The sequence below is a fragment of the Papio anubis genome, chromosome 10, assembly GCF_008728515.1.
Source record: "Papio anubis isolate 15944 chromosome 10, Panubis1.0, whole genome shotgun sequence".
Classification (NCBI taxonomy): domain Eukaryota; kingdom Metazoa; phylum Chordata; class Mammalia; order Primates; family Cercopithecidae; genus Papio; species Papio anubis.
Genome location: NC_044985.1, coordinates 11,369,029 through 11,513,207, shown reverse-complemented (window position 1 = coordinate 11,513,207; position 144,179 = coordinate 11,369,029). Strand labels below are relative to the sequence as shown.

General features: G+C 42.7%; 1 protein-coding gene across 1 annotated transcript; it reads left to right on the top strand.

Moving 5' to 3' along the window:
• The first annotated feature begins 25,030 nt into the window (after window positions 1-25,030).
• On the top strand, window positions 25,031-84,891 carry MARCO (macrophage receptor with collagenous structure). Its single transcript, XM_031651152.1, has 17 exons — window positions 25,031-25,257; window positions 58,288-58,389; window positions 59,239-59,463; window positions 60,616-60,651; window positions 64,689-64,796; window positions 64,877-64,921; window positions 66,813-66,858; window positions 68,064-68,167; window positions 71,599-71,697; window positions 71,806-71,841; window positions 72,334-72,432; window positions 72,526-72,588; window positions 80,486-80,530; window positions 81,978-82,076; window positions 82,632-82,676; window positions 83,335-83,511; window positions 84,615-84,891. Exons 1-17 carry the CDS (start codon window positions 25,161-25,163, stop codon window positions 84,746-84,748), a joined length of 1,560 nt encoding a protein of 519 aa, XP_031507012.1. The 5' UTR covers window positions 25,031-25,160; the 3' UTR covers window positions 84,749-84,891.
• Window positions 84,892-144,179: the final 59,288 nt, after the last annotated feature.

Genomic DNA, 144,179 nt, shown 5'->3' with positions numbered 1-144,179 from the left:
AGCAACTACACTGATATCCACTGAGATGTGACTGGTCCCATAAAGTGCTGGCACCCTCTGTTGTTGACCTCAGAGATTGCAAAGTCTTTCAGCATCAAGATTTTGCCTTCGGTGTCCTTTTATTCTAAGTCCAAGCCTCTCCTAGTGCCTGGGTCTAGTCCCCGGTGTATTTATAGCTCCTTGGTGCCCCAGAAGCCCACGTGCCTTCACCACATCATGTCGAGATCTGCCCTCAGGTCTACCTGCCTCTCCCATGTGGTCCCCTTTCGCTGCTTAACCAGGTGAGCCATGACATTAAGCTGAAGGCTCATCTCTCTCTAGGTGTTTCCTGGAAAAGTACCACAAGAGCCCCTGGCTGGTCCGATTTCCCACATTCCTGTCTTGGTGCACCACAAGGGGAGTGCACCTCTAAACACTCACTCTGCTCAACCACTCCCTCCTTCCAGCACCTCCTGGCTGGCTGCTCCTTTAGCACTAGGAAGGGCCACCCCTTAGTTGATCACTTTAATCATTTTATTGTCGATAACTCTGAGGCCTGCCCTCCAAACTTTGGTTCTTGAAATATGAAAATCCAGCTTTGGGAGTTGTGAGACGCACCCCCTTTCTATTTCTGGAAGTGTTGAACTTTCAAGAGTTTGTGCTCATTCTGAACCTTATAAGGTCCAGAAATCAGAACTGAAAAAGACTTCCCTGTTCTAAGCTGATTCAACCGTCCCCCACCCTGACGGGACAGCAAGCACTCCGCACAAGCCCCGGGCTTCCGGACTAGACTTGATGGCCCAGGGTCAGGGAAAGAAAATGGAAAAGAAAAAAAAAAAAAAAGAGAGAGAGAGAGAATTAGAAAGATGGAAATTACATAGGGTGATACTTCAGAAACATTACTGGATTATAAAAAGCCTCCGTTGTATGAATGGATCATAATTTATTTAACTGGCTTCCTATTAAGAAACATTCAAGGTTTTCCAGTCTTTTCCTTACAAACTCTGCCTCCATGAACATTCTTCACCACATATATAAGAACACCTGTAAAATAAATGTTTAGAAGAGGAATCACTGAACCAAAAGACAGCTATATTCACAGATATGGCCAAATTGTTCTTCAAAGGAGGAGGCGATTTACATTCCCATCAATTTTGCATGAGAATGCCTATTCTCCTGATACTTTTGCCAGTAATGTTTTGTCATGCTTTTAAAATTCTTTCCAATTTGACAGATTTAAAAAAATGAAACTCTAACTTGCATTATCGTTTGTTTATAACCCACTTCCCATGCTTTAAACTCCTTGTTTATGTGCTTTGTCCACTCTCCTAGTAGTATTTTCATTTGTTTGTGAACTCTTAACATACTAAGAACATCAGCCCTTTGCAAAATGTGTTTTAACCATTTTTTTGTCTTACTCTCTTTTTTTTTTGAGACGGAGTCTTGCTCTGTCACCCAGGCTGGAGTGCAGTGGTGTGATCTCGGCTCACTTCAACCTCCACCTCCCGGGCTCAAGCAATTCTCTGTCTCAGCCTCCCGAGTAGCTGGGATGACAGGCGCCTGCCACCACACCTGGCTAATCTTTGTATTTTTAGTAGAGACAGGATTTCACCATCTTGGCCAGGCTGGTCTTGAACTACTGACCTCATGATCCACCTGCCTCGGCCTCCCAAAGTGCTGGGATTACAGGTGTGAGCCACCGCACCTAGTGTCTTATCTTCTTAAAGTAAAACTTTGTTTACAGGATGTTCTTCCCATACAGCTATATCTTATGTAGTCAAACTGATAGCTTCTATGTTTTGGTGTTGCTTGGAAAATTCTTACCCACTCCAGAATGCAAAAAATAAACTAAAACAGACCACCTTTCCTTCCGGTATTTCCCACTTTTTATTTTAATGCTATATATCTGACTCACCAGCATTTAATTTTTGGTAAGGAGCTCCTAACCAGTTGTCCCAACGTAATTTATTAAATAATCTATCTTTTCTGGTATAAAGCCTACTTTATTCCACACCTTGAATTTTAATGTTTATTTTCGTATTTGTGGACTCTTTCTTCTCTTCCCTTGCTGTTACTTAGTCATAGGCAGATAAGAGAAAACTCAGTTGCAGTACCTTTATAGTACTTTATAATATCTGGTAAGATAGTTCCCCCTCCATAACTCTTCATTTTCATTTTTTTCATTCTTACCTTTTTTTTTTGCACGTAAGTTTTAGAAAAAAGTTGTATCTAATTTTCTTCTCTCAAAAAAATTCTGTTAGTGTTTTTATTGAGCTTGCATTCAATTTATAGTTTCATCTAGGGACAATTGGTGTTGTTATAACATTGAATATCATTATCGAAGACATTTATTCATGTCTCTTAAAAATATACTTCAGTAGAATTTACAAGTTGTTTTTTTCACATGGAGTCTTAAGATTTTGTTCGTTTGTTTTTAGAGACAGGGTCTCACTCTGTCACCTAGGCTGGAGGGCAGTGGTGCAATCACAGCTCACTGTAGACTCAAACTCCTGGACTCAAGCGATGCCCCCACCTCAGTCTCCAAAGTAGCTGGGATTACTGGGGCAAGCCATCATGCCCAGCTAATTTTAAAAAATTATTTGGTAGAAATAGGATCTTACTATGTTGCTCAAGCTGGCCTTAAACTACTGACCTCAAACGATCCTCCCACCTTGGCTACCCAAAGTGCTGAGATTACAGGCATGCACCACCATGCTGGGCTGAGTCTTAACTTTTTTTGGTTACATTTATTTCCAGGTATTTCATCTCTTTGCAGTCTTAATGAGGTATTTTCTTATGTTTATTATATATTCTAATTGATAGTTGTTTCTATAAAGAAAGCTACAGTTGCATATTAATTTTGCTACCAGCCACTTTACGGGATTTTCTTTATGTTTTTGTTATTACTTCAGTTGATTCTTTTGAGCTTTCCAGGTAAGTAATCACAAATCTGCAAATAATGGTAATTTCTATAAAATTGTTAATTATTTTACATATATCACTAAACTCATCCCCTTCTCTGCCCTTAAATCCACCTGTAATAGCCACTGAGATGGCTTCCTCAACATCCCTTCACTCTTCCCGCAATTGACCCTTCAGCGTACCCACCTTGCCTGCATTGTCCATGTGCTTTGGGAAAAGCTGCTTTCCCTTGCTTCTGGCAGTGAGGCATGTGGCTCACACCTACAGTAACCATGACAATCTCTCTACCACCCCTGGTCACAGATAAACACTCAGAGTGGGACACGTGGTCCAAGTTGGAGTATGATGGGGGCTTCTGGATATGAGTCCATCACTCTTTCTAGGCAATGAGGAGGCTTTAGCAACCTTCAACCCCCAAAAGAACCCAAATCAGGATACAGCTGGCAGCAGAAAGACTGCACATTGGTGGCATCATTGAGCTACTGAACTAAACCAACTCTACAGGCCACCCTCACTTTGAACTTGCAATTGATGCACCAATGGCTCCCCTATGGTGTAAGCCAATTTAAGATGGGTGTTCTGATACTTGCAACTGAACACACTGTGGTCTACACACCACTATCAAAAGTTAGTCAAGCTCAGTGGCCTTAAAGATTGCCTGGGTCTTAGGTCAGAATCCCTAGAAAGCGCCCCAGACTTCTCAATTTCTCCAAATGGATCATAGACCTTAATTGGAAATCTAAAGCTATAAAACTTCTAGAAGAAATCATAGGAGAAAATCTTTGTGACCTTGGGTTAGTCAAATAATTTAAAAATAGAACACCAAAAGCATGACACATCAAAGAAAAATAAATAAGTAAATTGAATTTCAAAATTAAGAACATGTGCTCATCAAAAGCCACTCTGAAGAGAGTGAAAATACACATCATAAACTGAAAGAAAATATTTGGATATCACATAGCTGATAAAGGACTTCTGTCTATGATATGTAAACAGCTCTCAAAACTAAACAATAAAAAAGTAAAAACTCAAAGTAGAATGAGAAAAACGTGAACACTTTGCCAAATTGCAAATACTGCAATGTCTTGATTAGCTTGATTAGCTTTAAAATCAGTCTTAAAGTCAGTAAGTGTAACTCCTCCAACTTGATTCTTCATTTCAAGTTTATTTTGGCTACTCTAGGCCCTTGACTTTTCTGTATAAATTTAAGAATTTGCTTATCAATTTTGTTTGAGATTGCAATGAATCTACAAATCAGTTTGAGAAGAAATAACAACGACGTTGAGTTTTTGTGATCCTTGATGATGGTATACCTTTCTGCTTACTTAAGTCTTATTTTATTTCTTTCAAAAATATTTTATTGATTTTTGTCTATAGGCTTTATACATCTCTTCTCAGACTTATCCCTAAGTATTTCATACTTATGGTACTGCTGCGCATTGTATAATTTTAAACAATTTTAGTGATTGCTTATTACTAGCATATAGAAAATTGAGTTTTCTGTACTCTTTTGTATTCTGCACCCTTACTAAACTTCTCTTTAGTCTTAGAAGCATTTGTGTAGATTCCACGGAACTTTCTATGTAGATGATTATGTTGCTTGCAAATAAAGACAGAATTAGTTTTTTCTTTCCAACTGAGATTATTTTATTTATTCATTTATTTTGCCTTATAATAGGAGGAAATCTTTCAGTCTTTCATCATTAAATATCATATTTAATTTAAGTACTTTTATAGTATCTTTTATCAGGTTAAAAAATTCCTTTCTGTTACAGGTTTGTTGAGAGCCTTTATCAGTAATTGATGTTGGATTATGTCGCGTGTTTTTTGTCGCATCTGAGACAACCACATAGTTTTTCCTTTAAACTTTTTTCTCTTTTAACAATCTCAAGAGAATGAAAAAACAAATCAAGGGCCGGACATGGTGGTGCATGGCTGTAATACCAGCACTTTGGGATACTAAGGCTGATGGATTACTTGAGACCAAGAGTTCAAGACAAGCCTGGGCAACATGGCAAAACCCCGTCTCTACTAAAAATTAGCCGGATGTGGTGATGTGCCCCTGTAATGCCAACTACTCAGGAGGCTGAGGTGGGAGAATCACAAGACTCCATCTCACAAAAAACAAAGAAACAAACAAAAGCAAGCCAAGTCTGAGAGAAAAGTCTTTGCAAACTGTATACCTGATAAGGGACTTGTAGTAATAAAATATAAGTAACTATACATAAATAAATAAATATTATTAGTCATTAAGAAAATGCCAACTAAAGCTATAAAGAAATACCACTGTAGACCTAACAGAATGGCTCAGATTTTTAAAAGTCACCATAAGACATGTGTTGGCAAAAGTGTGTAGGAACTGGAACTTTCATACGCTGCCAATTGGAATGTAAAATGGTACAATTATTTGGAAAAACAGTTTGGCAATTTTTTGAAAAGTTGAGCATAAATCTACCATATGATACAGCCATTTCACTCCTAGGTATTTACCCAAGAGAAAAGCAAATAAATGTTCATACGAAGGCTTGTATATATGTTTTTTCAAAACAGCTTTATTTGTAATAGCCAAAAACTGAAAACAACATAAATTCCATTAACAGGTGAACAGATAAACAAATTGTGGTATATCCATTCAATGAACTACTCTAAGTAATAAAAAGAATGGACTATTGATACAAGCAGCAAGATGGATATGTCTCAAAATAATTATGCTGAGTGAAAGAAGCCTGACAAACTGACTACATACGTATAATTACATTTATAGAAACCCTAGAAAATACAAACTAATCTGTAATAATAGAAAGCAGATGAGTGGTTACTTGGGGATGGGGTCAGGATGGAGACATTACAAAGGCGCCCAAGGAAACATTTTGGAGTAATGGGTATCTTGATTGTGATGATTATATCACAGGTGTATATATAATGTCAAAACATCTCAAATTGCACACTTTAAATATGTGCAGTCTATTGTATGTCAATCATATCTCAATGAAGTTGCTTTAAACCTTTATTTAGTATTTTTAAGGCAATATAAGCACATGATACAAAAATTCAAGCAGTATAGAAAATTATTTGATTGAAAATTTCAGGAGGGAATTCTCTAAGAAAAATGCAATTATGAGAGTACCGAGTATGTCTGACTATTTGAAAATGAATATCTGTTAATTAAATATTTTATGGGACTTTTGGAAAAACTTAAGGATGAATTCATAGAAAATGAAAACAATGTGGAAAAAAGCCAAGTATTAATTTTAAAAAAATCATACCAGAAAGGAAAGACAATTACGGTAGATGACTGGCCTCAGTTGTGTATATATATAGAGTCATGAAGATTTAAGCACTACCTATAAATTTACGAATCATTCACTAAGTGTTGGGAGAGCAGGAGTGGGAGAAATAAGAAGTGTCAGTAGAAGAGAGCTATGCCTCATCTTCCATACCAAGAAGTCATGCTTGTAATGGAAGATTCTGCTCTAAAATAGGTAAATCAAAAATAGCAGCATAAACCTACATAAGAGAAAGAGGTAATGAACCAAAAGAAACAGAAGAGTTTGGAAGTGATTGCCTCTGGAGAGGGAGAGTCAGGCAGCAGACTCCTCCTTTTTAGATATCAGTATCTTATCAATTTTTCTGTTGTAATCTACATGCATGTACTGGCTAAAAATCCCTAATCTCCAAACTCCAAATCCAAAATGCTCCAAAATCCAAAACTTTTGAGCACTGACGTAACACAAGTGGAAAATTTCATACCTGACCTCGTGTGTCAGGTCACAGTGAAAATCCAGGCACACAACACACAGTTTAAGTGGCATTCCCAAGGGAAGAAAGAAAGCCCTTTCAGCCCCCTTCAGCTGCAATGTATATTTTCCATGCCTGCCTAAATTCCCTGACAGAAGGACATCCACAAAGGAAAATAAAATGGCACTGGAGGCTGGACACAGCAACAGCAGGTTCCCATAAATCCTCATGTGGGGCCAAGACCTATGTGCATTGCTCTGTTTTTTTCATTCATCTCTGCTCTGTGGTGTAAAGATAATTGCAGTATTGAAAACCACACAGATACCCCTATGGGTAACCCAGTGATAAGAATAAGAGGAAGCATTTATATTTATCTATAACACAGAAAATCAAGCTGTTGGAGAACCTGGACAGCAGTGTAAGTGTGAAACGTCTTACAAAAGAGTATGGTGTTGGAATGACCACCATATATGACCCGAAGACACAGAAGGATAAACTGTTGAAGCTCTGTAGTGATCAACAGAACTTAATGAAATATTGAAAAACACTGCATAAAGCTAAAAATGAAGATCTTGATCATGTATTGAAAGACTGGATTCATCAGCATCACAGTGAACACATGCCTGTAAAAGGTATGCTGATCATAAAACAGCAAAGATCTATCACAATGAACTGCAAATTGAGGGGAACTGTGAATATTCAACAGGCTGGTTTCAGAAATCTAAGAAAAGACATGGCATTAATTTTTAAAGTTTGTGGTGACAAAGCATCTGCTGATCACAAAGCAGGAGAGAAATTCATTGATGAGTTTGCCAAGGTCAAGGTCATGCCTGATGAAACTCTGATGTCAGAACAAATCTATTATATAATGCTGATAAAACATCAATGTGTTGGCATTACTGCCCCAGAAAGACTGACTACAGCTGATGAGACAATCCTTGCAGGAATTAAGGATGCCAAGGGCAGAACCGTGCTGGAATGTGTAAATGCAGCAGGGTTGCATAAGTGTAAAGTTCCTGTGATAGAAAAATCTTGCGTACTCACTGTTTTCAAGGGGTGAATTTCTTACCACTTCATTACTATGTTAACAAAAAAGCATGGATCACTAGGGACATCTTTTCCAATAGTTTTCACAACATTTTGTATCAGTGGCTTGTGCTCACCGCAGGAAAACTAGATTGGCAGTGGCTTGTGCTCACCGCAGGAAAACTAGATTGGATGATGACTGCAAGATTTTGTTGTATCTTGACAACTGTTCTGCTTGTCCACTAGTTGAAATTCTCATCAAAAAATAATGTTCATGTAATATACTTTCCCCCAAATGTGACCTCATTAATTCAGCCATGTGACCAGGATATTCTTGGGAAAATAAAGAGTAAATATAAAAACACGTTCTTGAATAGCATCCTAGCAGCAGCGAACAGAAGTGTGGATGTGACGGTTTTCAAAAGAAGTTTAGCATGAAAGACACCATGTATGCTGTTGCCAATGCTTGGAACACAGTGACTAAAAACACAGTTGTGCTGCCTGGCATAACCACTGGCCTGTGACTGTGTTCAGGGATGACAATGAACAAGGCAATGACTTTGAAGGAGTCTGCAAGTCAAGTGAGAATAAAATAATGTTTGATCTCGTATATGCAGAGATATATACCTTTAGAGTCTGTCAGTAAGCTGGAAGAAGTGGATATCAAAGAAATGTTTGACATCAATGAGGAGACTCCAGTTGTTCATTCACTGACCAATGGTGAAGTAGCCAAAATGGTTCTGAAACAAGGGGATCGTGATAATATTGATGATGAAGATGATGTTAATACTGCAAAAAAAGTGCTTATAGATGATGTGGTCAAAATATGTGATGGGCTTATTGAAAGACTAGAGCAGTAAAACAGAACAAAAATCATGTCTGTGGCAGAGCAGGAGCATCACCATCTTGGATAAGCACTGCTATCTTAAAGTTCACTTTGATCAAAAACTGCCTAAATCCAAAGGGCATCAGCCTGATGGCTAAGGTCAGCATGACCATAAACCACAAACGACATCTCCAACCAGAAACATTCAAAAACCATAAAGTAAACCCCTTTCCAACCAGAGACATGCCAGCCCCAAGATAACCTCACCTCTGGCCAGAGATATGTCAGCCCCAAGATAACCTCCCCTCTGACCAGAGACATTCCAACCCTGCCATAAACTTCTTCCCAACATGGAAACATTCCAAGCCTGTAATAAACTCTCTCACCCTAAAACCAATAAATAGTATTAGTCTGTAAGAGAGAGTACTCCTGACCGAAATCAGCCAGAAGCCCCTCACAGGTTTATTCTCCAAAATAAGCCTATCTTTGACTGTTGAGCCACTTTTCGTGTTTCTTTCCTCTTCAACTCGTACAGTCTGTTTATAAAATCAAAGACAGACTTCTAAGACAAAAACCATTGCTAATGAGGCAGATGACTCTGGAGGAAACATTTTAAAAAGCCATCTAGCAGAATGCCTCTTCATCCCTCAAGGACCCACTGCCTGGTGCCTCAACTGTTTCTGATGTTTCCGTCACGTAAAGAGTAAAATACACCATACAGTAATCCTTCAACTGAAGCACAGCATTGTAAATGGAGACTGAAAACCTGCCATTGTTTGTTGTGGCTGTTGTTTTGCAGCAGATCCAGGTATCTGATGATGCCATTGTGCTGCCTCATTACCATGAACACATTATTTTTTTCACTCTATTAATGATGTAATATTTTTTACTCTCAAGTACTTATGTGCAAGTAGTGTTGGAAAAGGACTGCTTATCCATAGCATATAAATTCAGTCAGGATGATGGTGATGCCAGACAACCACAGGTTGTCCACATGGGTGGCTGAGATAGTGGCAGCTATGCTTTCTGATGTGCACAAACTTCGTTTCATGAACAAAATTATTAAAACGATTGTGTACAATTATCTTAACGCTATGTGTATAAAGAGTATACAAAATATAAATGAATTTCGTGTTTAGACTTGGGTCCCCTCCCCATGATATCTTGTTACGTATATGCAAATATTCCAAAATCCAAAACTATCTGAAACTATCTGAAATCTGAGACACTTTTGGTCTCAACCATTTCAGGCACGGGATACCCAACTGTATTATGCTATTCTAGTAAGCAGTATTGTGTAGTGGTTATGGGCCTGAATGCCTGAGTTCAAATCCCTACCCTGTTCCTTAAAGCTGTAAGACCTTGGACAAGTTATCTAACTTCCCTGTACCCAGATTTCCTCATCTGCAAAATGCAGATAACAATGGTACCAATTTTGTAGTGTTGTCATGAGGATTAAATACATTTTTTAAAATTTATTTTTTTAGAGACAGGGTCTCACTCTGTTGCCCAGACTGGTGTGCAGTGAGATGATAATAGCTCACTGTAGTCTCGAGACTCCTGGGCTTAAGAAATCCTCCTGCCTCAGCCTCCTGAGTAGCTGGGATTACAGATGGGCACTATTGCACCCAGATAATTTTTTAAAAAGAGTTTTGTAGAGACAGCATCTCACTTTGTTGTCCAGGTTGGTCTCAAACTCCTGGCTTCAAGCGATCCTCCTGCTTTGACTTCCCAAAATGCTGGCATAACAGGCATGAGGCACCATATCCGACCTAAATACATTAAAATTCATAAAAAGCTCAGGACAGGGCAAGGGTGATGTAAATATGATATAAGAATTACAGCTCTTATAATAAAGTGATAACAAAATTATTTTTTAAAAGACATTCTTCCCACCTTAACTCAAAGGTAGCTACTGCTGAAATTCTGGTGTACTATTCTATTTTTTAAAAAATTATAAATAACCCATCATATAGGTGTACATACATATATACTTTTTAACTTGCATCACCAGAATCATATTATCCATTTGTTCCACTCCTCTGTTTTCTGCATAATAATAACTCTTGCAATTCTTTCCATATTTACTTAATCAGATCTACCATATTCCTATTAATGTCTTCATAATATTCCAGAATGTACTGATTGTGTTCCCCACTGAAGATCATTTAAGTTAATTCCAGGTTTTTGCTATGGCAAATAATACAGCAACATATTCAGATCACAGTGAATTCTGTGAGTATCTCTTCAGGGCAATTCAGGCTGGGGAAATGCTGAGTGCACAGCTTCTTGCGGAGGAAGAATAGGGACCTCAAGCCAGGGAAACAACGTATAAATTTAAAAAAAGAACACGTCAAAGATATATGTTGCCTAATTCACAAGTTTCCTGTGGACTCACCAGCTCCTTAACACTCTGTGTTTGTTTTTAAAGTTTGGTTAAAGTTGTTAAACAGTTGGTGGCATCAGTTATATTGCTTCAGACAAAACTCCTCCCGTAAACACACCACTTGAAAACGTTTGGTGCCTCTTCAGTGCCCCAGTCACTCCAGCATTCAGGATGATGCAGTGAACACATTGGACTCTGCAGCCAGTTGGGGCTGGTTGTGTGACGTTGGACAGGGGGCTTTTAATGGCTCCTGTGTCTCAGTTTCTGCATTCGTAGAAAGGAAAAAATGGTATTTACATTAAAGAGGATTGTTGTAGAGAAAGAACCTGTTTAAAAGGCTAACTAAGCTTGGCCTGGAGTAGGCACTAAAATGTTAACTGTTCACCTCTCCTTCCTGGGGAAGTGATTCTATCCTGTACGCCACTTTGGAAATGAGTCTACGGAAATGCAGTCACTTCAGCTCCCTCCACCCAGCTCTTAAAAACTGCATCGGGATTTTGCTTCTCTTCTTATTTGTAACCAGTTTGCACAATCACCATTAGTTAACTTCTTTCTGTGATCAGAAATGACACAGAAAGAGAGATAATAGTAGACTGGGAATTTTGCATCACTCCTTGCATTTATGTTTTAGATCATTTTACTGTAGTCAGCTCTTAGAATTGTGAGCCCCCAGATGTCAGCCTCATCTAGAAGAAAGGACAAAGAATCAGTCCAAAGGATGGAAAGAATCAAGCTGTGTTGCTTATTGCACATCTTTCAATCAAAAATGGTTAAAATGTGGAGAGAGGCAGAGTTTACCTTTGAATGGCTAGAAATGTCCTTAGGTGTACACAATTTCCCAGCAGGGGCAGGGAAGTGAGGAGGTACAGCCTCCACCAAAGCCCTTAGCCCTCAGCGTCTCTTCTCTACAAAAATTTAACCAATTTATAGTTTAAGTTCCCTATTAAAATGTGTAGTTCTTGGGAAGATGAATACCCAGGGTCAGTAGCAGTTGTTGGCAATTAGGGGCTGAGGTTAAGAGCCTTGAAGAATGAATCTCGAGTGCACTTGGCCATAAACTTCCTTAGAGCATTCACAGCATAAGTTTTTGTGCTGGACAAAAACAAATCACAGGTTCCACAGAGCCTTTCTGGATCGCTATTCTTTGAGATCTCATCTAACAGATTTAACAGGAGAATAAAAGGGACTTTGGCCTGCCCTTTCCTCCTCTTTCCTTCCACTTATTTCTAGGGGACATACACAAACCCTGGTGTAGCTGGAATGCAGCATGGGAGCTGCTCCTTGGCACCTGGCTATTTCCCAGTAATGCCTTGACTTCAGTCTTGGTTGAAATGGAGTTGAGGAGATGGTAATGTGTAGTTCCTGCTCTTGGGGAGCTCACAGTTTAGGAAGGAGACTAATAAACACTAGCACTCCAGAGTTACTGTGCTATGGATGAACGTCCATGCAGAATATACCTGGAAAAGGCAGGTAGGGAGTGTGGGGGTCAGCTCCACTTGGCAGTAGGCTTTATGGAGAAGGATACCTTTAGACTGAGTGACAGGCATTCCCCAGATGAGATGCAGGAATGGGAAAGTGTCTTCAAGCTGAAGGAGCAGCTGTGGTAACCTGTAGTAATTTCAGGATGACAGGAGAAATATGGATTGGGTAGAGGAGAGGGTGGTGCTGACAAGCACAAAGGCCCTTATTTGCCAAGCTAAGGAATTTGGACCTTTTTATTCTCCAAAACTCTAATCACCTGGGCCTCCTGAGGGTCTGAATTGCTGATCACATCTCTTTGTTCTCTGTGTCAGTCTGCAGTGTGCTCTAAGCAACAGAAATGGATAACTGGCTGATTTAAGCTGAGAAGGAAATTCCTGGAAGACTGTTGGGATCTCACAGATTTACTGGTAAGACCATCAAACGAGGGTCTAGACAAGATCAGGGACGAGGATAACAGGTCACAGCCGAAATCATGCCACAGAACCCATCCAGTGAGGACCCATCTACTGCTGTGGCTGCCTCTGCTGCCTATGCAGGAGAAGTCATAGGACCAAAGGCATTGTCTAGCTGCTGCCCCTTCCCTGGTGTGCAGCAATCCCTCTTCTTTAAAGGAATGTGGTGGCATGTCTGGTTTGCCTCATGCCCATGCCTGTCTGCAAGTGAGGTTGAGAACTCAAGCAATTCAACCCTTTGGCCTCTTTAGTAGACTAGGGGTTTTGCCTCCCATTAACTCTCCAAAGGCAGGGAAGACCCAAAACATTGAAACGGTGCTCAAAAACAGGTTAGTCATAAAGAAACAAGCATAAAACTGCCTTATCCAGGGCCTTTGGCACATTCTTGACTTCACACCAAGTCATGAGCTGCCTCTGAGTCCTTTCTTAAGCGATCTTTGAGAGGGAGACCCTCTACTCATCACCATGAATGGCCCAACCCATTCATGAGGGATCTCCCCACATGATGCAAATACCTCCCACCAGACCCCATCTCCAGCACTGGGGACTACAATTCAACATGAGATATCCAAACTGTGTCAGAGACAATGTGACACCAGAAATACATTTGGATCTGCACAGCCAGCTGTCCACCATGATGCAGCAATCATCAATCATCTAGCTACTCATCTGTCAGGTATACCAACCAGCTACTCAACACTCTCCTTCCTCTCAAAGCCCTCTAGGTGCTCTCTGGATCTCCACGAGATTGTAAATGGATCATTCTTCACCCTACATTTCCAATTTACATGACCATTTACCCCTCTCCATTCAGAGCCTCACTGCTAGCAGTGTTCAGAAATGAAAGTCAGAAAGAGAAGAGAAACCTAAGCAATTCTTTCTGACCCAGGTCCTCTTTCACATGCACTTTCTTCCATCTTTTAGGCTCAGATTACGCCATTCATCTTTGAGGTTCCCAAGGAGTCATACCACCCTGAATGGTTAGTGAATGAACACTGATTCTCTCCAAAGTCAGTGTCCATCTGAACCCAGACTTCTTGGAGATAATGGGCAGGAACAGGCTTGAGGATAGAGAAAAGGCAAAATACACACCCATCCTCCAGATTTCCTGGGCGTAAAGTTCTGTTTTTTAGCAAGCCATGGTACTAGGCCATTTTGGCCAATCTGACTTACAGTTTGTTTGTGTGTGGTAAAATATACAAAACATAGTATTTATCATTTTAACCATTTATAAATGTATATATGTTTTGTCTCTCTCTTGCTCCTTCTCTGGCCTTGTGATGTGCCTCCTCCCCCTTTGCCTTCTACCATGAGTAAAATCTCCCCAAGGCCTCCCCAGAAACTGAACAGACACTGGCATCATGCTTGCACAGCCTGCTGAAACTGGAAGATATAAAATTAGCCGGGAATGACACATTTGATGGTTCCTGTGCAAAGAATAGGTTCTGGACCTGAAGAGAAATTAAATCTGCACCTGATTTAATAATAATTAGGTGGAAATACAAGACTAATGTTGAATACGATAGTGGACAGCAAAGAAAAAGTTTCAGTATGCAGGGATTTTATATTAAGAGGAGAAGAGATATATAAAGACATAGAGCAAATTCGGACACAGAGACAGACATGCATAGAGAGAAGAGAGTGTGAAGACATGCAGGGAGAAGGTGACCATGTGACTGGAATGTGCATCTACAAGCCAAGGACTGCCAGTCAATCACCAGAAGCTAGAAGAGTCAAGGAAAGATTCTCTTTTAGAGCCTTCAAAGAGAGCATGACCCTGCCAATACCTTGATTTTTGATTTCTAGTCTCCAGAGCTGTGAAAGAATAAATTTGTGTTGTTTTATGCAAACAACAACAACAACAACAAAAAACAAGTGTAAGTTTTGATATGCTGTGTTTTCATTTTCATTCATCTTTAAATATTTTCTAATTTCCCTTGTGATGTTTTTCTTTGACCCACTGGTTGTTTAAGAGTGTGCTGTTTATTTTCACATGTTAGTGAATTTTCCAGTTTTTCTTCTGTTATTGATTTCTGACTTCATCTTGTTATGGTTGGAGAAGATACTTTGTATGACACCAATCTTTTAAAATCTGTTGAGACTTGTTTTGTGGCCTAACGGAGTGTATCCTGGAGAAAGTTACTTGTGCCCTTGAGAAGAATGTGCATTGTATTGTTGAATGGAGTTTCTGTACATGTCTGTTGGGTCTAGTTGGCTTATTGTGTCTTTCAAGTCCCCTATTTCCTTACTTATCTTCCGTCTGACTAATCTATCCATTATTGAAAATGTGGTATCAAAGTATCCATTTCTCCCTTCAATTCCATCAGTTTTGGCTTCGTATATTTTGAGAGTCTTTTATTAGGTTGATTTGTGCTGCTATAACAAAATACCTGAGACTGGTGATTTATAAACAAGAGAAATTAATTTTTTCACAGTTCTGGAGCCTGAGAAGCACAAGATCAAGGTGCCAGCAAGTTTGGTTTTGTGGTGAGGGCTGCTCTCTGCTTCCAAGATGGCACCTTGTTGCTGTAACCTCCTGAGGGGAGAAATGCTGTGTTCTCACATGGCAGATAGTGGAAGGGCAAGCAAGTGGAACACTGCATGAAAATAACACTTTTTTATGTGGACTTTAATCACAATTGCCAAAGGAAGAGCCCTTATGACCTAATCACATTCACCATTAATTTCAACACCTGAATTTTGGAGGGGAGAGATTCAAATCATAGCAGTCTGTAAATCTTTATAATTGTCACATCTTTTTTCTTTATTGAGTCTTTTATTAAAATATAATGTTCTTTTCTGTCTCTTGTGACCTTTTAGGATTAAAGTCTATATTTTTCTAATATTAGTATGGCCACATCACTTCTCTTTTTGGTTACTATTTACATGGAATAATTTTTTCCATCCTTTCACTTTCAACCTACTTGTATCTGAATCTAAAGTGAGTCTCATAGTTGGATCATGTAGGTTTTTTAAAAATCCATTTTTCTTTCTTTTGATTGGAAGATTTAATTCATTTATATTTAAGGTAATTACTGATAAGAAGGGACTTACTTCTGCCATTTTGCTATTTGTTTTCCATATGCCCTGTAGTATTACTTTCCTCATTTCCTCCATTACCACCTTTGTGTTTAGTTGCTTTTTTTGTAGTGAAACTTTTTGATTCCTGTGATGATTAGTTTTGAATGTGGACTTGACTGAATTAAGGAATACCTAGAGAACTGATAAGGTATACTTTTTGATGTGTCTATAAAGCCATTTCCAGAGGATATTTGTGTGCAAGTTGGTGGAATGAGTGAAAAAGATCCTCCCCAATGTGGGCAGGCACCATTCAAATGGCTCGGGGCCCAGATGAAACAAAAACGCAGAAGAAGGGAGCATTCTAGCTCTCTGTCTTCTGGCTATAATGCTCCTCTTTTCCTGCCTCTGGACATCAGAACTCCAGGCTTTCTTGCCTTAGGACGCCAGGACTTACACCAGCAGCCCTTTGAGTTCTCAGGGCTTTGCCCTAAGACCGAGAGTTATATCATCAGCTTTCCTGATTCTGAAACTTTCAGGCTTGGACTGGGCCACTCTCTGGAATATCAAGGGAGCGTATGGGACTTCCTCAGCCTCCATAATTGTATGAGCCAATTCCCCTAAAAATCTTCTCTCATATATATCTCCTGTTGGTTATGCCTCTCTGGAGAACCCTAATGAATATGATTCCCTTGTCATTTTCTTTGGAAGGGACACATTCAAACCATAGCAGTCTGTAAATCTGTATAATTGTTATATCTTCTTGCTGTATTGAACCTCTTATTAATATACAATGCTGTCTGCCCCTTATAACCCTTTTGGGTTAAAAGTCTATTTTTACTTTAAAATACATTTTCTTTTTAATGAATTTAACTGATATTTTCTATTGTGTTAATTCAATAGATATTTTCTTTGTTCTCACTTCAGGGATTACATTGAATACACGAAAGCTGTAACAGTCTAATTTGAATTTTTACCAATTTAAGTTCAGTAACATAAAAACTTTGCTTTCATAGTGCCCAGTCTTCTCTTTCTGTTATTAGTGTCACAGATTAAGTCTTTACAAATTGTGTCCCCAATAATGTATATTAATAATTCATTTTTACACATTCGTCTTTGAATCACAGAGAAAATTAAAAATGTAGTTATGAACCAAAATTACAATAATACTAACTTTTATAATAGCCTCTGTATTTACCATTACTGGAGATCCTTATTTCTTCATGTGGCTTCCAGTTACTGTCTAATTTTCTTTCATTTCACCCTGAAGGGACTCCCTTAAGGATTACTTGTAGGGAAGGTCTAGTGGTAATAAACTCAGCTTTTGTTTATCTGAGAATATTGTAATTTCACTCTTATTTTTAAGAATAGTTTTGCTGAATATTGAATTCTCAGTTGATAGGTTTTTTTTTTTCTTTAAGTACTTTGAATATATCAAACCACTGACTTCTGGCCTTCTAGATTTCTGATGAGAAATCAGCTGAAATTTTTTTTTTAGAGATGGGTTTTGTTATGTTGCCTAGGTTGTACTTGAACCCCCTGGGCTCAAGCCGTTTTTCTGCTTCAGCTTCCTGAATAGCTGGGACTATAGGTGCACACCACCATGCCTGGCTTGCTGAAATCTCATTGAGAGCCCTTCTATGTAATTAGTCACTTCTCTCTTGCTGCTTTTAAGATTCTCTCTTTGTCTTCTGATTATAATGTGCATCACTGTGGGTCTCTTTGAGTCTACCCCACTTCTTTGTTTATCAAGCTTCTTGAATTTGTAAATTCATGTCTTTCATCAAATTTGGAGACTTACCAGGCAATAATTCTTCAAATATTATTTCTGCCCTTTCCTCTCTTTTCTCCTTCTGAGATTACCAGAAGTAGAAATTTGAAAATCATGGAATTTAAAACCATGAGACTAGGTAACATCACCAAGAAAGTATGTAAGAATGGAAAAGATGACAAAGGCTAGAACCCTGGGGCACTGCAACATTAAGAGGTGAGGAAAAGAGAAGGGATGAGCAGAGTGAACTAAGAGTAACCAGTAAGATAGGAAGACTATCAAGAAACTGTTAAGTCTTTTTTTTTTTTTTTGAGACGGAGTTTTGCTCTTGTTGCCCCGGCTGCAATGCAATGGCATGATCTTGGCTCACTGCAACCTCTGCCTCTGTGGGTCAAGTGAGTCTCCTGACTCAGCCTCCTGAGTAGCTGGGATTACAGGCATGCATCACCACATCCGGCTAATTTTGTATTTTTAGTGGAGACAGGGTTTCTCCATGTTGGTCCGGCTGGTCTCGAACTCCCAACTTCAGGTGATCCGCCTGCCTTGGCCTCCCAAAGTGCTGGCATTATAGGCCTGAGACATCATGCCCAGCCAAGAAACTTTTATGTCTTAAAGGAAAATGTAGAGATTATTTCATGGAGGAGAGAGTGAGCAACCCTAAGAAATGCTTCTGACAAATAAAATGAAAACTTGAATTTGACCATAGGATGTCACCATGCAGAGTTCACTGGTGATATTAACATGAGTGGTTTGGTTGAGTGATGGAAATGAAAACTCCACTGGAGTTGCTCTAAAAGAGCATGGGAGGAGAGAAATTGAAGATAGTGGGTATAGACAATTCTTTTGAGAAAATTTACTTGAATAGAGAGCAAGAAATTAGGTAGTAAGTTGTAGGACAGCGTGTCAAGAGTAGGTGTTTTAGAATATGAGAAATGGTATGTGTGTTCAGCAGTTGGAAATAACTTCAGTAGAGACTGTAGAATCAATGTTGTAGAGGAGATTGAAGGAAGAATTGCTACTGAGAAAATGCCCATGAGTAGGTGAGAGGGGATGGAATTAGTGCACAGGTTGAAGTACTGGCTCTTGATAGAAACTTTAAAAGTTCATCTGCATCAAAGAGAGGCAGGCAGAAGCCTTAGCATAGATACTGGTGATGGTGGAGGTGCAGAGAATGTTCTTTCTGGTTGTTCGGATTTCCTCAGTGAAAGTAAGGTAAGAGCGAAGACAAGATTAAAGAGAAGACAGGTATGAAAGATTTATTTGGGAGAGTGAGTTGAATAAAGACTATTATACTATTCCCAGATAGGATTAAGGTTTATTTGCAGTTCACGTCACAAAATTAAAGTAAGATCATCAACAGGGCCACATCGTTCTCTCCAGTTACATTCAGCTGCACTGAGAGTTGGATCTAACCAGGGTTGTGGGCTTAGTCAAGTGAGGACAATGAAGCAAAAAAGGGATAAAGGAGTTAAGGATGTGTGCAAGGGGGTGAGTAACCATAAATTTAAGCTGATTACGTAGGGAAGAGAGGACATAAAGTAGATGATGGGCAGTGGCAGAGTAGCAGAATAATAGATAAGAGGTCCTAGAGTCAAAAGATTGTTGGAGTTAGCGCTAAAGAAATGAGCTGGAAAGATAGGAGGCATGGCCAGAAAGAGGAATAAATGAACAATTAGGAAGGAGTTACAGTTGCTAAAAATGACAAGATAGGGCACAACCCCATGAGTACATGACTAAGGGAGGGTGAATAGCAAGCTCTTTGGAAAGGGTAAGGTTCTGTTTTCTTTTCCTACTAGCACAGAGCTTGGAACGTAGTAGGCACTCATTATAAATCTGTTGAATGAATGAATGAGTGAGGAATGACTACCACCTCCCCAGCAGCTCTAATTGAATTCCTGGCTTCTCTATTCCATCCATATGATCTCAATCCAGGATTGGTCAGGCAAAATGGTTTCAGGTCAATGCAAATTAGCACAGGTGACCCTTGGTAGAACTGTGAAACCCGTAAAGTTTTTATTCGTGGCTCTTGCTTTTCTTTCCATGCATTTATAGCACTCTCTTGTGCAGAGCTTCTAGGGCCTGGGTGCTCCCACTCTCTCTTGTGCTCCCATCTCCTTCAATCCTCCAAACCTGCTCTGAAAAAGAATAATATTGCTCATTTACACTTCGGTGTATGTCTCTGTTTCCTCTCCTAGAGGGGATGTATGTTTACATCTCATTTCTAATTGAGGGAATATAAGGTTTGGTCCCCTATGAAAACATTGCAGGTGTCAGGAAGGCAGGGCATGGTGTCTGGGGTCAGGAGAACTTGTGTTCCTGAAATCAGACCAGGAAGGCTGCAGATTTCCCAGCCTCTGCCCTTTATGGTCCCAGAATTGGGAGTGCTGAGTCAGTGGAAGAGTCTCATAAGAGACCAGTTTGCTTCTCTTTTCTTTCCTATGTTCTCACAGCAGAGTCTGCAGTCCGAATTCTGCAATCCCAGTGTTCCCGGAACCAAGCCGGGTCTGGCTGCATTTTCTCAAGGCCCAATAATGAGAAGCAAACAAACTAGGAAAGAAGGGAATTTATTGCTGTAGCTGGTTACAGGGAGATGGACAGAGATAATTCCATCGTACCAACCCAAAGTATTGCCATTTTTTTAGTGCTTATATAGGTTGGGGTTATGTGCCTACATGCAGTATAGCGTTCACTTAAGTCTATTGGTAACTAATTTTGTTTCAGCTAGAAGGTCAGAGGCAAAAAATGCTTGCTAAGTCCAATGAAAAGGTCCCTATTGCTTTCAAGCCCTGTCTACTATGGTACCCGAGTGATTATTTCTATGTTATCTCCTTTACCGCTTGGTCCAGAGAGCTGCCTTAGGCTCTCCAATGAATCTATTCAAACAGCTGCCTCGGTTACCTTGAGTGGTCTCAAATTTCATCGACCCGAGACGGGTGCTGGCACTAGGAATGTAAGACTGTCTCTATTATTTTGGCTTGCTTTAGGTTAGGAAGAAGCCCATGCAATGCTCCTACTGACCATGTTTCAATTTTAGCTTTGATGTCTGGGCACTGATTTCCCTAGGTTTAACTATTTGTTCAATGTTAAGGCAGCTCTGTGGAAATTTGTCTGTGTAACTGGGGTGCTGTGCAGGCCTGTCTGTGTGACTGTCATGCCTGCCTGTCTGTGTGATTGTCAGGGAGAACTGACCTACCACACCAGCGAGTGTAAGGATCCTCGTCAGGCAAGAGAGGGTGTGGGTGGCCAGTGCACACCTGTCACTGGGAGGCTGGCACTGTCACCCTCTCATTCCAATGGCTCTCAAAAGACAAACCTCTGTGAGTTGGGCCAAGGTCCAATAACAATGATTCTTTTTTGTCCTTTAACTTCTGTTTTAATTAACTTTATTGAGGCATGATTTACATACCATAAAATGCACATACTTCAAGTATAAAGTTTACTGACTTTTGTAACTAACACCCCAAACAAGATACAGAACACTTTCCTCTCCCTAGAAGTTTCCTTTGTGCTCCACTGTGGTAGAGTCCCCCTTACTCCCACCCCAGGACCCAATGGTTCCATTTGCTGACACTTTGAATGAGTTTTGCTTGTTCTAGAAGCCTGTATAAATGAGATCATACCGTATGTCCTGTTTGAAGTCTAGCTTCTTTTGCTCAGCATAATGGGTTCTGAGACTCATTCACATGGCGTATTTCATTTTACTGCAGACTAGTATTCCTTTGCATAGATAGGACACAATTCATTTGCCTGTTGATGGTCATTTGTGTTGTTGATTTTCTCTAATTTTTAAATGATTAACACTTCTTGAGCTTCATTAAGTACCAGGAGCTTAGGTAAGCCTGGGCACTCACAACCGGCAGGAAAAATGAAGTCAATAGATAAAACTTTTAAAAATGTTTCTCTCTTATACATTCCCTTCAGTCCAGGCTCTCCATCCCTTCTGCTGGTGGACATAGGCAGATGACTGAGCAGATGCGTGGAAGGGACTCCAGAGTGGTACCCAAGGCTCGGTTCGCCTGTCTGCTGTGAATTGGTTGGTTCGTTTCGGATACATGGGTTTGCACCGGTAATTTTTATATCATGCGTTAACTTGGTTGCCCCAGTTTTAAGCTGGAATTGGATTGCTCAAGGATTCTTCTTGATGATCTGCCAGGCAGCTCACTGACTGAACTAATTTGGAACCCACTAGCTGATAGGAAATCAGGCTCCATGGAGACCATCAAGAGTGGCCACACTTGCCTGGGACTGCAGCCCCACCACTCCTGTGTGATTAAGCATTGGGAGCCACTTGACCATCACTTCAGAGAATATCAGAACTTGATGTAACTACACTGGGCATTGAGCCCTCTCCAAACGCACATTTAAATACTCCAGTGCAATTATATGCATGCCGTTAGACAAATAAAACTAGACCCTGCATTTATTGGACAACTTGGTCTCCAAATGCCACTTCACCTGGGAAGAAACAGCTGGATCTGTGTTTCTGGAGATAAAAGTGTCTGAGTAAGACTTCAGAAGAGACTGTACCATATTTCCTAAATTGTGTGTTTTCTATTTATAGAAGATTTAAAGGATTTGTTAGGGATTCATTGACAATGCAGTTTTGTATGACATGCTCTCTTGATATAAAATGCTATTCTATATATAGCCCTTTTGTTTACATGTACTTGCTCATTTATTATTTTATTTGATCCACACATCCACTCCATGGGCAAACAGGGCAACTCTGGGTATCCCATTTTGTAATGGGGATGCTGAAACACAGAGCTAATGAGAGGGCTAGGACTACGGTAAGCAAATGAGGAGAGTCATTGTACGTGCAAAGTGGGATTCTGTCTTTCTTTAAGATGTTGATATTTTGTTCATCACAGAATTTTTGCATTACCTTTGATTTTTTAAATATATTGCACTAAAATATTATTTATATTGATTATTGAATCTTTTGTACTCAAGGATAGTGAATTACTTGCTTCGTCCTAATCCCTGAGTCTCAGGCCCTGCAAGGTGAATGGATTAGCTTGAATCATATAACGTATCCATTTATTACATATGAAAAATGGATGATATCAGTCATTTCATATCATTCAAGCTAATGGATCCTCCTAGGATGGAGTCAGGAGGCCACACTGCACGTGAGTGCCTCAATTATACTGCTCAATGGTCCTAAGCCTGGTGCACATTAGAGCTCCTTCTGAAATTTTTATTAAAACCAGAGCCTCAGGCTTGCGATGGGGAACTGGCATGTGTGTTATCAAAAAGCTCCTCTGCTGCAAACCTCTGGATTGGAGCCCCTGGATTAAACCAGAATTAAATCTGTCTATAGTCTGAGGCAGAGAGTCTGGATTCAAATTCTGGTGTAGCTCTTTATAACCACACAATTTGAGGCAAGTTGCAAGTTATGAGTGTTGAGCAATGTATGTAAATTAGTCTAGCACAGTGTCTGGCATAACAGTAAATCCCGGATAAGAATTAATGCTTGTACAAGCCATTACTCTGTGTGGAAGTTCAGAGAAGTAAGTCATTGAAGGTCACACAGCAAGTCAATGAAAGAGTTGAGTTTGGGACCCAAGTCTCTCTGGCCCCATAGCCAGAGGTGAAGTGACTACACTTGACATCCACTAAGTGCTTCCTCTAAGAACAGGGATCCTCAATAATTAGCCCATGACATTTTCTAATAAGTCCCCTCCCCACACTCACGAGAATCAAAGCTAAGCTGACTAGGCAGAGGCAGAGGCAGAGCAGGGAGCTCTGCCAGGCTAAGTGAGCAGGTTCCTTTGCCTGGGGGATTGCCCTCCAATGAGCAAATCCCCTGTTATCTGGTCCTATCTACCCCTCAGACTCTGGCTGGAGCCATCACTTCCTCATTTCCAATTCTCCTCTTTAAATTTTTCTGTCCTGGCTTCTGCTGCTTGTCCTCTGGCGGAACCAGTGACTTCCTGAATGTTGAAATTGTGGGCACCACGGGGGACCTCTGCTTTTCAGGGCACTGCTAGGAACTCACTTTCCTGAGTTTCATCCCTTTTCACTTTCTGACATACCACAGGCCAAAGAAAGTGACTTAGCCTGGCTCAGCTTCACCTCCTGCCACCCGTCTTCCTCACCTCTTACATTTCAAATAGGCCAAAAGTCTATGGCTCCCCTGTTCCGGGCCGTCCCACCTCTGAGAGGCTGTGCCTTCCCTCCTTCCTCCCTGGAGGGCATTTTCCTCATCTTGATCTGGATCAATCCCCCATTATCCCTTTAAGCCCAGCTCTGGCATCCCTTGATTCAGATGATAAAGCTTTTTGTCATATTTCTGCCCTGTCTCCCCTGCCTCCAGGCACTTCTGTCTTCTCAGGGACATCAACCTTTGCCGCACTTCTCAGCAGCTTTCTGGAATCTGGTTGTAGCCGCATCCATCTTGCATGCTAGACTGTGAATATCTTTAATGAAAAAAAGGCCATTTCTTCATCTCCTGGGCACCCAGCAGGCTCACAATGTCTCCAGTGATAATAATAACAACATAATCATAGTGTTTATTACCTAATACTTCCATCCTAGCCACCTTACCTGATTTAATTCATTTAAGGCTCACAAAATTCATGTCTTCCTTACTTTCACAAACAGAATAGTGAGATGCTCAAAGCTCAAGTGACTTGCCCACTGCCAGACAGCTCCTATGTGGAAGAGGTGGAATTTGAAGCCAGGCTTTCTAGCTCATAGTGTCTGTGTCTTAACCACCATGCTATACGGCATCCCTGGTAGCGATGCCTGCCAGGAGGGAGAGAGGGAAGAGGTTACTTTCCTTAAGGAGCCCAGATCTCACTAGGGCCTGGAAAAGGACACCTGTAATACATGTATACATGTGCACACATGTGTACACACACACACAGAGAACATGGGAAAACTCCAAGAAGAAATACTAAGTGCTAAAATATGTGGTTCAGAGCAGTGCTTCTCAAACGGTAATGTGTATATAAATCACCTGGGGATCTAGTTAAACTGTAGGTTTGGATTTGATCTGATGGGGTGGGACCAGAGACTCATTGTTAGAACAAGCGAACTTGCATTTCTAACAAGTTCTCAGGTGATCCTGATACTGCTGGTCCATGGACCACACTTTGAGCAGCAAGGATGAACTCTAAAGGTTGAGGCAGGTCAGAGAAGGGAGATTTCACTGTGGGCTGGAGAGGTCCTGGGACGGTGAGCTGAGTCTGGGCCCATGGCAGGGCTTGGTTGGCTCTCTCTGGGGCCATGCAGCTTTTGGGTCTCAGGGACCTGGGAGCGAGGGAGTGCTTTCAGAGGCCCGTAACTTGTGCCCCAAAGCCTCCTCCATCCCCCTTAACAAGCAGCAGCACTGTGTAGGAGATCCACATGTGAATACCCCGTGTTTGAGAAATGTCCAATCCTGATCATGTCAGGAAACATTCTGCAAATTCCGAAATCAGAGCCAAAGGGAAGTGCTGCGAGGTTTACAACCAGCTGTAGTGGTTCGATGGGAAGGATCTTTCTCCGAGTGGTTCCTCTTGAGGGGAGCATTTCTGCTGGCTCCAGGACTTTGGCCATCTATAAAGCTTGGCAATGAGAAATAAGAAAATTCTCAAGGAGGACGAGCTCTTGAGTGAGACCCAACAAGCAGTTTTTCACCAAATTGCAATGGAGCCTTTCGAAATCAGTGGTAAAGTACTATTCCTCCATAATGGAATTGATCAGAAATGTAGTCTTTCTGCTAGTGAGATACGAAAATAGACAAGTCAATAGAAAGTCTGGGTTTGGCCTATTGCTGCATTTTGCACGTAACCATCACTAATATGTGTCGGGAGTGCTTCAATTTGGAATTTCTGGAATGCTAATAATAGATGCTGTATCTTTAGTATATAGTCAGGTTTTTCTTAGCTTCACTATTGTTTTAATCATATTTAAATATTTTCCCTTGAAAAAATGCCAATGCTTATTAAATGTTCCCTTTTTTTATGAGTGTCTTATTCTGACACACAGGTTGGGTAATAAAAATGAAAACGCAAAACAGGGGCACTGAAAGGGGACCACAAAACTGAAGTCAAGCATGACAGTTTTCAAAACACAGCTTCTTTAAAATTGTTTAAGGGGATTTCTGTTATAACTGATATGCTGGTCAGGAAACATTTGGTATTTCATGTTGACTGAAATATGTTCATAGTTTCATAATTAGTTTGTCTTAGGTTAAACTCAGATCTGTAATATTCAGTCAACTCTGTCGTGTTTATTTTCTCACTCAGTGCTCAACAGGTGATGCATTTTTAAAATCTTCTAGAATTTGTAGCATTCGAAGTCATGGGTGGGCTTGCATTCCACACATGATCTCTGATTTCCTAGTTCTAGAACATTCTCTTGGGATCATCTTCCAAGTGGATCAGTCATTTCCACTCCCAGGCTTTGCTGGAAGATGTCTATGCAGGAAAATTGGTGGCTCTGTCTCCTGGCCAAAGTGTCCTTCTCATCCCACACCTGTCTGTCCAGGTTCACGCCTGGAATTTTTTTTTTTTTTTTTTTTTTGAGACAGAGTCTCGCTCTGTCGCCCAGGCTGGAGTGCAGTGGCCAGATCTCAGCTCACTGCAAGCTCCGCCTCCCGGGTTTATGCCATTCTCCTGCCTCAGCCTCCCGAGTAGCTGGGACTACAGGCGTCCGCTACCTCGCCCGGCTAGTTTTTTTTTTTTTGTATTTTTTAGTAGAGACGGGGTTTCACCATGTTAGCCAGGATGGTCTCGATCTCCTGACCTCGTGATCCACCCGTCTCGGCCTCCTGAAGTGCTGGGATTACAGGCTTGAGCCACCGTGCCGGCCCCCTGCCTGGAATTTTTATGGGTACGAAGATGAAGCGTCTGGGGCTCTGCCTCTAGGAATTTACAGTGTAATAACAGAGAAAGGCATGAGTGCTGATGACTATAATAATCATTGGCTATTTAGAACTTCTCAGAATGTAACATTCTGGATACACGACTGTTGAAGAGACTGAAGATGTTCAAGCATACTCAGCACCTATTTCCAGCAAGGCACTGCGCTCAGTGCCAAGGAAACAGGCTTGAATAAACATAGCCTCTGGCCTCTGGCTTCTGGCAGGTGGGGACAGGGGACAGGGTGAGCTGCCCCTGAACTGACAATTTCCATGTTGTGACTGAGACTTCCACAGGACATGATAGATGGATCTAACCGAGTGTAGGGCCCTGGAGGGCAGAGCTGACACCTCTTCCAAAGTTTAAAGGATAAAGGGGGTCCGTTAGAGAAAGAAGTGAGTGCCTGGGGCAGGGGTGGGCGCCACATGTTTGTATTGTATTCACAAGAAATATTTGGAGAAATATAAATAATTCCATACTGTTTGGCCATAATTGGGAGGGAAAGACCAGTGGGGACTGAGGCCAGAACCAAAAACATTGACTTCATCTTGAAGTCAGTGGGGAAGCGGGAAGGGGGCGATGTGGGGCTGAAAGGCACTAATGTGTATGTGAGGTTGCTCTTAGTCCTACATGGGAATGACTGGAGAGAAGCTGAGGACAGAGAGGAACTTGGCAGCAAGAGGTGATGAGGGGCAGTGGATGGAAGGCAGGAAAAGAGAGGAATGCTCTGGAGAAACCCTGGAAATCAGATCAATTGGACTACAACGGCAGGACAGGGCTGGGGAGGAAGACACAAGAGTTAAGGGTGAACCCCAGATTTCTGACCCGGGTTGTGTGTGTCAACAACTAAAAATGTAACCAAACCAGTGCAGGAGGATTCCTTGAGCCCAGAAATTTCAGACCAGCCTGGGCAACATAGCGAGACCCTATCTCCACCAATAAATAAATAAATAATTTAAAAGTGTCTTACCAAAACACTAAAACTACTCCAATTTGGATGAAACATTTTCTTAAATGCATTCACAACATCCTGCCTTCTAATACAAAGACTGTGGAACATGTGAAACTTCCTAGAAGAGTGCTATTATGCAGGTAATCACTGTGAGGCTCTGTAACACAGTGACCCCTCAGGGCCTGCTCTACGCACCCTATTTATTTTTTGTTTGCTGAAGATTTATTTATTTAGGCCATATATAGTTTTATTTTCTTTTGAAAATGCACTGTCTTAAACTTTCCTCATATGGTTCATGAAAAACAGCTGAAAAACATTTCTAATGTCCTTTTCCCCATTTATTTTTCTCTATTGTTTGTATTGAAATACAAAATGCTGCTTTTCCCTGATGACAAAATATTAAACTCGTTTTTTATTATTATCCAAGGATACCGGACTAGGAAAGTTTTAACCACATGCTGAAGAAAATTTTAGAAGTGAGTTTGGGAAACTTCTGGAATATAACTTTCATTTTTTCTAAAATTAATCTAAAAAAATGATGATGAGTGTAAATTTCACAGTATACCCTCTAGAAGCACAGTGCACCTTACCTCCCTCTTTCCTGACATCATCTCCAGCCTCCCTCATTAGAACAAGCTTCCTTCATTCCACTATCTGCACTAGAATTAAGGTACTCTTTCTTTTCTTTCTTTTTCATTCTAGCTTTTTAGAATTGTGATTAACAATACAAACTGTATATATATATGATGTACACATGATGATTTGATATATGTATCCACTGACAAATGACCACCACAAAGACTACTTTAGTTTCCTGAAGGGACTTGACATAGGGAGGGCTTCTGTGGCCCTCAGGGTCCCACACAATCCCAGGTCTCTCCTCAGAGCCATAGAAACTGCTCTTTAGCCCCATCATCCACCTCAACAATGGAACATTTGGGCTTGAATGAGAGGATTTACCTATTGACAATATCTTTCTGGGATGTGTCTCTTTCTACCTTTTTGAAAATTAGCAACCTGTGTCTCGCTTTAGGCTTCCTGTCACACTTCTGGTACATCTGGTTTCTCAAGGAAGACTACTGTTACCACACCAACAAGCACTGGTTAGGCTGTGCAATGTGATCTGTCGAGACCTCTTTTTTTTTTTTTTTTTCTTTTTCTTCTTTTTTGAGATGGAGTCTCTTCTGTCACCCAGGCTGGAGTGCAGTGGAGCAATCTCGGCTCACTGCAATCTCCATCTCCGGGGTTCAAGTGATTCTCATGCCTCAGTCTCCCTAGCAGCTGGGATTACAGGTGCCCGCCACCATGCCCGGCTACCTTTTATATTTTTAGTAGAGATGGGGTTTCACCATGTTGGCCAAGCTGCTGTCCAACTCCTGACCTCAAGTGATCTGCCCCCCTCGGCCTCCCAAAGTGCTGGAATTACAGGCATGAGCCACACACCTGGCCCTGTCGGGACCTCTTACCTCAGCTTCTCAACTACTTCAGGCTTCCCACCAACTTCAGTCTGAAGAACATTCTTCCTGAGAGAGAAGATTGAAACAAAATACAAGAAGAAAAGTTAAGGTTTTTATTGTTGTTTTAATTAACACTAACCATTGTGTCTCAGTAGTGAGCCTAACCATCCTTTCTTCCCACCCTTAAGATACTCTAGAGCGACCTTTAACAAACCCAAACCCTCAAGTCCATTCAGGCTCAGTCTTGCTGACACGACTGCTATTATTTCAGGTCGTTGTTCTGACTTTGCTCTTTATCATACCAATATTTCTCAACATCTTTTAAAATCTGGCTTTAATGTAGAGTTCTGTCTTCACTTTCTATTGTGAAATAGGTATAGATTCAGGGAAAGTTGCAAAAAAATGTACAGAGAAGAAGCTTTTCTGACACTTGACTCATTCTGCCCCAGTGGTAACATCTTACATTGCATTAATACAAAATTACAACCAGGAAATTGATATTGGTGCAATCCATAGAGCTTATTCATTAATTTTACATGCACTCATCCGTGGGTATGTATATAGTTCTACCAATTCTATGCTAAATAACCCCACATACCCCTCACTCCCCCACCAGCAATCATCAACCCCTGGCAACCACTAATCAGCTTCCCATCTCTATAATTTTGCCATTTTGGGAATGTTACATAAAGAAGTTACACAGTATGTGACTTTCTTTAAGATTGATTTTTTTTCATATAGTGAAACCCATCCAAGTTGTACCCATCCGTAGTTGGCTCTTCTTATTGAATAGCATTCCTTGATATGAATGTATCAGAGACTGTTTAACATTCACCCACTGAAGGACATTTGGGTTGTTTTCAGTTTGGGGGCTATTACAAATAAAGTTGCAATGATCATTTCTGTAAATGCTTTCGTGTGACTTTAAGTTCTCATTTCTCCAAGGTAAGTGTTCAAAAGTGTAATTGCAGGATTCTAAGTGTATGTTCGGTTTTACAAGAAGCAGTCAATATATTTTCCAAAGTGACTATACCATTTTACATTCCAGCAGCATTGTACAACTGATCCTGTTTTCTGCAACCTTGCCGACCTTTGACATTATCACTATTTTTAAATGTAACCATTCTCATAGGTGTATAGTGATATTTCATTGTAGACTTAATTTACATTTTCCTAATGGCTAGTAATGTTGATTATCTTCTCATGTGTTTAATTACCATATGTATAACCTCTTCAGTGAAATGTCTCTTTGTGTCTTTTGCCCATGTTTTAATTGGATCTTTTGTTTTTTACTGTTTGGTTTTAAGAATTCTTTATATATTCTGTATAGAAGTCCTTTGCTAGATATGCAGTTTGCAAATATTTTCTCCCAGTCTGTAACTTGTATTGCTATGTTCATATCAGCATCTTTCACAGAGCAAAAGTTTTTAATTTTGATAAGGTCCAACCTAACAATTTTTCTATCTATGTGTTGTGCTTTCAGTGTCAAGTCTAAGAGCTCTTCAGCCTTTGTTGCTGAAGATTTTCTTCTCTATCTTATCCTAAAATTCTTGTAGTTTTATGTTTTACAGTTAAGTTCATGCTCTATTTTATTTTTATTTTTATATGTTAGAGACAGGCTCTCACTGTGTTGCCCAGGTTGGAGTGTGCAGTGGCTATTCACAGGTGTGGTCACAGTGCATTGCAGCCTCAAACTCATGAGCTCATGTGATCTTCCCACTTCAGCCTCCCAAGTAGCTGGGACTACAGGCTCATACTACTATGCCCAGATCATGCTTATCATCCATTTTGAATTGATTTTTGTATAACGTATAAGGTTTAGGCCAAGGTTTTCATTTGTTTCATTTTGTTGACCATGGATATATCATCATTCCGTGCACCATTTATTGAAAGGCTACCCTTTCCTTGTTGAATTGCTTTTATACCTTTGTCAAAAACAACTTGGGTAAATTTGTGTGCATCTCATTCTGCATTCTTTATTCTGTTCCAGTGGTCTATGTGACTGTCCCTCTGCCAATACCACAGGGCTTTGATTACTATAGTTATATTATAAGCCTTAATATCAGGCAGAGTTATTCCTCAAATTTTAGTCTTCTTTTCAAAACTGCTTTAGCTATTATAGGGTTTTTGCCTTTCCATATAAATTTAAGTGTCAGCTTGTCTACGGTTACAAAAAGATCTTGCTGAAATTTTGATAGGCATTGTGTTGCATCTATAGACAAATGTAGAGAGAACTGATATCTTTATTATATGCAGACTTCCAATCCATGTACGTCTCTCCATTTACTTAGGTCTTTGGTTCTTTTAATTAAATTAAAAAAAAATTCAGCATACAGATCCTGTACATGTTTTGTTAGATTTATATCTAAATATTTCATTTCTTAGAAATACCAAAGTTGTTGGAAATAGATGATTGGTGCCACGAAGAAAAATCAGCACAGAGACAAAAGATCTCTCTGCAAGGCCATATTTACTTTCTGCAGAAAGGGTGCACAATCACAGATGGAACAATGGTGGGAGCACGCCTGAAGAAAAGAAAAGCAGACGTATTTATCCCTTAGGCATTTGGTTCGTCCTTACTGTGTGTCCTGCATCCATTGGCTGGAGCAGAACCTCACAATCTTAAACTGATACCCGATTTGCTAATAGCCTAAAACTTTCCTAAATAGGTAAGTACAGGGAAGAACAAAGAAGTTGGTAACAAAAGGTTTAAGGAAGCAATAACATTTCCAAATAAGGAAGGGGCATAGGCTGTGAGCTGGAACGTGCCTGTGAGCATGTTCAACAGTTACAAAGGATAGGGCTTCACAAAGAGTTATTAACACAAAGCAAGGAGGCTTGAAGAAAGTTAGTCCTCAAAAGAAACCATCATTTCTAACACTCACAATTTATTCTTCAACAAGAAGGAAAACTTTGAAGAGGAAATTTTTACTTTCTATAATCCCTCCTCTTTTACTTTTTACTTTTCCTCTTCAAACTTGCTTAACATGTCTTGGCTTAATTGTTTTGATTAACTCCTGGATATATGGTACAACATAATACCTAAGAAGAAAGAGTATACTTACTATAGTTGTTAAAGAGGTAAGAATTGAAGCTACTTTGTTGTTGTTGTTGTTTTCCTTTTCTGGTCAACAAAATACCAGAGTAAAAGGGATAGGCAATTGAACTAGAGCATAAGTGTTGCTCCATTTATTTGGCAGAGTGTCCAGTGATGGTCCTCCACAATCCCACCATGCATCCACTCAGGGCAGATGTATGAATAAGGGCAGACTGATGGGGCAGCTCTTGGAAGTGCCTGACCTCATTGCACCCTGTTATGTCTCCAAGGAATGCCAGATTTTCCCCCTTGTCATTGGAGACATGAGGTAAAATTGGTTTTGGAAGTTGGTGGCTAAATGACCCTCAAGGGCTGACCCCCAGGGTGTTGAACTTCAGGAAATAGCAGAAAAAGAACTTGGCACCATTCTTTATTCCAGGAGGTGGAATCTTGAAAAAGAGCTACTCCATGTACTCCATGTCCGCTTGATTTGAGGACCATACTAGTGGAAAGGCAACAACATGGGCCTCTGGCCTACCATGCACACAAGCTAACAATCACTTTTATTTAAAGTGTGAACAGAATATTTAATCTATTTTAACCAGGCATTTACATCTTTATACCCTGTTTCAATGGCTATGGTTTGCCGTAGGTCTCCCATTTATACTACTGAGAAGTTGCTTTTGTCATTTGGCATGAGGCGAGTCATAGTTTGATTTTGTAGGTTTGGAAAAGGGGCAGCTGTAGGAAGTGCCTATAGGATCCTTTCCAGTGACCTCTGTTCCTAAACCACAGAAGCGCCCTACAGTGGGGTTAGAGTTGCTGGTGGTAGGAATAGTAATGGATATAAGCACTGGGTAAGGAAAGGAAAGGAAAAGATAGATAGACTAAGCTTTCCTTAGCTTTAATTTGGTAGGGTTTGATCCAGGAACAATGGCCTATGATTCTGAGGATAATGGCGCTTGCTTGACTCAGGTATGATGTGTCCATCCCTTTCTGCTATATGAACAGCAGTCTCGGTGGTTAGCAGCACAAGGTACGGTCCTTCCCACACTGGCCCAAGTTTCCCTTCTTTCTACCCTTTGAGGAGAATATGATCCCCAGGCTTGTGCTGGTGTACTGGAAACTCCAAGGGTGGCACCTGTGCTAAAAGACTTTTTGTTTTAAGGGAAGAGAAGGTGGAGGATAAACCAAGTATACAATTTCTAAGAAATTGATTTTTTGTTTAAAATGTGGGGATATCAACAGTGGACTTTATAGTCCTTGGTGCCTTCTTGCTGAGAAATTTTCTTTAGCACCTATTTTTATTAGTTTTTAGACCAAAGAAAGCCAAACACCATTTTATATTTGACAATGCTTCCTGTATGATTTTATATCATATAAGCTAAATTTTACCTTTATATTAGTGTGTTATTAATGTTAAATTTAATTTTAATAAAACTTTGTAGACATATTTATCTAATTTTAATGTCTGACCATAAGGTAAGATTTTTATAGACTGTTTTTAACCTTTTATAATGTTTTGTTAAAGAGCAGGTTAGTGCTTTAAGGAAAACCTGTTGTGCTTTTATTTTAATGTCCAGTTCACAGAAAAACTGGATGACACCCCTTTAACTTTAGCCAATATGTTTACACACAGAATTTCCTTTACAATTTAGGTTTCAAAACTTGCTTAAACCTTCAAAACAAAATTTTTTTAACCTTTTAATGTAGGTGAAAATCCATATTCTTATGCCTCTTTATAATCCTTTTACCAAAAGTATATTTTACTTCCCTTACATACCTTGCATATAAACTGTTTCTTCAATAGTTTCACATTCAGAAGGCCTAATCACTTTTAAATTATACAACATTTCTTGCATAAATTCCCTTTTACAACTTTTTTTTTCACGACTTTCACAGACAATTCTTCGATATACTTCAACTTTCTGAGTTGTTGCAAACATCCCTTTCTTTAAACAACCAGTTAATTTATTTTAGGACAAGAATTTACCATATAACATTCCTTTTAACATAAATTCTCCCCCCTCCCTTTTTTTTTCCTCAAAGGTGATAACCATTCTTTTCCAAAGTGAAATTACTTCATGTCTGTGGACTGGACTGTTTAAGACCACAAGATTAGAAGTTAGGATAATACGCATTACACTGTTAACATTTAGCAAACTTTACTTTTGTTGAAAACCTTGTAGGTTTTGGGTTTCAATTATCCTTTGCTATTAATAAAACCTAATTTCATCCAAATTTAACTGAGAATTGGTATAGATGACTCCTTCCTGAATCTGTAAGTATTTTAAGGCTTGGCTGAGTGCAAACAGCTCACATTTTTGAGCAGACCAATTATTAGGCAATTTTCCTAACTCTGCTTCTACAAGAGTTTCCTTATCACTTACTGAATACCCATTGTGTCTTTTTCCCTCAATCACCCGGGAGGAACCATCTATCTTCCTGTCACCCAGGAGGAACCATCAGTCATACTGTCCTGAAGGGAGTTCCTCCTAGGTCTGGTGGCACCTTTGCTTGGTAATTAAGATTTAGATCCCCTGTTAGGAAACCTACTGGGTCAAGGGAATTTTCAGTGGCTAATGTCAAATCATTTTTTCCTAACAGAATAGCCTCATACCTTAAGGTTCTTGAGTCAGTGATCTACCTTTTAGCTTTTGGGGTTTTTTTGTTTGTTTGTTTTGACCTAGGATAGTTCTGACCTGATGACGTGTGCTCACAATGAAGTTTCCTCTGAAAGTTATTTTTCTACTTTGTTCTGGTAGCAAAGCAGTTGCTGCTACAGATTGAATGCATTTGGGCCATCTGTGGGTTACTGGGTTAAGGATTTTTTATTAGAAAAGCTACGGGTTGTCAGTGGCCTCAGTGCTTTCGGGCTACGCCCTTGTTCCCACTGACAACAAGGTGATATTGGAGTGTTATAGGGTCATGGAGAAGACCTTCAATTATCAATTATAGGTTTTAAATCTACCCTGGCTTTTAAATGAATAGGGTATACTGTTTTCTCTTTACTGCTTCTATCTCTCTCTCTCTCTTTGACTCTCTCTCTTCCTCTCTTTTACTCCCTCTTTATCTCTGTCTCTTTCTCTCTTTCTCACTCTCTCTCTGATTCTCTGTCTCTCTCTTTCTCTCTCTCTCTTCGACTCCTTCTTTGTATCTCTGTCTCTCTCTCTTTCTCTCCCTTACTTCCTCTCCCAGTTTCTCTTTCCTCTCTGCTGGTCTTTCCCTGCCTCTGCCAGCCGCTTATGCTGCTGTTCTCCCTTCTCCTTCCCCTTCCCCTGGGAAGCAACCAGCAGGAGTGGAGCTTAGCCTCTTTCTTATCGCTGAGAAGAAGGGAAAGGGGAGTTCCGAATATTTTTCTTACTACCAGAAGTTTGTTTGAGGTTCAACCATCTGAAATTTGAGGAAGGTTCAACCCCTCAAACCAGGGATGTCTTGCCTTGCCTGTCCTGGAATGCTCAACCCCTCAAACCAGGGGATGTCTTGCCTTGCCTGCCTTGGGAGGTTGACCTGGTTTCTCCCTTTCCCCCCTCTGAAGGTCCCTTGCAGACTTCCCACTTGTGCTGTCCTCTCTGGCTGCTCCCCCAAGGGAGAATTAGGCGCCTCTTAGTGTTGGCATGCCAGTATAAATCCCATGGCAGGATCCGCCCTAAGCCATATGAGGTAGCGACGGAACCGCAGAGAGGACACACTCACTCCATCCAGCAGTAGGACTTGTCACCATCCACACAAACAACACCACAAGCAGGGTTGTCTGTGATCATTCACGCACATGCACATTTAGCCCTCCAGAATTTCATCACCAAGGAAGTACTTTACCGGCTCCTGTGGCTTTCCTTCCTTGGTCTGTGCACAAAGTCGTTACCGCAGTATGTGAGGATATTTTAAGCTAGGTTGCTGGCCAGTTTCTTTCTGCGTTGCTGAGAGCTCGGGTTATTCCTCGCACCAGGTAGGTCTTGGTCCCTTATGTCTGAGGCCACGGCAAGAGGTGGTGTGGTGCCTCCTCATGAAAGAGGACTAGAGACGCCCCTAGAGGAGAATGTATCCCCATACGATTGCCACAAAAATTGTTAGAAATATCAAAATTGTTAGAAATAGATAATTGGTGCCACAAAGGAAAGTCAGCACAGAGACAAAAGATGTCTCAGCAAGGCCATATTTACTTTCTGCGGAATGGGTGCTCAATTGCAAATGGAACAAGGGCGGGAGCACACCTGAACAAAGGAAAAGCAGACATATTTATCCCTTACGCATTTGGGTCGTCCTTACTGTGTGTCCTGCATCCATTGGCTGGAGCAGGACCTCACAATCTTAAACTGATACCCAATTTGCTAATAGCCTAAAACTTTCCTAAGTAGGTAAGTACAGGGAAGAACAAAGAAGTCGGTTACAAAAGGTTTAAGGAAGCAATAACATTCCCAAATAAAGAAGGGGCATAGGCTGTGAGCTGGAATGGGCCTGTGAGCACATTCAGCAGTTACATAGGCTAGGGCTTAACAAAAAGTTATTAAACACAAAGCAAGGAGGCTTGAAGAAAGTTAGTCCTCAAAAGAAACCATCATTTCTAACACTCACAATTTATTCTTCAACAAGAAGGAAAACTTTGAAGAGGAAACTTTTTACTTTCTCCATTTGGTGTGATTGTCAATTCTATTATGCTTTTAATTTGGTTTCCATTTATTGTTAGTATATAGAAATGTGGTTGATTTTTATGTGTTGATCTTGTATCTTCCAACTTTGTGAATTTATTTATTCATTCTAAAAGTTTTCTGGAGGCGGGGGGGATCACGGTGGATGAGAGGTGGGACTAGATTTCCGCTCCAGACAGAGCAGCATGCAGAGGCTTGCTTTGTGAACTTTAGCTCCATATCAACTGCAAGAACAAATCAGCAATCCTGAGAGGATCCACAGACGCTCTGAAGGAAGTGGCCTGCTCCTGGAGGACCCAGTAGACACTCCAAATACTGTGAGTGCCCCAGCCATGTAAGTGGGAAAGGGAGACCCTCGTCTCCTGAACACACATCCCCACTGGAGAAGCTGAAGATCTGTTTGCAGGAGAACTTTCCAACTTTACCTGGAACTGATCAAGTTAAAGAGCTGTGCCAAGTGAAATATAGGGGTGGGGGAAGCAGCAGAAAGGCCCTGGGAGCTTGCTGGGTCCCCAAGCAGCCCATTCCTGGCTGGCACCACAGGGATCCATCAGGAAGGTGGCCAGAGGAGCAGGGGATAAAACTCCACAGGGAGAAGGGATTCTCTAGCTGAACTTTGTAACAATTTGAACAGGGTGAGAAGCCTCCTGAACAGAACTCAGGGGAGGGCACAAATCCAGCTTGCAGACTTCACAGGCAGGGGAAGAATTAAAGTCCTTTTCTTTGGCAGCTTGGAGGCAGACAAAGCTTCGGGCAAGTTTTCAAGGTTGTCTAACCCTCCCCCTGGAAACACACTTGGGGTGGTTGCTGGGAGCACAGTGGGAGTGAGACTGGCCCTTCGATTTGTGTGGCAGCTGGGTGAGGCCTGTAACTGCCAGCTTTCCCCCACTTCCCTGACAACCTGCATGACTCAGTAGAGGCAGCCATAATCCTTCTAGGTACACAACTCCAGTGACCTGGGAATCTCACCCTTATACCCCACAGCAGGTGCAGCAAGACCTGCCGAAGGAGACTCTGAGATCATATACACCTAGCCCCACCCCTGGACCTGATGATCTTTCCCTACCTGCCCTGGAAGCAGAAGACAAAGGACATGTGATACTCGGAGTTCTAGGGCCGCACCCACCACCAGTCCCCCTCCACACTACTACAGCTGATGCTTTCTGGAAATTGCCACCTCCTGGCAGGAGGCCAACCAGCACAAAAATAGAGTATTAAACCACCAAAGCTAAGGACCTTCACAGAGTCCACTGCACCCTCTGCTGCCTCCACTGGAACAGGTGCTGGTATCCACAGCTAAGAGACTCTTGGGCAGTTCACATCAGAGGACTTTGTGAAGACACCCGCCAGTACCAGTCTGGAGTTGGGTAGAGTCACTGGGTGGCTAAACCTAGAAGAGAGACAAAAATCACCGCAGTTTGACTCACAGGAAGCCACATCCACAGGAAAATGGAGAGAGTTCTACATCAAGGGAACACCCTGTGGAACAAAAAAATCTGAACAGCAATCTTCAGACCTAGGCTTCCCTCTGACAGAACCTACCCAAATGAGAACGAACCAGAAAACCAACCCTGGTAATATGACAAAACAAGGCTCATCCAAACCCCCCAATCCACTGCCAGAAAAAAAAAAATCACACTAGTTCACCAGCAATGGATCCAAGCCAAGAAGAAATCCCTGATTTACCTGAAAAAAAAAAAAAAAATTCTGGAGGTTAGTTATTGAGCTAATCAGGGAGGGACCAGAGAAAGATGAAGCCCAATGCAAGGAAATCCAAAAAATTATATGAGAAGCGAAGGGAGAAATATTCAAGAAAATAGATAGCTTAAAGAAAAAAAAACAGTTAAAAATTCAGGAAACTTTGGACACACTTTTAGAAATGTGAAATGCTCTGGAAAGTCTCAGCAATAGAATTGAACAAGTAGAAGAAAGAAATTCAGAGTTCAAAGACAAGGTCTTTGAATTAACCCAATCCAACAAAGATAAAGAAAAAAGAATAAGAAAATATGAACAAAGCCTCCAAGAAGTCCGGGATTATGGTAAACAACCAAACCTAAGAATAATCGATGTTCCTGAGGAAAAAGACAATTCTAAAAGCTTGGAAAACATACTTGGGGGAGTAATCAAGGAACACTTCCCTGGCCTTGCTAGAGACTTAGACATGGAAATACGAGAAGCACAAAGAACACCTGGGAAATTCGTTGCAAAAAGATCTTCCTCTAGACACATTGTCATCAGGTTATCTAAAGTGAAGATGAAGGAAAGAGTCTTAAGAGTTGTGAGACAGAAGCACCAGTTAACCTATAAAGGAAAACCTATCAGATTAACAGCAGATTTCTCAGCAGAAACCCCACAAGCTAGAAAGGTTTGGGGCCCTATCTTCTGCCTTCTCAAACAAAACAATTATCAGCCAAGAATTTTGTATCCAGCAAAACTAAGCATCCTGTATGAAGGAAAGACACCGTCATTTTCCAGCAAGCAAACGCCAAGACAGTTCGCCATTGCCAAGCCACCACTACAAGAACTGCTAAAAGGAGCCCTAAATCTTGAAACAAATCCCAGAAACACATCAAAACAGAACTTCTTTAAAGCATAAATCACACAGGACCTATAATACAAAAATATAAGTTAAAAAGCAAAAACAAAAAACAAAACAAAGTACAGGCAACAAAAAGCATGATGAATGCAAGGGTACCTCACATTTCAATACTAACATTAAATATAAATGGCCTAAATGCTCTACTTAAAAGATACAGAACTGCAGAATGGATAGGAACTCACCAATCAACTCTCTGCTGCCTTCAGGAGACTCACCTAACACATAAGGACTCACATAAACTTAAAATAGAGGGGTGTAAAAAGGCATTTCATGCAAATGGACACCAAAAGTGAGCAAGGGGTAGTTATTCTTATATCAGACAAAACAATCTTTAAAGCAACAGAGGTTAAAAGAGACAAAAAGGGACATACATAATGGTAAAAATCCTTGTCCAACAGGAAGATATCACAATCCCAAACATTTATGCACCTAATACTGGAGCTCCCAAATTTATAAAATAATTACTAATAGACCTAAGAAATGAGATAGACAGCAACACAATAATAGTTAGTGAGGTACTTCAATACTCTACTGACAGCACAAGAGAAGTCATCAAGACAGAAACTCAACAAAGAAAAGATGGATTTGAACTATACCTTGGAACAAATGGACTTAGCAGATATATACAGAACAATTCATCCAACAACCAAAGAATACACATTCTATTCAACAGTGCATGGAACTTTCTCCAAGACAGACCATATGATAGGCTATAAAATGAGCCTCAATAAATTTAAGAAAATTGAAATTATATCAAGCATTCTCTCAGACTACAGTGTAATAAAACTGGAAATCAACTCCAAAAGGAACCCTCAAAACCGTGCAAATACATGGAAATTAAATAACCTACTGCTGAATGAGGATTGGGTCAAAAACGAAATCAAGATGGAAATTAAAAAATTCTTTGAACTGAATGACAATAATGACACAACCTATCAAAACCTCTGGGATACAGCTAAGGTGTTGCTAAGAGGAAAGTTCATACTCCTAAACACCTACATCAAAAAGTCTAAAAGAGCACAGCCAATCTAAGGTCACACCTCAAGGAACTAGAGAAACAAGAACAAACCAAATGCAAACCCAGCAGAAGAAAGGAAGCAACCAAGATCAGAGCAGAACTAAATAAAATTGAAACAAAAAATACAAAAGATAAATGAAAAAATAATCTGGTTCTTTAAAAAGATAAACAAAATTGATAGACCATTAACAAGATAAACCAAGAAAAGAAGAGAGAAAAACCAAACAACCTCACTAAGAAACAAAACAGGATATATTACAACTAACACCACTGAAATACAAAAGATCATTCAAGGCTACTATGAACACCTTTACTCACATAAACTAGAAAACCAAGAAGAGATGGATAAATTCCTGGAAAAATGCAACCTTCCTAGCTTAAAATTACCCCACCTCCCCAAGAAAAACAACAACAACAACAACAACAACAAAAAGTCCAGGACCAGACCGATTCACAGCAGAATTCTATCAGACATTAAGAGAAGAATTGGTACCAATCCCATTTGACACTATTCCACAAGATAGAGAAAGAAGGAACCCTCCCCAATTCATTCTATGAAGCCTTCATTACCCTAATACCAAAACCAGGAAAGGACACAACCAAAAAAGAAAACTACAGACCAATATCCTTGGTGAACATAGATGTTAAAATCCTTAACAAAATACTAGTTATGGTGAATACCAAAAAGATAATCCACCATGGATCAAGTGGGTTTCATACCAGGGATGCAGGGATGGTTTAACATTCCCGGGTTAATAAATGTGATACACTACATAAACAGAATTAAAAACAAAATCACATGATCATTTCAATAGATGCAGAAAAAGCATTCAACAAAATCCAGCATCCCTTTATAATTAAAACCCTCAGCAAAATCAGCATACAAGGGACATACCTTAATGTAATAAAGGCCATCTATGACAAACACACAGACAACATAATACTGAATGGGGAAAAATTGAAAGCATTCCCTCTGAGAACAGGAACAAGACAAGGGTGCCCACTCTCACCACTCCCCTTAAACATAGTACTGGAAGTCCTAGCCAGAGCAATCAGACAAGAGAAAAAAGATAAAGGGCATCCAAATCAGTTAAGAGGAAATCAAACTGTCCCTTTTTGCTGATGATATGACTGTTTACCTTGAAAACCCTAAGGGCTCCTCCAGAAAGCTCCTAGAACTGATAAAAGAATTCAGCAAAGTGTCTGGATACAAGACTGATGTACACAAATCAATAGCTCTTCCTTATACCAACAGTGACCAATCAGAGAATCAAATCAAGAACTCAACCACGTTTGCAATAGCCGCCAAAAAAAAAAAAAAAAAATACAATACTTAGGAATGTACCTAACAAAGGAGTCAAAAGACCTCTTCAAGGAAAATTATAAAACACTGCTGAAAGAAATCATAGATGACTCAAACAAATGGAAACACATCCCATGCTCATGGATGGGTAGAAACAATATTGTGAAAATAACTATACTGCCAAAAGCAATTTACAAATTCAATGCAATCCCCATCAAAATACCACCATCATTCTTCACAGAGTTAGAAAAAACAATTCTGAAATTCATATGGAACCAAAAAAGAGCATGCATAGCCAAAATAAGACTAAGCAAAAAGAACAAATCTGGAGACATCACACTATCTAATTTCAAACTATACTATAAGGCCATAGTCACCAAAACAGCGTGGTACTGGTATAAAAAATAGGCACATAGACCAATGGAACAGAACAGAGAACCCAGAAATAAACCCAAATACTTAAAGCAAACAAAAATATAAAGTGGGGAAAGGACACCTTTTTCAACAAATGGTGCTGGGATAATTGGCTAGCCACATGTAGGAGAATGAAACTTGATCCTCATCTCTCACCTTATGTAAAAATCAACTCAAGATGGATTAAGGAATTAAACCAAAAACCTGAAACTGTAAACATTATAGAAGATAACATTGGGAAAACCCTTCTAGACAGTGGCTTAAGCAAAGATTTCGTGACCAAGAACCCAAAAGTAAATGCAGTAAAAACAAAGATAAATAGCTGGAACCTAATTAAACTAAAGAGCTTTTGCACGGCAAAAGGAACAGTCATCAGAGTAAACAGACAACCCACAGAGTGGGAGCAAATCTTCAATCTATACATCTGACAAAGAACTAATGTCCAGAATCTACAGCAAACTCAAACAAATCAGTAAGAAAAAAAAAATTCCATCAAAAAGTAGACTAAGGATGTGAAAAAACAATTCTCAAAAGAAGATGTAAAATGGCCAAGTAACATATGAAAAAAATGCTCAATATCACTAATGATCAGGGAAATGCAAACCAAAACCACAGTGTGATACTACCTTACTCCTGCAAGAATGGCCATAATCAACAAATCAAAAAACCGTAGATGTTGGCATGGATGTGGTGATCAGGGAACACTTCTTCTACACTGCTAATAGGAATGTAAACTAGGACAGCTGCTATGGAAAACAGTGTGGAGATTCCTTAAAGAAGTAAAAGTAGAAATACCATTTGATCCAGCAATCCTACTACTGGGTCTCTACCCAGAGGAAAAGAAGTCATTATTTGAAAAAGATACTTGCACTTGCATGTTTATAGCAGCACAATTCACAATTGCAAAATCGTGGAACCCCAATAAGTGGATAAAGAAACTGTGGTGTGTATATGATGGAATACTACTCAACCATAAAAAGGAACGAATTAGCAGCATTTTCAGTGACCTGGATGAGATTGGAGACTATTAATCTAAGTGAAGTAACTCAGGAATGGAAAACCAAACATCATATGTTATCACTGATATGAGGGAGCTAAGCCATGAAGGCATAATAATGATACAATGGACTTTAGGGACTTGGAGGGAAGAGTGGGAGGGGGTTGAAGGAAAAAAGACTGCAAATATGGTGCAATGTATACTGTGGGGGTGATGGGTGCACCAAAATCTCACAAATCACCACCAAAGAACTTCCTCATGTAACCAAATACCACCTATACCCCAATAACTTATGAAAAAATAAAATAAAATAATAATAATAAATAAATAAAAATAAAAGTTTTTTGTAGATTTTGTGGAGTTTTCTATGTAGATAGTCATGTACTCTACAAATAAGAACATTTTAATTTCTTTCTTTACAATCTGTAGGCCTTTAATTTCTTTTTCTTGCCTTATTTATTGCACTGGCTAGAACTTTCCAGTACTATGTTGAATAAGAAGGCAAGAACAGATATCCTTGCCTTGTTTCAAATCTTAAGGGAAAAGTGCCCTGTCTTTCACCATTAAGTATGATATTAGCTTTAGATATTCTGTAGATGCAATTTTTTAAGTTGAGGAAGTTCTCTTCCATTTCTAGTTTGCTGAGAATTTTTATTGTGAGTTTATTATTTGTTATGAGTCATATTTATGAATTATAATCATGATAGTTTTACTATGAATTGGATTTGGGCAAGTGCTTTTTCTGCATCAATTTTATGATTTTTCTTCTTTAGCTTGCTGATTTGGTGGATTATATTGATTAATTTTAAATTATTGAACCATCCTTGCATATCTGGAATAAATCCCACTTTGTTGTGGCATATAATTTTTAAAATATATTGCTTGGTATTATTTACTAATTTTTTAATGAAAATTTAAAAAAATTGTTTCTATTTTAGGTTCCAGGTTACATGTGCAGAATGTGCAGGTTTGTTACATAGGTAAACATATGCCATGGTGGTTTGCTGCACCCATCAACCCATCACCTAGGTATTAAGCTCAGAATGCATGAGCTATTATTCCTAATGCTCTCCCCATACCCCCACTCCCTGACTGGCGCCAGTGTGTGTTGTTCCCCTCCTTGTGTCCATGTGTTCTCATTGTTCAGCTCCTACTTATAAGTGAGAACATGCAGTGTTTGGTTTTCTGTTCCTGCATTAGTTTTCTGAGGATAATGACTTCCAGCTCCATCCATGTCCCTGCAAAGGACATGATCTCATTCCTTTTTATGGCTGCATAGTATTCCATGGAGTATATGTACCACATTTTCTTTATCCATATGGATATCACTGATGGATATTTGGGTTGATTCTATGTCTTTGTCATTGTGAAGAGTGTTGCAATGAATATACATGTGCCATATATCTTTATAATAGAATGGTTTGTAATGGGATTGCTGGGTCAAATGGTATTTCTGGCTCTAGATCTTTGAGGAAGCACCACACTGTCTTCCACAATGGTTGAACTAATTTACATTCCCACCAACAGTGTAAAAGTGTTCCTATTTCTCTGGAACCTCACCAGCATCTGTCGTTTCTTGACTTTTTAATAATCTCCATTCTGACTGACATGAGATGGTATCTCATTGTGGTTTTGATTTTCATTTCTCTAATGATCAGTGATGTTGAGCTTTCTTTTCATATGTATGTTGGCTACATGAATGTCTTCTTTTGACAAGTGTCTGTTCATATCCCTTATTCACTTTTTTAATGAGGTTGTTTGTTTTTTTTCTTGTAAATTTGTTCAAGCTCCTTGTAGATTCTGAATATTAGACCTTTGTCAGATGGATAGATGGCAAAAATTTTCTCCCACTTTGTAGGTTGCCTGTTCACTCTGACGATAGTTTCTTTTGCTGTGCGGAAGCTCTTTAGTTTAATTAGATCCCATTTGTCAATTTTTGCTTTTGTTGCAGTTGCTTTTGGCAAGTTCATCATGAAATCTTTGCCCATGCCTATATCCTGAATGATATTGCCTAGGTTTTCTTCTAGGGTTTTTATAGTTTTGGGTTTTACAGTTAAGTCTTTAATCCATCTTGGGTTAATTTTTGTATAAGGTGTAAAGAAGGGGTCCAGTTTCAGTTTTCTGCATATGGCCAGCCAGTTTTCCCAGCACCATTTATTGAATAGGAGATCCTTTCCCCATTGCTTGTTTTTGTCAGGTTTGTTGAAGATCAGATGGTTGTAGATGTGCGGTCTTATTTCTGAGTTCTCTATTCTGTTCCATTAGTCTATGTCTATTTTTGTAACAGTACTATGCTGCTTTGGTTACTATAGATTTGTAGAATAGTTTGAAGTATGATAGTGTGGTGCCTCCCAGCTCTGTTCTTTTTGCTTAGGATTTTCTTGGATATGCAAGCTCTTTTTTGTTTCCATATAATTTTAAGTTTCTTCTAATTCTGTGAAGAATGTCAGTGGTAGTTTAATGGGAAATGCAATTGAATCTATAAATTACTTTGGGCAGTATTGTCATTTTCATGATATTGATTCTTCCTATCTATGAGGATGAAATGTTTTTCCATTTGTTCATGTCCTCTCTGATTTCCTTGAGCAGCAGTTTGTAGCTCTCCTTGAAGAGGTCCTTCACATCCTCTGTTGGCTGTATTCCTAGGTATTTTATTCTCTTTGTAGCAATTGTGAATGGAAGTTCATTCACGATTTTGTTCTCCGCTTGCCTTTTACTGAAGATTTTTGTGTCAAAGTTCATGAGAGAGTTTTGTTTGTTTCTTTCCTTCTTTTTTTTCGGACTGCCTTTGATTTTTGTGTTAGGATCATTCTGACCTCATAAAATGAGTTATAAAGTGTTTCTTCCTTTTCTATAAAAGGTTGTGTAAAATTGATGCTAATTCTTCTTTAAATGTTTATTAGGATATGCTAGTAAAACTATCTGGGCCTGAATATTTCTTTTCTGGGAGTTTTTAAATTAAAATTTAGATTTATTTAATGATTATAGATATAATATATATCTATAATATACTTGGCTGAGTTTTGATAGTTTGTGGCTTTTCAGGGACTGGCCCATTTCCTTTAAATTGTGAGCATAAAGTTAGTGATAGTATTTTCTTATTTTCTTTTTAATGGCTGCAGGATCTGTAGTAATAGCACCTGTTTCATTTCTGATATGGGCTCTCTGTGTCTTCTTTCATTTTAATTTTTGTCAGTCTTACTAGAGATTTGTCAATTTTATTGATTTTGTTCAAAGAGCTAGTTTTGTTTCATTGATTTTTCTCTATCTTCCTATTTTAAATTTTATTTATTTATATTCTTATCTTTATTATTTCCTTTTTCTGGTGATCAGGAATTATTTTGTTCTTTTCTAATTTCTTGAGGAAAAAACTTAGTGTGTTGATTGGAGGCCCTTTTTATTTTTAGTGTAAACAGTTTGTGGTATAAATTTTCTTTTTCAGAGCTGCTTTTGTTTTATCCCATAAATTTTAATATATTGTACTTTCATTTCCTTTCATTTCTAGTTTTTTAAAATTATTATACGTTAAGTTCTAGGGTACGTGTGCACAACATGCATGTTTGTTACATGTATATACATGTGCCGTGTTGGTGTACTGCACCCATTAACTCGTCATTTACATTAGGTATATCTCCTAATGCTATCCCTTCCCCCTCCCCCCACCCCATGACAGACTCCAGTGTGTGATGTTCCCCACCCTGTATCCAAGTGTTCTCATTGTTCAATTCCCACCTATGAGTGAGACCATGCAGTGTTTGGTTTTCTGTCCTTGTGATAGTTTGCTCAGAATGATGGTTTCTAGCTTCATCCATGTCCCTACAAAGGACGTGAACTCATCCTTTTTTATGGCTGCATAGTATTCCATGGTGTGTATGTACCACATTTTCTTAATCCAGTCTATCATTGATGGACATCTGGATTGGTTCCAAGTCTTTGCTATTGTGAATAGTGCCACAATAAACATATATGCACATGTGTCTTTATAGCAGCATGATTTATAATCCTTTGGGTATATGCCCAGTAATGGGATGGCTGGGTCAAATGGTATTTCTAGTTCTAGATCCTTGAGGAATAGCCACACTGTTTTCCACAATGGTTGAACTAGTTCAGTCCCACCAACAGTGTAAAAGTGTTCCTATTTCTCCACATCCTCTCCAGTACCTGTTGTTTCCTGACTTCTAACTGGTGTGAGACAGCATTTCATTGTGATTTTGATTAGCATTTCTCTGATGGCCAGTGATGATGAGCATTTTTTCATGTGTCTGCTGGCTGCATAAATGTCTTCTTTTGAGAAGTGTCTGTTCATATCCTTTGCACATTTTTTTGATGGGGTTGTTTGATTTTTTCTTGTAAATTTGTTTAAGTTCTTTGTAGAATCTGAACATTAGCCTTTTGTCAGATAGGTAGATTGTAAAAATTTTCTGCCATTCTGTAGGTTGCCTGTTCACTCTGATGGTAGTTTCTTTTGCTGTGCAGAAACTGTTTAGTTTAATTAGATCCCATTTGTCAATTTTGACTTTTGTTGCCATTGCTTTTGGTGTTTTAGTCAAGAAGTCCTTGCCATGCCTATGGCCTGAATGGTATTGCCTAGGTTTTCTTCTAGGGTTTTTATGGTTTTAGGTGTAACATTTAAGTCTTCAGTCCATCTGGAATTAATTTTTGTATAAGGTGTAAGGAAGAGATCCAATTTCACCTTTCTATAAATGGCTAGCCAGTTTTCCCAGCACCATTGATTAAATAGGGAATCCTTTCCCCATTTCTTGTTTTGTCAGGTTTGTCAAAGATCAGATGGTTGTAGATGTGTGGTATTATTTCTGAGGGCTCTACTCTGTTCCATTGGTCTATATCTCTGTTTTGGTACCAGTACCATGCTGTTTTGGTTACTGTAGCCTTGTAGTATAGTTTGAAGTCAAGTAGCATGATGCCTCCAGCTTTGTTCTTTTGGCTTAGGATTGTCTTGGCAATGCAGGCTCTTTTTTGGTTCCATATGAACTTTAGAGTCATTTTTTCCAGTTCTGTGAAGAAAGTCATTTGTAGCTTGATGGGGATAGCACTGAATCTATAAATTACCTTGGGCAGTATGACCATTTTCACAATATTGATTCTTCCTATCAATGAGCATGGAATGTTCTTCCATTTGTTTGTGTCCTCTTTTATTTCGTTGAGCAGTGGTTTGTAGTTCTCCTTGAAGAGGTCCTTCACATCTCTTGTAAGTTGGATTCCTAGGCATTTTATTCTGTTTGAGCAGTTGTGAAATGGGAGTTTACTCATGATTTGGCTCTCTGTTTGTCTATTTTTGGTGTATAGGAATGCTTGTGATTTTTGCACGTTGATTTTGTATCCTGAGACTTTGCTCAAGTTGCTTATCAGCTTCAGGAGATTTTGGGCTGAGATGATGGGGTTTTCTAAATATACAATCATGTCATCTGCAAATAGGGCAATCTGAGTTCCTATTTTCCTAATTGAATACCCTTTATATCTTTCTCTTGCCTAATTTCCCTGGCCAGAACTTCCAACATTATGTTGAAGAGGAGTGGTGAGAGAGGGTATCCCTGTCTTGTGCCAGTTTTCAAAGGGAATTCTTTCAGGTTTTGCCCATTCAGTATGATATTGGCTGTGCATGTGTCATAAGTAGCTCTTATTATTTTGAGATACGTTCCATCAGTATTGAATTATTGAGAGTTTTTAGCATGAAGGACTGTTGAATTTTGTTGAAGGCCTTTTCTGCATGTATTGAGATGATCATGTGGTTTTTGTCTTTGGTTCTGTTTACATGATGGATTACATTTATTGATTTGCGTATGTTGAACCAGCCTTGCATCCCAGGGATTAAGTCAACTTGATCGTGGTGGATAAGCTTTTTGATGTGCTGCTGGATTCAGTTTGCCAATATTTTATTGAGGATTTTTGCATCGATGTTCATCAGGGATATTGGTCTAAAATTCTTTTTTTGTTGTATCTCTGTCAGGCTTTGGTATCAGGATGATGTTGGCCTCATATAATGATTAGGGAGGATTCCCTCTTTTTCTATTGATTGAAATAGTTTCAGAAGGAATGGTACCAGCTCCTCTTTGTACCTCTGGTAGAATTCACCTGTGAATCCGTCTCGTTCTGGACTTTTTTTGGTTGGTAGGCTATTAATTATTGCCTCAATTTCAGAACCTATTATTGGTCTATTCAGGGATTCAACTTCTTCCTGGTTTAGTTTTGGGAGGGAGTATATGTCCAGGAATTTATCCATTTCTTCTAGATATTCTAATTTATTTGCATAGAGGTGTTTATAGTATTCTTTGATGGTAGTTTGTATTTCTGTGGGATCTGTGGTGATATCCCCTTTATCATTTTTTATTGTATCCATTTGATTCTTCTCTCTTTTCTTTATTAGTCTTGCTAGTGGTTTATCAATTTTGTTGATCCTTTCAAAAAAACCAGCCCTGGATTCACTGATTTTTTGAAAGGATTTTGTGTCTCTGTCTCCTTCCGTTCTGCTCTGATCTTAGTTATTTTTTGCCTTCTGCTAGCTTTTGAATGTGTTTGCTCTTGCTTCTCTTGTTCTTTTAATTGTGGTGTTAGGATGTCAATTTTAGATCTTTCCTGCTTTCTCTTGTGGGCGTTTAGTGCTATAAATTTCCCTCTACATACTGCTTTAAATGTGCCCAAGAGATTCTGGTATGTTGTGTCTTTGTTCTCATTGGTTTCAAAGAACATCTTTATTTCTGCCTTCATTTTGTTATGTACCCAGTAGTCATTCAGGAGCAGGTTGTTCAGTTTCCATGTAGTTGAACCGTTTTGAGTGAGTTTCTTAATCCTGAGTTCTAGTTTGATCGCATTGTTGTCTGAGAGACAGTTTGTTATAATTTCTGTTATTTTACATTTGCTGAGTAGTGCTTTACTTCCAAGTATGTGCTCAATTTTGGAATAAGTGCAATGTGGTGTTGAGAAGAATGTATATTCTGTTGATTTGGGGTGGAGAGTTCTATAGATGTCTATTAGGTCCATTTGGTGCAGAGCTGAGTTCAATTCCTGGATATCCTTGTTAACTTTCTGTCTCGTTGATCTGTCTAATGTTGACAGTGGGGTGTTAAAGTCTCTCATTATTATTGTGTGGGACTCCAAGTCTCTTGTAGGTCTCTAAGGACTTGCTTTATGAATGGGTGCTCCTGTATTGGGTGCATATATATCTAGGATAGTTACCTCTTCTTGTTGAATTGATCCCTTTACCATTATGCAATGGCCTTCTTTGTCTCTTTTCATCTTTGTTTGTTTAAAGTCTGTTTTATCAGAGACTAGGATTGCAACCCCTGCTTTTTTCTGTTTTCCATTTGCTTGGTAGGTCTTCCTCCATCCCTTTATTTTGAGCTTATGTGTGTCTCTGCATGTAAGATGGGTCTCCTGAATATAGTACACTGATGGGTCTTGACTCTTTATCAGATTTGCCAGTCTGTGTCTTAATTGCAGCATTCAGCCCATTTACATTTAAGGTTAATATTGTTATGTGTGAACTTGATCCTGTAATTAGGATGTAGCTGGTTATTTTGCTTCTTAGTTGATGCAGTTTCTTCTTAGCATCAATGGTCTTTACAATTTGGCATGTTTTTGCAGTGGCTGGTATCGGTTGTTCCTTTCCATGTTTAATGCTTCTTTCAGGAGCTCTTGTAAGGCAGGCCTGGTGGTGACAAAATCTCTCAGCATTTGTTAGGATTTCATTTCTCCTTCACTTATGAAGCTTAGTTTGGCTAGATATGAAATTCTGGGTTGAAAATTTTTTCTTTAAGAATGTTCAATATTGGCTCCCACTCTTTTCTGGCTTGAAGAGTTTCTGCTGAGAGATCTGCTGTTAGTCTGATGGGCTTCCCTTTGTGGGTAACCTGCCCTTTCTCTCTGACTGCCCTTAACATTTTTTCCTTCATTTCAACTTTGGTGAATCTGACAATTGTGTGTCTTGGGTTGTTCTTCTTGAGGAGTATCTTTCTGGCATTCTTTGTATTTCCTGAATTTGAATATTGGCTTGCCTTGTTGGTTGGGGAAGTTCTCCAGGATAATATCCTGAAGAGTGTTTTCCAAGTTGGTTCCATTCTCCCCATCACTTTCAGGTACACCAATCAGATGTATATTTGGTCTTTTCACATAGTCCCATATTTCTTATTCATTTCTTTTTACTCTTTTTTCTCTAAACTTCTCTTCTCACTTCATTTCATTCATTTGATCTTCAATCACTGATACCCTTTCTTCCACTTGATCAGATCAGGTAGTGAAGCTTCTGCATGCGTCATGTAGCTCTCATGCTATGGTTTTCTGCTCCATCAGGTCATTTAAGGACTTCTCTACACGGTTTCTTCTAGTTAGCCATTTGTTCAATCTTTTTTCAAGGTTTTTAGCTTCTTTGCAATGGGTTTGAACATCCTCCTTTAGCTCAGAGAAATTTGTTATTACTGATTATCTGAAGCCTTCTTCTCTCAACTCATCAAAGTCATTCTCTGTCCAGCTTTGTTCCATTGCTGATGAGAATCTGTGTTCCTTCAGAGAAGAAGAGGTGCTCTGATTCTTAGAATTTTCAGCTTTTCTCCTCTGGTTTCTCCCTATCTTTCTGGTTTTATCTACATCTAGTCTTTGATGATGGTGATGTACAGATGGGGTTTTGGTGTGAATGTCCTTTCTGTTTGTTAGTTTCCCTTCTAACAGTCAGGACCCTCAGCTGCAGGTCTGTTGGAGTTTGCTGGAGGTCCACTTCAGACCCTGTTTGCCTGGGTTTCACCAGCGGAGGCTGCAGAACAGCAAATATTGCAGAACGGCATATGTTGTTGCCTGATCCTTCCTCTGGAAGCTTTGTTTCAGAGGGGCACCCAGCTGTATGAGGTGTCAGTCAGCCCCGACTGGGGGCTGTTTCCCAGTTAGGCTACTCGGGGGTCAGGGACTCACTTGAGGAGGCAGTATGTCCGTTCTCAGATCTCAAACTCAATGCTGGGAGAACCACTAGTCTCTTCAAAGCTGTCAGAATGAGATGTTTAAGTCTGCAGAAGTTTCTGCTGCCTTTTGTTCAGCTATGCCCTGCCCCCAGAGGTGGAGTCTACAGAGGCAGGCAGGCCTCCTTGAGCTGTGGTGGGCTCCACCCAGTTCGAGATTCCCGGCCACTTTGTTTACCTACTCAAGCTTCAGCAATGGTGGACACCCCTCCCCCAGCCTCACTGCCACCTTGCAGTTCGATCTCAGACTGCTGTGCTAGCAGTGAGTGAGGCTCCATGGGCATGGGACCCTCTAAGCCAGACATGGGATATAATCTCCTGGTGTGCTGTTTGCTAAGGCCGTTGGAAAAGCACAGTATTAGGGTGGGAGTGTCCCGATTTTCCAGGTACCATCTGTCACAGCTTTCCTTTACTAGGAAAGGGAATTCCCCGACCCCTTGCCCTTCCTGGGTGAGGCGATGTCCTGCCCTGCTCCATGGGGGAGCTGCACCCACTGTCTGACAAGCCCTAGTGAGATGAACCCAGTACCTCAGTTGGAAATGCAGAAATCACCTGTCGTCTGCGTCGCTCATGCTGGGAGCTACAGACTGGAGCTGTTCCTATTCAGCCATCTTGGAACCTCTCCAAAACTTCATTTCTAGTTTAAAATTTTTTTTTGAGACTTTCTTAATGACCCATGCATTTTATAGAAGTCCTTTTTTAAATGTTCCCAATGTTTGGAGATTTTCCTGTTGCCTATCCATTGTTGATTTTTATTTTATTGCATTATTGCCAAATAACATATTCTGTATGATCTTTTTTTTTTCATTTTGTTGAAATTTGTTTTATGACCTAGGATATGGTCTATTTTGGTGAATGTTCCATGTGTCCTTGAAAAGGATGTACATTCTGCTGTTGCTACCTGGAGTACTCTGTGTATTCGTTAGATACTATCAGTCAGTCGTGGTAGTGTTTAGTTCTTCTTTAACTTTGCAGAGTTTCTATGAATTTCTGAAAGTGGGTGTTAAAGTCTCAATTATAATTGTGTATTTTCTATTTCTTTTTTCAGTTAAATCAGTTTTTGCTTCATGTATTTGGAAGTTCTATTGTTTGATTTCTTACTTATAGCACATAGTTGGATTATGTTTTTAAATATAGTTTGGTAATATCTGTCCTCTGATTTAGACCATTTATACCAAAAGTAATTATTGATATGTCAGGGCTTAAATTGGTCATCTTATTGTGTGTTATTTTTTCTTTGTTTCCCATTCATATATTTCTCTTTTCTTGCCTTCCTGTGGATTATTTGAACAAGTTTTAGAATTCCATTTTGATTTATTTATAGTGTTTTTTATTGAATAGTTTTCTTAAGGGTTTCTCTACTTATTGCAATATATATATATATGGAAGTTATCACAGCGTGACTATTGCAATATATATACAGAACATATCAACATTTTACCATTTTGAGTCAAGTGTAGAAATATTACTTTCATTTATGTTCTTTAGCCTTCTCCACTTTTTAAATGTAATTGTCATATTCCCATTACATTCACTGAATACCACATCAGGTGGTATAATTTTTGTGTTAAAAATCTAATGTGATTGTTAAAACTCATGAGGAGAAGGATGGTGTAGTATATATCCCTATTTTTACTCATTCTATTATTGTCTTTCTTTTTTGAAATTCTAGTCTACTACATCATTTCCTTTCTGTTAGGGGAACTTCCTCTAATCATTCTTCAAAGTTAGTTCTCCCACAAAAGATTCTCTTCATTTCTCTTCCTCTGAGAGTGTCTTTCTTTCTTGTCCATTCCTGAAGCGTATTTTTACTGGCAATAGAATTCCTGGTTGACAATTCTTTTTCTAAAAAAACACAAAATAAGCTGCACCTCTTACATCTGGTCTCCATAGTTTCTGATGAGAAATTTTCTGTCATTCAAATTGGTATTCCTGGCCAGGCACCATGGCTCATGCCTGTAATCCCAGAGTTTTAGGAGGCTGAGGCAAGCAGATCTCTTGAGGTCAGGAATTTGAGACCAGCCTGGACATCATAGAGAAACCCCGTCTCTACTAAAAATGTAAAAATTAACCAGACATGGTGGTGTGCACCTGTAATCACAACCACTTGGGAGACTGAGGCACTAGAATCATTAGAACCCGGGAGATGGAAGTTGAAGTGAGCAGACTTCATGCCACTGTACTCCAGCCTGGGTGACAGAGTGAGACATCATCTTTAAAAAAAAAAAAAAAAAAGGTATTCCTTTATAAGTAATGTACCATTTGTCTCTGGCTGCTTTCTAGACTTTTCTTTTTCTTTAGATGTTTAATTTTCTCTGCCTTTTTACGTTTTCAATTTTTTAATTATGATGTGTCTTGATATGGATTTCTTTGAGTTTATCATGTTTGGGATTTTTACAGTTTCTTTAATCTGTAGGTTTAGATCTTCCACAAAATTCAGAAAATTTTTAGCCATTATTTGCTTAAATATTTTTAAAGCCTCACACTTTTTCTAGGAATTAAATGATATGAATTGTAGGTGTTTTGTTACTGGCCCACAGGTCTCTGAAGCTCTGTTCACATTTTTTTGTTTGTTTGTTTTCCCAGCTGACTTTCTCTGTTTTTCAGATGTGTAATTTCTATTGTTTTATCATTGAGTTCACTGATTCTTTCCTCTGTTACATCTATTACACTATTCAGCCCATCTACTGAGTCTTTTTTCTTTAACTGGTATTTTTTAGTTCAATCGTTTCTATTCAGTTCTTTTTTTATTGTTATACTTTTTTGGTGAGCTTTTAAAAAATTTGTTTCAAGAATAGTTTTAATTGCTCACTAAGCCATTTTGTTACAGCTGCTTTAAAATTCCTGTGGAATAGTTTTAACATCTGTGTCATCTCAATGCTGGTATCTCTTGATTGTCTCCTCTCATCTGAGTTGTGATTTCCTCTATTCTTGGTATGATGGGTGATTTTCCATTATATAATAGATGTTTTGTATAGTATGTTGGGAGATTCTGGGTCCTATTTAAAACTTCTATTTTAGTAGACAGTCACATAGTCACACAGTTTAGGTTTATTAGGTATGTTCTGGCTGACTTGTGTGGGCTACGGTACAATGACAATTTAGTTTTCAGAGCCCTGTCAGTGTTATTCTGGTCTACTTTGTTTACCTGGTGCCATTAGTGTTCTTGCTCGTCCCCTGCTGGTCTTTCCTGCAGGGCAGAAGGCACGTTCCAGTACTGGCTGGTTCTGTCAGGTAGGAAGTGAGATACATGAGGCCCAAAGGGAAGACATCACTTCTCTGGGTCTGCTCACTAGGCAGCCCAGTGCTAGGGTAGAGTGGGGACTCCTGCTCAATGTCCACTAGTGTTATAGTATGGGAGGAGGACACCCTACCAGCACTACCTGCTACCCCAGGAGGTGGCAGACCTGGAAAGACTAGAATTTGTGTGCAGCCTTTTTTTCTTCATTGAGATCTTTTGCAGACTTGAAACATTATTTTTATTTCCCTCTGGAGCCACATTTTCATTGTGGGTCAGACAACAGAGCTGTCAAATATCTGAAACCTGCTTGCCTAAAATCCTTTCCCATACTTACCAAGGTTTACTCCAGGGAAGGCCATTCTTATTTACTAGAGGCTGTTTTTATCCTCTCATGTCAAGCAGCTCTTCCTCTTTGGTCAAACCTGATCCAGAACAGATGTTTTCTTTATAGTTTCTCCTCTAAGAGATGAAATGAACAGTGTAGAGGCTAAAGACTTCATCAGACTCTCCATTTTGTACAGAATGAGTTAGATAGGCCTACAGGCTCAACGTTCCCAGTTTCTAAAATACTTTGCCTCTATGCCAGGTGGTAGCTCTGAATTTAAAAAGCATTCTGGGCCTGGATAGCTATCCATGAACTACTGTCACAGCATTACCATACTCATTTTTTCTCATTGTGTCCTTACTCACATGCCTTCCACCATGCTCTGACCATATGGTTTTAAAATATCTGTGTTTTTCATGCTTGCTCCAACCTCCGACATCTCTATTACCTGTGTCTCTAAAGCACAGTTTACCTTTCCATTCCCATGATGTTATGTTTCATAAAATTTAGCCCTGTCCAAAAACAGTGCTGTCCATGACACTGTATTTGCCAATTTGCCATCCACCACCTTGTGTTAAATGTGAGGCTCCCTTCGTGTGTTACTCATCTTCATCATGATGGTTGCATGAATACTTGAAGCCCTGAGTTGCATTCCTGATGCTCTTTCAACACTTCTAAACTCTGCACATGTTCAGCACCCAAACCTCTGCAGCCACTCATTCATTCATCTATTCTGTCATCGTCTTCCCAGCATATTGTGTGCCAGATACCATATTGGTGCTGGAATACAACTCAAAGAGCTTCCAGGCCATTTGGAGTGACAGAGATATAAACATACACAATCCAGGGTGATCTGTGCTATGGAAGAGAGAAACGGAGTGATGTGGGAGAGCCAAGAGGGGTTCCACCCAGCCCAGAGGAACCAGAGTAGGTGTCCTGAAACAGGAAGGGCTCTACTGAACTTCCAAAGGATGAGCAGAAATTAGTCTTGTGAAATGGAAGGAGGAGAGCCAGTATTCAGGGGACATACATTGCCCCAAGTCAGAAAAATGCCACCAATTGTCATCTGGCCTGGCCGTTAGTCAGGACCCATGTGGTGGTGTGACATGGAAGTGCAGCCACAGGAGGGCTGGCCAGAGGGGCTTCAGGTGCCAAGTTGGGAGCAGTGAGCCCCCACTGACGGGCTGACAGCAGAGAATGACTTGGCCAGGTTATGTGTTGTGGGGCTTACTCAGGCTGCTGTGTGAGCCTGGATTCTGGGGGGCGGGGTGCAGAGGAGACAGGGCACTCCATACTAAACTGAGTATAATTGAGTACCGCTAGCTAAAGAACCAACCCACCAACAAAACCACTCCTCTCTGTGCTGCCAGAGCTACCTCTAGACCATTGTTCATCTGAGCAATTCTCAAGCAGGGCTTCCTGCTGTTCAGGGGTTGGAAGGAATATCAGCAGGGTAAACACAGGAGCTGCAGGCGATAGGAGAAGATCTGGGGTTTAAGTGCATCTGTCAAAATAGTTAAAACCCACCTGCCCCTATCACAGAAGCAAACATGGTTGGGCACACATCCCCTTGGGCTGCTTAATTATAATCTCTTTCCCTTTCAGATGTGCCCTTGGGGCCCATTTCAACTGGATCTTTCCTAGGGGCAGTGGTCTGTGCAGGCTAGTGAGGCAAGCTCAGGCCTTGGAGTGAGACCAACCTGGGGTCACATGCCTGCTGTGTCACCTGCCTCCTTAATTTTTAACCCCAGTTCTCTCCTCTGTAAAGGAGCGTAACCATGCCTACCTTGCAGGGTTGCTGCAATGGTTAGAGATGATGTTGGTAAATGCCTGGTGTGGAATAGGTGCTCATTTAATGTGAGTGGTAGGAGCTGCAGGGCCTTCTGCATCTGGGACCCTCCCTTTAATACGCCTAAACAAGACAGAGTAACAGCTGACAAAAGGCTAGAGTCAGGACTTCCAGGCAAGAATTATTACAGCCTCTTTTGTAATGTCACAAACTGGAAACAGCTCATCAAAAGGGAAATATTAGCATGAACTATGGCTTTTGTTTCTAAGGAATATTAGGCAGCTAATCTCTCTCTACAAAGAAAACTAGGAAAATGTCCATGAAAATCTTTCATTGTGAAAAGCAATGTGTGATATTTTATGTTCTATGATAGCGTTTGTAAGATTAAAAGGAAAAAAGGCTGTCTCAGACTCTATGGGTTTGTAGGATTTCTGAGCAGGAGGGATGGGAGGAAGACCATACCCCAGAGTGCTAATAGAGCTTATCTCATTGGGTTAGGACCTTAGGGGGTTGAGGGATGATTATTAACCCTTGTCATGCCCTGTACATTATTTGATAAAATATATCAAGCATGTTTTGCTTTTATAATTTACAAATCTTAAGAAAAAAAAAAAAAGATCTAGACATGAATTCCAGATCTGCTTCTTATATCCTAATAAGTTATTTAATTTCTCCAAGCCTCACTACTTGTTTGCTAAGTGGGAACAACCTTCCTCCTCCCAGAGTTGTGAAATTTAAACACATTAATTCATAATTTATTCCACAAATACAGATTGAGAACCCAGCAGGGCCAGGCACCATGCTGGGGCTTCAGTGGTGAACAAGGTTGATATAACACCTTTTCCAGCAAATGATATATGGCACAGATGTTTGCTTGCCCAGCCACACAGATGAGTGACCAACAGTGGCAATTTTTGCTTTGTGGCGAGAAGGAGGATCAGGGGATAATTTGGGGCTCATGAGCTTTTGGTGTCTTTCCTAGCTGACCTCACAGGGTGCCCCTGCTCACATGGAGTAGGGCCTGAAGCAGGCGGGGACTCCCTGTGCTGTGCTCTCTGCAGCAGCCACCTTCTGCCTGGCTTGTGTTTCAGATCCAAAGCCCAAGAGGAGAAATGGGGTGAACTTCTCCCTGGCTGTGGTGGTCATCTACCTGATCCTGCTCACCGCTGGTGCTGGGCTGCTAGTGGTCCAAGGTAAAGCAGGCTTGGTCCTGTGTAGTCCCTCCTGGGGGAGAGAAGTGACCCAGCTGGGTCCCTCAGATGAAGGGCTCAGGTTGAGTGGAGAACCTTAAGCCACTCCTCCCATCCACTGGGAGAGAGTCTCAGCTCCTGGCAGCCACAGTGATGAGAGAAGCAAAGAAGGTAGTGTATGTTGTGTGTATGTGTGCATAAGAGAGGAAGAGAGAGACATCGAGAATACACTTGGGAGCCTATGTGTCTAAGCAGTGAAAGACACAATAATTTCACACGGGGTATGCCACACATGTCTGACATCTAAGACTCCCAGCCTCTGAGTGGGAAGGGCTTTGCTGATCCAAGTGTCCATTTGAACATGATTTTACTTTTGAAGTATTCCCAATCTAAAGGTTAGAATCATGAAGTAATTCCATGAGCAGACACTGAAGTCACTCAAGAACGCTGAATGCAAAGTTGTCATAAACACATCATGTATATATTAAGATCACACACAAATGCTGCTTGCATATATTTATGTCAGACCAGCATGTTAGCTGTCATGCATCCACACCCAGAGCATGCAGGAAGGCCTTAACTGCCTGAAGGTTGGAGATTGATTATGGATGCAGTAGGCACAGCTTTAGGCCATGCAGAAATGTTTTGTGGTTGTGCAATATCATGCCTGAGTGTGGAGCGCACATGGTCAAGATGTAGAAAAGGCTCTGTGCTTACGCTAGGTCTGACAGCACGTGGAATTTGTGTTTACAAATTCAGGGCCCGTAGAAGTTATGCACACATGACACAAGAATGTCAGGGATATGCTCAAATGCCTCAGTCCCTAAAAGAATGCTGTGGGGTGGGGCCCAGTTCTGAATCTGCAGGAGCGGCTCCGGGTCCTGGAGATGTATCTCCTCAATGACACTCTGTCGGCTGAGGACAGCCTGCCCTTCTCCTTTCTGCGGTCAACACACTCTGGAGAACGCCTGGCTCAGGGTGCATCGAGGCTGCAAGTCCTGCAGTCCCAACTCACCTGGGTCCGTGTCAGCCACGAGCACTTGCTGCAGCGGGTAGACAACTTCACTCAGAACCCAGGTTTGGCCTCCTCCCCTCTGGGTTGGGACTTCTTAACAGAGGTCTGGGAGATAGCCGGATCAGGAACCAGGAAATTAATGACCCTGTCCAAGCAAAGTGTGACCTCCAAGAGCCAGGGACTTACAGCAACAAATTCAATGCCAAGTCTGAACCCAGAGTTCCCAGATGGATCCAGAATGTCTAGGAGGGAGGGTAAAACACAGAGCTTGGGGTGGTTCTCTGGACCACTCTTCCACAGCTGACTTACATTGACATGAGGTTGGGGAGAGAGCAACTCAAGCCACCAAACTAGTTCAGACAATATGGGGACTTTGGAGGGAGGAGGACAACCGGACCTGCTGGGGGAAACATGGTGACTTGGGTGGTAGGACTGCAGGCTGGGGAAAACTGAGCCAAGGGTGAAAACCCCGGGGGTGCCCCTTCCCTCGTTGCTTTCAGGGCCTTGCAGCTTTACCCTCTCCTCTCTCAGGCTGCCCCAAAATGGGAAGAGCCTCGCCCTCAGACACTTTGGGCAAAACCAGCTGCTAGGTGTGGCCCAACTGTTGTAGGGTTTACTCTGTGACACAGAGCTCCGGCCCCAGCAGGGTTCCTTGTTCTGGGCCCCATGTGAGCTGAGGCTTAGGAGGGTGATCCCATGGCTGGGTCCTGTGACCAAGGGGTACGCCCAGCATAGACCCAGGAGGAAAATCCCTCCAGAGGAGCCTCCCTGGGAGCAAAGATGAAGGCTGAGTGGGGGTGTGAAGAGGAGTAATAGCTGTGGGCAGATGAATGGAGTCCAGGTTCAGACACTCAGACACCATGGGAGTGTCTCTTCCTTGAAATGTGAAGGAGCTCATTTTGACCAACACGAAGGGGTTCTACCTCCTCAGGCTGGTTTGAAGCAACTTCCTTTCCCCACTTCCAAGGCTCCCAGGGATCTACAGGTCTCAGGGTGCAGACCACTAGTTACAGCTAAGCATCTGGCTCTTTCCAAGGACTCTTTCCCAAAAAGCAGCCAGGTGTTTGGCTCCTGTTGTCCAAATACCCACAGTCTGATGGGAGTCTCACATGGGAGGGCTCACCCTCCCTCTGCAGAGCCTGGGCACTCTCAGCTGGGGCTAGGGCCAAGGGTGCCGCACAGCTCAGCCACAGCTCACTCTCCTTCCCTTGCAGGGATGTTTGGAATCAAAGGTGAACAAGGCCCTCCAGGTAAGTTCATTTCCACTGACACCCACCCTGCTCTTTCCACAAAACCTCCCCAGAAGGTCCCCTTGGCCTCTGCCATTCTGGGTCGGGACATCTGACCCCAGCTTACCTTCCCCTGTCCCCACAGCCTCCTTTGTCTTCAGTTGAGTCTCCTCTCTGTTCCTGGACCTTAATTGGACTCCCAGCCCCTGGGCTATGATCCCCCTCCTTACTTAAAGTGGCTTCCTCTCTCAACCCCGCCCTTCCAAATCTAGCTACCTTCCCAGGCCAGGCCAGGCAGCATTCCAGCTGCCAGGGCAGCCTCTCTCCTGGTCTCCCATAAGCACTCCTTCCAGGTGACTCTTATCTACCACATACATAGCACTTCCCACCAGAGGTGCTGTGCTCATTTCCATGGTGTCTGACTCCTCTCTCCTACAGGGCAGTAATGATGGGAGGCAGGTGTCATGGAGGCACAGGCTGTGCAGTTAGGCCGACTTGAGTTCTAATGCTGGGTCTGGGGCTTACTGGCTGTATGACACTGGGTCAGTTGCTTAAGTTTTCTGGAGCCTCAGCCACTCACCTGTGTAGGAAGCAGTGGAGGTAATCTGACTCGCCTCACGGAGTTGCTGTAGGACTCAAGCGAGATGCTGTGCAAAAGCTGTCTGACAATGGCATGTGCTCTCTGAGGACAAGGCTATGGCTTGTTTGCCTTTTCTTCCCTCCTCAACCCACATGTGTTGTGTTGCACACATGCTTCACTCACAGCCCTGTTCCATTTCATCAGCTGAGTGGTTGAAATGTCCCCCTGGGGATAAATATACATGCCATTTTCTGAACGGAATCCTTTGGTGCCATAATATTTCAAGGACGGCCCAGATCACACTATTGACCAGGGAGGGTTTTGAGGCAACCTTGCAAAATGATGGAAGCAGGGACTTGGGAGACTGGTGGATGTACAGAAAACCCTGGATCTGCCCCTGTAAACTGGATGGCCTTGAGCGAATCACCTAACATTTCTGAGCTCTATGTCCTCCCCAATAAGATGGAGATAATGGTAGGACCTCCTAGGATTAGTGTCAGGATAAAACAATAAATGTAAACCTCTTAGTCGAGTGTCCAGCAGAGAGCAAGTACTCAATGATGTTCTTGCCTTCGTCATTATTATGACTATTATTTGCTATTGTTATTATGGTTGTTATTCTGTTATTCTTGAGAAGACTAAATGTTAATACTAGGAGAGCCTCCAGCCTGATGAATGCTGGCTCCTCTCCTTCAAGGAGGGGCAGTTTCAACAATTTCAACTGCTTTTGCTGACAGAATCAATGCTTAAACTTCTTCTCAACCCAATGGGTTCAGTACAACCTTCAAAATCTGCCTGTCACCCACCCTAGGCACAGTGCTGCCCATCTCATCCCAGAGCACAGAACATGGGCTCCCTCTGGCTCTCTCTTTCTCTGTATGAATATAGATGTGCGTACATAGAGAAAAACTCCAACTCTCTCTCTTCGTGTCTCCCTCTCTCTCTCTCTGAATATAGATATGTGTACACAGAGAAAATCTCCATGTCTGTCTCTCCATGTGTCTCTCTCTCTCTCTCTCTGTATGAATATAGATGTACATGTACATAAAAGAAACCTCCAATTCTCTCTCTCTCCATGTCTCTCTCTCTCTTTCTGAATATACATATGTGCGTACATAGGGAAAATCCTCCAACTCTCTCTCCATGTCTCCACTCTCCTGCACTCTATGCCGAATATGAATTGTATGTACATAGGAAAATCACCAACTCTCATCTCCATGTCTTTCTCAGTCTCTCTCTGTCTCTGACTTCTGTCTGTCTCTCTCTTTTACGCTCTTTCTTTTTTGTACTTTGAGAGCCAGGACAGGAAACTGTAGCTCAGCAGCTGGGGCTATAGAGTTCTCAGCTCCTCCTCCCGGGCAGGCCCTCTCCAGATTCCCCGCCGCCGCTTCCTTTCCCACCCAGGGGAGGCTGTGATTTCTCTCCCCTTCCCCATGGCACTTGCCTGGTGGGGGCTCCTGGGGTTTTCTTGGCTGAAAGGCCCCAGTGACAAATAGGTGGGCAGGGGAGGAGGGCTGGGTGTGGAACCAAGTCGCCAGTGCTGCAGGAGGCAGCTGCACAGGGAACTGCCTTCCCACGCAGGCTGCCTGGGACACGGTGGGGGAACTGCTCCTCAGCCAAGCTGGGGAGAGTTACCAAAAACCCTGTCTGCCATATTTTGTCTCCCTATCAATCTGGACTTGCTTTCCTTCCTCCCAGCAAAGATCTATTGAGCGTTCCATGAGGATGAGAAGTTACCATAGTCATTGGGGATCCAGACATGAAGACAGACGAGGCTCTGCCCTCGTGAGCCTTCCTGTTTGGGAGGCAACCAATTTGGAGCCTGATGCAGTCTCAGCCCTGGCCACTGCTCCTGAGAAAGGGATGAGGCAACTCCTGGGTAGAGAAGGCGAGGGAAACTGGGCTGAGCTGCCTGCAGGCAAGGCGGGAGAAGGGGCATGTGTGCAAGGCCCTTGGGGTGGGGAGCTTAGTGGGGTCAGACACAGAGAGAAAAGTTCATATTCTGAAGCACGAGAACATGGGAATGGTGTGGGGAGGTGAGGTATGGAGGGCACGAGGGATGAGGCCGAGGCCTGAGAGCCCCTGAATAAGCACAGCAGGAGTTTCGGTGACTACTCACACTAACTTAAGCAAACTGTTGGGGTTCAGGGCATCAGCTCACTCAAGATGGTACAGGAGGCGGGTTTGGAGAAACTGAATTCAGAGTCCTGAGCCTGAGCCTATCCCTATCCCTGCCCCCAGGACGAGACACACGGTGAGGCAGACAGCTTGCACTGCTCTTCCTGAGAAGGGATGGTACAGATTCTGACGCCTGTGGGCTGGGATCTAGGAGCTTGCCCTGGGAACCTCCAACCTAGCCTGGGAGTGGTGGGCGCACCACTCAAAGAGGCTGCCAGAGGCAAGCTCCTCCCAGCACGATCACCAGGGGAGGAGGACTGGCTTTCTACAGGAGGGTGCTGTCCTGCATGTTGGGGTATGCGGTTCCATCCCTCCCACTTTGGCCAGCTTCAAATGAGCCTACTGGGTTTCTTCCATGCGTCATGGCCTCTGCTGTCCTCCAGGGCTTCAGCAAGGGGTGGGGCCTTCCTCATGTACAGAGCAGAGGCAAGGGCCAGGCCAGTGACCCCTATCCAGGTCATGCCGCTCATCAGTGGAAGCAGATGTCAAACCCTGAAATGATTCTCTCTCCAGAGACACATCCAAAAGGGATCCCTTGCTGAAGTGAGAGGTTCTAGTCACCAGTTGGAACTCCATCCTTCCAGCCTTGTATATATAAAATGATAGGACATATGGATCCCACACATTGGATGGGATTCTACTTTGAAATAGAAAGCACATCACATGCTTCACTGCCACAGTGTCTTGGCAATGTGCAGGCTTTGCCCTGGGGAGACCTGGAATCTGTGGTCACACTCTCAAGGTGAGATCTCAGGCAAGACCTGGGCATCTCAGACATCACTGCCCACCTTGGCGATGGGGACGAGGAGCCCTGTATGCCCCCTCTGGTTGTTGTGAGATTCCAGTGAAACTCCATCTGCAAAGTGGTCCTTGGAAATAGGTACAGAATCATGTGAGTTCTAGAAATTATAGGCTCCATTTATCCAGAGCTTGCCTTGTATGTTTTCCATGATTGTCCCCACATGGTAACCTCAGGATCCATGTGTAACTAGTACACTAATTCTGTCTTACTGATGAGGGAGCTGAGGCTCAAAACGATAATGTAACTTGCAGAAGGTCACCCAGCTAAAGGGGCAGTGCTAATACCTGCCCCCAGGACTGTTTGACTCAGTGTCTCTCTTTTGCTTTCTAGGCCATGGGTTTCTTGCAGGAGAAACTCTGTCTTCTTTCCTTCTTTCCACACAGTTGGCTCATCTCCATGCTCAGTGAACGTTTGTTGAATGAATCACCATGTGAGTGATGGCAGTGTTGCCCCATCTTTGTTGGCTGACTCATTAGTGTCTCTGCTCCTCTTCCTCAGGTCTTCAAGGTCATAAGGGGGCCATGGGCATGCCTGGTGCCCCTGGCCCACCGGGGCCACCTGCTGAGAAGGGAGCCAAGGGGGCTGCCGGACGAGATGGAGCAACAGGTACAGGTCTTTTTCTGTTGACCCTTAATCATTTTCCTCCTCCTTCTTTGGCTTCACTCTGAATTCCCTTTCCCTTCCAGGCCCACCAGGACCCCAAGGCCCACCGGGAGTCAAGGGAGAGGCAGGTGAGTAGGTGCCAGTTGTGTGCCCAGAAATACACAGCAAGCTTCTCAGAGTGACTGCCGCGGGTTGCAGACTCAGCCCCCTTCCAGAGTCTGGACCTCTGAGGGGTCTGTAGGTGAACGGAGGTCTGGTGGGAGACCCCAGAGGGGCTGAGAGGCTGGGAAGCACCCTTTCTGGTGGCCAGAGTAGGGCCCTCAGGGGCAGGTATGGCTAGATGGCCTTCATCCTGGGTGGGGCTGGTGGGTGTGACTCCTACCCGCTCCTCTGTGTGAGAATGTAAGTCTGCCAGTGCCATTTCGGAAAGTTGGCCTCCTTGGTCCAACAGGGACTCTGTTGTCAGGCACATGCACCTCCACCTTGGACTAGCTCTGTGCCCTTGGGAATGTTTCCTGATGTTTCCAAAGAAACTGAGCCTCAGTTTCTTTTTCTGTGATTGGGGATGAGAGGGCCACACAGGGCTGCCAGGGGCGGGGGGGATTAGAGACAATGACCCAAAGCTCGTGATTGTTCCTGGGAAAGTATTAGTTTCCATTTTTTTAGACTGTTGCCTAATTCTGCCCAGCCATCTTATTAATATAAATGGGTTCACGGGGCCCAGTCAGAGAATGGGGGACCCAGAACTGTCCCTCCCCAGGGACAAACCCAAACATTGGTTTTCTATTCCACTCTACTCCCATCCACCCTTCATTTAGAACCTCCATCTTGCAAATTCCCCAAGGGGTCGAGGCTGCTGGGATGTGAAGATGCAAAGACATTAAGACCTTTACTAGACAAAGGGCAGACGAGAGGATTTACAAGGGAGTTGGGAGTAAACAAACAGGGCTCTAAGCTGCCAGGCTGCTGAGGCAGAAAGAAAACACCACCAGTTACAAAAAAGGAAACTTTTTAGAAGGGAGAATCCTCCAGAAATTGATTTTGGGAAGAAATTTAATAGAAGGGACCCCAAAGAGCCTATTGATCTGTGTCCAGCAGGGGGTTTTCTGAGGAGGATTAAAGGGGGGAGGATAGGCAGACCATAAGAAGGAAGGTTTATGGTGCAGTCAAAGGTGTGCACATACATTCACACCACACACACTCACACTCATGTCTGAGGGCACATCTGTGCACATACTTGCATTCTCACACTCACGCACAAACATAATCACACTCATGCACACACATGCACTCATACACACACACATATACTCATACACCCATGTCTGAGCACACATCTATGTGCATATTTGCATTCTTACACTTACACAAGTACAATCCCTATGCATATGCTCACACACATTCGTAGACATTCACACCCCCCATGCATACACACTCACACTCAGCCTGTGGGGGCTTGAGCAGAACAAGCTCACTCAGAGGGGAGTGGGTCTCCCTCCATCCTCTTTCCTCTGAGAGAGAGGGACTCAGGCTAGGTGCCTGAAACTCACCAGAGTGGAGCCATTGAGGAGGCTGGCTTGAAGGAAAAGCCAGAAGCCACAGGAGCAGTCATTTCCTTCAAGAAGGAATAGAGGGCTGGAGCCTCCCCTTCTCTTTAGGACTCCTGACAGGCAGGCATCACTGAAAAGCCTGACAGAGGGATCAAAGCCAGGACACAATGCAATCACTAGCACTAAAACAGGCAACCCCTTCTTCAGCCCAAATCCTCCTGGAACCCACATGCTGAAACACATCCACAAGCAGGTGTGGCACCCATAGAATGTGGAGTCCAGAGCCCATCTCTACCTGCTTGGGCCCCGCACTGGTGTCCTCAGGGAAAACTTTGTAATTCAGTAGCTCACTTAGAGCCTCTCTATATACACCGCCTCCTCTCCTCCTCTCATTCCCATCCTTTTCCACTTTGCCTCCTGGATCCCTCAATTTCCCCTCATACTCTCTTACCGTTTCTCTCCCCAACAGATCCCTCCTGCCCCTGCCCGGCCCCCAGGAACACCCAGCACCTCCAGTCTGTACTCCACATGCAAGCCTTGGATACCTGGGCCACATGGGTGGGAATCACCATTCTTCAGTGCATTTTTGTCTTAGAGCACTAATTAGGCATCAGCTGTGGACCAGGTAGTCATTACCAGCCCCATTTTACAGATGAGAAAATTGAGGTGCAGAATACTTAAGTGGCTTTTCAGGGTCATCCAGTTTGGGAGTGACAGAGCTACAATTCAAACACACTTGCCTGACTCTAAAGCCTTTCCTGCCTGCCTTGCGACATATTCTAGGTGCTGTTCCTGGACCTTTTGGAAGAGAACTGTCTTAGCCTGTTTGTGTGCAGCTATTACAGAATACCTGAGACTGGGTAATTCACACACAGAATAGAAGCTCATAATTCTGCAGGTGGGGAAGTTCAAGATTGGGTAGCTCCACTCTGAAACTCTGGTGGGGGGAGCCTTGTGTTGTGAGTCAAAACATGGTGGAGGAAATGGAACTAGCTCTCTTGGTAACTAATCCCTAGTCCTAAGGTGAGAACTCACTCCATCTTGCCAGATGGGATTAATCTCTTCATAAAGGGATCTGCCTCCTGTGACCCAAACACCTTCCACTAGGACCTGTTGCGTGAGGACCAGCCTTCGAATACACGAACTTTTGAGGGCAGCTTTCAAGCAGTAGCAAAGAGCAAACACCTGCCTGGAACTGCCAGGGACTCTGCTGTTTGTGTTTGTGCAATCGTGTCAGTGAGAGAGAGAGAGCAAGAGAGAGAGAGAGAGAGAGATCTCCTTCTGGGCACCTTCCAGCTAGTAGGATCTAGAATGTCAGCTGATTAAAGACATTTAGACATTCTCGAACCACAGCAACTGAGCTCTTTCCACTGCCTCCACAGGCCTCAAAGACCCCAGGGTGCTCAGGGGAAGCAAGAGCCACTGGTAGCTTGTGCTTGCTCTGCTAGGGACAAATGATGCATTCCTGAGGCACTAGAGCTTGTCCCCCGACCTCTCTCCACAGCCCACCAGCCCAGAAGGTTACCGCCCACCCTACAGTCCTCTTCTCTTGAGTCCTGCCACCGCACCTCTTCAAGACCACCCAAGAAATGAGCTAGCACATCCCAGAAGAAATGGGGTCAGTCCCTTCTCTCCCAAATGCTTCCTGCCCCTTTTGCCTCCTAGTAGCCTGTCCCCAAAGGATAGTGGGAGCCCACCTCACCAGCCATTCTCTTTGCAGGCACCCCAGGACTAAGGAGAGAGAAGGGCAGCAAAGCGATGGGGGGTCGTTGGCCCAAAAGGAAGCTAGGAACAAGGGAGATAAGGGAGACCTGGGCCTCCCAGGTGAGGAGCGTATTGGGGTGTTGGTGCTTTGCCAGGAGCCTGAGGGAGCAGGCCTTCCTGTCCCATTGGGTCTATCCAGTGCGAGCAGGGCAGTGCTCTGTCTATGGGAACCTCTGGAGCACCACATGTGGTCTCTTCTTCCCGGGTGAGCAAAGAGATGCAACGTGAGAGGGAGAACAATGTCATTCCAGGCATGACTATGGCAAGTCGGGGCACAGGCAGTGCTACGAGCTCAGAGAGGAAGCCGAGGGAATGAGGAGGGTGGGCCTGCACTGGGCCTTGGGAAGCAGGGCAGACTGACTGGCGGCAAGGGCAAGAGGGTTGATTCCAGGAGGGAGACCCCAGGCAGCCAGAATCCCCCACTGACTGAGGGTGCTATCTCTAGAACAGTGTTCCTCAAGCCACAGGCCAATATGATAAGAGCTGTTTGGTGCTTGCTTAAAATGCAGGGAGGGCTCGAGGGTCTGTTTCAAATGCTCTGGACGGTTCAGACCTTGAAGGTCTGGGCACCAAACTCGGAGAAACACTGGCTTAGAGGCTGAACGGCCCAGGCATGCCACGCTCTCCACCTCTCAGCCTCCTGCAGCCATCGGGGAGGCTCTGCAGTGAATGACAGAGAGTGAGGATTGTGCGGCCAGGTGGGCTTGGTTCCCATCCCTCCTCTGCACCTGGTCTTATGCCAGGGCTTTAATGTTCTCATTTTAGAAAATAATGGTAATTAAATTAAAATAGTAATTAAATTAGACATATTTTACAAGACAGTAATAAGGGTTAGAGACCATGCTTTCAAACTGTCTGCCACATGATAGGCATTAAATATCTGATAACTAGTAATAGGCATCAAATACATGACAGCTAGTAATAGTAATAGTAGTAGTAGTAGCGGTAGTAGTAGTAGTAGCAGTAGTAGTAGTTATCCCGTAAGGTAGAAAGGGAAGGACTTCAGTTTCAAGATCAGACAGACCTGGGTTCTGATATGGCTCACTAACTGTGTGACCTTGGGCAAATGACTTAACCTCTCTTAGCCTCAATTTACTCACCTAGAAAAGGGGACTAATAATAATACAAACCTTTAATGAGGATGAATTACTGCAGGAATATAGGACATATGAGATGTGTACCACTGTACCTGGCACATGGGAATTCCTTACAAAAAACTGGGAAGGCTGGCCCTCAAGATGACAGCCCTTAGCAGGGATGTGTCAGCCATCCTCAAATATTCAAAGGGCATTTGTGGGAAAGAAAATGGTCTTGCCCAGGGTGGTGCCCAGCAGAAGAATAAGGACCAAGGGACCAATGGACTAAGGTTTCAGGAGGACCAACTGTGCTAAGGCCAGAGAGGAAGAATGATTCAGAACCTGGGGTTGACCCCTGATGAACTGGGTGGGCACTGGTCTTAGCGGGAAACTGACTGCTGGGATCAGAGGAGGGGCTGCAGAATTCTCCTAGGCTGGGCTGATGGGGGATACTGGCACAGGAAGATGGTTGGGCAGTTGACCTCTGAGGATCCTTCCAAAGCTGGAACAACATAGTTCTCTCTATAGATGGGAAAGGGAAACCCATACTTTCTCAAAGTGGTCCCGCCAGCCCCAGAGAAGGGGCCACAGCTAGGTCTTTGCCCACTGAGTCTGAGTTATGCTGCTTCCCAATCACCCTGTCACAAAGGCAAGCATAGAATCCACACCAAGACTCAGGCAAACGCTATGTTCGGTGAAGAGAAAGGCAGCAGTTTGAGTTCTTCAAAACTCAGGACTCCAGCCCACTCCTCCTCTTGCCAAATTTCATTTCCCAAGATCATGAGATCTCTCTTACCCATGGCTTGCTCAATCCACTGCCAGTAGCTGGGCTGTGCAAACCAAGGGAGACCTGACCCCAATGGTGCTGAGATTTTACCTATTCTCTTCCTGCTAGTAGACAGATAAGCCACCAACTTGAAGTCCCAGGGGACAAGCTTATTTTCCTCACCATACTACCGCTGCAGTTGGAAAGTTTTGAAGTCAGAGGCAGCTGTGCTGCCTTGGCTAGAGCCAGAGTGTGGTCTTCTGACTGATGTGGTCCTCTGACTGCCCTCTTTCCAAAGCCATCCCCTTCGCTGGGGAGTGGAAGTTATAGCAATGCAGATGCAGGCCCAGACCGTTCTGAAGAAACCTCATGTGGCCCAGCGATGCTGTAACTTGATGGTCCTGGCCCACAGCAAAAATCAGGAAACAGTTCTCAGTGTACCTAACAGGTGCGTTGGCCCGTCTCGGAGTGGACTCCTGAATGGCCAAGAACAGCCTTCTCTGCTTTTTGCCCCTCCAGCTGTTATAGGACGGCTCAGCCACAACCAAGTTCCTTAGGATTGCTTTGTCTTCCTCAAGGAGCAGCCACCCTTCAAGCATTCAGCCATCTTAAGGGGTCTGATTCATGAGCCTCACAACTCATGAACTCACAGCACTCAATGCCAAGACCCAGGTCTCTCCCTTCTTCCTCACCTCTTCAGAGCTCTCTGCCCCCTTTTCTAAGTCACTGGAGAGAAGGTTGGTGTCATGCCTGAGTCCTCCCCAGCTTCAGAATTATCAAAATCATAGAATGGAGCAATAAATGCCTTTTAACAAAATTGCCTCCCAATAAGCCTTTTAGAAAGCCTAAAAGGTTGTGTTGAAGTGAGATGTTCCTCTTTAGACCTTTGCCCCACTCTCCCCAACCCCAGGGGAGTGGAGGTGAGCAAGGACACCCAGCTGATGGTGGGACTTCGGCAGCCTACCAGTAGTATCCTGCATTGAGTGGCTGGCAAGGTCCAGGCAGTCCACCCCTAAACCAAAGAAGTCGCAGAGCCCTACCCCAGTGAGGAGCCTCTGTCAATTGATATGCACCAGGCACCAGCAAGAGAGGAGGGAGCGACAGAGGACTCAGAAGGGGACAGGCTAGGATGAGCTCTGAATTCTGATGATAAGTGGAAAATTTGAAATCTTGGGTACCAGGAAAGCCCATGTCTGAAGTGCTGGCAGGAATATGAGCTGTTGCAATGTTTTTCTGTCTGTTGACGCCTCAAAGTTGCTATTCTTAGCATTTGGGATCTGCTTTTTGGAATACTCAGGTTTCAATTTTTGAAATGAAGTCAAATAATTGCCAAAATGCAGACACGAAAATGAGCCAGACAGTGCTGGTTGAGCCTGGGCTATTGTCCCTCCCAAGGGGACCAGGGTTTTCTGTTGACTGTCAGCCATACCAGGTCACCTCACCAAATTTTCATGAGTTTCTTTCTTGTCTCTGGGGCAGAGTGGTCCGCTCCTTGAGGGCAGCGGTCATATCTTCCACTCGTGGGCACCAAGTAGGAGCCCAAGGAGTTTAGGATTTAGGATTTCAGTGGAATGGGAAGTGTCAGAGGAGGACATGGTGGCCTGATTGGCGTTCCTCCCACACCTGACTGAGACTTTTTGGTTTTTCAGGAAGCAAAGGGGACAAGGGCATGAAAGGAGATGCAGGGGTCATGGGGCCTCCTGGAGCCCAGGGGAGTAAAGGTGACTCAGGGAGGCCAGGCCCACCAGGTAAGAGAGCGCATGGTCACATCCATTGATCTCTAGGTATTTCTCTTTTTTTTCTGGCTGGTTGAGCCAAAGGGAAAAAAAATTCCTAAAAGTTCTTTTTCATCTTAGGTTTGGCTGGTTTTCCTGGAGCTAAAGGAGATCCAGGTAAGAACTACAGGAATCTTGGCGTCATCCCAGCTACCACTGTCCCTGGCAGAGTGAAGCTGGGGACCTGGCTCCACCATCTCTTGCTTCATTGTAGTGTTCACCCAGAGCACCTGGGGTTTCTTTAAAACCTGGCCCTGACTAACAGGAACAGAGCAGCCAGCGGGAGGCAGGCCTCACTGATGTTTCTTTCTAGACTTCACCCCATTTTGCCACCCATGGCATGAAGTTAGACAGTCACACCAGAGCTCCTAGTAAGTCCATAAGTCCCAAACCCTGCAGATGGAAAAGATTAGTAAGTTGCTGAGAATCATTTTCCTACTACTAAGAGGGCTAGCTCATGGCTTCTAAAGAGAGGTGTTAAATCTGCCAAGAGGACTTTAAGGTGTTAAGAGGTACATGTCTCACTGCTGAGAACAGAAGCACCAGGGGTTGGGGTAGCCGGGCCCTCTGCCAACCACCACAGCCTGGCAGTCACTACTTTCCTTTCAGGACAACCTGGACTGCAGGGTGTTCCAGGCCCTCCTGGTGCAGTGGGACAGCCAGGTGCCAAGGGCGAGCCTGGCAGTGCTGGCTCCCGTGGGCTAACAGGTGAGATCCTGGGTCCCGTGGCGAGCACAGAGAGTGATGTGTGAAAACCTGCCTAGTCCAGCCCTTATGCCCTCTGTGGTGTCTGTTGTCCAGGACTTCCAGGGAGCCCCGGGAGTCCAGGAGCCGCGGGCCTGAAAGGAAGCAAAGGGGACACAGGTAACAGAGGGTGCGGTGGGTGAGTAGGTGGGCTTGCTGGGTGGCAGGATGGATAGGGAGAAAAACCGCCTCCTGTTAGGCCCACGGAGGAGGCAGAGGATCTTCTGCGCCTTGGCCTCTGAGGTTCCCGGTTATGGAGGGCAGTTGCCCCTGCCAGGACCACTTAAGCCCAACGGCCTAGGGCTGTTCTTTCTCTTCTCATGGCTCATGAAAGGCCTTGAATGCCATGACCAAACCTCCTGCATCAGGGAGGAGAGCAAAGCACCTTGCTCATACCATCTCCCTGGTCTGCCTCCCAGCTGTATGTTTCTGCTCTCTCCTGCTGACCCTTCATTGGGACCCCCAGGAGGGGGTCCAGGAGTCTGGATTCAGGCTGGAGGATCCAGAAAACTCTTCTTCCACATTTTCCTAAGGGAGCAGCCTGGGAGCACTGACCCACACTAGCCAAACTCACAAAGACGAGTTTATACCATAATGCCAACCCAATCTAGGTTATATACCATCATGTCCATTTAGTCTAGGTCGTAAACCATTGTACCAATATAGTCTATTTTATAAGCCAGTTTAGTCCAGTCGCAGTGTGCTCACTTGGTCTAGAAAGTCCAGACTACTATCACAATGCATAAGACCAATTCCTGCCTTTCTGCCCTCAGACATGCAGGGTATTGCAGTGAACAGAGAGACTGTTGCCTGATGGTGTGGCCACACTCTGATTGGGTATTTCTATGGAGAACTGTTGCATACATTGGAAAGCCAGGAGCAGGCGGGAGGGGCTATGGGGAAGGCAGGGTTATGATGTAGAGCTGCATGTCTGCCAAGGACATCTGTAGACAGTCTGCCTCCACCCCTGTCCTCTGCCCGAGAAGAAGGTCATGCTTATGGATGCCCTCACCCCCCATGCTGTGCTAGAGACCCACACTGGGACCTGGTCCTCCACGGTTCTAATCGATTGATTGATTCATTCATCACCACCTCCCGGCAAACCTTGGACCCTGGGTCTGAACTTTTGGGTTTTTTTGAAAGCTGTCAGGAGCCATGGCAAGGGCAGCTTTTACACCCTCTCCGTCCTTGTAATCTGTCCAGCCCCTCAGCAGTTGTGTTTTTTATGGATGGTGTGTCGGTATGGGAGGATCCCTGCTACCTGATCCCATGTGGATGCCACCTGAAGGCCACCAGCAAGGTCTCACCATGGGAAAGGTTCCATCTGGGTATGGTCGTCAGACGTTCCTGGCGTGTTCACTGTCCATTCTGATCTTATAATTCCATCTTCACTGGTCCCCAGTCTCAGAATCCGTCTGACTATGAGTCCTGATGCTCTCTTGCCCCCGAACCTTCTGTGTGGTTTCATGGAGATGATTGCTTTAATCTCTCGGTTGTAAATGGTAGCCACCCTCTGTCCCCGCCCCGACTGCTAGACTAATGTTTCTTGACTAACCAAGAGTATTGGAGGTAAAACATGATTTTGCCCACAGGAGCACTGTGCTCAGTCTCCGAGCCCCAAGCCTGGGTCTCCCACAGTCTGAGAGTAGGGAATCCTGCCCCGCCCTTTGCATCTTGGGAGGATTTGCAGAACAAAAGCAGTCCTACTAATGAGCATCTTCTTGACACCAGTGGGACAAGCACTCTCCGTAGCGCAACTTTACAGTCAAACAGCCATTAAGAGACACAGCCAGGTTCAAATCTAAGCTCATACAAGACAAAGCTTGGGGTCTTATTAGTACAGTCTATCATGAGGTCTTCCTCCCCAGCCCCACCATCAAGGTGTGCTGATGAGTGACACCTCCTTCCTTCATCCCAGTTCAGAAAGGATCGGAGCAGAAGGTAGCAGCTTGTTCCATTCCTGGGAGGAAACATGAAGCTCTCAGGCCCTATCACAGTTCTTAGTTATGTACCCAGGACCCCACACCCATTTTAGCAAAAGACTTTTGGCCCATAGCTTGGGGATTGTTTTAATTTCATCACCATTGAGACCTTGTATATCTGTTGAGCACTCTTATGGAGTTCTCCAATAATTAGGCCTAGTAGTGAATACCAGCCAGCAAATTCTAGGGGTTACCCCTGGCTGACCAAGTAAACATGAGGAATTGCATTTCAAGTTGGGGGCTTGTGATAATTACCATTTATCTAAAACTGTGCAGGTTGCCCACCCAAGTCCAAATGTTTGCCTTGACTAAGTAGCTGACAGTCCACATGTACATCGCAGAGGGGAATTCCAATAGGAATCTGACTAATCTGGCTGGGTCTGTAGATCATCCTGGAGTCATAGGCTAATAAACTTCTGGAGAGATTACATTTGACAACTTCCGAAGTGGGAGAAGGAGGGGCACGCGGAGAGTGGAAGCCCGATCTCCCCATCATGGAGGACAGTGTATACTTGTCAATGTCCGGATGTCGGTATTCCCCAAACTAAAGCCACTGCAGTGCTTGGCCAGTTTTGATATATCAAGCCAGGTTTCCAAACTGACATATTTCCCATTTTGTAAATAAAATCATTAATCTCTCAAGAGAATATCTAGCCACTTTAAATGAAAACAGAAAAATTACTGTGTGTTGACTTGACCTAGGTGACAGCTAGGTTTCATGACTGTGCATTAATTATTTTTAAAAGATGAGTGGTCTGTTCATTGTTATCAGTGCTTCTGGGCCAGGCACTGTGCCTGGGTCTTGACCCCTATGATCACACTGAACTTACCATTCTCCTCTACAACCGAGGAAGCAAAGGCTCAGAGAGAGTAAACCCTTTGCTCACAGTATCACAGGGAGCATGAACTGAATTCAGAATTGAATCCCAAAGTCTGATTCCAGAGTTGTGCTTTTCCAGATTTGGTTTTATGGAAGAATGTAGAGTGTATGATTTGAGAGAAATCAGTTACCTTCACCCTGTCCCCACCCCAGCCACACCTTCCACTCCTCCATAAATGGGTAAATCCTGGCTTGGTCACCAAGCCTTTCTACCTCCCCCACAGCCACTGACCATACTCTACCCTATTCAGGTGAAATGCTTCCTCTTGTTTGCCCCTCTTGAGAGAGAGGAGCCAGCTCATATTAAATAAGACAAAGGGGAAATTCCTTCCATTCTGGTGGGAAGAAAACCTCCACATTTTATCAAGCAAGGCATGCAGAACCTTCTCTCAGGGTCACTTTTTTTACCTGCTAGAAACAGACCCTGTCCAGTCTCCATCACTTAGTATTTCTAACATTTTCACTTTCAACGATTGCAGAAGAATAATCCAATTTTAGCTCTGCATGTCTTAGCTATTTTGATATAATATTTGTTTAGAAATAAGAAAGGACTCTATTTCAGCTTGTAATCATGACATTTCTCTTTTTACTGTTTCTACCTCATGAAATAACATTAGAAGCAGCCAAAACATTTAAAGTCCAAAACATCAATCTGATTGGAAATTCTTTATCTCAATGGCCTTTATGTCTAAACTATAACAGTGTGAATTTTCCATGCCCTTTTATTTTCCTCTTCGGGCAAAACTGAAGTGCAAATAACACAAAATCCATTTTCTCATCTGTATTTGAAGATGTTTCTCATCTGCATTTGAAGGTATAATTTCTCAGTTAATTCCATTCCTCATATCTAAGTACTGAGATAGTCCAACAATTTATTAAATTCTACTAAGTCAAATCACTAAATTGTCATTTATAAAACTCTTCCTCATTTTTCTCTAACTTTCTTAGAGAGCTCTGCAGAAGTCTACACATACCCCAATTTTGAGTCCCTTATCCTTCATCTCACTTCTTACCACAAGGCCAATTTGTCAGTTATTCACTCAATCCTAAATTTGCCAGGTAGCACCTAGCCTCCAAGTTGGTATGGTATTTAGGAAGGTTTCCCTAGCCTGGGCAAGACAGCAATGGCCCCCTCTCTACAAAATACAAAAAAATTAGCTGGGCATGGTGGCATGTACCTGTAGTCTCAGTTACTCAGGAGGCTGAAGGAGGAGGAGGAGGAGGATCACTTGAGCCAAAGAATTTGAGACTGCAACGAGCTATAATCGCACCACTGCACTCCAGCCTGAGCAACAGAGTGAGACCCTGTCAGAAAAAGAAAGGAGAGGAAAGAAAGAAAGAAAGAAAGAAAGAAAGAAAGAAAGAAAGAAAGAAAGAAAGAAAGAAAGAAAGAAGGGAGGGAGGGAGGGAGGGAGGAAGTTATTTTAATGTATTGGAAATTTCTCCATTTCACTCAGAATCAGGAGACCTGAGCCTCAACTTGAACTTACCCCTGACTGCTGGGTGACCACAGGCTCAGCTACTTGACTTTGCTGATCCTGTTTCCTTTTCTGTGGCATGCAAGCAGTGTAGAAAACACCAGGTCCCTGACGGTTTCACAGCACTCTAGGTTTGAAATAGGCAGCTTCCTTGGGAGCAAGAACAGTTGAAGACTTTAGTCAGAACACCAGCTCAACACTAAACAACTGGAAGGCATGTGTTCTCTAACATAACACATGTTTCTTGGGGGAAAATTTTTTCTGTAAAACTACTTTGCAAGTAAATATTTGGAGCCCTCTCAGCTTGATAAGCTTGTGATACTCGGGGAAAGCCAGCTTACTTATGGTTAAGAAGAAAAATCCAGCATTTATTTGCTCTCCAGTGTAGTTTTACAACAAGCAGCTCTGGAACCTATTTTTTGGCCATTTCTCCCTCCACTCTGCAGGAGCTGATATCAGGATGCTGCCTTGATTTATAGTGAAGTAATTACTAGTTCCTCCATCAATTAGTCCACCACTCAGCCAGTGTTCTCTTAGAGTCCAGTGAGGCTTGGAGAAAAATCACACAAACCTCAATGCTAATTTCCAATACCCATTAAACACATATCAGAAGACATTTCACCAAGGTCCAACCTCTGCCATATGAACTGTGGGTCTGGGAGGGTTCAGATGCCAGAGGGGCTGTAAGTTCCTGTAGAGACAAGGAAGGCTGCTCATAGGAGGTGGGCTGTGAGCTGATTCCTCAAGAATGAGTGAGAGTTGTTTAGGGCAGTGCTACTCAAACTGTGGTCCTGAGACTTGCAGCATTAGCATCACCTGGGAACCTGTTAGTAATGTGGATTCTTGGATTCCCACTCCAGCCCCACTGGATCAGTGACTCTGGGTGGGCCCTAGCAAGTTGTTTACCAACAAGATGCACCCAGATGATTCTGATGTATACTCTAGTTTGACTACTCCTCTTTTAGGGGGAAAAATGGTTGCAGGAAGGCTGGAGGTGTCTTGGGAACCAAGTGCATAGACCAAGTGAAACTCTGGAGAGGAGTGAGCCTAGTACTAGTGGAACAAAGGTGCCTTCAGGGAACAGTGGGAGGCTGGGCCTGGGTGACAGCCCCGACTTCCCCATTCATTCCTATGTGACCCTGGATAACTCACCTAGCATCTCTGAGGGTGTACTTTCTCCTCTGTAAAGGAGGGAAATCACACTGCTTTGGAGGGTGGCAGAAAGATCAAACAAGGCAATGTATGTAAAGCCCCTGGCACAGTGCCTGGCACAATGCAGGCAGCAGAAAAGGCTGAGTCCCCTGGAGGTGAGGAGCTAGGAAGGGAGAGTATGGGAAGCAAAGAGGGAGGGTCAGGCTTGGGGCCACGAACCTGGTGAACAGGGGCTTTCCTATGATTCCTGTCTTTAGAGGGCGTTTACTGTTCAGTGCTTTAGAGGACAGTTGGAGGGGTGCATCTCTTTGGGTGGTCACAATAAAGGGAGGTCACCGTGTTTTGAGGCCACTTCTGCTTACCTGCATGTGAACAGTGTATGTCAAGACTGGTAGGGGGAAAGATCACATTCTATATGTCTATGATGGTGATGAAGTAGGAAACAGTCCACATCCAGACTCTCGGCCCCTTCTATCTGCATCCCAGAGGGTGCCATGTTGCAGAAATCTCTACCTTAAGAGCATGTCTCTAGAGACAGGGTTCAGGGACCCCAAGACACTGTGATGTAGACTGTTTCCTACTTCATCACCATCATAGACATATAGAATGTGATCTTTCTCCTAACCCATCTTGACATATGCCGTTCAGATGCAGGTAAGCAGAAGGGAAACATCTGTCGCTTCTCCTGGACAATCTCAGCTCAGCCCTTCAGGTCAATAGAAGACATTTGCTGGGTGCTAGCTGTGCAGCAATCCTGGTGCTCATGTGTGGACTCAACCTCAGTACCTGAGGTGCTCCCCCACCTGGAGGGGGCACAGGGTCCTGTGACATCATTTATTTAGCACTGGCCAGGCACCAGGCTCAGCACTTGACACACACAATTTCATTTCAGCCTCACAACTGCCTCAGGAGGCAACAAGGAGACTCAGAGAAGGAGACTGAGGCTCAGAGCAGGGACACCTGGTTCAAGGTCACAAAGTCAGTATAAGACAGAAGTGGACTCAAGCCCAGGCTGTCAGACTGTGGAACCACTTTGCTTTAATACCTTGGGAGAAAGGATATCATGTCTTGGGTGAGAGAGGGAAGGCTTCACAGGTGGTGACATCTGATATCATCTTTGCAGAGTTTACAAGCTAAATGTGAGTTCCCCAGGTGAACCAAGGGGTGAGGCATTCTATTCAGAGGGACAGGTGTGTACACAAATGGCCCGGTGTAAGCTAGGGCCTGTCTGCCAGGGGCTGACCTCTAAGCACCTCCAGCTCTTACAAAAACCTATCCCAGCCTCAGTTCTGTCCCTTTCCCTAACATGAGGAACAGAAGTACATGCCCTCTCAGAATCTTCTGGTGCTTCCTGCTTCTCTTGTTGCCTTGGCTCTCCCGCCCTCCTCCCCAGGCAGCGCCAAGCCTAGGGGTGGGATCTGAAATGCCCCTGGATTTCAGGGGCATTCACAACTGCTCTTGCTCATTATTCCAAGAAGGGGCCCTGAAGAGTCTTGCCAGCCCCTTGCCTCTCCCTCCACTAACCAACACACTGCAGGTGCTTGGAAAATCCAGGGACTGAAGTGAGAGGTGGGGCAGGGCAGGCAGAAACTTCCCCAAGGCAACTGCAAGGAGGTCGACTGAGCTCCGTGCTTGGCCAGGGGCACAGATACTTATGACTCACTGTTGGTGTTCCCCTTGTTACCCTCTAGTAACTTTTATTGATAGTCAATAATGAGCTTGCATTTTCCCAAGTTTGTGTAACTGCTTTGAGGAGTCCTATTTCTCTGAAATAAAATAAATATTGGCACTTAGAATCAAGAGGACATGATCTTGCTAAATGAACAAATTATTATCTCACAGTGACCCAGCAGGGCGCTGGGGACAGTGGGTCTTCCATGAAACTTTACTGAAAAAAAAGGATGAATGGACAGAAAGAAGGAAGAATGGGGCAACTTTAACATTAACTACAATAGGATAATCACCAATGATTGTGGTTATTATTTTTCCATTTTCTGGACATTAGACCCTTTAGCCACGTGAATCTTTAGCCACTGGGGGCCGCAATGAAATAAACCAACAAATACTTGTAGAGCATCTATTAGGGGAGAGGACCCCCAAAGCTCCTGGTGGCCACTGAGCCCCCTCCACAGTCTTTTGGCAATAACTTTATTTTGGCAATTACTTTATTTACCAGATATCTCCCAATTCTCTTCCAATATAAATGCAACAGCAGGGAATGGGATTGGATTTAGATGCCAGGTCAGGTTACTGGTGGGCAGGGAAGGCCAGCGGTGCATCTGAGGTCTGTCTAATCCAGGCTTTCATCCAGTACCTTGCTGTTTCACCCCCAATACACCTGTTCTCATTCATCTGCAGACTGTCTCTTTTTATGATCTGCTGAAGAAGCTTTAAACAATCGTGGAGAACCAATGTGTCTTTCCATCTGCATTAATCAGACAAAAGGTAGAGGTTGTCTAAGATTAAAAATGTCTAATATCTAAGTTTTATTATCTCCTCCCCCCCTTTTTTTGTTTTGATCTTAGGACTTCAAGGACAGCAAGGAAGAAAAGGAGAACCAGGAGTTCCAGGTAAAGGGCTGACTGCATTTTCATCCCTCAGAGTGATGACGGGGAAGGCCTGCCCACTCAGAGGGCAGGTCTTGTTGACTTTGAACGCACAGCTGTGACCTTCTTCCAAAGTGGAGGTTAAGACTCCAGGGCTCGGCCGGGCACGGTGGCTCAAGCCTGTAATCCCAGCACTTTGGGAGGCCGAGACGGGCGGATCACGAGGTCAGCAGATCGAGACCATCCTGGCTAACACGGTGAAACCCCGTCTCTACTAAAAAATACAAAAAAATAGCCGGGCGAGGTGGCGGGCGCCTGTAGTCCCAGCTACACGGGAGGCTGAGGCCGGAGAATGGCGTAAACCCGGGAGGCGGAGCTTGCAGTGAGCTGAGATCAGGCCACTGCACTCCAGCCTGGGCGACAGAGCCAGACGCCGTCTCAAAAAAAAAAAAAAAAAAAAAGACTCCAGGGCTCTGTCACTCAAGTCTCAGATTTCTCCACTGCAAAACCTGGGAATAACAGGAACTCAGCATCCTGAGGGGTGTAGCATGTGGGGCAGGGGCTGAGGATGGCAAAGGGGGAAAATGTCAGGAGAGCTAGGGGTGCAGGCGGAGGCTCCAGGCTGTACAGCCGCCATGGAGATGTGCCCCTTCTGCTCCATCCACGGCTGCTGCTTCCCCACCTCAGCTGTGGCCCACTTGCCTCTTCTTCTTGGCCCCCAAGCCTCTCCTGTCTGCCTCCCGCTGCCTGTCGCTGGGCTTTCTTATTCTTCTCCTCACCTCCAGAGCCTGTGCTTCAGTTGGGTCCTGAGCCGGCATCAGCTGCAGGGTGTTTCTAGGCCTCTCGACAGCCCTGCCCCTGTGAGTGCAAAAGTGAAATTTTTCAGACACGTTTCTTGAGCAACTTTTCTTCCTCCTCAGCTAGATATTCTATTACCATTTTGTGTTGTGTTTTGTTTTGTTTTTTCAGTTTTTTTAGAGACAAAGTCTCTGTGTCACCCAGGCCCGAGTGCAGTGGTGCCAGGATAGCTCACTGCAGCCTTGGCCTCCCCACCTCAAGTCATCCTCCCACCTTGGCCTCCCAAAGCATGGGATTACAGGAGTAAGCCACTGTACCCGGCCTCTGTTACTATTTCAATTCACTAAAGGAGACATCGAGGCTTAGAAACATTCTAGCAACTTCTCCCAGCGTGGCTAGAACTTCCACGTAACTATGTAATTCCAGAAGGACCAACAATCTGTGGAATACCACCAGCTATTTTAGCCTGCCTGTTCTCCACAGCATTTACCTAAGAGTTGAGAGACCAGTGCAGCCCCCATATGGACCAAAGACAGGCTGAACGTTCAGATAGCCCAGCCATGGGGGCGGTCTGGCAGTTAAGAATAACTCTTTTGTTAAACAGCAAGGCCCTTGGGTCTCTCTTGGAAAGGCAAAGCAGGGTACCTGACCAGGGCACTGTCTCTCCTTCCAGGCCCTGCAGGTGTGAAGGGACAACAGGGGAGCCCGGGGCTGGCAGGCTCCAAGGGAGCCCCTGGACAAGCTGGCCAGAAGGGAGACCAGGGAGTGAAAGGTAAGGCCTCTGTATCTGATTCCTTGGTTCTTAGGACTATGCTTTACAGCCAGTTCTGTACCTGAAAACAGGAAACGCCCTGTTTTAAGAGTTTTGGGGGTTTTCAGAACCCAGGAGGGTAGAGGTTTATTTCTTTAATTGGCAAGTCTTGCCTGGGGGTTGTCCTAGGCGTGGAGCACACAGCAGTGGATTAGGCACAGCTCTAGAATCCGAGGCAGGGATATGAATGTGCACTTGAGCCATGCCCCATGACCCAACACCCCTAGACGGTTTGCATGAAGGAGATGAGCCCATCCCACTCCATATCCCTGACCAGACCAAGCGTCCCTCACCAATCTAACTTCAACCCCTCTTGCTATAGCTCAGGCCCGTTTCTTCCTGCTTAATCATTGACACCCACAGGACGTCCTGTACCCACAATGCCAGGCCACAGGCGAGACCCAGGGAGAGTCTGACCACCCCCACCCCTCCACCTGCTCCCCACTCCTGCAAATGCAGGCAAAGGCATCCTGCCTGGATTTCTTTCAAACCGTGTGGGTTTTCTCCTCATGACAGGATCTTCTGGGGAGAGAGGAGTAAAGGGAGAAAAAGGTGAAACAGGTAATCACTATTTATATTCTCTTTAATGTGTGCTTTAAAGTCAATTCTGTACCTGAAAATTGTGTGTGTTGGGGGAAAAGACGGTTCTCAAATAAATTTCTCATTTTGGGGAAGAGTTGAGGGTCTAGTCCTGTGAATGAGCGTGCCCACGGCACACAGCAGCAGTTAGCAGTTTCCCTCCCCAGCCACTCTCACTTCCTTCCTTCTCTCCCTTCCTTCCCCCTTTCGCCTTCTTCCTTTCCTTTTCTCTCTCCCTCCCTTCCTCCCCTTTTCCTTCTTTCTTTCCTCTCCCTCCCTCCTTCCTTTCCCTCTCTCCCTCCTTCTCTCCCTCCATTCTTTCCTTCCTTCCTTCTCTTTTATCAATTTTTCTTTTTTTTGTCTCCACAACACGTGACAAGACCTGGTGTATGCAATTTGCAAACCAGCCACAGGGGCACCTGCCCCCCTGGCCTTGTGCCCGCAGGCCCCAGGTGCACGGAGGCTGCATGCCAGGTTGGGTGGGTGCTGTAAAGTGGGATCTTCCAGGCTCTGGTGACAGTCAAGCAGGGGTATTTCTTTTCCTTAACTGTAGAACTCCAAAATGAAAAGAAAGAGCCCACACTTACCCAAAGCGCCAAGGGGCCTTCCTCACCTCTCCCACGTGTGTTTCTTCACCCAGGTGAAAACGCAGTGTCCGTCAGGATTGTTGGCAGTGGTAACCGAGGCCGGGCTGAAGTTTACTACGGTGGTATCTGGGGGACCATTTGCGATGATGAATGGCACAATTCTGACGCCACTGTCTTCTGCCGCATGCTGGGTTACTCCAGAGGAAGGGCCCTGTACAAAGTGGGAGCTGGTAAGTGAGTCACCAGCCAAGGGCCTCTTCCTCAGAGGTGTGGATGTGGCTTTCTCTCGCTGGTGGGGTGTTGGCGAGTGACTCAGTGTGGTTTGCCTTAAAAGAAAAGAATTGGTCCAAGCAACCAGAAATCTCTGCAGCACAGGGCTCCAGGTATGCGTCCTTCCAGCTTGGCCACCCCAGCAGAAAGATGACCTGTCTTCTCCAGCGCTGACAGTGAAGGCTGGCCTTGCTTCAGTCAATGTCCATCCAGCCCTGGAGTCAGAATGCCACATGGCTGAGGGTGTTTGCCGGAGATGGCTCTCCAAAGGACAGATGAGTTGCTGGAACTAGAAGAACAGAGAGAAGATTCAGGGCAGGCAAACACAGACGTTCACTCCAGCTATCTGCAAACTAGCATCCTGGATTGACCAGCAGTCTTGGCTGTGATCATGTTTAAAGAGAAGATGGGAAGGGAAGAGGAAACAAATCAGAGCAGGGACTTACTAAAATTTGGGGAAAATGTCTTCAGATGCTAGAGACTCAGCCTATGTCTTTCAGCCAAAAGTTCAAACCTTGAGCAAAGGAGTTAAGTCCCCAGGCAGAGCCCTTTTCTCTGGCCATAGAAGCTGCCCCAGCAGGACATGAGGCCTGTTTCCCCGCTTGCTCCCAACCCCAAGTGCTCCCTGTCCTTACTCCAACCCAAAGCAAATGCTAGCTTTAGAGCAGGGCGATGGCATGATTACAGAGGCATGTGAGAAAGGTGGACACAGTAGGAGTGAATTAGCAGGGAGGAGACTAAACATTAGGATACCCCCAACCCCCCAGGAAGATATTTCAAATAGTGTGGGGTTTAAGTATTAAATATTTGCATGAGACTTTCGTCAAAGGGTAGAGAATAGAATGGAGGCAGAGTCATTGTAAAAAAAAAAAAAAAGGTAGGCTAAGCCAGCCATCAGCACATTGGGCCAGAATGGGCCAGAATGACTGTGAGAAAATTCGGCAGTCTATCCCGGATGGAATCTCCCAGGCACACATGTGGCTGCTTTGCTATGACTCTAATCCTACCCTTTTTGCTTTCTCTCTCTCTCTCTCTCTCTCTCTCTCGCTTTCTCTCTATCAAGGCACTGGGCAGATCTGGCTGGATAATGTTCAGTGTCGGGGCACGGAGAGTACCCTGTGGAACTGCAGCAAGAATAACTGGGGCTCTCACGACTGCAGCCACGAGGAGGACGCAGGCGTGGAGTGCAGCATCTGACCGGGAAACCCTTTCACTGCTCTGCTCCTGAGTGTCCTCGGGCTCACACACGGGAAGGCAGAAGATCTCTGAGGAGTTCCCTAGGGACAACTGAGCAGCCTCCGGAGAGGGGCCGTTAATAAAGCTCAACATCATTGACTGTGGCTGAGTGTCAGTGTGTTCATACCTCTCATCCCCATTGATGTGCCCACTCCATGCACCACAACATTTCATTGAATTCTCTCATGTCCATAGCCAGGGGAAGGAGAGGGTGGAAGTGGTGACACAGAAGGTGAAGGTCACTTATGGTCAACCTTAGTCTTGACCATCTCTTCAGTCATTCAGACATAACATCTCTCATGGTGAGCTCTCTCTCCCCTTTTTTGTCCTCCCCTGACCGTGACCTGGTAACATTCCAGCACACACATGAACTCTCTTCATGCCCTGTGCTCTGTGCTCCACCCTGACTCCACCTGCCCCCGGGTCCTTGCTCTCTCTCAGCTCCCTGCCTGCTGGGCTAAGCCCATTCTCCATGTTGCAAACCACATAGTAAGCTTGAAATCAGTCTTAGAGTCTCACTGAACTTCCCTTCCATACACAAGTGGGATTTACAGAATGGAAATAGTTATCTGGAGTGAGAGTAATCAAAAAGGTTTTCTGAAAAAGCACAATTTGAACTGGACCTTAAAGGGTGGGGAGGATGTGACCCCTTCTTGGCATACAGTGACTCTGTCATTCTAGGACCTGTAGGTATAAAGGACTTTGTTTTCCTGAGCCTATCCTGTGTCCCTTCTTGTGGCAACAACTGACTAACCATCTACTGAAAGAACACAGAACGCTAGGTGTCAGGTTTTGACTGAGGTCCGAGGGGAGTCAGTGGGCAAGTGGCAGGTAGCTGGAAGAACAACTCGATGAATCGTAAGGAGTTTTGATATGGTTTTATTCTCTCTCTCTGGACACAAGCCAGCTGTGGGCATGAGTGAGCCATGGGCACAAGAAAGCCATGAGTGCAAGCCATATGTACAGCGTCAGCAAGGTAGTTATACCTTTTACAGACAACAGTGGCTCTGAGCCTCACATGAGCATGTGTGAGTGGTTACATAATGTGCCTCACGTGGCATGGTTACATAATGTTTGGCGTGTGCGCCTGCACTCCAAACCCACTGAGTCACGCTGCGCCGGCTGGCTGCCTCGGCCTATTCCTGACTAAAGTGCAGCCATTTCCCTTACACTAGGGTATCACATAATATAAATAATATTATTCTCATTTTATAAATGAGCAAACTCAACCTCAGAGTGGTGAAGCAATGTGGTATGCTGGCTGTGCTTTGCCCAGCTTATATTCATGGCACTAACAATGTGACTGCAGCTCCTTTCCCAAGAAGCAAGGTCTGCTTCCCACACCTTGACTCTGGGCTGGTCTCAAAGACTTGCTTTGGCTAACAGAAAGTGGCAAAAGTGCTGGGAAGCAGTTCCAAGCCTGGGCCTCAAGGGACCTTGCACTGGCTTGCTCTCTCTTGGAATCCAAGCTGTGTTATGAAAACAAGACTGGCTAGCCCATTAGCGGGGGAGTGAGCAGGTGGAGGGGGCCCAGTTGCCCCAGCTGAGACCATTGTTCACCAGCTGGCTCACAGCTAACCACGGCTGCATTAGTAAGCCCAGCTGAGTTGGTCAAGTTCAGTCCACAGCGGAAGAACTACCTGCCCAACCAACCCACAAACTCTTGAGAAATCACAAATGGCTGTGGCTTACCACCACTAGGTTTGTGGGTGGCTTGTTATGCAGCAACTGATAAAAATTAGTTTACAGAGGACACACAGCTAGGAAGGGCAAGGCTGGGATTCAAACTCAGGTCTGTCTGACACCAATAAGATTGAGAGAAAGGAGGGTTGCTGCTGCTGGCATCTCTGCCAGGTGACTCCACCCATAAGCTCTCAGGCTGTGCTAAGCTGAAGAGATTTCTCTTTCAGATCCACAGGGGCTACCGCATGCACATGACTGCCATGTGTCAGGACACTGGTTTTGTAGTTGGTGAACAACTGGGTAAAATCAGCACTACGACGTCATCTGGGGCCGCTGAATGTGAAGCATGGTCTCCACATGACTCTGTGACGGGAGACTTGGCTGCACTGTCCACTTGAAATGTGTCTTTCCTCCTATGCTCCTTTCCTGGCTGAGGCCTGCAGCTCTCTGCAGACTGGCTGGGCAGGACAGAGATGGTGGGCCTCTCAAAAAGAAACCCTGTGCACAAGCCCTCCTGCCACTCCCTCGCCTAGCAGGGCAACCCACAGGGCAGATCATAGTGGTGTGGCTGAGAACAAAAGTTCTGGACTCCGATGGCCCAGATTAGGGTCCTGGTGCTGCTGTACAACAGCTCTGTCATCTGCACAAGAACGGCATCAAGCCTCTCCAGGCCCAGTTTCCTTCCCTGTAAAATAAATAGTAACAGTTTCTTCCTCATAGAGTTCTTGTGAGGATTCATTGAAATCACAACCAAAAAGACAGCACACAGTAGGCACTCAGCCTTTGTTGTAGTCATCCTTTAAGACCCTTCCCAGCTCACCCCTCCCCAACATTGGCCCCACTGAGCCCTCTGCACAAGGTGGATAGATCTTCTCAGACCCTCCCATCAGCACCAGGCTTGGGAGGTCTAGGATGGTGAGTCTGTGGCTCCTCCAGAAGCTGACAGAGATGGAGTGAGGAGTGCAAGAGACGTATTGGGGGTAGTGTCTGTGAAAGGGAAAAAGTGGAGGGAGTGGGATGAACAGGAGAGCCTCAGACTGTGATGCAGACATGCCCTGACTTGGCTACATTGACAAGGAGATGCAGAGCAAAGATGGCCTCTCAGAGGGGTCCTGGGTGGGCAGGAGTAACAGACCCTAGTGCCCTGCCCTGCCCTGCCCTGCTCGGTCCCTGGCCTGGGGCTGCCCCAAATGCACAGCCTTGCCTGGGGAGTGGAAGGGAGTCCTGAAGGTGCCACCACGGGGCTGGAGGCTCCCATGCTCTCTGTGGCCCGAAGGCACGTTCTCTCCAGAGGCCAGAGATTCCAAAGCACTGGAGAGATTCAGAGAATCCCCGGCCGCTAGATGGTTTGCTGACAAGAGAATAGGATTTGAGATCAGATTCAGATCCCAGCACTAGTGACCAGCTGTGTGGCTTTGGGAATGCCACAAAGCCTCTCCGAGTTTCTGTCTCTCGTCTGTAAGGTGGGAATAATGCTAATGAAAATACTGCCATCTGGAGTGACTGCTGTGCTCTTGGTACATACTGGGGACTGAATAACCATAGCTTGATTAGAATCGCTTCTGACACCAAGCCTCATTCTTACCACGTCTCCACCCAGCACACCTTCCCTTCTTCCTTCCATCACTCCAGAATTCTCCCCGCCCTATAAGGCCCAGTTCAAATTGTGCCTCCTTTAGAAAACCTGTTTGATTGCTCTCACTTCAGAGAAATATTTCCTTTCTCTTTATCCATATAGCCCACCCACATAAAGAAGGAACGTTCAGCAAGAATCTAAGACTTACTTACCATGTGGTTTGTAACATGCTACATGCTAGATGCGTTATATCTTTGCACTAAATATCCATGATTGTTTTTATTCCTCTCAGCAACATTTCGTGAAAAATTCCATTATTATCTCCATTTCAAACATGTAAAAACTGAGGCTGAGAGAAATAAAATGATTTTCCTTTTGTCTTTAGTCTTTAAAACTCATCTTCTGGTCTTTCAGTTTTAAATACATTTTTGCTTGCACCATGCTAGATTCAAGAGGCATTCAGAAAACATGCATTGTTGCAAAATGAATCAGACAGTATATAGGAATCTTTATTATTACAATTGTACACAAATAGCACTCACCTGATGGTGTTGTTCTAAGGCTGTGGGATTAGCCAGGTGATTAAGCCGACTTCAAGGAATTTGTTGAAACACTCTTCAGTTCCCCTTTGCGGCAGGGTAATCAGAAGTGAGTAAGGCCAAGTCCTAGGAATATAAACCAAAAACTCACAGAAAGAGAGACGATAGGCTAGTGAACATATTTTCTAAATGTTTATTCTCGCTTATAATAAAACAAATGCAAAAAAAAGAGAACATTTATTTGCATGTTAAATTGGCAATTTAAAAAAATCCTTGATGTTGACGAGACAGGGAGAAAACAGGCCCCAGTACCCACTGTGAATAGAAATAGAGATGTATTTTCAGTGACAGAAAGGGGCAAAATGGCAAGACGTAACCCAAGCTTTTTTTTTTTTTTTTAATTGTACTTTAAGTTCTAGGGCACATGGGCACAACGTGCAGGTTTTTTACATATGTATGCAACCATGTTGGTGTGCTGCACCCATTAACTCGACATTTACATTAGGTATATCTCCTAACGCTATTTCTCCCCACTCCCCTTACCCCACAACAGGCCCTGGTGTGTGATGTTCCCCTTCCTGTGTCCAAGTGTTCTTATTGTTCAATTCCCACCTATGAGTGAGAACATGCAGTGTTTGGTTTTTTGTCCTTGCGATAGTTTGCTGAGAATGATGGTTTCCAGCTTCATCCATGTCCCTACAAAGGACATGAATCCATCCTTTCTTTTTTTTTTTTTTTTTTGAGACAGAGTGCCGCTCAGTCGCTCAGGCTGGAGTGCAGTGGCTCGATCTCTGCTCACTGCAAGCTCCGCCTCCCGGGTTCATGCCATTCTCCTGCCTCAGCCTGCGGAGTAACTGGGACTACAGGCACCCGCCACCACGCCCGGTTAATTTTTTTGTATCTTTTTAGTAGAGTCGGGGTTTCACCATGTTAGCCAGGATGGTCGCGATCTCCTGACCTCGTGATCTACCCGCCTCGGCCTCCCAAAGTGCTGGGATTACAGGCGTGAGCCACCGTGCCTGGCTGAACCCATCCTTTTTTTATGGCTGCATAGTATTCCATGGTGTATATGTGCACATTTTCTTAATCCATTCTATCATTGATGGACATTTGGGTTGGTTCCAAGTCTTTGCTATTGTGAATAGTGCCGAAATAAACATACGTGTGCATGTGTCTTTATAGCAGCACGATTTGTAATCCTTTGGGTATATACCCAGTAATGAGATGGCTGGGTCAAATGGTATTTCTAGTTATAGATCCTTGAGGAATCACCACACTGTTTTCCATAATGGTTCAACTGGTTTACAGTCCCACCAACAGTGTAAAAGTGTTCCTATTTCTCCACATCGTCTCCAGCACCTGTTTCCTGACTTCTTAATGATTGCCATTTTAGCTGGTGTGAGATGGTATCTCATTGTGATTTTGATATGCATTTCTCTGATGGTCAGTGATGATGAGCATTTTTTCATGTGTCTGTTGGCTGCATAAATGTCTTCTTTTGAGAAGTGTCTGTTCATATCCTTTGCCCACTCTCTGATGGGGTTGTTTTTTCCTTGTAAATTTGTTTGAGTTCTTTGTACATTCTGGATATTAGCCCTTTGTCAGACGAGTAAATTGCAAAAATTTTCTCCCATTCTGTAGGTTGCCTGTTCACTCTGACGGTAGTTTCTTTTGTTGTGCAGAAGCCCTTTAGTTTAATTAGATCCCATTTGTCAATTTTGGCTTTTGTTGTCATCGCTTTTGGTGTTTTAGACATGAAGTCCCTACCCATGACTATGTCCTGAATGGTATTGCCTAGGTTTTCTTCTAGGGTTTTTATGGTTTTAGGTCTAACATTTAAGTCTTTAATCCATCTTGAATGAATTTTTGTATAAGGTGTAAGGAAGGGATCCAGTTTCAGCTTTCTACATATAGCTAGCCAGTTTTCCCAGCACCATTTATTAAATAGGGAATCCTTTCCGCAATCCAAGATTTTTTGAAACAAACAAAAAAACTAATCAAAATGCCAACTGTATTGGTCAGCTATTGCTGTGTAACAAATCACACTTAGATGGTAGGTTACAACAATTATTTATGCTGATCCATACATCTTTGGGTCAGCTGGGGATTGGCTAAGTTGGACTCGACTAAGCAGCTCTGCCTCAGACCGCAGGACCAGCTGGACTTGGTTCCTTGCTGTGGCTCAGGCTCAGGCTCAGGTCTGCTCCATCTGTCGTCTCTCTGGAGCTCTTCTGGTGAAAGCAGTGGACACAAAGGCAAGCAGGAAGACATTGATTTCTCCTAAGGCCTGGGCTCAGAAGTGGCACATTTCACTGGTCAAAGCAAGTCACATGATCAAGCCCAAAGTCAGAGCAAGGAAGTTCACTCTACCTAGAGTGAAAGGATGGTAAAGCCACATAGAAAAGGGCGTGGACAGGAGGGATACAGAACCAGGCTAATGAGACAATCTGCCAACCCACAGAAGTATATGTGAGCTCTTTGGAGTATTATGAAGAGTGCTGTGGAGTCACACAAATGTGTCTTTAACTTATGTAAATTCTCCCACCTGTGTTCAGAAACATGTAAAGAAAGCGGCCATTTAAACAGTAGTCTAAAGTGCTATTTCATATGTATCTTCTTTATTATAGGCTACACATTATATCTTTACACATATACATTAGTATATGTGGTGTGTATATGAAACAATGAATACTGTACTTTATGGATAACTTAAGGGGTTTTCCAAGGTATTTCACTTTATTTGACAATATGTATGAGCGAAGATTTGCTTCTATTCTAGAGAAGAATTAGAAATAGTCAATGACCAACAGTAGAGGTTTGGTTAACTAAATGATAGTACATTAAATGTAATTATAGACTCAAAACTATTATAAACCATATTACAGAGGATGCTTAGGAATATGGGGAAGCATTCACGATATATTTAAGGAAAAAGTTGTAAAACAATATGTACAGAAGGACTACAATGAAATAAGAACAGTTTCCTCCTTCTCCCTCACTGTCTCCACTCCAGATTCAATCCAGCACCAAAGACCTGTGAGTCTCCCTCGATGCTTCTTGGGTCTGTCCTCTTATTCCCCATCCCCAGCCACTCCACCCCTACCCCTTCCATGCCCAAGCCACACCATTCGTGGCCTAGAAGACTGCAATAGCCTCTGAACTGGTCTCTCTCCCTTCAGTCATGCTCCCTTCTATCCATTAGACCAAAACAGCCAGAAGGACCTCAGATCTAGTCACTTCCCTTGTTTAAAACCCTTCCAAGACCACCTGCTGCCATTACAAGGAAGTCCCCACTCCCAGCCACAGTGTAAGACATCCTTAGTCATCTGGCCCTGATGACCTCTCAGCTTTCAGATCACCACTTTCCACCTATCCGGAATCTACTCTCCAGCCTGATGTCAGCTTTAGTCTAAGTACTCAGAGCGCCTGTGGTCATTCATCTCTCCCTCCACCCTTTTTATCCTGAGGCTCAGACACCTGGATTCTGCTAACATCATGGTACTCAGCGAGGTCTGGAACTGCTCACTGTCTCTCTCTGCTCTGAGGTAGGGGCCGTATCTACCTTGCTGCAACCCCATTGTTGAGCACAGTGCATGGCACACAGTGAATATATACATATTTAACAAATGAATTGTTTAAAAAATGTACACGCTGAGGGGAAAATTACAAAGAAATGGAAGAAAACACACCAAAATATTTCTCTTTGGTAAAAAGATTATGATTGATTTTAATTTTATTTTTTATACTTTTCCATGGCTTGGGGGTTGTCTACCATGAGTGTAAGCTTATAAACAGAAAAAAAATTGCCAGTTAAAGCAAACAATAAAAGTGCAATATGCATCATCAAAAAACCCAGAAACCTTCTCCTCCTCCTGAGCTCAGACTTTCAGTCTTGGTCACCATAGGTCTGCTGTGTGTCACTGGTGGGCGGGCCCACTCCAGAACAGAAGGTACAGTGTCCAGAGAACACGGATGCTGGGCGGGCTGAGAAGAGAAATGAGGCTGAAGATGGGGGAGAGAGAGATGGGGTGGAGGAGAGAACTTGATGTTTTAGAGCAAAATATAATACATCCTGTTTGTATGCCGATGGGAATGACCCAATAGAGAGGGAGAAATCAATAATTCAAGAGACAGGGCATAATTTCAGGAGCAGAGTCGTTATGAAGACGAGAGGGCAAAGGATCCTGAGCAATCGGTGGAAACAGGAATAGTTTTTCCAGTACAGCAGTAAGGAAGACAAAACTATGAATAAAGATGCAGTCACCGGTGGATCTGGTGGTGGGAAGATGAGGGATGAAGGAGTTCTCATCTGAAAATTGCTTCTATTTTCTTAGAGGGCATGAGCCAAAGTCAGCAGCTGAGCGGATGGGGAGGAACAGGGGCTGGCGGGTTGTCAAGGGAGAAGGATCCAACTCTAGACTGGGGAGGGTGTGCTGCTGCCTTTCCTGAAAGTGTCGGGGATCGTCAGGAGGCCATCGTTTGAGGGCTCACCCTGTGCCAGGCACACGCTCTCTCATGTAATCTGTAGAGCAACCTGCAAGGTAGATACTGCAAGGACCATTTACAGATGAGGAGCTGTGTGTTCACAGTTATACAGCTGGTAGGAGGCCAAGGCAGGATTTGAACCCAGATGTGTGTAGAGATGAGTGGTCCTCCACTCATCCTGCAGAAGACACCTGTGCAGCACCTTCATCTGCTCCCTCTCCTTTCTACCCAGCTAGGCACCAAGTCTTGCCATGGCTAGCCTCCTGGTTAAGTCCCATTTCCCAAGAAGGGCAAATTTGGGAGCTCTAATACATTGATGGCTGCTGATAGTTTAATGTCCTAACCCAAGGGTTCTCCACTGCTTCATCCTGTGCCGCCCCTCTGTTTTCCTTTGTACCTGTCACAACCGTGTCCCCAACCTCACCATCTCACGCTTGAATCTTCCCCACCACAACTTAGCAGATATTGACACATGCCTGCTATCCATGAGGCACTGTGCTGAACACCGCTGATAGGAAGATCAGAACCCCAGTTCCTGCGCCAAGGCCGGGGTCCACAGAAAACCACTAGGAAGTGTGATTTCAGCACAGTGATGAGCTAGAGTGGCCCAGGAAGGTGAGAGCCAGCAGGCCCTCTGATGTGAACTTCTACCAGGCCCAGGGCCAGATTGGGATTCCTTCCTGCACCCCGCTCCCTAACTCCATATAGTACAACCTTAATGAACACGGACAAAATTGCTCTATTTTGTCTCCTCAAAATAACATTAAAGATAAAACGCGAAATTTGCAGATTTGTTCAAATGCATGTTAAAACAGTATTTTCCTGGATTTTCTGATTGCAGTGCTTGGATCCGCTGATGAGAGCTTTTCTCTACATCTCCACACCTTGGCGGGGCTTGGGAAGAACGTAGCAGGTGTCCCATGGCACACAGAAGCTGCTTGGTACACACGGGTGCTTGGCCCCAGAGGAACTTGGCAAACCCTGGGCGGATGACTGGCTGTTGCAGGTAGTGGCAGGGCTGGAGACTGGGGAACAGCTTGGGGAAGGGTGAGTTTCGGGGCGCTGGGCTCCACAAACGTGACCTGGGCTGCCCGGCCCCTGTCCCTGCAGAGTAGAAAAGGTGGCTTCGTCCAGTGGCTGCCGGCCGCGCTGTAGGAGGTTGCTTTCTCTCTGCCGGCACGCGGGGGCGCTGCAGGCCGTGCTCAACCCTCCAGGAGCCGGCCCGTCTCCGCGCTGGCGGGCGGCGCTGGGACAGGGAGAGGCTGCGGCTCCCCGCTAAGGCTCCTGCGGCCGGCCGGCGCCTCCTGGACCCAGCCCTCCCACCTCGGAAGAAATACTCCCCTCTTCAGCTGTACCGGCCCCAGGCTCCGCCAAACTCCCTCCTCGCCCTCTCCTTCCGACCTCCCAGTGATAACAAATCCACTGCTGACCCTGGTCAGATGGCATTCAAAAAGCTACGTGCAGGGGGCCATCACCCTTAGGACGCTGGGAAACTCCCCCGACTGTGAACTGGTACTCTGTGGGGTTCTTTATAGACATTAATTCCTCAGAACAATCCCATGACACGCTAGAGTGCCCGTTTTACTAAGAAGAAAACAAGCTCAGAGAGGTTAGGTTATTTGCCCAGGGCCACACAGCAAGCCGGTAAGCAATAGAATTGGTGGTCGAAACCTAAGGTTAACCCAGAAGGCCATGTCTTCCCCTATACCTGTCGCCCTCTTCCCATGCCAACCCCCACGGGGTAAAGAATTTGAGCAGGAGGAGGTGGCTACTCCAGCAGGTTTGCTGGAGGGACTTCTGAAGAGCCTGGGGAGACTAGGAGTTCTGTAGTGGGAAAGCATCAAAGTAGTCAAGGAGCCTGAGTTCTAGTCCCTTGTCTGCCAAATAGTGGGTTATGGCGTCAAGCCAAGTCTTTCTCCTCCAGGTCCCCTTTCCTCCTTTGGACTAGGAAGAGTGGGACTGGGTCATTTAAACACTACCACCATCTCCTACAGTTTGTGCGTGGAAGACTCCTGGATCAGGGCTGGTTAGTGAGAAGAGAAGGGAGCCAAGAGGAGGCCGTCACACAACCCATCTTTGGGCTGCGCCATCTGTGAAGTAAGGTTGCTGGATACCAGAGGCCCAGAGACCCTGAAGAGTGGCCCCGGCCACAGGCCTGCCTGGGTGGCAGGGCAGCACAGGCCCACTCCAGCGGACACTCACCCATGGTCTCGGTGACCACCTGCTGTCTCATGCCCTCTGTCATTTGATAGCCCCCTTCCCCCTGCTGGAGGCTGCCTCTGTCCTCCAGCTCTTTTCCTGAGGAGTGTTTCTGGTTTAATTATGTTTCAACAAACTTACCTGGGCTCATTCTAAGTGCCAGGCCTGCAGCAGGTGCTGGGCATGTGACCTGGGCCAGCTGGACCCTCAAGGTGCTCAGCCCAGTGAGGGGACAGAACCATCAACAGACAACTAGATGATCTAGTATGAGGTGCAGGGACACACAGGAGGATGGGAACCCGCCTGGGCTGGTGAAGGGCGGAGAGCCTTCCCCTGGGAGCCCCACCTGAGTTGGAAAATGAGTACAAGGCAACAAGGGGAGAAGCAGACACTACAGGAGGAGGCAGCTGCATAAGCCAGTATGGGGCTGGACATTCAGGGCACACCACCAGGGAGGAGGCCAGCCCAGCAACCCAGCCACGACAGCATGGGGCAGGGACAGGCCAAGGGGCGTGGGATGGGAGGGCCGCAATGCACAGAACAGCGGGCACGGTCCTAGCTGATTCCAGGTTCCCAGCTGCGGTGCCCAGGAATGTCACCAAAACAGAGAATGTGGGAGACAGGCAAGTCAGGGAGGGATAGGCTTGGGTTTCCCTTCGGGGCCTGAGAAGAGCTGTCCAATTGGTATGGGCAGCAGGGACCCTTTGGGGCTACCTGGGCCTGCTGAGGAGGCCCTCCCATGGCACCCCAAGTGTGGAAAGTTCTCAGAGACAATAAAGGCGACTCTGTGATGCTGATTGTGGCCCCTGCTGCCATTGATAAAAGAGGCTGCAATTAAAAATCAGCCTCCTCCCCGGGTGGGCTGCGTTTACAGATGCTCCCAGCTCTGCACCCGATGGCACTCTATCTCCTGGATGAATGGACTTGACTCTTGCAGAAGCTAACAGCCAAATCCCCATGGGGCAAGGAGACCAAGGTGTCACTGCTTACATCAGTGTGCCCAGAGAGCCCTCTTCACTCACATCCATAGAGGGTTAACTTACAGAGCGGGGGCATAGGCAGACCAGAGGGAAAATTACCCTGTAAAGACTGCAGGCTTCTCAGGCCTACGTGTGGCAAGAAACCACAGGGATGCACTTACTTAAGAAAAGTGTATTGAGCAGCTTCTTTGGGCCAGGTACTGGGGATCCAGGGATGAAAGTCCAGATCCAGGCCCCTCAGGACTTCACAGTCTAGTGGACATCAGGCAATTCCAGCAGGGCATGACACACACATCACACACACAGTCACAGGATGGTGACATAAATGCCTAGAGGAAGGGCATTTGAGAAGACTTGAAGAAGGGGAGGAAGCAGGGCACACTGTGCTCTCCTATCATACTTTCTGGTGCAAACATATGAATTTTTTTATTGAGCATCTACTATCTACCAGGTCCCTGAGAAGAAGCATCTCTAATCTGTGCCACTACTCAGAAGGCAATTTATAGTGGGAGAAATCACCCTCCGAAAGGATAACTGGCTTGTTCTAGCCCACACTGTTGGTGAGGAGAGGAAAAGAGGTTCAAATCCAGGAGTATCTGACTCCAAGGCCCAAACTCTCCATCCTACAGTGCCGTGTGCTCCAGCCCTCGGTAGGCTCCACTCTACGGGAGCTGCTAATAGTAAAGTAGAGAAATGGAAGAATACATAACCAAGGCTTGAGCCAAGGCCTAGGACAAAATGTAGAAAAATCAGAATGCTAGTGTGGGAGGATTATTAAATGGCATGACTGCCAGGCGTGGTGGCTCCCGCTTGTAATCCCAGCACTTTGGGAGGTCGAGGCGGGTGGATCACCTGAGGTCAGGAGTTCGAGGCCAGCCTAGACAACATGGTGAAACCCCATCACTACTAAAAATACAAAAATTAGCCGGACATGGTGGCACACGCCTGTAATCCCAGCTACTTGGGAGGCTGAGGCAGGATAATCGCTTGAACTCAGGAGGAGGAGGTTGCAGTGAGCTGAGATCACACCACTGCACTCCAGCCTGGGCAATAGAGTGAGACTCAGTCTCAAAATAAATAAATAAATAAATAGATGATAAATAAATAACATAATGACTTCAGTTGAAGTCCTTCATTTAGAGACAATGGAGGCCTACGGTGGCAACAAGATTGGCCCCAGGACACAGCTGGTTGACTGCAAATCAGCGAATAGAATTCTGATCTTCTGGGCAGCACAGTTCTTTGATGTTTTGAGATCACAGTGAAATGGAAATTACTCAGAACAAACTTCTGCTATGGGAGTGTCTTGGGCCAGATGAAGGGGACCGGTGGTAGGGAACATCTCAGACACTTTGCAGGAGATCTTCCTAAGGGCCTCAGTGAATAAGATGCAGTGACAAAAGGACTTCACAAAATAGAGAAACGATGTGGTCAGAGGGGTTGTCAGAGAGACGCCCCGTCCTGGCCCCTGTTCGCTGAGCAATTCAATGACGTTTCTCCTGTGCGGACCAGCTACTCAATTGTCGTCTTAGTACATAATTTTATTTAAAATGCTCGATAAAATAGCAATATATTTAGCTGATTAAAAAGTTCAAACAGTTTAAAAATTTTTGGTTTTTTTTTTTTAATTAATTTTTACTTTTATTTTAAGTTCCAGGGTACATGTGCGGGATGTACAGGTCTGTTACACAGGTAAACGTGTGCCGTGGTGGTTCGCCGCACCTATCAGCCCATCACCTAGGTATTCAGCTCAGCAGGCATTAGCTATTTCTCCCAGTGCTCACCCTCACCACACCGCACCTCCCACCATTCCCCAGTGTGTGTTGTTCCCCTCCCAAAACAGTTCTTGAAAACATAAAATACACAATACCAGCCTCAGCCTTCTTTTCTACACCCATCCCCACTCAGTTCTCCTCCCAGACGTACTTTAAACTCCACAGTCAAAAGTCAGACTCATGGTTTACACCAAAGGGGCAAGTCTTTTTTTTTTTTTTTTTTTTTTAAACACATCTTTTCTTAGGAATCTGCTCCTACATTTCTTATCTCACTTGATGGAACAACCATTCACACAGCGTGTCAAGCCAGAAATGGTTATTAGTTTCACATGTATCCTCCCCCAAAATAATTTACTATAATCTGTATACAGTATATAGGGTTTTTATTAACACAAATGGCATGACGCTGAACATACTGTTCTCCGCCAAGCCAATTTTTAGCCTTCCTTATGGCTACAGCATATTCCACAGTAGAGACGCTGCATAACTCACTCGCCTGGTCCTCAGTGGGTGGTGGTAGGTTGTTTGCAGTCAGGGCTATTGCAAACAGTGCTGCTGGGAGCCCCTGCCCAGGGCCTCTTGGTGAATCTCCGCAGAGGCAGCTGTAGCAGAATTGCTGGATTAAATAGTATATGCAATTGAAATGCTGACATATTCCTAAATTGTCTTCCAAAAATGTTGTGCCCATTGACTCCCACCAGCAATAAGAGGGTGCCTATTTCCCCACACCTTTGACAGCACCGGGTAATAATTTGCATTTTAATATTTGCCAATCTGAGATGTGACTAACGAAGGTTCGTTGTTGTTTTGAATTACATTTCTTTAATTATGAGTTGGGATGAGAATATTTCCCTCCCAGCTTTCATGTTTAAGAACTTCCTGTTCACATCTGCTCATCTAGGGTCTTTTTTTCAATGATTCTCTCAACGTAAATTAAGGAAATTAGTCTTTTGTCTGTCATATGCATTTTAAATACCTTTACAGTTTATCCTGAAGCTTTTCCCCCATCTCTGTACTAAAGCTTTTAAATTTTTGTGTAGTCAAATGTATCAGTCTTTTCCTTTGTGGCTTCGGGGTTAAGCTGTTATTTAAATATTTTATAGATCGTTTCACTTTTCACCCAAATAAAGTATAAGCTGCTTATAACATTGCCTGCAGATTCTAACACAATGCCTTGTGTTTGGCAGGTATGCCTTAAGGTATTTACTGATAAGATAGATGATAGATTTACAGATTAGATAGGTAGATAGACAGATAGATAGATAGATAGATAGATAGATAGATAGATAGATAGATAGATAGATGGATGGATAGATAGATAGAGATGGATACAGGAAATATTTGACAGTGTTCACCCTTGCTTTGCCCCATTTAAAAAACTGTTTTTAAAATACCAAATGCATTGTATATTTTTTGAAACATTTTCTGCTCATGATTTTCTCAACCTCTCTTGGAGTCTCAAGCCACTTGTCTCCCAGCCTCTCCCTGAGCCTTCCTCCCTGGCTCCTTTCTCACAGCTTGCCCTTAAAAGTTGACACCACCCTCGTCTTTCTTCTCTGTCCACATGTTCCCTAGCAGGGATGACACCAAGGGGTGGTTGGGGGTGGTTACCACCCAACTTCATCTGCTTCCTCCCAAAGAGCCCCGCAAAGCAGATGAGGAAGAAAGACGGGGGAGAAGAGGAGAAAAAAAAAAGAAGCAAAGTGTGTGTTTTCTCATTCTTAAGTAAAGCTTGAATGAACACATGTTTCAAAGACTTTGCTATTTCTATTGGGGTCATCTGAGCAAGAGCAGGGTGCTATACTTGTGCATGCAACCTTGAGCCAAGTGCCCCTCCAGCATTACTGCTGCTCTGTCCCTCCTGGGTGTCACCTTGCTGCCTGGGCCACTTTGCCCACTGCCACAGCACTGCCACAGCTCTGCCACCCTCCAGATGCCCCATAAATGCCTTCAACCCACGCAACGGATTATATCGTGAAAAGTAAGTCTCACCCTGACTGAAACCCCTCGTTCTCATTCCTGGTCTCTGTTAACAGTTTATTGTGTATCATTCCAAATATATTCTATACATATAAAAACATGTGTGCTTATCTTTCCACGAGTGTCAGCTTAGTACTCATCCTGCTCTGCATGGCACTTTTCACTTAGCAAAGTATCTGGGAGATGGATCCCTATGACCACAACCTTGATACCACGTTCAGATCCTCGGCAGCCTGATATTCCACTGAATTGCTGTATTGGAACCAGTTTAACTAGCTGGCTATTAAAGAACACTTAGGCTTCTCAAGTTCTTTGAGGTTACAAATAATGCTGCCATGAATATCTTTGTGTATCACTATCCCTAGAATATTGACTCTATGAGGCAGTGTGGCAGGCAGAATAATGGATCCCAAAGATGCCCATATCCTAGTCCCCTGACCAGTGAACAGGTTACCTTATGTGGCAAAGGGGAGTTTGGAAATGTGATTCAGTTAAAGATTTTAAGGAGGGAAGATGATCCTGTGTTATCTGGGTGTGTCCAATAGCAAATCCCAGGGTCCGAGGAAGAGGAATGCAGGAGGGTCAAAGTCAGAGCAAGAGTGAGGGGGCCACGAAACCAGGAGTGCTGGCAGCCTCTAAAGCTGGAAACAGAAGGAAACATTCTTCCCAATAGCCTCCAGAGGGAAGGCAGCACTACTGACACCTTCACAGTAGACCGCCGACCTCTAGAACTGTAAATAATACATCTGTGTTAAGTCACTCTGTTTATAGCAGTTTGTTACCACTGCAACAAGGAACTAATACAAAGGTGGTTTTGGTGCCTGCATGTTGCATTCCCAGTGTCACCACCAGTGCCACGTAGTAGGAGCTTACTACAGATTTGTTGAGTGACTAGCAGTGCATGTGTATTACAATTGTAAAACAGTTCCTGCCAGTGGCACTGCCCTCTGAAAGGGAGACACATTTAAATATTGGCAAATATTTAAAAATTATTGGTAAATATTGCCAGATTCTCATCCAAAGAGGCTGCACTGATTTACATTCCCATTAGCAGTACACGACTGCGCCTTCCTCCCCATGCCCTGGCCCGCACTGTATATCATCATCATTGTTTTGCCAATATATTTGTGAAAAATGGCATCTCATTGCGTTGATGTGCGTTTTTTAATGACGAGTGAGTGTGAGCTTCTTTTCACGTGCTTAGTGATCATTTGTACTTCCCCATTTGTAAACTGCCTAAACGCGTTCATTCCCTCTTTTTAAAAAGTTGAGTTATTGCTCTTTTTCACTAATTTGTAAGTGCCCTTCATGTTGCATGGATATGAATATGTAAATATATTCCCTTGGTTTGTCCCTTTGCTTCGTTCATGGTATTTTTTCACCATGGAGAAAATTTTAATTTGACAAAGGCGTGAATGAGGTGCTCATCCTAGTTTGGCAGAGAGGAGAGGGGCGATCATTCAGTCGCACCTGACAGGAGCAAAGGCTCTGAGATAAGAAAGAACAAGGAAGATTAATATGACTGGAGCAGTTAGGGGAGAGAAGGATTGATGAGGTGTGTGTTGTCAGGCCGGGGGAGCCGGAGAGTGACAGTGGAGACAGCTAAAAGCTGGATGGGGGATTTGGATCCTCTACTCCTTACAGGCAAGTGAACAGTCTTTACTTTTACACATTGTAAAAAATCCTTATAAAGTGCAGGTACTGTGTTAAAATTTAAAGTATTTTAAATACGAGGCACGGTGGCTCACGCCTGTAATCCCAGCACTTCGGGAGGCCAAAGCGGGTAGATGACTTGAGGTCAGGAGTTTGAGACCAGCCTGGCCAACATGGTGAAACCCCATCTCTACTAAAAATACAAAAATTAGCTGGGTGTGGTATCATGCTCCTGTAAACCCAGTCACTTGGGAGGCTGAGGCAGGAGAATTGCTTGAACCCAGGGAGGCAGAGGTTGCAGTGAGCCAACATCGTGCCACTACACTGTAGCCAGGATGACAGAGCAAGACTCCATCTCAAAAATAAATAAATAAATAAATAAATAAATAAATAAAATAAAACACTTTATCCTATTCTGTCTTCACAGTCCAGGGAGGTAGTACTATTATACTCATTTAAAAACTGAAGAGATGAAGGTTCAGAGAGGTTAGGTACCTTGCCTAGTAAAAAACAGAAGCATCCAGTAAAAAACAGAAGCATCTCTGCTTGACCTACAAGTCAAGCTTTCATCACTGTACTCATGACAGTCCTATGAGGCATAAGCATGCCATTCACAGAGGAGGAAACTGGGTCTCAGAGCAGTTAGTTAACTTGTTCAAGGTCACACAGCTTATAAGGGAAAGAATTAGATTTGGACTGAGACCTACTGACCCCAAAGACCTTGCTGTTCTCATTCCCTCTCTTTATCCATTCTCTGAGCACAGAAGTCACCAAAGAGCCTGATTAAACTGAGCTGGTGTGACTTTGGGAACATCCAAAAAAAATACCAATGTCCCACCAGGTTGGGAACCCCTGCCCTGGCTCAGGAAGGCAAGGCCCAGGGAGAAATGCCAGCCTTTGAGTTATTCTGTGCAAGTAATGACCTCCCTGGGAGAGCTGGGCCACCACCGCCCAAGCTGAGTCCATTTGCCCAGCTTCAGCCCAGCAGGCCCACAGCAATGAGGCTGAATGCTGGACAGGGCCGAGAAATTCCTAAGCAATTCAGTTTTTCATTAACCTTAGATTAAAAATCTCATTCAGCACTTTCTTTGGAAGTATTCCCTAAGGCCCAGGCATCAAGGTCCTGCGCTGGCCCTGTGCCTCAGGTGTCCCCACTTTGGAGTACTTCCCTTGAAATTTTCTGAGTTCCCCTTGCGTACCTGGGCCCAGCGAGGGCTAAGAGTTCTGTTCAGGCAGGCCATCCCAGGCCCAGGCCAGGTCCTGTGTACATCTGAGATTCTAGAAGCACCCCCACCGACATTTCCTTAAGGTCCCTCTAGTACCTGAAAATCTCCAGGGCTGGCAGAGCCATCTATGCTGGACATCTCAAGCCACCCAGACCTGAACCAGAAAGGCCTCTGTCCATATTTCTCCCCTTCCAGGTGCTCGGACGCCCTCTTACCTGCACATAAAATCTACAAGACAACTGAAGGAGCTGCAGCACTCATGCCTGGAGGGTTGTCCCAAGATAGCCCATGTTTCCAGAAGGCTGGTCTGCTGAGTGGATTGTGACTACTGACCAGGATAGTATTTCTTTCACTGGATGGCAAGAACATGGGCCTCCAGAATGGTGCTGACTTGCTGACTGAGGATAAGCCTCACTCAAGATGGACAAAGGAGGAATTTAGGGCTCTGAGCTACCCGCTATCTCCTTCGGACCCTTGAGTGCAAACCACCTTTGTGTGCCCATGTACTGGTCTCACTGTGCATGTTTCCACCACAATGCTCTCTCAAGTCTATGGCATCTAAGAGTGGTGAGGATGGTGACAGGCATCCTTTACTCCATGGACTTTTCGTCACTGGCCCCAGGACAGTGCACCCATCTGCTCCACAGATTCCAAGTCTGGCAGCCTCCAGGGGTGGCCATGCCCATCTCTGAGGGCTTTGGAGAGAATGCCAATGGACCTGTCCAATGGATGCATGCTCTTGCAGTGATGGGTGTGGTGACATCATGCTCCCTCAGATCATCTTAAGACACACCAACGTGGGAATGAACCAGTCTTCTTGCTCCCCTCATCTCTTTGCCTATCCTTTGCCCTTGTGATGGTGTGTGGAAGGCAGGGATGTGGGCCACGATGACAGCGGCCATATTCTAGCGATGCAGTGATCACAGCCTAACAAGTTCAAGAGAAGATGTGGGTGGAGGATGTGCGGTTTTATGTTTATGCTACAAAATTCCAAATGGTAAATTTAACATGACTGGAAGACAAATTATTGTTCTTGCATTATTAGGGCAAGGCTTGCACATGTGGTCATCAGCAACACAATAACAACTCAGAGTCACTGAAGTCAGCACTCACAGGCAGCACGTGGGTGAGCAAGGATGTAACCAGCATTAAGTAAACAGCATGAAGGAACCGCAGAGGTAAAAAGACTAATATGGTTTCAATCCATACAGGTTACAAAAAGCTGTGGCATTGTGAGCTACAATGGTGCTGCCACCTCTTTCTCACAGTAGGAAATATGAAACAAGCCAGGTATGTGATTTGACAGGGAGACAGCTCCTGGACCTGACCAGGAAGACACAGTGCCTATTCACTCCAAATTATCTTCACCGGCACTGACTGGACAATCAGCACACACTTAAGCTCCTTTTCTCTGCTCATTATTCTAAATCTTCATCAGTAAATCATTATACTCCATGTGGATTTCATAACACAGTTTTAATCAGATGTTTTCCTGAGGCTCCATGCACCCTAAGGATCATTCTGTTCTTCGGGCTTGTTGAAGCTGCAAAAATGCACATATTTACTAATGTGTATAATTCATTCAATGCTTCTTACGTTCCGTGAACCATGTTAAGCATGGTGTTAGCATTGTTTCATCTTCCCATTACCCTCTGTGAGGCCTGTTCCAGCACCATCTTCATTTTCTACCTGGGGGATCTGAGGCTCAGAGAGCTAAACCAGCTTGCCTGCAGTCACACAGCAGAATAGGTGACCAAAGCAGGATCTGACCCAGTGCCTGTGTGGTTGCTGTCACATTCCCCTTCCCTTGGTCTCTGTTACATTTCAACAGGGCTAGGGTGTCTGCAGCTGGGCAGACCCACTTCCTCCAGCCACAGCAAACACACCCTTAGAGCAGCAGCAGATGAGGTGCTTGATGAGCTTCTATTTTCCTCTTTGAGGGCCCATCTCCCTGGGCCCTCCATTCCCACCTCTGCACTCCCCAGGCTTCCCACTGCCATGGCTGTTTTCTCCCACCTTAACCATACAAGCTAAAGGATGCTGTGGGGAAGCTTTGCCCATCTGGGGAAGCCTCACTAGGCCCTGAAAGGCTTACCTCGGCCAAAGAGAGGTGTTAGGGGTGGAGAATGACATTGAAGGATGGGAAGACAGGCTGGGAGGGGATGGGTGGAGGCAGAGAAAGGTGTTAAGCATTGGAGAAAGAAATGGATGTTTATTGGGGATCTTCAAGGTGTCAGGCACTGGGCCATGTAAGCATCACAACTGTGTGAAGATCTTATGATGATCAACTGATTCAAAGGAACCTGAGGCCCCAGGAGTCAAAGCAAGTGGCTCCAAGCATGACGGTGTAAGTGGCAGGGCCAGGCCTGACTCCAAAGCTCAGAGTGTCTCATTCCTCCTACACCTCCCAGCAGTCAGGGTCTAAGGAGAGCTGGGAGGAGGAGTGGAGACGTAGGGCCACCAGGAGAGATGACCAGACCAACACCATACATAGTGAGCGTCCTCACAGCAGAGATGCCATTGGGCTGGGTTTGGCTAGCAGCTCAGTTTGACCCAAGTGGCATTTGTTGAGCATCTGCTGTATGCCAGGGCTCATGGTGGGATGGGGTCAGAAATGAGTAAGGTAAGACACAGTTTTGCCCAGGTGTGGTGGCTTGCGCCTGCAACCTCAGTGCTTTGGGAGGCCAAGGCAGGAGGATTGCTTGAGGCCAGGAGTTCAAGACCTGCCTATGCGACATAGCAAGACCCTGACTCTCCAAAAGGAAAATAGATAAAAGTTTTTTAATTAGCTGAGCAAAGTGGCATGTACTTGTAGTCTCAGCTGCTCAGGAGGCTGGGGAGGGAGGATCAGTTAAGCCCAGGGGTTTATGGTTCCAGTGAGCTATGATCCCAACAATGCATTCCAGCCTGGATGACAGAGCAAGACCCTGTCTCTCTCTCTAAAAAACAACCAAACAAAGAGGCAGCCAGTCCCAGGGAGGGCATAGTGGGGAAGAGCAAGCCATGAAAGTCAGGCAGCAGGTTGTGAGGGCATGAGGAGCAGGAGTGGAACAGGAAGGGGTGATTCACTCTCCTGGGCTGTGGGTTTTGGGCTTTGGAGAGAAGAGGCTGCTCACAGGGTTTTGCAGAAATCACAGGAGGGGACAGAGATTTGGATAGGGATAAACCAGCATGCAAAGGCTTGGGGATGGGAGCCAGCTCTTGCAGTACCAGATGAGTACAAGAAGCCTGAGTGTAAAATGTAATGGTGGGTGGGACACGTCACAAGGCCTGCCTGAGCCTGCAAATGCCCCTCCTCACTTCACCCATTCCTCCAAGTTCCAGCCACACCCCAGCTGCCTATGGATTTGTTCCTTCCCTTCCATTAGCCCCATCCTCCCCTTGAAGCCCTCATTGCCCAGGATCTCCTACCACCTGCAGTCCCAGCTGACCATGAAGCTCTCCCATGGCTTTAGTTGTTCCCAGACATTGTCTCTTGAAAGGGACTCCAAGCTCCTAGAGGGAGATTCTCTGTCTTCTCATTCTCTGGAAACTCTGCAGCCACATCTGGCAACTGGCAGATGTGCAGCCTGCTCACTAAGCCACAGACAGAAGACTCTGCATGCGGGTGCAGCTGGTCAGCCTCTTCCAGACTGGCTGGGGGTGGGGGGGTGCGTCTGTATGTGGGAGGGAACTGGCCAGAGTGGGACACCAGCTAGTGGATGTTTAATGAGAACCAGCTCCTCTGAGGAGGACTTAAAGGCTGGGATGCAAAGACAAAGGCCCCATGGCAGGCAGGAAACCAGGGTGCTCAAGAGGAACCACCCTGGAGAGCCCACAGCTGTGGGTTCTTTAACCTTCATACCCAAGACTTGGCAGACTCTTGCAACTCAGGGAGGACCGGGAGACAGGCAGACAGATGGGAGGGTGGGTGCAGGGCTGGGCAGGCCAGAGAACCCACGGTGAGGGTGCTTGTTTCCAGGCTGGGTGGCCTGGACGGCCAGAGAGGCTGGCTGCCCCATCAGGGGTCAGCGATCAAGACTGCCAGCGGCATCTTTCAGCCAGCATTTTTGTGTCTGCTACAGGGCAGGGACGGTGTGCAGAGCTAAACATGAAGACACTATGGGCCACCTCAAGAGGGCTCACACTCTGCTTTCGTGGAAGCACAATGGCCCTGCTGCTCCCTGGCTGGCTGGCTCCTGGCTTCTCCTGGACAAGAGGGTAATGACATGTGAAATGGAAAGCCCTGTCTTCTACCTCAAAATTAGCTGTAGGCTGCAAGTGAACAAGCAGGGAGGGGGAGAAATGTCATGCTTAACAGGCAATTAGGCACCTAATAGATGGGTTTTATTGATGACATAGACCAAGACCCAAAGTAAGACCTGTGATGGGTATGTCCTCAGGCACTTTACAGATCCCACGTCTGGCCAGCCCTTGTCCAGCAAGTTGGCTGGCATCTGATGAGCCCTAAATGCTCACACAATCAAGATAAATAATCGTCTCAACCCATGATAAGCCACCCTATACTTATTTCTATAGTGTGCTGGTCTTCTCCCTAATTTTCTAGTTTTTAAAAATTCTTTATCATATGCTTGTATTTTACAGGCAGTAAATGAAAGCTTAGCGGTCCTACAAACTCCACTCCTTCATTCATTCTCAATTACAGAGAGTTTGCTTGGTGAATCAATGTGCCTAGCCTCTTTGGGAAGATTTAAAAGTCAGTTCATGTAATTCCTGCCCTCTGTAGACTCCTTGAAGCTGGGAGCCGTCATGTCTCACTGATCTCGTGGCACCGAGCCCAGTGCCTGGTGTATAGTAGATGGTCAGTAGGTGTGGAAGGAATGCATGAATGAATGGATAGATGGATGGATGAACAGATGTTCTTAAAGGCCTATGGTATCCTCGAGAAATCCTGGTTTGAAAGCTACAGAGCTCTGCTCCATATAATGGTGACAAGAAAGACGTGGATAAAATGTGTCTCAGCCACTTTGTGCCCTAACTGTTGAGGTCCTCCTCTGCTCCCTCTAAGACTTGTTAAACACGCAGATTACTGGGGCTCACCCTACAGAGTCTGACTCACTAGGTCCGACATTGGGCCTGTGAATCTGCATTTTAGCAAGCAACCCCAGCAGATTCCAATATTAATGAACATTGGAACACACGTTAAAAAACACCACAATTAACCCAAATCTCAGTTGTCCAGTGGATATTTTTGCTAATTTTTCACTATATGAGCAGGCAAGTTTTCCCTGTAGACTGCTGTGTGTTCAAACCTGATCACTACTGCTTCAGAGTCAGGTATCTTTGAACAAAACCGGTGACAATGGTGGTTTTTGTCAGCCTAACTCTCCTTTCATCTCCTGCAACAATACCCCTCCTACTCATTATCCACACCCCCACCCCCACACACTGCCTTGAAAAACTGCTCTTCAGATTTCAGCTGCACCACTGGCTTGCCAGCCATGGTGCCACTATGAGGGGTCCAGAGGGTGGGCACGTAATCCTACCTGGATAAATCGAAGAACGTCAGAGCTGCCAGGCGGAGGGTGCGAGTGTGCAGGGAGTGAGACAGCCAGGAGAGGTGGGGAGAGAGCAAGGTGGGGACAAAGGCTCTGGGGTCCACAGCCCCAGGATTCACACAACACCTTTCTGTGAACCTGAAGATGCGCAGGCGCTTCTGGGTAGGCGATGAGCCGCACTGTGAGAAGCATGCTCTCCGGCGCTGCTCTGCACCTGCCACCCTCAGCTCTCGGGCCTAAGCCCGCCATGCCCTCAGCCTGCCGTGCTGCTGGGCCAGGGTCCTGCCCATAAAAGTTAGTATGGTAGGGGCAATAGTGGGTGGTGGCTCTTAATGTGAGCTAAGTTTGGGGACCTGAGGCCCCTTTGTCCTCGCTGGGTGGGTCAAGGTCTGGGACCTGTCTTGGGCTGCGGGAGCCTCACCTTCACCTTGCCAGGCCTCTCCCCTGCAGGATGAGCACTGTGTCAGTGTGAGGTGGCCACTGCCTTTGATTAATCTTTGTGTGCCAGGGTCTAAGCAGGGTGGGACACATAGGTGTCCAGAGGGAGAGGGGTGGGCCAGAGGCTAATGGTATCACTGTGTAAAGTTTTTGACATATGAGCTCTGTAAATGTATGAATATGGACCAAAAAAAAAAAAAAAAAAAAGCTCCCCCAGAACCCTTTCCCTAAACCTCCTTTCTTGCTCAAGCTACATTGAATTGAGCTTCTGTCACTTGAATCTGGAAGAATTCTCACCTCACCAATGCTCAGTAGCTCCGTTGGTAAAATGGGGATAATATCTTTGAGGCTCTCTTTTGTGAAAATTCCTATTTGAAAGCTCCTTATGCAAGAGAGATGCTCAACAGCTATGAATTTCTTCTGTTTCATTTTAATATCACCTACTTCTTCCCTGAGATCCAGCTGGACCTCTGGGACTTGGTGAGCTCTCTGTATTGAGACGGCAATTCAGATGGGTACGTGAACTTTGTCTCACGCTCGGCAGAAGCTCAGCAAGTGAATGGACTGGGTGCACGCGGCCACATAGAGTGTGTCCTCTGGAAGCTTGTGTGGAGCGGTGATTTTTTTTAAAACTGCAGTCTCAATCTGTCTGCCTATAGAATAAGATTTGCATAGTGGTGTGGGGGAGAACTCAGCAGCTTGTGATTTACAGATGTACATTGCTTTTTAATTTGGAAGAAAAAACTGCTTGGTCATGAGCAGGGCTTCTCTTTAGACACACAGTCCTGGCTTGTGAATTATTCTTCCAGCTACAGGGCATTGGTTAAAGACTCTGGTGCTCCCTATACCTCTGGGAGGACTAAATTGCTGCACTAACTCCTAAATTTCCTCCTAAATTTCCCGCTGGCCAGAGACCCTCAATCCAGTCTCGTTTAGCAAATCTGCTCAAGATTTATTATTTTCTTTTCGGCTTACTTCAACCTTAAATTTTCCCCTTTCATGAAGTTCCTGATGTTCTCACACATTTGTGCCGTGGGAACCACCCCAACCCTGTCCTTCACAGACACAAACTCCTGCCTCTGCTTCCTAGAGGAAGAGGTGATAGTGCCCTCAGATAAACAACCACTACCCAACAATCACTGGTTCAATACCCACAACACTCCACGCCTGTGCTAAGCATTATGTAAGTATAGATATATATATACATGCACACACATATGTGTATATATAATATACTACATAGTATATTGTCCATATATGTGTGATAAACACATTTATATATACATATAAATGCATATATAAAATATGCTATATATGTATATGTAAAATATGCTATACATGTATATGTAAAATATGCCATGCATGTATATATCATATATGCCATACATACATATGGTGTATATTTTATATATGTATGTATACAAACACATGCATGTTCGCACACATATATGTATGTGTGTATGTGTATAATTTATGTGTGTATGTATAAATTTTGTAAGTGGAAGTGGATATTATCTCCCGTTTTGCAGATGGGGAAACTAAGACTCAGAAACATTAAGTTTATTTGATCACACACCTGCTAAGTGATTGAGCTAAGATTTAAGTACAGAAAGTTCATCCAAGTTCAAAAACTGTGCTTCTGACCACCAGGCTGGCCTGTCTCCCTGTTGAGTAAAGCAGAGTCTTCCGGAACCCAGCCTTGTGACAACCCACTAGTGACCCTTCAGGCTGACTCAGGTCTCCTCATGAACACGCTTCTGGGCCGCCTCGTCAAATCCAACCCGAGTCCTCCCCCTGCAGCCGTGTAGCCCACATGCTTCTCTCTCATGAACCGGACAATACTGAGAGACTGTGAGGAGCTTTGCAGATGGGCAGACACCTTCATCAACCAGGTCCATGAGGCACTGCTCTTCTTCGGGAGCCCTCCTCACTGGCCAGCTGCTTCCCTCCTCACACAGGCACAACTGGACCATTTAACAACTGCGTTTGGAGTTTTTCCCCGGGAATTAATGCCAAGGTCAATGGCCTTTAGTTTTTGGTTTGGAAATTGACTTTGGTTTGTGTTTTTGGATTTTGAACATCCAGACAGCATTTGTTGGTTGCGAGCCTTCTCCTCCCTCTTGTCTTTTCTGAGTCTTCAGAGATTCCACACAGCGGATTCCTTGGGCTCATGTCAGGGAGTTCTTTCTGGATTTGAAGTACAATTTGGGGCAGCCCAGGATTTGAATGAAGTCAATGCTGATGATGCTGCTAGCATGAATGGCCGGCCGGGAGCTTCCTTCCTCTCCCTAATCTACCCACCTCACAGCTGGGTTCATTCTCTCGCTGTCTTGAAAACCCCTCAGGAGGAAAACAATGGGAGAGGAGTGGGTGGCTGGGCGGGTGTGCTTTCCCTCTGTGCCCTGTTACACACCTGTCTGCCCTGTGGGCTTGGGGAGCACCTGGTCACCGAAGGCAGAGAACCCCAGTGGCCCCAAATTGTGGCCACATTTGTATTTTCCTGGCTCCAAACAAAATGAGAGAAAAAAAAAAAAAAAGAATTGATTTTCTCTTGCCCTTGGCTTTTTTCTTCCAAATCTCAGCTCATTCCAAACGGTAGCTTTTCCTGATGCTGTTCTTACCGCCCCAGAGCACGCTTCAGCGTTTGTCCTTGGCTGTGTGTCTGCCTTTTGTGTGTCTCCTTCCGACATCCCACTCAGACTCAGCTCCCTGTGCACCCGTGGCCCTGCCTTCCCCACTGCTTCCCTTGGGCTCAGGCGGGATGTGCAGTCAGGACAGCTGGTGGCATTTAACTTTTGCCCCATTGTGAGTAATGGAGCAGCCCTTCCGGGAGTCATCAGCTCTTCCTTGCTCCTCCACATAGGGTACTTCAATTGACACGTCTATTCCCAAGCTTACATACAGTGTTGCGAGTTATTTTTTTAGACAGCCTCTTTGCTTTAATAAAGAGCCTCTGTGTTTCAGCCTCATGAATATGTTTAAATTTCAAAGGACCTGGATCACAGAGATCTGCATCAGAGCCTCAGGCTGAGTAAACATTTTCCCTGCACACACTCATATATAAGACATAAGGCTTTACCTAAATACATAAACGTTGATGAGGAAGTGCAGGGACAGTGGCAGGAGCTTGCTCATTGTTCCTCCCTCAGTTCCCCATGGGTCATAGCCCAGGGCTGATAACTCTCCATTGAGGAACCTGTGTGGTGACTGATTAAACTTTTTCCTTGCCTCAAGTGGAGTGTGTTTGTCTGTTTTCTGCCCACAGCCCAGTTCTTACTGGCTGCACTGGCTGCTGAGTTAGCATGCTGATTTCAGCTACTCAACTAAAACATACTTTACTTGAGTCTCATGGACACGGTGAGAAAGGAGAAAGGCAGGAGGAAGGGATTCTCAGGAGAAGGCCACTTGCCTACGGCTACCTTCCTCTCCATTAACAGATCTCATTAATTTGATTCTCCCATGTCAACCAGTCTCTGGGGCCAGTGTGTGGCCTGTATGAGGCCATGAGTATAAGGTGAGTCATGGCCAAGGAAACCAACATAGAACTTTCTCCTACAGGCCCCGTGGCAAAGATGGTAAGGCAGCAGGTCCTCTTGTAGGGAGCTGCTACCCTCCTTTCCCCCTGCTCTCATGTGCCTGGCCAAGAGAGAGTTGAATGAGTAGACTGAGTCCTCCCTGCTCCAGCAGCTGAGAGAATAGGAGGGGCCAGGAAAATGTCCTCCAGATGCCATACATGGTCACCCTCACTGCCGCTGCAGTGAGAGGACTGCTCCACCACTCACCACCAGTTCTGAAACTGCTGCCTCTTGTGAGACACAGTAACAGGCCAAAAACTCAGGGGAGAACAAAGAAAAATACCAGCCCATCTGTAGTGGATGCTGTATTGTGTCACCCTACAGGAATGAAGGGCTCCTCCCTATCCTCAGCTTCTGAGAGGCTCTTGGCAACGGCACTCAATTGTCAGGTCTCTTTGGGAGTTGCCTTGGCATATCCAAGGCAGGCAATGTCAAATGCCTCATTGATACAGGGATATAAAATCCCAGCCCTCTCAACTCGGTTCAGGACAACTCTGAAGAGTCCTAACAGCCTAGTGGCTCTTCATAGAGTGTGACTTTGTGAAGGCAACCACCACACTCCATTATCTCCCTCTTCTCAACCCTGCTTTCTTCCCTTTTCCTCCAGGGATGGTCCCAAGAGAACTCCCTGATACACTTGTACAGGACACTCTCCAGCTTACTCTCCTTCCTGGGGATCCCACCTGCAACAATGCTCAAGGTGTCCAGAGTGAGGATGACCTATCAGACAAAGTGCACCCCTAGCCACAGAAGGCTGCTCTCTTAATCCTTCAATGTCTGATACAATTCAGCTGTGATATCATTGGGCCCTGGTCGTTGATTAAAAGGTAGTTTACTTTCTCTCTCTTCTGTCATAATAGGTCTTTTGAAGTGTTCCACTTCTTCTGAAGTCAATTGCGGAAACTTTTGTTTGCTAGAAAATCATCCATTTCTTCTAGATTTTAAAATTATTGCCAAAGTTACATATACTCTTCTCTTGTAAGTATTTTAATTTATCTTGTATCTGCGGCTGTGTCTGCTTTCAAATCCTTATCTCTGAGACTGAACAGAAAAACAGAGCACTTATTGGTAATCAAGAGCAGGACACGCCCAAAAAGACTTTCAAAAGCTAAAGTGTGGATTTCCCAAATACAAAACATAACAAGTAAAGGAAAGAAAAATGTGGCTACTGTTGAGACCTGAATTAGAGTCAAGTGGAAGTAATATATGCCAACATGCAAAGCAAAACTATAAGATGATGAAAATGATGAAAAACAAGTTGGGGAATGGATGCATGAACCTAACATTCAAGTATTGAGGCTCCAGAAGGAAAAAAAAGGGGGGCTATATAGCAAAAAGATAATAATTCAGTAACAGGAGAAAAATCTGAATGGAGAAGAATGGATTCTCTGGAAATGTGAAATATTAATCTTAAATAATCTGGAAATTGAAGGGCGATATTTCAAGGGAAATTATTACAATAGCCAAAAACTAATAGCAGGAAACCATTTCAGCAACACAATTTCAGCAGGGGCAGTGGGAGGGGGAGGAGGTTGGAGACATTCCAAATGTCCATCTCAGGACTGAGAGAGGAGGGATGAAGGGAAGGATAAGAGAGGAAGGTGTTCTAGTGGTCTTATCTTATGCGGGGAGGAAGGGGAGAAAGCTGTGGAAATGTCTCACCCCATGAAATAGTTGGTATCTTGTTTCAAAGAACACTAGAGAAATACGTGTTCGATTGTGAGTACAAGGAAATAGAAACCATTAATAAAATGTAACAGTTTTGTTAGACCCTACACATTAAAAGATGAGTAACAATTTGACCAAACCAATGAAAATAAGGGGGAAAAAGCAATTTAAAATAAAGTACAAATATAAAACAATAGGAAACAGAAAAGACAGGCATGCACATTATTAAACATTTAATTATTAAATATGTGAACAAACTGAATCATCTCATCAAAAGATACAGCTTGTCAGAGAGGGTTAAAAACCAAAAGCAGGCTGGGCATAGTGGCTCACACTTAAATCAGCATTTTGGGAGGCTGAGGTGGGAGCATTCCTTAAAGCCAGAAGTTCAAAACCATCCTGGGTAACACAGTGAGACTCCATCTCTACAAAAATGAAATAATTAGCTGGGTGCAGTGGCACATGCCTGTAGTCCCAGCTACTCAGGATGCTGAGGCAGGAAGATCACTTGAGCCCAGGAGTTTGAGGCTGCAGTGAGCTACGATGCAGTTTCATTGCACTCCAACTTGGGCAAGAAAGTGAGACCCTGTTTCAAAAAGAGAAAAGAAAACGTACAACATTTATACCCTTAGAATAAATACACTTAAAATAAATTGGTAACAAGGGATTCAAATTATAGGGATAAAAGGAGGGATATCAGGCAAATTGCAAACAAATATAAAACAAGATTGGCAATATTTAATATTAAATAAGATAGAATTCAAGATTGTATACTAAACAGGATAAAAAAGTGACATTGAATAACAACACATTGTACAATTTATGAAAATATTTCAAAAACTGTATGTGCAAAACAACACATAAGCTAAACATATAAAGCTAAAGCTTTTAGAAATATAAGAATAAGCCAGGCATGGTGGCTCATGCCTGTAATCCCAGAATTTTGGGAGGCCTAGGTGGGTGGATCGCCTGAGGTCAGGAATTCGAGACCAGCCTGACCAACATAGTGAAACCCTGTCTCTACCAAAAATGCAAAAAATTGGCTGGGTGTGCTGTTGGGCACCTATAATCCCAGCTACTGTGGAGGCTGAGACAGGAGAATCACTTGAATCCAGGAGGTGGAGGTTGCAGTAAGCTGAGATTGCACCGCTGCACTCCAGCCTGGTGGCAAGAGTGATACTCCATCTCAAAATAAGAAAAGGAAAGAAATACAAGAATAGCTTGATTTATAAAATTATACAGAAAAATTTTCAGAAAATGTATTCAAAATATTATATCTAATAAATTAAATTAAATATGGACACATACGAATTTTAAAAAGTCAATCTTGACTTCATATATATGATCTATAATTGCTTTGACTTTGTTACATAATAAAATATAAATACAGCATAAACAAATCATATAAAATATTGACACTATTTCCTCAAAAGAAACGTTTTGAATATTCTATAATCTAGAGATTCATATAAAATAGAAAATTTTTTTATTATATTCTCTTTTTTTTTTTTTTTGAGACAGAGTCTTGTTCTCGTCACCCAGGTGGGAGTGCAGTGGCGCGATATCAGCTTACTGCAACCTCTGCCTCCTCAGTTCGAGCAATTGTCCTGCTCAGCCTCCCAAGTAGCTGGGATTACAAGCCCACACCACCATGCCCAGCTAATTTTTGTATTTTTAGTAGAGATGGAGTTTTGCCATATTGACCAGGCTGGTCTTGAACTCCTGACCTCAGGTGATCCACCCACCTTGGTCTCCCAAAGTGCTGTGACTACAGGCATGAGCCACTGTGCCCAGCCTTTTTTATTATATCCCAATAAAATTAGAAATAACAAAAAGACAGTTAAAAATATTAACCACTTACATAAACTAACACATAAAATCCTAGAAAATCCTTGAATAGAAAAAGAAATAAAAAAGGAAATTACAAATTCTGCGGAAGTCAGTAAAAAGAACATTTCCATGGGTCACAAAAAAAACCATACCAGCAAAAATTAATAGCCTTAAATACCTTTACTACCTAAAATTAAAATTAAGGCAATTTAGAATTTAAGAAATTAAATTAAGAAAAGCAAAAGAAACCAAAAATCTAGGAATACACAACTCATTAATATAAACTTTGAAATTAAAGAACAAAAAAATTCAAAAAGGAAAAGAAAAAACAAATCTAAAATCAGGTACTTTGAAAATATTGATAACATAAATAAATCCTCACAAGCTGAATTGAGGAAAAGTGAAAGAGATTAGTAATGTGAAAGTAAATATAAACACACATACAAAATAAATTAAAATACTTTCAAGAAATTAATATATACAACCTAGGGGCAATAATGTAAAAATCTAGAAGAAATGGATGGATTTCTAACAAACACAAGTACCAAAATTGACCTCAGAAGGAGTGGAACATTTATATAGCAATTATCACAGAAGAGTTAGGAAAGCAGAAATTTCTGGTTCCAAAATGGCAGCATAGAGCAAGGTGGTTTAACTCTCCTCCCAGAAAAACTAAAACAAATACACAGCACCAAGATTATCACCAGCAATATCCCAAATCTCAAATATAAGAAGGAGACAGTTTCTGAGGCCACAAAGAAGTAAAATAAATAAATAAATAAAAATAAGCAGATAGGAAAAGAACCAGACTTTCATGTCTTTAAAACCCTTCTCCCCAGTCTGCCCTACTCTCAGTTTCTACCCTGGAAAAAGTTAGATTGAGGCAGAAACCAAGCTTCCCCATCATCTTGAGTTCCCTAGCAAGAGACATGTCTCAATCTCAACCCACAGACAGCATCAGAAATGCCTGAAGGGAGAAATATCCCTGAGGACAGTCACAGACAAAGGAGGGAGGCAGGACTACCTTCTCCAGCCCTGAAAACTCTGTTCTATAACTCAGCCAAAGGAGACATCAAATTAGAGTGGCTGTTCAACAGTGCCACACTACAGGAAGTTTCTTCCACAGGTCCCTAGGGCATGAATCCTTAGCCAGCCTTCCCACACTACTGGGATATCCCCTTTGGAACCTCCCTTATCTGGGATGGATAGCACTCTGATTGTTTACTAGAACCAAGCAAACCAGGGCTTAAAGTGCTATTTAGTACCAAAATGGCATCAGAAACCTAGTGGGGAAAAAGGAAGGAAGGAAGGAGAAAAAAAGAAAGAAAGAGAGAAAGAAAGAAAGAAGAAAGGAAAAGAAAAGAAAAGAAAAGAAACAGAAAGAGAAAGAGAAAGAGAAAAGAAAAGAAGAGAAAGAAAATCAGGGGGCTTTCCAAGATGGCCGAACAGGAACAGCTCTGGTCGGCAGCTCCCAGTGTGATTGATGCAGAAGATGGGTGATTTCTGCATTTCCAACTAAGGTACCTGGTTCATCTCACTGGGAATGTTTGGACAGTGGATGTAGCCCTCAGAGGGTGAGCTGAAGCAGTGCAGGGAAGTGCAAGGGGTTGGGGTATTTCCATTTCCTAGCCAAGGAAAGCCATGACAGACTACCTGGAAAAAGGGGACACTCCTGCCCAAATGCTGTGCTTTTCCCAAAGTCTTAGCAACCGGCAAACAAGGTGATTCTCTGCTGTGGCTGGCTTGGTGGCTCTCACACCCATGGAGCCTTGCTCACTGCTAGTACAGCTGTCTGAGGTTGATCTGCAAGATGGCAGCCTGGCTGGGGGAAGGGCGTCTGCAATCACTGAGGCTTGAGTAGGTAAACAAAGTGGCTGGGAAGTTCAAACTGGGTAGAGCCCACTGCAACTCAACAAGGCCTACTGCCTCTAGACTCCACCTCTGTGGGCAGGACATAGCTGAACAAAAGGCAGCAGACAACTTCTGCAGACTCAAATGTCCCTGACAGCTCTGAAAAGAGCAGTGGTTCTCCCAGCACAGTGTTTGAGCTCTGAGAATGGACAGACTGCCTCCTCAAGTGGGTCCCTGACTCCCATGTAGCCTAACTAGAAGGCATCTCCAACTAGGGACTGACAGATACCTCATATAGGCAGCTGCCTTTTGGGACGAAGCTTCCACAGGAAGGATCAGGCAACAATATTTGTTGTTCTCCAATATTTGCTACACTGCAGCCTCCGCTGGTGATACCCAGGCAAACAGGGTCTGGAGTGGAACTCCAGCAAATTCCAACAGACCTGCAGCTGAGGGACCTGACTGTTAGAAGGAAAACTAACAAACAGAAAGGAATAACATCAACATCAACAAAAAGTTCATCTATACCAAAACCCCATCTGTAGGTCACCAACATCAAAGACCAAAGGTAGATAAAACCACAAAGATAGGGAGAAACCAGAGCAGAAAAACTGAAATTTCTAAAAATCAGAGCACCTCTTCTCCTCCAAAGGATCACAGCTCCTTGACAGCAACAGAACAAAGCTGGACAGAGAATGACTTTGATGAGTTGACAGAAGTAAGCTCCAGAAGGTTGGTAATAACAAATTTCTCCAAGCTAAAGGGGGAAGTTTGAACCCATCACAAGGAAGCTGAAAACCTTGAAAAAAGATTAAATGAATGGTTAACTAGAATAAACAGTGTGGAGAAGACCTTAAATGACCTGATGGAGCTGAAAACCATGGCACGAGAACTATGTGATGCATGCACAAGCTTCAGTAGCCAATTTGATCAAGTGGAAGAAAGGCTATCGGTGATTGAAGATCAAATTAATGAAATAAAGTGAGAATTCAAAGTTAGAGAAAAAAGAGTAAAAAGAAATGAACAAAGCCTCCAAGAAATATGGGACTATTTGAAAAGACCAAATCTACGTTTGATTGGTGTACCTGAAAGTGAAGAGGAGAATGCAAGCAAGTTGCAAAACACTCTTCAGGATATTATCCAGGAGAACTTCCCCAACCTAGCAAGGCAGGCCAACATTCAAATTCAGGAAATACAGAGAACACCAAAAAGATACCTCTTGAGAAGAGCAACCCCAAGACACATAATTGTCAGATTCACCAAGGTTGAAATGAAGGAAAAAGTGTTAAGGGCAGTCAGAGAAAAAGGTCGGGTTACCCACAAAGGGAAGCCCATCAGACTAATAGCAGATCTCTCAGCAGAAACCCTACAAGCCAAAAGAGAGTGGGGAGCCAATATTCAACATGCTTAAAGAAAAGAATTTTCAACCCAGAATTTCATATCCAGCCAAACTAAGCTTCATAAGTGAGGGAGAAATAAAATCCTTTAAAGACAAGCAATTGCTGAGAGATTTTGTCACCACCGGGCCTGCCTTACAAGAGCTCCTGAAGGAAGCACTAAACATGGAAAGAAACAACCAGTACCAGCCACTGCAAAAACAGGTAGAATTGTAAAGACCAGAGACGCTATGAAGAAACTGCATCATTTAATGGCAAAATAACCAGTGAACACCATAATGATAGGATCAAATTTACACATAACAATATTAACCTTAAATGTAAACAGGCTAAATGCCCCAATTAAAAGACACTGACAGGCAAATTGGATAAAGTCAAGACCCATCAGTGTGCTGTATTCAAGAGACCCATCTCATGTACAGAGATACACATAGGCTCAAAATAAAGGGATGAAGAAAATCTACCAAGTAAAACAGAAAAACAAAAAAAGCAGGGGTTGCAATCTTAGTCTCTCATAAAACAAAATTTAAAGCAGCAAAGATCAATAGAGACAAAGAAGGCCATTACATAATGGTAAAGGAATCAATTCAACAAAAAGAGGTAACTATCCTAAATATATATACACCCAATACAGGAGCACCCAGATTCATAAAGTAAGTTCTTAGAGACCTACAAAGAGACTTAGACTCCCACATAATAATAATGGGAGACTTTAACACCCCACTGTCAATATTAGACAGATCAATGAGACAGAAGGTTAACAAGGATATCCAGGACCTGAACTCAGCTCTGCGACAAGCAGACCTAATAGATATCTACAGAACTCTCCACTCCAAATCAACAGAATATACATTCTTCTCAGCACCACATCACACTTATTCTAAAATTGACCACATAATTGGAAGTAAAGCACTCATCAGCAAATGTAAAAGAAGAGAAATCGCAACAAACTGTCTCTCAGACCACAATGCAATCAAATTAGAACTCAGGATTAAGAAACTCACTTAGAACCGCACAACTACATGGAAACTAAACAACTTGCTCTGGAATGACTACTACGTAAATAAAGAAATGAAGGCAGAAATAAAGATGTTCTTTGAAACCAATGAGAACAAAGATACAACATACCAGAATCTCTGGGACACATTTAAAGCAATGTGTAGAGGGAAATTTATAGCACTAAAAGCTCACAAGAGAAAGCAGAAAAGATCTAAAATCAACACCCTAACATCACAATTAAAAGAACTAGAGAAGCAAGAGCAAACACATTCAAAAGCTAGCAGAAGGCAAGAAATAGCTAAGATCAGAGCAGAACCGAAAGAGATAGAGACATAATAAGACCCTTCAAAAAAATCAATGAATTGAGGAGTTGGTTTTCTGAAAAGATCAACAAAATTGACAGGCCTCTAGCAAGACTAATAAAGAAGAAAAGAGAGAAGAGACAAATAGGTACAATAAGAAACGATAAAGGGGATGTCACCACCGATCCCACAGAAATACAAACTACCATCAGAGAATACTGTAAACACCTCTATGCAAATAAACTAGAAAATCTAGAAGAAATTGATAAATTCCTGGACACATACACCCTCCCAAGACTAAACTAGGAAGAAGCTGAATCTCTGAATACACCAGTAACAGGCTCTGAAATTGAGGCAATAATTAATAGCCTACCAATCAAAAAAAGTCCAGGACCAGATGGATTCACAGCCAAATGCTACCAGTGGTACAAAGAGGAGCTGGTATCATTCCTTCTGAAATTATTCCAATCAATAGAAAAAGAGGGAATCTTCCCTAACTGATTTTATGAGGCCAACATCATCCTGATACCAAAGCCTGGCAGAACAACAAAAAAAGAGAATTTTAGATTAATATCCCTGATGAACATTGACGCAAAAGTCCTCAGTAAAATACTGGCAAACCAAATCCAGCAGCACATCAAAAAGCTTACCACAATCAAGTCATCTTCATCTGTGGGATGCAAGGCTGGTTCAACATCCGCAAATCAATAAACGTAATCCACCACATAAACAGAACCAGTGGCAAAAACCACATGAATATCTCAATAGATGCAGAAAAGGCCTTCGACAAAATTCAACAGCCCTTCCTGCTAAAAACTCCCAATAAACTAGATACTGATGGAACGTATCTCAAAATAATAAGAGTTATTTATGACAAACCCGCATCAAATATCATACTGAATGGGCAAAAATTGGAAGCATTCCTTTTGAAAACTGGCACAAGACAGGGATGCCCTCTATCACCACTCCTATTTAACATAGTGTTGGAAGTTCTGGCCAGGGAAATTAGGCAAGATAAAGATATAAAGGGTATTCAATTAGGAAAAGAGGAAGTCAGGTTGCCCTGTTTGCAGATGACATGATTTCATATTTAGAAAACCCCATCATCTCAGCCCAAAATCTCCATAAGCTGATAAGCAACTTCAGCAAAGTCTCAGGATACATAATCAATGTGCAAAAATCACAAGCATTCCTATACTCCATTAACAGACAAATGGAGAGTCAAATCATGAGTGAACTCCCATTCACAACTGCTTCAAAGAGAATAAAGTACCTAGGAATTCAACTTACAAGGGATGTGAAGGACCTCTTCAAGGAGAACTACAAACCACTGCTCAATGAAATAAAAGAGGACACAAAGAAAAGGAATAATATTCCATGCTCATATATAGGAAGAATCAAGATCATGAAAATGGCCATACTACCCAAGGTAATTTATGGATTCAATGCCATCCCCATCAAGCTACCAATGACTTTCTTCACAGAACTGGAAAAAAATACTTTAAAGTTCATATGGAACCAAAAAAAGCCTGCATTGCCAAGACAATCCTAAGCAAAAAGAACAAAGCTGGAGGCATCACGCTACCTGACTTCAAACTATACTACAAGGCTAAAGTAACCCAAAAAGCATGGTACTGGTACCAAAACAGAGATATAGACCAATGGAACAGAACAGAGGCCTCAGAAATAACACTACATGACTACAACAATCTGATCTTTAACAAACCTGACAAAAACAACAAATGGGGAAAGGATTCCCTATTCAATCAGCAGTTCTGGGAAAACAGGCTAGCCATATGTAGAAAGCTGAAACTGGATCCCTTCCCTATACCTTATACAAAAATTAATTCAAGATGGACTAAAGACTTAAGTGTTAGACCTAAAACCATAAAAACCCTAGAAGAAAACCTAAGCAATACCATTCAGGACATAGGCATGGGCAAGGACTTCATGACTAAAACACAAAAAGCAATGGCAACAAAAGCCAAAATAGACAAATGAGATCTAATTAAACTAAAGAGCTTCTGCACAGCAAAAGAAACTACCATCAGAGTGAACAGGCAACCTACAGAATGGGAGAAATTTTTTGCAATCTACCCATCTGACAAAGGGTAATATCCAGAATGTACAAACAACTTAAACAAATTTACAAGAAAAAAAAACAAACAACCCCATCAAAAAGTGGGCAAAAGATATGAACAGACACTTATCAAAAGAAAACGTCTATGCAGCCAATAGACACATGAAAAAATGCTCATCATCACTGGTCATCAGAGAATGCAAATCAAAACCACGGTGTGATATCACCTCATGCCAATTAGAATGACAATCATTAAAAAGTCAGGAAACAGCAGATGCTGGAGAGGATGTGGGGAAATAGGAATGCTTTTACACTGTTGGTGGGAGAGTAAATTAGTTCAACCATTGTGGAAGACAGTGTGGTGATTCCTCAAGGATCTAGAACTAGAATTACCATTTGACCCAGCAATTCCATTACTGGGGATATACCCAAAGGATTATAAATCATTCTACTATAAAGACACATGCACACGTATGTTTATTGCAGCACTATTCACAATAGCAAAGATTTGGAACCAACCCAAAAGTCCATCAATAATAGACTGGATTAAGAAAATGTGGCACATATACACCATGGAACACTACGCCAGCATAAAAAAGGATGAGTTCATGTCCTTTGCAGGGACATGGATGAAGCTGGAAACCATAATTCTGAGCAAACTATCACAAGGACAGAAAACCAAATACCACATGTTCTCACTCATAGGTTGGAATTGACCAATGAGATCACTTGGACACAGGGCAGGGAACATCCCACAGTGGGGTCTGTTGTGGGGTCAGGGGCTGGGGGAGGAATAGCATTAGGAGAAATACCTAATGTAAATGATGAGTTGATGGGTGCCACAAACCAACATGGCACATGTATATCTATGTATCAAACCTGCATGTTGTGCACATGTGCCCTAGAACTTAAAGTATAACAACAACAAAAAAGAAAATTAACAGATGTATTATAAGTCACAAAGAATCTCTAAGCAAATATACCTAAGAGAAAAATCAGAATAAGCCAGACAGGGAAGACTAGAATACATAATCCTTCAGTGTAACTCAGTTATTTCCAAGACAACACAGAAAGACAATTCGAAAATTTATTAGAGAAATTTAACAAGGAGAATAAAATACTTAAAAAATCAAATAGAACCCTTGGAACTGACAAAGAGGTTTGCTGAACTGAAAAATTCAAGAGACTCTCAACAGTGGAATAGATAAAATAGAGGAAAAAACCAGTAAACTCAAAGATAGGCTATTTGAAAATACAGTTGGAGTAGAAAAAAGAAAAAAATAAATAAAAAATACGAAGGTCACCTACAAGATACAGAAAATTACTTCAAAAGAACAAATATAAGAATTATTGTTGTTCAAGATGGAGTAGGGCAAGAGCAAGGGGAAGAAAGGTTATTTTAAAAAAAAAAAAAAAAAACAGAAAACTTTTCAAAACTTGAGAAAGGGAGAAATATCCAGCTATAGGAAAGTCAGAGAAAACCAAACAGATTCAAGCCAGATAATACTATCCCCACAAGCATATAATAAACTCTCAAAGGTCAAGGATGAAGAGATCTTAAAAGTAGAATGAGAAAATAAGTCAATAACACATGAAGGATCGCCAATTCATTAGGCAACAGATTTCTCAATGGAAATCATACAGGGCAGGAATAGGATGACATTTTCAAAGTGCTGAAACTAAAAAACAAAACAATGAAAAACTGCCATACAAGAATACTGTGTCCAGCAAAGTTATCCTTCAAATATGAAGGAAAGATAAAGCTTTCCCAGACAAAAAGCTGAGAAAATTCACCACCACCAGATCTGCCTTACAAGAATTGCAAGAGGAAGTCTACAATCTGAAAGAAAATCTTGTCAGACACCAGACCTGTCTTACGAGGATTGCAAAAGGAAGTCTACAATCTGGGGGAAAAAAAAAAAAAAAAAAAAAAAAACCTAACACGCAAAAAGAAAACATGTAAAGTGTAAAACTGGCTGGTAAAATTAAGTACACAGACAAACCTAGAATATTCTAATACTGCAATTGTGGTGGGCAATTCACTCACAACTCTACTATGAAGTTTGTTTTTTTAAGTGAAAACAAGTTTATTAAGAAAGTAAAGGAATGAAAATGTGGTGTCTACTCCATAGGCAGAGCAGCCCTACTATGAAGATTAAAAGATGAAGCTATCAAAAATTATAATAGATATAGCAACCTGTTAAGAGACAGGCAATATGAAAAATATGTAAACTGAGACAACACAAAGTCAAAATGTTTTGGGGGTAATTAAAATGTCAAGTTTTAAAATTGTTTCTTTGTTTCTATTCTTTTAATTGTGATCTAAAATAAGTTGTCATCACTTTAAAATAACTTGTTATATCTATAAGATGTGTTGTGTAAGCCTCATGGTAACAATGATGCAAAAACCAATAAGAGTTTCACTAGAAACAAAAGCAATGAATTAAAACATACTACCAGAGAAAATCACTTAAACACAAAAAAAAGACAGTAAGAAAGGAAAAAAGGAAGAGAGGACTTACAAAACAACCAGAAAGCAAGCAACAACATTAGCTTAGTAAATCCTCACTCATTAAAAAAATGAATCAATGAAAATTGATATAATTTTTTAGTTAAAAGGTATAGAGTGGCTGAGTGTGTAAAGAAAAAGAACTAACTCTATGCTACCTACAAGAAACCTACTTCACCTATAAAGACATATATAGGCTGAAGGTGAAGGGGTGAAAAAAGATATTCCAGGCAGTCAAAAACCAGAAAAAGAGCAGAAATACCTACACTTTTTAGATAAAATAGACTACAAATGGGATTACATCAAGTTAAAACGCTTCTGCATAGCAAAGGAAACAATCATCCTAATGAAGACACAACCCACAGAAATAAGAGTAAATATTTGCAAACTAGCCGTGTAACAAGAGATTTTTTTCTCTCTTCCTGTGACAGATTATGACGAGAGATTAATAACCAGAATACATGAGAAGCTCAAATAACTTAACAGCAAAAACAAGCAAATAATTTGATTTAACAACGGACAAAAAGATCTGACTAGATATTTGTCAAAAGAAAGCACACAAACAATCAGCAGGTATATGGGAAAAAAATGTTCAACATCATTAATCATAAGATAAATGTAAATCAAAATCACAATGAAATATTATCTCACTCCAGCTTAAATGGCTTTTATCCAAAAGAAAGGGAATAACAGATGTGGGTGTGGATGTGGAAAAAGGAGAACACTCATATACTGTTGATGGGAATATAAATTAGTACAGTCACCATAGAAAACTATTTGGAGGTTCCTCAAAAACCTAAAAATGGAACTACCATATGATCTAGAAATTCCACTTGGGTATATATCCAAAAGAAAGGAAATAAATATATCAAAGAGGTATCTACACTCCCATGTTTACTGCATCACTAGTCACAATAGCCAAAATATGGCATCAACCTGAGTGCCCATCAAGGGATGAACTGATAAAGAAAATGTGGTGTACATGCACAATGGAATATTATTCAGCTGTAAAAAGAATAAATCTTGCCATTTGCAGCAACATGGATGGAACTGTAGTTCATTATGTTAAGTGAAATAAGTCAAGCACAGAAAGACAAGTATCACATGTTCTCACTCATTTATGGAAGCTAAACATGCATGTCTCATGAAGATAAAGTGTAGATTGGTGGTTACCAGAAGTAGCAAGGGTAGGAGAGAAGGGGAGGGTGAAGAGAGATTGATTAATTGATGCAAACATACAGTTTGATGGAAATTTGATAGAAGCAATAAAACCCAGTGTGATGGTTAATATTGAGTGTCAACTTGACTGGATTAAAGGATGCAAAGTATTGTTCCTGGATGTGTCTGTGAGGGTGTTATCGAAGGAGATTAACATTTGAGTCAGTGGACTGGGAAAGGCAGACTCACCCTCAATCTGGGTGGCACAATCTAAACAGCTGCCAGTACAGCCAGAATAAAAGCAGGCAGAAGAACGTGAAAAGACTGGACCGGCTTACTCTCCCAGTCTACATCTTTCACCTGTTGTGGATCTTTCCTACCATCGAACATCAGACTCCAGGTTCTTCAGCTTTGGGACTTGGACTGGCTTCCTTGCTCCTCAGCTTGCAGACAGCCTATTGTGGGACCTTGTGATCTTGTGTGAGCCAATGCCACTTAATAAATCCCCCTATGTATGTGTGTGTGTGTGTGTATACATATAATATATACATACATATTTATATATATATATATATGTATATCCTATTAGTTCTGTCTCTCTAGAGAACCCTAACACACCTAGAGTTTGATAGATGAGTAGCGTGGCTATAGTTTAATCTATTGTATATTTCAAAATAACTAGAAGATAAAAATTTGAATGTTTCTAGCATAAATAAAAGACAAATGTTTACGATGATGGATATTCCAAATATGATCTTTACAAATTACATTGTGTTAAATTATCAGATTGCCAAAATATATGTACATCTATTATGTATCAATTTTTTAAATATAAAAGGAAGAGTTGGAAAATGATTAGAGAGCTACTATAAATAATTAGGGCCCACTGGAATCACAGTTGGCTGTTTTGTTTTGTTTTGCTTTGTTTTGTTTTTGAGACAGAGTCTCCCTCTGTTGCCTAGGCTGGAGTACGATGGCATGATCTTGGTCACTGCAACCTCTACCCCCTGGGTTCAAGCAATTTTCATGCCTCAGCTTCCCAAGTAGCTGAGATTAAAGGCATACACCACCACACCTAGCTATTTTTTTTTTTTTTTTTTTTGTATTTTTAGTAGAGATGGAGTTTCACCATGTTGCCCAGGCTGGTCTCGAACTCCTGAGCTCAGGCAATTCACCCACCTCAATCTCCCAAAGTGGTAGGATTACAGACATGAGCCACCATGCCTGACCTGGTTAGGTTTTATTTAATATTTAAAGAGCAGATAAATCCGATGTCAGGTAAACTAATTTAGGTCTTATGAAAATATGGAAAGGTGGCTTGATTTATTTTATGAAGTCAGTATAACTGTAATGTCAAAAACTAAAAAGGAGATTATTTTAATAAGGAATAGGCTAATTTCTCATGTTTATAAGTGTAAACATTCTAACTAAACTATTACTGAGTAGATCCAATGATATTTAAACTAAAAATATTCCATAAAGCAGAGTTTATTGAAGAAATGCAGACTAACTCAGTATCTGGAATTCTATCAACATAATCCAGTGTATTAACACACTAAAGAAAAAATATATATTCCATCAATAAATGCTGAAAGAACATTTGCTATGTCTATAGCCGTTCCTAGTTAAAACTTAAATAAAACAGTAAAAGATTACTTAAATATAAATATAATATAAAAGGTGAATATAACAATTAAATATTAGGCAAATTGATAAAAGTTCAACAAACAATAGAAAAATAAGCAAAGAAGTGGAGAAGACAATCCACAGGACAGTAGAATTAAGTGCCTAAAAAAACATACAATATACCTAAATTCTGAAGGAGTCAGAGGAACATAAATTAAACTAACAATATAACAAAAAAAACCAAATATTATTCTAGATGCCAAATTCCTAAAAATATTAAACTTAGAAATCAGAAACCAGACAGGAATGCTTGTTCTCATAGTGGTTATTCAATTATTTTGTTCTGGTAAACACAGTGAGCTTAAAAAAATGGAATACACATTAGAAAAGAAAAGATAAAAAATGTTCTTTTTTTTTTTTTTTTTTTTGCTAAGACTATTACATTTCTAGAAACTCAATAGATTCTAGAAAAAAATATTCTTAGACTGTATAAGATAATTTGGTAAAACCTTACAGGTTGTAGAATGTAAGGTAAATATACAAAAAATCAGTAGCTTTTTTTCTATTCCAACAATGAACATGCCAAAAAAAAAAAAAAATGAGAAAAAGCATCCTACACACAAATTAGAAAATGCTTAGGAATGAAGTTAACAAGAAAGGCATGAGTTTTATGTGAAACAAATCATAACATGTTATTTAAATTTTTGTTACTCTAGTTACAAAAATAAATTTCAGGTGGCTTAAAAACCTAAAATGTGAAAAAAAAATTACTTAAAAATATCTAAGAATCTACACATTTGGAAGGAACAAACACCTTCCAAACGGAGACTGGAAAACCAGAGGCTTTAAAAGCACAGCACAGCAGAGCAATTACAAATTTATGAACACAAGAGATACCATAGAGTAAGTCAATAGACATAAAATAGATTTTGGGAAATACTTGCTATGTAGTGGATAGAGAGAGTTAAATCCATATGTACAGCAAATTGTACAAATTGATAAGAATTGGACAATTAGAGGAAAAATAAGCAAAGAAATTGAGAAGACAATTCATAAAAGAGCAGATTTAAATGATCAACAAACATAAAAATATACCTAAATTCTGAAGGAGTCAGGGGGATGTAAATTAAACTTACAATGATAATTCACTTTATGCCTATTAAGTATGCAAAAATTAAAAGACTGGGACTATTTACTGCATGCTTGAATGTGGAAATCTTAATTATTATGACCATTTTGGGAAAAAGATCTGGCAACATCTATTAATATTAAGATATTAAAATTAAGAGCAATCTCATTTATCATAATTTATAACACAGAAATAAAAACACCAATATATAAGAATATATATGCAAGAATATTTATTTACTATAGCAGAAAAATGTAAATGCCTATCAATTCAAAATAGTTGAATAAATTATGGCACATTAATTTATATTATAGACTATTATCGTAATAGCCTATTTTTAAAAATAATTTATATTTATTAATTTGTACTTATAATTATGGCACTATTATATAGATATATACAATTGTTTGACTACAAACAGTAGAGAGAATGTCAGTATCTTAATAGCACTTATATCTTGATTTAGTTTCCTAGTTAATTTTAGTCACTTAATTTTGTACAGTTGTGAGTCATAAAAGATCATTATATTGGGCCAGGCATGGTGGCACATGCCTATAATCCCAGCACTTTTTGAGGTTGAGAAGGAGGGATCACCTGAGGTCAGGAGTTCAAGAGCAGCCTGTGTAACATAGCAAGACCCTGACTCTTACAAAGAATGTTTTTTATTAGTTAGTTAGTTAGCTAGTTAGTTAGTGAGTTAGTTTTAATTAGCTGGGTGTGGTGGCTTGTGCAAGTAGTCCTAGGGATTCAGGAAGCTTAGGCAGGACATCTCTTGAGCCCAGCACTTTGAGGTTCTGGTGAGCTAGGATCACACTGCTGCACTTGAGCCTGTGCAACACAGCAAGATCTTGTCTCTAAAAACAATAATATAATAATAATTGTATTGCTTCCATTTAATTATTTAAGTGTTCTATTCCAAAATTGTGTGTGTGTTTACGGTGCTTTAATTATGAGTGCCCCCTCTGATCCTGTGCATTTATTTTTTTGAAAAAACTTTTTATCCTGAAATAATTATAGAAGGATATGAAAACAGAGATCCCATGTACTCTTCATACAGTTTATCCCAATGGTAACATCTTCCATAATTATGGTACCATGTCAAATCTAGGAAGCTGACAGATACAATTCAGGCATCCTTTTTCAGAATTTCACCCATTGTACATGCACTCATTTGTGTATTTAGTTCTAGGCAATTTTATGATGTTTAGATTTGTGTGATCCACCCTAACCCAGTTAAGATACGGAGCAGTTCCCTCACAAGGATTCTTCATGCCATTCTTTTATAACCAAAGCCACCTCCTTCCTTAACCCCTGGCAACCACTAATGTGTTCTCTATTGCTATAATTTTATCATTTCAATGATATTATATAAATGGAACTACACAATGTAATCTTTTGAGATTGGCTTTCTTTACTTAGTACAATTCCCTTGAGATCAATCCAACATGTGTGCACAACAACTTGTTCCTTTTTATGGATTTGTTGTTTTGTTGTTTGTTTTTTTTTTTTACTTTATATCTGGGTATTTTATACAGAGATGTAACAGTGCCTAGTAACATTACTTCAAAATATGTAAAGCAAAAATACAAAAAACAGATGGAGAATTTTATGAAAATCATAGTCTTAATCCAGAAAAAAGATAGCAGATTTTTATATAAATATATTCTTTTTTAAAAATGGAAAATAATTGTACATATTTATTGGGTATGTGATATTTTGACACATGCATATAACTATAATGACAAAATCAGGGAAATTAGGATATCTATGACCTCAAACTTTGATCATTTCTTTGTGTTGGAAACATTTCAAATCTTCCTTTCTGTTTTAAAATATACAATAAATTATTGTTAATTATAGCCACCCTACAATGTAATTGAACATTAAAACATTCCTTCGATCTAACTGTATTTTATTATAATGCTGTGTCTTGAGTCTATTCATTTATTTTGTAAAAATAAATTTTATAGCACATATTTGAAGTTTACAACGTGATGTTATGGGATACATACAAAACATGGTTACTGTAATAAAGAAGATCAACATATCTATCATTTCACAATTACTTTTTGTGTGTGTGAAAAGAGTATCCAAAATCTACTTATTTAACAAAAATCCCGAATATAATACAATTTTATTAACTTTAGTCCTCATGTAATACATTACATCTCTGGACTTGTTCATCTTACGTATCTGCTATTGTGTGTCTTTTGACCTACACTTCCCCATTTTCTCTCCCCTCACCACCTCTGGTAACCTCTATTTCATTTTCTGTCTCTGTGTATTTGAGCGCGCGTGCGCGCGCGCGCGCGTGTGTGTGTGTGTGTGTGTGTGTGTGTGTATTTCACATATAACTAAAATCATTCAATATTTTTCCTTCTGTGCCTGGCTTATTTCACTTAGCACAGTACCCTCCAGGTCTATCCATGCTGTGGTAAATGGCAAAAACCTCTTATTTTCAAGTCTGAATAGTATTCCATTGTGTGTGTGTGTGTGTGTGTGTGTGTGTGTGTAAACACCACATTTTTAATCCATTTGTCCATTCATGGGCATTTAAGTTGGTTCCATAGCTTTCTTGGCTATTGTGAATACTGTTGCGATGAAAATGGGAGTTCAGATATCTTTACAAGGGTGATGATTTTATCTCCTTTGGGTATGTATCCAGGAGTGGCATTGCTGGGTCATGTAGTACTATTTTTAATTTCTTTAAGAATCTCCATTCTGTTTTCCATAATAGCTGGAAATGTATCAGTCTTCTGTATCAGTCTTCTCTCCCATCAACAATGTACTAAGGTCCTCTTTTCTCCACACCCTCATCTGTCATCTCTTGCCCTTTGATAGTAACTATCTTTACAGGTGTGAGGTGATGACTCACAATGGTTTTAGTTTGCATTTTCCTTATGATTATTGATACTGAGCACCTTTGTATATACCTATTGGCCATTCTTATGTCTTCTTTGGAGAAATGTCTATTCAGGTCTTTTGTTCACTTTTCAATTGGGTTATCTGCTTTTCTGCTATTGAGTTGCAAGAGTTCTTTATAAATTTTAGGCTTTAACCTCTTAACAGATATGTGGTTTGCAATTATTTTTTCCCAGTCCATAGGTTGCCTTTTTTTGTCAATTGTTTACTTTGCTGTACAGAGGCTTTTTATATTAATGTTGTTCTATTTATTTATTTTTGTTTTTGTAGCCTGTGTTTTTGGTGTGATAACCAAAAAAAAAAAAAAAAAAAAATTGCCAAGACCAATGTAAAATAGTTTTTCCTTTAGGTTCTCTTCTAATTTTACGGTTTCATATCTTACATTTAAATCTTTTAATCATTTTAAGTTAATTTTTGTTTACAGAGTAAGGGTCCAATTTCATTTGTTTGCATGTGGAAATTTCTGTAGAGCCGTTTATTGGAGAGACTATTCTTTTCCCATTGTGTTATTTTGATGCCTTTGTCAAAACATAGTTGTCCACATATGTGTGAATTTATTTCTGGGCTCTCTAAAATGTTCTATTGGTTTACATTTCTATTTTTATACTTGTATCATATTGTTTTGATTACTAAAACTTTGTAATAAAATTTTAAATCAGAAATTGAGTTGTCTCTAACTTTTTTTTCTCTCCAGGATTGCTTGGGCTATTCAGGGTTTGTGTGTGTGTGTGTGTGTGTGTGTGTGTGTGTGTGTGTGTGGGGTTCCCTATGAATTTTAGAATTGTTTTTTCTATTTCTTTGAAGAATGCTTTTGGCATTTTGATAGCAATTGTGTTAAATCGGTATATTCCTATGGGTAGTATGAATATTTAACATTATTATTTCTTCCAATTCATGAACACAGGATATCTTTCCAGTGATTTGTGTCTTGTTCAGTTTCTTTCATTGGTGTTTTATTGTCTTTAGTGTAACCATCTTTCACTTCCTTAGTTAAATTTATTACTAGGTATTTTTGTCTGATGCTATCATAGATGGAATTATTTTCTTAATGTCTTTTTCAGCTAGATCATTATTTATGTATAGAAGTGCTGATTTTTGATGTTGAGTTTCTATCCTGCAACCTTGTTGAAATTTATTTATTAGTTCAAAGAGGGTTTTTGTAGAGTCCTTGAGGTTTTCTACATGTAGGATCACATCACCTGCAAGTAGAGATAATTCTACTTTTTCCTTTTTATATTTTACTTTTTTTTTTTTTTTTTTTGAGACAGAGTCTCGCTCTGTCGCCCAGGCTGCAGTGCAATGGCGCGATCTCGGGTGGCTGCAAGCTCTGCCTCCTGAGTTCACGCCATTCTCCTGCCTCAGCCTCCGGAGTAGCTGGGACTACAGGCACCAGCCGCCACGCCTGGCTAATTTTTTGTATTTTTGGTAGAGACAGGGTTTCACTGTGTTAGCCAGGATGGTCTCGATCTTCTGACCTCGTGATTCACCCGCCTCGGGCTCCCAAAGTGCTGGGATTACAGGCGTGAGCCACCGCACCGGCCTATTTTTTACTTTTTAAATTTAAATTTAAATTTTTCTATTTTTCCATAAGTTATTGGGGTATAGGTGGTATTTGGTTACATGAGTAAGTTCTTTAGTGATGATTTGTGAGATTTTGGTGCACCCATCACCCGAGCAGTATACACTGCACCATATTTGTAGTCTTTTATTCCTCACCGCCCTCCCACTCTTCCCAATTCCCCAAAGTACACTGTATTATGCTTGTGCCTTTGCACCCTCATAGCTTAGCTCCCACATATCAGTGAGAACATACGATCTTTGGTTTTCCATTCCTAAGTTACTTCGCTTAGAATAATAGTTTCCAATCTCATCCAGGTCATTGTAAATGCTGTTAATTCATTCCCTTTTATGGCTGAATAGTATTCCATTGTATGTACATATCACAGTTTCTTTATTCACTTGTTAATTGATGGGCATTTGGGTTGGTTCCACGATTTTTGCAGTTGTGACTTGTGCTGCTAAACATGTGTGTGCAAGTATCTTTTTTGAATAATGACTTCCTTTCCTCTGGGTAGACACCTGGTGGTGGGATTGCTGGATAAAATGGTAGTTCTATTTTTAGTTCTTTAAGGAATCTCCACACTGTTTTCCATAGTGGCTGTACTAGCTTACATTCCAACCAGCAGTGTAGAAGTGTTCCCTGATAGCTGCATCCACACCAACATCTACTGTTATTTTTTATTTTTATTTTTAAATTATGGCCATTCTTGGAATGAGGTGGTATTGCATTGTGGTTTTGATTTGTATTTTCCTGATCATTAGTGATGTTGAGCATTTTTTCGTATGTTTGTTGGCTATTTGTGTATCTTCTTTTGAGAACTGTCTATTCATGTCCTTAGCCCACTTTTTGATGGGATTGTTTTTTGTTTGCTTTTCTTACTGATTTGTTTGAGTTCATTGTAGATTCTGGATATTAGTTCTTTGTCAGGTATATAGATTGTGAAGATTTTCTCCCACTCTGTGGGTTGTCTGTTTACTTTGCTGACTGTTCCCTGTGCCATGCAAAAGCTCTTAAGTTTAATTAGGTCCTAGCTATTTATCTTTGTTTTTATGCATTTGCTTTTGGGTTCTTGGTCATGAAATCCTTGTCTAAGCCAATGGCTTGAAGGGCTTTTCCAATGTCATCTTCTAGAATTTTTATAGTTTCAGGTCTTAGGTTTAAGTCCTTAATCCATCTTCAGTTGATATTTGTATAAGATGAGAGATGAGGATCTAGTTTCATTCTCCTACATGTGGCTAGCCAATTATCCCAGCATCATTTGTTGAAAAGGGAGTTCTTTACACACCACTTTATGTTTTTGTTTGCTTTGTGAAGATCGTGGGCTGTAAGTATTTGGGTTTATTTCTGGATTCTCTATTCTGTTCCACTGGTCTATGTACCTATTTTTATACTGGTACCATACTGTTTTGGTGACTATGGCCTTACAGTTCAGTTTGAAATCAGGTAGTGTGATGCCTCCAGATTTTTTCTCTCTGCTTAGTATTGCTTTGGATAAGTGGGCTCATTTTTGGTTCCATATTACTTTTATAATTGCTTTTTCTAAGTCTGTGAAGAATGATCATTGCATTTTGATGGGGATTCCATTGAATTTGTAGATTGCTTTTGGCAGTATGGTCATTTTCACAATATTGATTCTACCCATCTATAAGCATGTGTTTCCATTTGTTTGTGTCGTCTTTGATTTCTTTTGGCATGTTTTGTAGTTTTCCTTGAGGAGGTCTTTCAGATCCTTTGTTAGGTATATTCCTAAGTTTGTTTGTTTGTTTGTTTGTTTGCAGCTATTGTTAAAGTGGTTGAGTAATTGATTTGATTCTCTGCTTGGTCGCTGTTGGTGTAAGGAAGAGCTACTAATTTGTGTACATTAATCATATACTTGGAACTTTTGCTGAATTATTTATCAGTTCTAGGAGCTTTCTGGAGGAGTCCTTAGGGTTTTCAAGGGAAATAATCATATCATCAGCAAACTGGGACAATTTGACTTCCTCTTTACCAATTTGGATGCCCTTTATTTCTTTCTCTTGTCTGATTGCTCTGGCTAGGACTTCCAGTAATATGTTGAAGAGGAGTGGTGAGAGTGGATATCCTTGTCTTGTTCCCATTCTCAGAGGGAATGCTTTCAACTTTTCCCCATTCAGTATTATGCTGGCTGTGGGTTTGTCATAGATGGCTTTTATTATGTTAAGATATGTCCCTTGTATGCCAATTTTGCTGAGGGTTTTAATCGTAAAGGGATGCTGCATTTTGCTGAATGCTTTTTCTGCATGTATTGAGATGATGCAGATATTTGTTTTTAATTCTGTTTATGTGGTGCATCACATTTATTGACTTGCACATGTTAAACCATCCCTGCATCCCTGGTATGAAACCCACTTGATCCATGATGGTTTACTTTATGATATGTTGTTGGATTTGGTTAGCAAGCATTTTGTTAAGGATTTTAGCATCTATGTTCATCAAGGGTATCAGTCTGTAGTTTTCTTTTTTGTTTTTTCTTTTTTGTCCTTTCCTGGTTTGGTATTAGGCTGATGCTGGCTTCATGGAATGAATTAGGGAGAGTTCCTTCTTTTTCTATCTCGTGGAATAGTGTCAAAAGGATTGGTACCAATTCTTTGAATATCTGGTGGAAGTCTGCTGTGAATCTGTCTGACCCCGGACGTTTTTTGTAGGTAATTTTTAAATTACCATTTTAATCTCACTGCATGTTATTGATCTATTTAGGGTATCTAATTCTTCCCGATTTAAGCTAGAAGGGTTGTATTTTTCCAGAAATTTATTCATGTCTTCTAGGTTTTCTAGTTTATGTGCATAAAGGCATTCACAGTAGCCTTGAATAATCTTTTGTATTTCAGTAGTGTCAGTTGTAACATCTCCTGTTTCATTTCTTAGTGAGGTTATTTGGATTTTCTCTCTTCTTTTCTTGGTTAATCTTGCTAATCGTCTATCAATTTTATTTATCTTTTCAAAGAACCAGCTCTTTGTTTCATTTATTCTTTGTATTTTTTTTTTCAGTTTCAATTTCATTTTTCTCCTATGATTTTGGTTATTTCCTTTCTTCTGCTGGATTTGAGTTTGGTTTGTTCTTGTTTCTGTAGTTCCTTGAGGTGTTACCATATATTGTCTGTTTCTGCTCTTTCAGACTTTTTGATGTAGGTGTTTAGGGGTATGAAATTTCCTCTTAATGCCACCTTAGCTGTATCCTAGAAGTTTGGATAGGTTGTGTCATTCTTGTCGTTCAGTTCAAAGAAATTTTTCAATTTCCATTTTTATTTCATGTTTTATCCAATGCTCATTCAGGAGCAAGTTATTTCATTTCCATGTATTTGTGTGGTTTTGAAGGTTCCTTTTGGAGTTGATTTCCAGTTTTATTACACTGTGATCTGAGAGAAAACTTGATATAATTTCAATTTTCTTAAATTTATTGCAGCTTGTTTTATGGCCTGTTATATGGTCTATCTTAGAGAAAGTTCCATGCACTGTTGAATAGAATCTGTATTCTGCAATTGTTGGATGAAATGTTCTGTATAAATCGGTTAAGTCCATTTGTTCCAAGGTATAGTTTAAATCCATTGTTTCTTTGTTGACTTTCTGTCTTGATTACCTCTCTAGCGCTGTCAGCGTAGTATTGAAGTACCCTACTATTATTGTGTTGCCGTCTATCTCATTCCTTAGGTCCATTAGTAATTGTTTTATAAATTTGGGAGCTCCAGTGTTACGTGCCTATATGTTTAGGATTGTGAATTTTTTTGTTGAACAAGACCTTTTACCTTTATATAATATTCCTATTTTCTCTTTTAACCACTGTTGCTTTAAAGTTTGTTTCCTCTGATATAAGAATAGCAATCCCAGCTGACTTTTGGTGTCCATTTGCACTAAATGCCTTTTTCCATCCCTTCACTTTAAGTTTATCTGAGCCCTTATATGTTAGGTGAGTCTCTTGAAGGCAGCAGAGAGTTGGTTAGGGCGTTCCTATCCATTCTGTGGTTCTGTATCTTTCAAGTGGAGCATTTAGGCCATTTATATTCAATGTTAGTATTGAAATGTGAAGTACTCTTGCATTCATCATGCTCTTTGTGGCCTGTGTACCTTGTTTTTTGTTTTTTAGTTTTTAGTTTTTGCTTTTTAACTTGTATTTTTGTCTTATAGGTCCCATGTGATTTATCCTTTAAAGAGGTTCTGTTTCGATGTATTTCCAGGATTTGTTTCAACATTTCAATCTCCTTTCAGCAGTTCTTGTAGTGGTGGCTTGGTAATCATGAATTCTCTCAGTATTTGTTTGACTGAAAATGGTTGTATCTTTTTATTGTGTAGGGTGATTAGTTTTACTCGATACAAAATTCTTGGCTGATAATTGTTTTGTTTGAGGAGACTGAAGATAGGGCCCCAATCCCCTCTCACTTATAGGTTAATGCTGAGACATATGCTGTTAATCTGATAGGTTTTCCTTTATAAGTTACCTGATGCTTCTGTCTCACAGCTCTTACAATTCTTTCCTTCATCTTAACTTTGGATAACCTGATGACAATGTACCTAGGTGAAGATCTTGTTACAATGAATTTCCCAGGTGTTCTTTTTGCTTCTTGTATTTGCATGTGAGGTTTCTAGCAAGGCCAGGGGAGTTTTGAAGTATTCCTTGATTATTCCCCCAATATGTTTTCCAAGATTTCAGAATTGTCTTCTTCCTCAGAAACACTGATTATTCTTAGGTTTGGTCATTTAACATAATCCCAGACTACTCGGAGGGTATGCTCATATTTTCTTAGTCTTTGTTGGAGTGGGTTAATTCAAAGACCTTGTCTTCGAGCTCTTCATTTCTTTCTTCCACTTGTTCAGTTCTATTGCTGAGACTTTCCAGAGCATTTCACATTTCTTAAAGTGTTCCCAAAGTCTCCCGAATTTTTTATTGTTTTTTTCCTTTAAGCTATCTATTTCCTTGACTCTTTCTCCCTTCACTTCTTGTATCATTTTTTTTATTGCCTTGCATTGGGCTTTTCCTTTCTCTGGTCCCTCCCTGATTAGCTTAATAACTAACTCCTGAATTGGTTTTCAGGTAAATCAGGGATTTTTTTCTTGGTTTTGAGTCATTGCTGGTGAAGTAGTGTGATTTTGGGGGGGTATTGACAAGCCTTGTTTTGTCAAATTATGAGGGTTGGTGTTCTGGTTCCTTCTCATTTAGGTAGGCTCTGTCAAAGGGAAGGTCTACGGCTGAAGGTTGTTGTTCAGATTTTTTTGTCCCACGGGGTGTTCCCTTGATGTAGTACTCTCCCTTTTTTTCTGTGGATGTGACCTCCTGTGAACCGAACTGCAGTGATTTTTGTCTCTTGTCTCTCTTCTGGGTCTAATCACCCAGTGAGTCTACCCAGCTCTGGGCTGGTACTGGGGATTGTCTGTACGAAGTCCTGTGATGTGAACCATTTATGGGTCTCTCAGCTGTGGATACCAGCGCCTCTTCCAGTGGAGGTGGCAGAGGGTGCAATGAACTCTGAGACTCCTTAGCTTTGGTGGTTTAATGCTCTGTTTTTGTGCTGGTTGGTCTCCTGCCAGGAGGTGGCACTTTTCATAAGGTATCAGCTGTAGCAGTGTGGAGAGGGACTGGTGGTGGGCGTGGCTCTAGAACTCCTAAGATTATATGCCCTTTGTCTTCCACTACCAGGGTGGGAAGGGAAGGACTATCAGGTGGTGGTGGTGTTAAGTGTGTGAGCTCAGACCCTCCTTGGGTGGGTCTTGCTGCAGCTGCTGTGGGGGATGGGGGTGGGATTCCCAGGTTATTGGAGTTGTGTACCTAAGAGGATTATGGCTGTCTTAGCTGAGTCATGCAGGTTGTCAGGGAAGTGGGGGAAAGTCGGCAGTCACAGGCCTCACCCAGCTACCACACAAACCAAAGGGCCAGTCTCACTCCCACGGTGCACCCACCGCCAGCATCCCCAAGTCTGTTTCCAGGAAGAGGCTTTCTCTGCCTCCCAGTTGTGAAAGAAAAGGGCTTTAGTTCTTCCCCAACCTGTGAAGTCTGCAAGCTGGATTCACGCCCTGTCAGAGTTCTGGTCAGGAGGCTTCTCACCCTGTTCAAGTTGTTACAAAGTTCAGCTAGAAAATTCCTTCTCCCTGTGGAGTTTTACCGCTTGCTACTCTGGCCACTCTCCTGATGGATCCCTGTGGTTCCAGGCAGGAGTGGGCTGCTTGGGGACCCAGCAAGCTCCCAGGGACTTTCTGTTTCTTCCTCTAACCCTGTATTTCACTTGGCTCAGCTCTCTAACTTGACTCAGCTCCAGGTAAAGTTGGAAACTTCTCTTTCAAACAGACCTTCAGCTTCTCCAGTGGGGGTGCGTGTTTGAGAGAGGAGGGTCTCTCTTTCCCACAGCCACAGTTGGGGCACTCACAGTATTTGGTGTGTCTCTTGGGTCCTGCAGGAACAGTCTGTTTCCTTCACAGAGACTGTGGATCCTCTCAGGATTGCTGGTTTGTTCTTGCAGTTGATCTGGAGCTAAAATTCACAGTGCAAGCCTCCGCATGCAGCTCTGTCTGGAGCTGCAATCTAGTCCTGCCTCCCATCTGCCATAATCTTGAAAAAAACAAATACTGCTTTTTCTTTTTCAGTTTGGGTGCCTTTTATTTCTTTTTCTTGTCTGATTGCTCTCGCTAGTACTGTCAGTACTACGTTGAACAAAAGTGGCAAGAGTGGGCATCCCTGTCCTGTACCAGATCTTAGTGGAAAAGTTTTCAGTTTTTCACTGTTGAGTATGACGTTAGCTGTGAGTTTTTCATAAATGGCTTTTATTATGTCAAGAACCTTTCCTTCTACACGTAAAAAGTCAAGAGTTGTTATCAAGAAAGGATGCTGAACCTTGTCAAACGCTTTCTCTGGGTCAATTGAGATGACTATGTGGTTCTTATCTTTCATTCTGTTAAAGGGGTGTGTCACATTGATTGATTTGCATATGTTAAATCAGCATTGCATGCCAGGGATAAATCCAACTTGGTCAGGATGTTTAATCTTTTTGATGTGTTGTTGAATTTGGTTTGCTAATATTTTATTGAGGATTTTTGTGTCAATGCTCCACGATAGCCTGTTATGCAGCCACTTAACAGGGTGCATTAGAAGAACTATAGTAGTGGTCCAGGAGTCATTTTCACAAGTTATTTTTTGGTAAGAGAAGATAAAGATAAATGTGCAAGATATGATCTAAATAATAGAAAATGCTGACAAAAAACCAATACTATATATGTGAGTGATGTATGTGTCTCTATTTATATTTACATATGAGCATAAAAAGGACCCATAACACCTATCAATTTATAAACCTAGGTTACCCAGAGAAGGACTGGGGCTGAGGATAGGGGCTGTTGTAAGCAGAGGGTTGAAGAGGAAAGGGAAAGCCAAGCAAAATGGGACTGTTACTAAAAATATGTATAAAATGGTGATATGTTGGCTGGGCTTGGTGGCTCATACCTGTAATCCCAGCACCTTGGGAGGCCAAGGTGGGTGGATCACTTGAGGTCAGGAGTTTGATACCAGCCTGACCAACATGGTAAAACCCCATCTCTACTAAGCTACAAAAATTAGCTGGGTGTGGTGGCATGTGCCTGTTATCCCAGCTACTTGGGAGGCTGAGCCTGGAGAATCACTTGCACCCAGGAGGCAGAGGTTGCAGTGAGCTGAGATCGCATCATTGCACTCCAGCCTGGGCAACAAGAGTGAAACTCCATCTAAAAAATAAAAAATAATAATAATAATAATAATAAATATATATATACACACACATATATATACATATATAGTGATATGCATGTAAAATTATGAGTGTATATATATATATAGTAATATGCATGTAAAATTATGAGTGTATATGCAAATAAATTTGTAGTAAAAATTCTAAAATAGAAAGGTATAGGAGTATGCATAAGTGGAATAGATAACTTTTGAACTGGCTGAATCACTGCAGGGTTGTGATTAATGTATTGGTTTGAATGTATTGAAACCAATCTGGTGGCAAGAACTGGAACTCTGCTCTTCACCCAGTTCTCATTATCTTGGTCATAATAGGGGAAAGATATGGAAATCATGTTTATTATACTTGCAGGTAAAAGAAAGAAAGAGGAGATAACTTTTTATGTCTGAAAACAGAAATAAGATGTAAAACAAGCCAGAAGATTTAGACGAAAGCTATTGAGTGAACATTAATCAAGATAAAGTTCTGTCTCTAATTTTAAATACATCCATTTACCTAAACTATTTGTGTGGGGATGATCAGTTTCTTGTGTGTAAGTTCCATTAAGTCACTGGCCTTATCTTATCTATCTTTAAACCCCGGCTATCCACTACCCAGCACAGTGCCTGGCCCATAATCTATTCTGGACAGAGCCCAGAGAGGATCTGATGGAATGATAGGAGGTGATGAGATGGAACACAAAAGCAGCGTGTACAAAGAGAAGGAAGGACAAACCCGAGGGGCACCATGATGCCAGATTCTATGCCAGGGGTACCTTGAACTCCTGAGAACCCTGGGATGTAAGTGATATTAGATCCACTTTGCAGATGAAGAAACTAGGGGTAAAACTGGATTTGAACCCCAGGTTTGCTCACTTCAAATTTTCTCCTAGGAAACTGGTAGGAGAGCAAGTATTATTTTAAATCATAAACACTTAGAGCTGAGAAATCCCAGGTGCCAGAAACCAGGGTGGGCTGGGGCCCAGCGGCAGAGCTCTGAGCACACTCCAGCTGTCACCTTCAACCGCAGCAGCTTTGCATCATTCTTTTTTGCCTTGTTCTTTGTAAGATTATTTTTTCTTTGTAAGATTTCATTTGAATAAAGAATTCCCTGGCTGAAAAGAAGAAGCTTAAAATCATTATGTATATCATCCACCCTGCCTCAGTCTTCATTATAGAAATAAGAAAGATAAGGTCCAGAGAAGGGATTGATTCACATGGTCCAGCTAGGGCTGGCCCCAGAACACCACCAGACTGGATTTCTTCTGCCACCTGAGTCCCTGGCCTGGAGTTTTCCTAGAGAGGTTGTTGTCAGGGTGAAAGTTGCCACAAAGCTGCTGCCTCTCTACTCCTCAGCCAGGCTTGCCCAGTGTCTCACTCCTACAGGCCACAAGTCTGCTTTTATTGGTCATCCTCTTGGGGAGGGCCAAGAGCTTGAGGGGAGCCTTTCAGGCCTGTCAACCTTTCTTCAAGTGCATCTGTTTTGCTAGAGAACAGCGCTACCCCCAGATGCTTAAAAGCCCATTTGGGACCCCCTGATGGATGCCCGAGGCTGCCCCACACCAGGAAGCCACTGAGCTGCTTGCTTGGTTGGGTTCCGCCTGTATTCGCTTGACTCAGCAATGCTGACTCAGAGTTACCCAACCACTTTCCTTCCCAATAGGAGGCTGGCCTGAGAACCTGGCCAGGCCCCCACTCCTCAGGCCCCTCTGTCCCAACCATTGCATTGCCTCCCTGCCCTTCCAGAATTGGGCAGCCTCAGACATAAGACAGGACCAAGGTTTGGGGCAGCTGGCTTGATTTGAGGGGCCTGCTCACAGACAAGCCCCTCAATCTTTATTCCTGTCAGCCAGGAAATTCTCCAATGACTCCCTTCTTGAATGGAAGCCACTGGAGTAAAAAAGTCTTCTGTAAAATAAGTAACACAGGCCAGAGGTAGTACTGTGGCCAGCAGTGAGTGCATCTGTCTGAGGTGCTGGTCAGCACATAAGACAGAGGGTGAAATGGGCAGGACTCTACAGCCCCAGGTACAGGCAGCCTGGCTTCCAGATCAGCATATTCCAGAGCAAGTTACTCCCTCTTCAGGAGCCTCAGTGTGTTTTTCACTCTTTCAAACTTTAAGACTCTTGTTAACAAGTCCATGCACTTTGTGAGCTTGAAAAAACCTCTCTATATATAAAGGTGGAGTTTTGGTGGGTTTTTGTTTGTTCACTATTTTGTGGGTCAGGATTTCAGGAAGGGCTAAACGAGGCAGCTCTACTTTGGAGGTCTCTATTGGGGGAAACTTTCCCCAATATTTCAACAGTCAGCTGGATGATAAATAAAGAGGAAGAGTACAAAGAGAGGAATTTTACAGCTGGGCTGCCAGGGGTGACATCTCATATCAGTAGGACCATGATGCCCTCCTGAGCCACAAAACCAGCAAGTTTTATTAAGGATTTCAAAAGGGGAGGGGGTGCAAGAACAGGGAGTAGGTCACAAGATCACATGCTTCAAAGGGCAAAAAGGAGAACAAAGATCACATGCTTCTGAGGAAACAGGACAAGGGCAAAATCAGAAACTCCTGATAAGGGTCCAACAAATATCACAAGGCAAAGGGCAAAAGCGGAATTACTGATAAGGGTCTATGTTCAGCAGTGCATGTATTGTCTTGATAAACATCTTAAACAACAGAAAACAGGGTTTGAGAGCAGAGAACCAGTCTGACCTCAAATTTACCAGGGTGGAGATTTTTGCCCACCCTAATAAGCCTGAGGGTACTGCAGGAGATCAGGGCATATCTCAGTCTTTATCTCAACCGCGTAAGACAGACAATCCCAGAGCAGCCATTTATAGACCTTCCCCCAGGAATGCATTCCTTCTCCAGGGTATTAATTATTAATATTCCTTGCTAGGGAAAGAATTTAGCGATATCTTCCCTACTTCCACGTCCATTTGTACGCTCTCCACAAGAAGAAAAATGTGGCTCTATTTTGCCCGACCCCACAGGCAGTCAGACCTTATGGTTGTCTTTCCTTGTTCCCTGAAAATAGCTGTTATTCTGTTCTTTTT

What these genes read in the sequence shown, in the direction of transcription:
- MARCO (XM_031651152.1), top strand. Translation starts at nt 25,161, where the DNA reads ATGAGAAATAAGAAAATTCTCAAGGAGGACGAGCTCTTGAGTGAGACC. An exon ending in TGGGCTGCTAGTGGTCCAAG is followed by an intron (nt 58,390 to 59,238) that starts GTAAAGCAGGCT and finishes GGTGGGGCCCAG; the next exon opens with TTCTGAATCTGCAGGAGCGG. An exon ending in AGGGAGGCCAGGCCCACCAG is followed by an intron (nt 71,698 to 71,805) that starts GTAAGAGAGCGC and finishes TTTTCATCTTAG; the next exon opens with GTTTGGCTGGTTTTCCTGGA.